This window comes from Stegostoma tigrinum, chromosome 23, assembly GCF_030684315.1.
Source record: "Stegostoma tigrinum isolate sSteTig4 chromosome 23, sSteTig4.hap1, whole genome shotgun sequence".
Lineage (NCBI taxonomy): Eukaryota > Metazoa > Chordata > Chondrichthyes > Orectolobiformes > Stegostomatidae > Stegostoma > Stegostoma tigrinum.
In genome coordinates, this window is record NC_081376.1 from 37,707,166 (window position 1) to 37,828,600 (window position 121,435).

At 41.5% G+C, this 121,435-nt stretch overlaps 1 protein-coding gene across 2 annotated transcripts; it reads right to left on the reverse strand.

Annotated features, from left to right (window-relative positions):
- Nucleotides 1-8,480: 8,480 nt before the first annotated feature.
- LOC125462597 (arf-GAP with dual PH domain-containing protein 1-like) lies at nt 8,481-117,204 on the reverse strand. 2 transcript variants are annotated; one of them, XM_048552797.2, is made up of 12 exons: nt 116,699-117,204; nt 87,131-87,261; nt 83,884-83,975; nt 77,353-77,435; nt 29,094-29,206; nt 24,658-24,804; nt 23,302-23,385; nt 21,142-21,204; nt 15,447-15,518; nt 12,791-13,019; nt 11,252-11,331; nt 8,481-11,156 (listed from the first exon to the last, which is right to left on the reverse strand). In XM_048552797.2, exons 1-11 carry the CDS (start codon nt 116,781-116,783, stop codon nt 11,258-11,260), a joined length of 1,173 nt encoding a protein of 390 aa, XP_048408754.1. In that variant the 5' UTR covers nt 116,784-117,204; the 3' UTR covers nt 8,481-11,156; nt 11,252-11,257. The 2 variants fall into 2 exon arrangements, with proteins under 2 accessions (XP_048408754.1, XP_048408755.1); XM_048552798.2 differs by lacking the exon at nt 11,252-11,331 and having other exon boundaries at nt 8,483-11,156; nt 116,699-117,201.
- Nucleotides 117,205-121,435: the final 4,231 nt, after the last annotated feature.

Here is a 121,435-nt window from a genome sequence, read left to right on the forward strand (position 1 = left end):
TAGATTCTTCATTATTTCTGGATCGTTTTTAGTATGTTCCTCTTTGAAGTTAACTGCTGGCATACTCAATCACATTCTTACCAATCTGCCAGCTGCAGATGTATCTGTCAAGACAGTATGAGTGAAGTCCTGCCTTCACATTGAGAGTATTCTTCATTGTATTTGTGGCACTATCACCATGCTAAGTGGGACAGACTTAAAACAGATGTGGCAACTTTGGACTGGGCATCCATTAGGTACTGTGGACCATCAACAGCAGCAGAATTGTACTCCAGCATAATTTGTAACCTCATGGCTTGGCATAGCCCCCACTCAACCATTACCATCAAGCCAGCACATTTGGTACAATGGAGAGTGTAGGATGGCATGCCAGGAATATCAACAGGCATGCCTAAAATGAGGTGTGAAGCTAAAAAAAAGGACAACTTGCATGCCAAACAATATAGGCAACAAGTGGTAGACAGAGCTAAACAATCTCACAACCAGCAGATCAAATCAAAGCTCTGCAGTCCTGCCAGATCTAGTCACTAATAATGGTGGCCAATTAAACAACTGATGGAAGGAAGAGGCTCTACAAGTATTCCCATTCTAAATGATGGAAGAGCCCAACACATCAGTTCAAAAGATAAGGGTGAAGCTTTCTCAGCAATCTTAAGTGAGAAGTGCCAAGTAGATGATGCATCTTGGCTTCCTCCAATGGTTCCCCACATCATATAGAACATTACAGCACAGTACAGGCCCTTCAGCCCTCGATGTTGTGCCGACCTTTCCTACCAATCTGAAGCCCATCTAACCTACACTATTCCGTGTACATCCATATGCTTGTCTAGTATCAGATACCAGTCTTCAAGTTGATTCACTGCATGTATGAAGAAATAGTTGAAGACTGGGTAGTGCAAAGGCTACAGGCCCCGATAACATTTGACGACAGTGCTGAAGACTTGTACTCCAAGACTTGCCTCTTCCAGTACTGTAACAATACTAGCATCTACCTGATAATGGGAATAATTGCCTAGGTATGTGCTGCACACAAAATGCAGGACAAATCCAACCTGGTCAGTTACAACCCCATCAGTCTACTCTTAATCATCAGTAAAATGATGGAAGGTGTAATCAATAATGCTGTTGAGTAGCACCTACACAGCGATGCCCAGTTTGGGTTCTGCCATGTCTACTCAGCTCTTGAACTTTAGTTCAGACATGGACAAAAGATCTGAGTTCCAAAAGCAAGGTTAAAGTGACAGCAACTGTGCAGCATCAAGGAGCCCTAGCAAAACTGGAATCAATGGGTATCAGGGCAAAAGCTCTGGCGGTTGGAGTCATACCTTGGACATGGGAAAATGGTTGTGCTTGTTGGTGGTCAATCATCTCTGCTCCAGGATTCAACATGGGCTTTGATAACTTCAGAGAATGGATATGGTCTTCCATTTTGATTACCTCTCCTCCCCCACCACCCCCAACACGTACACATTTTTTGCTATGCATAATGATAATTGGCTCCTTTTTTCCATCTACGTGTCTCCTTTGCGGTCATTAGCACACTCTTTCCAGTGGAAGCAAGCCAGTCCATCCTCTACTCATATGATGACCTGGTCATTCTGGGTATCAGTCTAGTAAGCCTGCACTGAACCACCCACAATATATTCAAGGACCAAAACTGTACACACTGTTCAAAATGTGATCTGGTCAATTGCCTATATAACTGAAGCATAACTTCCTTACTTTAATGTTCAGTTTATCTGATATTGAAGGGTAGCATTCCATTAGCTTTATTTATTAATTGCTGTACCTAAGTACTGACATTTATAACTAATGCACTAGAACACCCTGATCTCTGTGCACCTCCGAATTCGGGAACCATCTCTATTTAAGTAATATCTGAAATTTCCATGTCCTTTTCTTAACACACATTCCTACCTGCCGTTGTATCATCTAGAAATTAAGCTACGATGCTTTCACACCCCGGATGTAAGTCTTTGCTTTAAATTATAGAAAATTGAGACCACTCTAGGAATCAAAAAAAAACTCATTTATGCATATTATTTTCTAACAGCCAGCCAATTTTCTTTTTATGCTAGTGGTTTAATTCTTACATTGTAAACTCATATATGGTACAGTAACCCTTAATGTGGTACCTTGCTGAACGCCTTCTGAAAGTCTACAGCCTCTCCCTTATCCACAACACTTCCTTCAAAGAAATTCAGTAAATTCGTTAAACAAAATTTCACACAACTATGCTGTCTTTCCCAATTACCTTGGCTATTTCTAAGTGTCCACGTATAATCTCCCTAACAATCAAACTAACAGCATATTCATGATATACCATGATAATTGGCCTATAGTTTCCTGTTATTTATTTGTTAATTTTCAGCCTGGTATAATCCAGAATCTATTGAATTTGAAAAATCAACACCAAGGCATCTGCTCCCTTCTTAACCACCACTTGTAAGACCAAAGGTTAAAAACCAACTGGATTTGAGGACTTACCAGCCTGCAGATCCATCACCTTGATCAATACCATTCCCCCAGTGATGTTAATTATGTCAAATTTCTTGCTCACCTCCCCTTTCTGAATTACGGATATTACTGGGATGTATTTGGTATCCTCTACCGTGAAGCCACAAGTAAAATATTGGAACTTTTAATGTGCCATTTCATCATTATCTATTAACTCCACATTCTCAGTTGAGGACCAATATTGAACTTACCTATTCCTTTCCTTTTTAAATATCGGTTGAAATTCTTGTGAGCCATTTTTACCTTTCTACCAAGTTTCCTCCCATATTCCATGTTTTTTTTCCTGACTAACCTTCCAGTCATTTTCGGTCACCCTCTATATTCTGACCAATCGTTCACTTTGCCACTCATTTTTGCTCAATTATATGGTATTTCCATAAGTCCAATACATTTATTCTTCAGCTAACCACAGATGTTGGGTCTACCCTTTGAAATTTGGAAACTGCTGTTTTAGAACATAGAACAAAGAACATAGAACATAACAGCACAGTACAGGCCCTTCGGCCCTCAATGTTGTGCTGACCTGTCATACTGATCTGAAGCCCATCTAACCTACACTATTCCTTGTACGTCCATATGCTTATCCAATGACTACTCTCTGAGTAAAGAAACTACCTCTGACATCTGTCCTACATCTTTCACCCCTCAATTTAAAGCTATGCCCCCTTGTGCTCGCCATCACCATCCTTGGAAAAAGGCTCTCCCTTTCCGCCCTATGTAACCCTCTGATTATTTTATACGTTTCAATTAAGTCATCTCTCAACCTTCTTCTCTCTAATGAAAACAGCCTCAAGTCCCTCAGCCTTTCCTCGTAAGACCTTCCCTCCATACCAGGCAACATCCTAGTAAATCTCCTCTGCACCCTTTCCAAAGCTTCCACATCCTTATTATAATGCATTGACCAGAACTGTACGCAATACTCCAAGTGCAGCCGCACCAGAGTTTTGTAGCTTACAAATAGCTCTGTTTTGATTGGGCCCTCAAATTTTTACACGATATCAAAGATTTAGATGAGGTGAACAAGAAATAGTGATTAAAGTTGCAGATGACAAATATAGAGAGGAAAGTATGTTATACTAGGACATCTTTTTGATGTACGTCCTTATTAAGTGAGTGGGCAAAAATCTGGCAGACAGGAGTATATGAAAATGGAAAGAATGAAAAAGGATTATTAATTAAATAGTGAATGACTGAAGAATTCTGAGATGCAGAAGGATCTAGGAGTTCTCGTTCATGAGTTACAAAGGGTATGCATTCAACTTAGTATTAAAAAGACTAATGGGACATTATTGTTTATTGCAAGACATATTGAATATAAAACTAGGGAGATTATACTTCAGTTATCCAGGACATTAGTGAATCCACATTTTGAATACTTTGCACTGTTTTGGTCTCTTTAATTAGGGATGGATATAAATGCTTTGGAGGTGATTCAGATGAGGAGTAGTTAATACCTGGAATGAGAGTTTACTCATGAGAAAATATTGGACAACCTAGGCTTGTTTTAATTGAAGTTTATAAGAGTGAGGAGTGATTTGATTGCAGTTTATAGGATTGTGACTGGCCTTCAGAAGGTGCACGTGGAAATTAATTATGTTTCATTTTGTTGGTAAGTCCAGAACTAGGTGATGCTTTTAAGATTCGGGGTCACAGTTTTAGGAGAGAGGAGGAAATTTTTTTCTCTCAGAGGTTGTGTGATTCAGAACTCTGCCTCAGAGGCAGTGGAGGCAGGGTTACTGAATATTTTTAAGGCAGAGGTAGATAGATTCCTATTGGGCAGGGGCATCGGGGTTAGCAGAGGTAGTTGGGAATGTGGAAATCAGAACCCAAACAGATCAACCAAGATCTTATTGAATGGAAGGGAAAGCTGAAAGGGCTTAATGACTTATGTCTGCTCCTAATTCATATGTTTTACTGTTACTTAATTCCACTCAAACTAATTTTGTATCCTGAGCTTTAGAACTAAGGTCATCTCTTCCTATAGTACCAGTGCCCTTTTTAATTGACAGAGCGACTTCACACTTTTCTGCCAGCTTGTATCCATTTTGAATGTAGCGTACCTTTAGAAATTCAAATACTAGCTTTTCTTGTAACCACATCTCTGTAATGGCTGTCAGGTCACAAATTTAAACAACTGATCTGTTTTGTTATGAATAGCATTCATATACAAGAGCCTTTAATTCACTTCTTTAAAACAATTTTTGTAAACTCTAGTCTGTATACTGGCTTACTGTTGTTTACACGGTCACCTCCAGGCATTGCCTTATTATCATTATCTTTATTGCTATCTTATCTGTAACCTGCCATATCCCTTAACTTAATCATCATAACACTGCTGACCTTAGCCCATGGCATTAATTAAAATAATCCCCCAGTCATATTAGATTTTCACAGCTTTCCACTCTGTAATACATGGTATATGGTTCTTGAGTTGGTGTGGGAGAAAGGGAGTGAACCAGAAATCAGATCAATGATAGGGAGGAAAAATAGTGGATGGAGCTGTTTGAGGATGGTAGAAGGGGGTTTAATTATACAACACAGTTTAACAAATGTATTCAAATCTGTTACAGCAAATTGAACTAAATTGCATTACAAAAAAAACTTACTTTTAATTTTCAATTGTAACTTACTTACAAATTATGAATAAGTAAGTTTAAAAATTATTGAGAAAATTGCATGCTGCTCATTTCATGAAAATGTGTGCTAGTTTATAATTGTGACTGGATTCTGACCGCATGGTGTGCAGGACATATATTTTATTTTGCTCAGTTGTTAAATATTTGCCTGGAGAGGAAATATTGACATAGTGAAAGGCAAACCATCAGAGATCTTCATCATTTTCTTCAGATGGTTTGATATTTTGCTTGAGGTGTGCCTTAGTTTCTAACTAGAGGTGGATTACATAATAAAATTAATTTCATGCTGATAATTTGTACTTCAACTTCATTACCTTCCCTTTTATTATTTCATGATTTGTGTATTCCTGGTAAATGTAGTATTTGTTACCCATCCCTAATTGCCCTCAAGAGCAGTTAATAATCAATTAAATTGCATTGGCCTGCGATCTAATGTAGACCAAACCCGGGCAAGGATAGCAGTTTTACTTCTCTGAAGTACATTAATGGACCAAGTGAGATTTTACAGTAATTGATTGAACTAAGGATCACAAAAGGTTTGTGCTCCTTTCAGGAGAGGAGGGGGGAATAAATTCTGGATGGAGATAATGAGGTCAGTCTTAAAAAGAGATGCAATTTATAGGTTTTTTTTCCCCTCTCTCACTGCTTTGTTACTTGAATGCTGTGGCTTGACTTGTCTACGTAGTTAGAATAACTCCTAGTCCAGTTAATTGGGACCCCAAGATAGCTGGTTAATCTTTGTACCTCATTTTAGAGATAATACTTTTGTAAGGACAAATGTTCTATACTTGCTAGAGATGAATGAATAACCAAATATCACTATCTTGCTCCACACTAACATCCCTGTAGACTGCCACCAAAGTTGTCTCAAGGAGTGAAGTGAAAACACTACTCTTCAAGTCCCATTCTTTCAGTTGTAAATGGAGTCACATGCTCATTAAGACCATAAGACATAGTAGTGGAAGTAAGGCCATTCGGCCCATCAAGTCCACTCCACCATTTAAATCATGGCTGATGGGCAATTCAACTCCACTTCCCTGCAGCCCTTGATTCCTTCTGAGATCAAGAATTTGTCGATCTCTGCCTTGAAGGCATCCAATGTCCTGGCCTCCACTGCACTCCATGGCAATGAATTCCATAAGCCCACCACTCTCTGGCTGAAGAAATGTTGTCTCATTTCAGTTTTATATTTACCCCCTCTAATTTTAAGGCTGTACCCACGGGTCCTAGTCTCCCCACCTAACGGAAACAACTTCCAAGCATCCACACCTTCTAAACCATACATTATCTTGTAAGTTTCTATTAGATCTCCCCTCAACCTTCTAAACTCTAATGAGTACAATCCCAGGATCCTTAGCCGTTCATCATACGTTAAACCTACCATTCCAGGGATCATCCGTGTGAATCTCCGCTGGACATGCTTCAGGGCTAGTATGTCCTTCCTGAGGTGTGGGGCCCAAAAATGGACACAGTATCCTAAATGGGGCCTAACTAGAGCTTTATAAAGCCTCACAAGCACATTGCTGCTTTTATATTCCAACCCTCTTGAGATAAACGACAACATTACATTTGCTTTCTTAATTGCGACTCTACCTGCAAGTTAACCTTTAGAAAATCCTGGACCAACACTCCCAGATCCCTTTGTACTTCTGCTTTGCGAATTTTCTCACCATTTAGAAAATAGTCCATGCCTGTATTCTTTCTTCCAAAGTGCAAAACCTCACATTTACTCATATTGAATTTCATCAGCCATTTCCTGGACCACTCTCCTAAACTGTCTAAATCTTTCTACAGTTTCCCCACCTCTTCAGTACTACCTGCCTGTCCACCTATCTTTGTATCATCAGCAAACTTTGCCAGAATGCCCCCAGTCCCTTCATCCAAGTCATTAATGTATAAGGTGAACAGCTGCGGCCCCAACACTGAACCCTGCGGGATACCACTCGTCACTGGTTGCCATTCCGAAAAAGAGCCTTTTATCCCAACTCTCTGCCTTCTGTCAGACAGTCAATCCTCAATCCAAGCCAGTAGCTCACCTTGAACACCATGGGCCCTCACCTTGCTCAGCAGCCTCCTGTGAGGCACCGTATCAAAGGCCTTTTGGAAGTCTAGATAGACATCTACTGGGTTTCCCTGGTCTAACATACTTGTTACCTCTTCAAAGAATTCTAACAGGTTTGTCAGGCACAACGTCCCCTTACTAAATCCATGCTGACTTGTTCTAATCTGACCCTGCACTTCCAGGAATTTAGAAATCTCATCCTTGATAATGGATTCTAGAATTTTACCAATTACCAAAGTTAGGCTAATCGGCCTATAATTTTCCATCTTTTGCCTTGATCATTTGTTAAACAAGGGGGTTACAACAGCAATTTTCCAATCATCTGGGACTTTCCCTGACTCCAGTGACTTTCGAAAGATCACGACCAAAGCCTCCACTATTTCCTCAGCCACCTCCCTCAGAACTCTAGGATGTAGCCCATCAGGGCCATTGGAACATTAAGTATTTATAGAACCACTGACGATTTGTATCTTCACAGCATCCCACCTGGTCAATTCAAACTCTGAGTATCTCACTCACATTTGATTACTTTTCAATAAATGGTGAATGGGCATGCTCAGCAGTCACATGCACAGCGTAACTCTAGATGAACAATGATTTCTTTTAAATTCTGAATTTGATGCGGGCACCACAAGGCCCATGCAACAACAATGTCTTACTTAGAAGAAACTGAAATAGTGGCAAGTTTGGGCACATTGTTTTTTCACCTCTCAGTACCTGAACTTGAACCCACATCATTTTGACCCATGTAGGAATTACTAGAAGACCGACCAATGGCCACCTTAGTCTACCTTTTATTATCATGCTCATCACATGATAACAGTTGTTGACTAAGTGACTAGCCATCAATTTCAGCATTAGATTACAACAGACTGACCAACATGTGAGGACTGACTACGCCAAAAAAAATGAAAGGTTCTAGAAATCAGAAGCTGAAAATCACTTGTCCTTCCAACTGTATTGAATTTACCAATGGTCATTTCCCAAATTACTCAGCTATACAATGCATTTGAACAGTCTTGATATAGTTTTTAGGGAATCTGAGCCCTTAATTTTCAATAGTTTCATTTAGAGAGCTCGTGAGACAATTAGATCCTGAAAAGTGCTGGTATTTGTCATTTGCTGTTGCATATTTTGAGGCAGCTAACAAAAAGACTTCGGTTTTTACTGCAGTGTCCTTGCACTTAAAGACTCTGTACCAAAAGGAATTGTTTAAATCATTCTGAAAGAATAACAGACAATTACGACAAATCATATTGCCTCATTTGTGCAACACAATCAAGACCTTTTAATTGAAAGTAATCAAAATACAAAGTCTGATCTGGGACACCATGATAACTTTAAGTAATTCATTTCAGCACCATATTCTCCACTGTACATTATGAATAATTTCCATAATCAAATGCACACCATATTAAAACAACACAAATGGAATGGACATGAATGTTTCATTTTACTCTTCCTCATAACCATCAGGGTCTTTATTTTTTGTTATCCACTTTTTTGATAACATTCTTATTCAAGTATATTGCCTGATACCTTAAAAATTACGAAGTAAATTAGTTCTGCTATTCTTTAGCAACCAGTGCGTACTTCATTTTAATTGTTAGCAGCATAATATTTTACATTTCCAAAAGCCATATGTAAGTGATCGTATGGACCAATTTTAAAAATCCCAATAAGTACAAGAGAAGGAACAAAGAAAATGTAGGTATTGTGTTACTTCCAATGTATGATTCTTCAGCTACAATCTATTTTGAAATACTGGCTGTGAATTTATTGAATTATGCAGGGAGGTACAAGTGAACAAAAACAAGGAGATTGAAACAGTGCAAATTGCACACAGCGATATATAAATTAAATTCTAAAAACTTCCTCCGTGTTTGGAATAAAGAATATAATATAGACTTTTTTCCTTCACTTAATTCACTTCTTGCTTTAAAAAGTCTGCTGAGGCTCATCTCAAATCCGTTCACTTGATGTGTTGGTTTGCTGAAGCATGTTGTCATCTCGCTTGCTTCCCAGTTTCATTCCATGTCAGTTGACATAATTTGGAAAAGTGGATTATCAAACTATTATAGTAGAATCTCCATGTCAATATTCTTTCCCTTTGAAGAGTGGAACAACCACATCATAACAGCATATAATCACTGACATTTTGTTAGGAAAAATCCATCACACAACCATGTTTAGTCTCCATAAATTCCATATGTAATAAGCTTGCTATACATAGAATCTCTAACAATGTTTTGGATGCTATTATTTGAGATACTTTCGGGATGCTTAATAGTTGGGTTGAGATTACATCTGAGAAAAGATTATTGGTCCCATTGTTGAGGTACACCTTTAAAGAATGCATTTAGTGTGATATTAATGTTACTGTAACCAAGGTACTGCACACTGGTGAATGAAAATTGATTGATAGGGTTGGTGGTTTAATCGGAGGAATTAATTCACAACTTTGCAAAATAAATTTCAGATCTTTTTACGTCAGTTTTTTAAAATATGCATATTAAAAAGCTGTGGATACAATTTAGGAAGAATTGTTGCAATGTGAAGGCTTTTTACATTGTTTACCATGGTAATCTTATATTACACTATTATCTGGTACAAACATCACAGAACACAACATATCACTAAAATTTAACCTTAAGCTGAGCAGTACAGAAAAGCTAATTATTATTTTCTTTAAATAGAGAACACATCTCCGAGAACACACCCCTCTGAAAACAGCATCATACACAATTTAATTCAAGCTGTACATTTTGTTCAGAAGACAGCAGGACCATTGTGAGCCTAGGTACTGACGGTAATTTCAGCTTTACTGACACCTATATTTGTATTTTTTGTTTGGCAATCCACAGAAAATATAAACACAAGAAATAAAAAACAATTTCAAGTTTGAGGTAAGTCATCACAATTGCAACTAAAACTAGAAGTCTTTATGGACATTTTTTTTAATTCATTGAGGACGTCGCTGGCTAAGGCAGCATTCATTGCCCATCCCTAAATTGCTCAGAGGGCAATGATGAGTCAACCACATTGCTGTGGGTCTGGAGTCACATGTAGACCAGACCAGGTAAGGATGGCAGTTTCCTTCCCTAAAGGACATTAGTGAACCAGATGGGCTTTTTCCAACACTCGACAATGGATTCATGGTCATCGTTAACTCTTAATTCCAGATATTTATTGAAATCAAATTCCACCATCTGCCTTGGCAGGATTCAAACCCTGGTCCCCAGAACAAAATCTGGATCTCTGGATTAACAGTCCAGCGATAATACTACTAGGCCACTGCCGCCCCTTTGAGAAAGTTTATCATGTAGAATCACTGATCATTAAAGTCTGTACAGTTAAATTTAAGTTTTACTTTGTATATATAAATACAGTTGCTTGAAGACTGTAAGAACAAAGTTGACGCACAGAGAATTGGCACATGACCAGCAATGGACAATTACAGATGGATACATGAGACTGAATTTTTTAAAAAAACTTAAGCCTTTCACATCATTGTATTTATAGTGTCCGACTGCAGTGGAAACATTCTGTGATTAAATACTAACAAATAGAAATACTCATGCAGTGTTGTGTGTAATGAACCGTGCGTTTTGACAGTCATCCCAAATGCTGAAGTGAAATTCATGCTCTTGATTTTACAATTTCGTAACATGCATTTCACTTTCAACTTCACTTTCCTCGCTACAGTTTAATTTTCTTCAGGTGCTTGTATACCACCTCCCCACCCGTGTTGTGGTAGTCATTGGGGAGGGAGGGAGTGAGTTTTGAGGGCATACGGATGGAGGAAAGGGAAACAGACTGCTGCACAAACACCAAACAATCCATATTTGAAAAAGAACAGTGATGAGCAGATGAAATCCTAGTGTGCCCACAGCCTCCGAAACCAAGGATCTTCTATGGCTTGTGTTTAAAATGTGCTTCCACTGGAAAATAAGACAAAATGAAGGTCGTCATTTTTGTTGAAAATATATCTTTCGACAACAAAGAAACTTAGTATTTCAAAAAAAATATATAGTACCCTGTCCTAAAAGCAGAAAATTCTGGTATCTATGGAGAGGGATTCAGCTGATGCTCCAGGTCCATAACTTTTGGTCAGAACTGAAAGATGTTAGATTGAACATGTTTTAAACAGGTGAAAAAAAACAAGGAAATCAAGGGAAGGGAAAGAGTATGATGGAATGGAGGGTGGGTGATTAATTTTCACAATGATGGAGGCACAATTAAGCTGTCATGGGTGACGTTTGCGACAGACTGATGAATTAATTGGACTGTTCTCTTTGTCTCAGTCTGTCTGCTAAATCCATTAGCTCAGTAGAGCACGTCTACGCAGATTATTTAGTCAACAGTTGAGTTTTATTCCTTGCAAATTAAGTGAAGCATATTTGTTGTATGAAATCATATATATGAAAAACCTAAAGGGGAATTAGTATTTTGATGAATGAGATTTCTTCCCCCTACATATATCAGCTTGTTTACAGTTTGAAGAAAATATTTCAAACAAATGCAGGAAATGGGGAAAGGGGAAGGTGCTAACATATTCCGTTGTGGGATATCATGATTGCAGTCTCCAGCAGGTACTTATCAAATTTTGCTGACCTGTTGCTGGAGGACAAATGCATTAAAAGAGAAATCAAATTCCAAAACTGCAAAATGCTTCAGATGCTAAAAAGAGAGAAACAAAATAAACAGATTAATGGCTTCAAGACAGATGCAGTTGAAATTTGCATGGGTTTTAACCATTCTTCAAAAGAAATAGATTTTCTGGAAAAATTTTATTTCCATGCATGAAGCATCTGTGCCAAAGTATGTGACATAGACTGATGCTCAAGTAATTGAATGAATTATTCCAAAGCAGATTGCCAGTAGTGTATACACAGAAATATGCATCACAGCTGAAAATCAGCATTGTTTTATCATTAGTCTTTATTATGTCACTTTTTATGATATCCTTGTTCCAGAGCTACACAAAGGGAGAGAGGACAAATCAAATTTAATAACAACATCATGTGCATTGAAAGATAGTGAGTCCTAGTTTTGGTATGAAGCCTGACAGCATTCACAATTTTGAGTATATTTCACCCTTCACCTTTGTGTTTGCTGAACTATATCAGCTCCTGGTCAGGCAATGCCTCCAATTTTGAAAATTCTTACCTTTGTTTTCAAATCTCTCCATGGATATTCCTCTCTCTTTCACTGTGACCATCTTCCATCCAACAAGTGTATGAGATATCTGCAGTGTTACCCTAAATTTAATTGCTTCACCCCTACTGATTGTGGCTTTAGCTGTCTGGAGTCTAGGCTCTGGAATTCATTCGCTAAACCTTGCCAACTCTGTCTTCCTTCTTTGACAGTCTACTTAAAGGCTACATCTTAGACCAGATCTAGGTCCTCCTAATATCTCCTCACATAGCTCAATGCCAAACTTTATGTGGTAACACCTGTGAAGGTGAAGACTTTCTGTTATGGTAAACTTGTGATATAGGCATAGGTTGTTGTTGATTGCTCCACAGACTCGCTGTCTATATGAAGAAGATTTTGCACAAAGACAGTTCCTTACCTGCATACTCTTGGGGCAACATTGCTCTGTCAATAACCTTCTGAAAGGCTTCCATCCAAATGCGACGTTCACTCTCAGTCTCACATGCAAACAAGAACTTCCTGTCAGGGGTTACTATGGTAATTCCATATTGCCAGTGATTCCCTTGGGTTGATGGAGGAAGACCGTCTAAAACACTATAACTATTTTCCTTACTCCCGATGAACACTTCACCCCGAGCGAAGGCATCCTGCAATGAGAGAACGGGAATGTTTTATCTTCTCTCATTAACATTGCTCTGCTTCAGGGAGGCCTGTGGAAGTGATCTATTTTGAAAGATTGGACCATTCTTGCTGGGGTACAATCCCACACTTGTTTTCAAGGTGCAACGGGTAGTGCACCAGCCTGAGTTCGCAGGCCTGAGTGCCTGGGTTCAAGTGCCTATCCAGGACCATAAACATAAAGATCGGAGTTGCCATGTGCAGGGAGATACTAAATGAATGCTACACTGTTGGAGGTGCTATCTATCAAATAAGACATTAAACTAAACCAATGAGTTATCCCCAGAGTTGTGACCTTATTTATCCTTCAAGAAACATCATTGGAAAAGATTATCTGGTCATTGGGTTGTGGGATCTTTTTATGTATAAATTAGCCATTGCACTTCATCTGTGTCTTTGTGTCATTGGTTGTAATGTGCTTTGGGACATCCTAGCGGTGCAAAAGCTGTACTATAAATACAAATCTTTCTTTCTCATCATGTTTGAACCTAAACAGTATGTGGCAGTGGGCATTTTATCTAGGGCTGGGTGGTGGGATACATTAACAATGTTGCTGACCCTAATCCTTTCCACAGCTGTTCCCAGAATCAGTGGGAATATTTCCTGACTCTTCGTCCCTTTCCTTCTTTAAATTAGAGCCAGGTTATTTATCAGTGAAATCAGAGAGTTCTGTGTCACATGAAATGTGACTCTCTTCCAGCAAAAAAGCTGTGGCAGCTGAAGTTCAAGAGAAATGTCAAACCTGGAATTCAAATGAAATGTCAAAGACCAATATTATAAGATTTTTATTTTGATAAGAACATGGATAAGATATGGATCATAAAATATAATGATAGCTCATCTAATCCTCATGTCTGTCTCCCACCTCCAGCCCTCTGGCTCTCTTTCACAATCCCACACCCTCGTCTCTACCGATTGTGTCTTCGGCCTGATGTTGTGTCAAGCTTCCCTCCCACTTCTCATCCTTCCAAATACTATAACCACACCCTCCCTCACCCCACTATGTTTACACAAATACAAAGAGATTCATGAACAGTTTCTTCCCCGCTGTTATCAGACTTCTGAATGGATATCTCAAATTTTAAACTGAAACGTCAATCTCACTCTTTCTGCACCTTCACTGCAACCATAACATAATACTCTTAGCGCTATTTCCCTAATGCATGTTTTATGTTATGATCTGCCTGTACTGCACACAAAACAAAACTTTTACTGTATCTAGGTGCATGTGACAATAATAAAATCAAATCAAAAATGTCCCCATACCCTGAAACTTCTCTCCTCCTCTGGCTTGATTCCCTGATATTTTTGGATACCATAAATGCCTTGGGATGTCGCTCTATTTTGAAGATGCTAAATAAATGCCAGTTGCTATAGTTCTATGTAAAATGACAGAAAAGGGAAATAGTAATCCTTCACTATCACACATTGCAAAGAATTAACTGTTCACTGAACAGTTTTGAAGTAGATGATCACTTTTTTTTAAACCATGGTGGTACAATGCAATTACTTAATTACTGAACGGTTCCTTCAATGGTACTTGTTATCCATAACAAACAGTTTCTACAGATGGGCATTCAGAACATGGAAGCAATGTCATGCAATCAAATACCAGCTCAGATTCTGGCCAAGAGTTTTCCTGGCACACAGGTGATAAGACACGGTGCCAAATCATTTTGTTATCTGCAAGTGGCCAAAATCAAAATGCAACAACACAGACTCCATCACATTTAGAGACAAACCTCTGTGTTTAATCTCGTACTGGAAGAATATTCTGGGACCATTCTCCCCGATGCTGCCTTTTTGAGTTTAATTATAAAAATACACATTGCGACATCTATAAGTAGCAGTTTGGTCAATGAAATTCATTCAGGTGAATTTGTTAGCAAGCTAGGTCGCAGTGAACAACAGGTGTGGCAGAAGTGGATCTCAGTGTACTGGCAGCATATTGTACATCCTGTCCACTTTCTCGGACAGAAAAGAATGTTCAGTGCCAAGAATTCATTGCTGCTGGGGTAGACCTATTTCTTCCCATGGATTTCCCATTTTGTACTTGTTGCTTAACCATCAACTGGTGGTTATTGGCCCTCAAAGACAAAGCATGCTAGGTAATTGAGTACATACAGATTGCTTTGATTTTAGACGCAATTTAATTATAAATTATACTTATCCTTCTTTACAGTCAGTTTGTATTTGAAATGGATAAAATTATCACTTCTTTTAACATGGTACAGAATTCATATTTATTTCATAAATTAAAAAATGAATTTTGCTAGAAATGGAATTAGAGGAATCTGGTACCAGAGTTTTCCTGTAAGAGATTACACTGAGTTTTAAAGAAAAAGAAACGTCAATTTCCTGAAAGTAATAAATGAATACATGTGTCCTGTGCCTACCAGTGGGTCTTTGAAATACATCAGCCTTCTGTCATCTAACGTGAACCATCGTTTCTTAAACCCTTCAGTTTGCTGAGGAAACACAGAACAAGTTTAGAAGCAGGGATGTAAAAAAACAGGATGAAAGCTAGTTCTGAGAGATAAATATATAATGTCATTTTTCAATCGCAACAAGTCATTTAACATTTAAGAGCACGTCTGCACTTCCACAGGAAGTTTTGAAGCAGAAAAAGGAATGACTGAAAAGCTTTCAAGCAGAACAAATTGTCATGAAAAATAAACAGGTCAATTTATTTTACAAATACACAAATTCAAACTGATCACTATCTGTGATCTTGCTTTTACAGGCATGTCAAGTCTCCATGTATTGTCTAATTGGATTTGTTTTCAAAATTCATTCTTGCGATACAGTTTTTGCTGGAAAGGCCAGCATTTATTGCCCATCCCTAATTACTTTTGAGAAAATGGCGGTGGTGATCCACTTTCTTGAATAGCTGCAGCCCATGTGGTGCATAGACCCACAGCACTGACAGAAAAGGAGTTCCAGTATATTGAGCCAGCAGCAGTGAAAGAAGGAACAACAGATATAAAATATATAACTTGGAGGGGAAACAGACAGCTGCAGGTGCTACCATGATCTTGTCCCTCTAGGTGGTTTTGGACCTGTTGCTCAAGCGCTGCAAGCAATTTTTTGCAACGCATCTTTAAGGAAATCTCCCATTCTTACCTGGCCTGGCCTACATGTGATTCCAGACCCACAGACTCAATGGGCTGTAGCAAATCACTCCATTAAAGGGCAATTTTGGACAGGCAACAAATTGCCAGTGACTGCCCACATCCCATGAAAGAATAAAGAAAAAAAATAATCTGGGTAAACTCTACAGCCACTATGCACCAGTGGAGAGAATCTGTAATCAGGGTGGTGGATAATGGTGTGCATAGGAACCTAGGGTAAAAACCTCCTGACTGCTCCATCCCAAAATTTGCAGACTCCTGCTGTCCATATTTGTTTTGTGGGCTCTGTTGTCTCTCTATAATCACTTATCCTCCTCTTGGGTACAGGTACTAATTTGCCTGAGACAAGCAAAATGTGGTTCTAGGAAATTAGTAAAATTTCAGGTTAATGTTCAAAATTCTTAAATCAAGAGATTCATCAGACAAACCAAACAAACAACCTTATTAAAACCAACACACCTCGAATCAGACAGCTGAGCAAAAGGAGACTGTTCACTGAAGTAATGCTGATAATATTGTGCTGTGTCTTTCAGCAGCCTGCTTTAAGATCTACTGCTGTCCATTGAACAATTTTTTTTTGTAGCAAATGTTTAATCACTAAGTGAGGATTGTGCCTGGTTAAGAAAGTTTCCTGGAAGATTTTTCCCAGATAAGGAATGGATTACAGAAAGTGGTCAGGAGTTAAGCCTGTTCTGGTTTCTCCTATTCTGCTTTTGCACATGCTGTTTGGAGATGTTAGCAGCACAGAAGGGTTGGAGAATATTCACCATTCGAAGGGTTAGCAAAACAACAGTAAGATACTGATAGTGAAGGAAGCAGACAATAGTAATGAACGGTTTAACCACAATGCAGCAGCGGTGCTGCTATGGTGGAAAACTGTCCACAGCTATGCCACTCGAGAAAGACTCTGGTTTACAAACAGAAAAGCAAAACCAACTGGGACTTGCTGAATAGCAGTGGGCTCATTCAAAGTTGGGAGTCCAAAATTTTGGGATTGTACCACAGACTCGGAATTTGCTTTTAGAAACTGAGTTCGGATCTGACTGCAATCGTGAAACTGCTGGGGAATTTGGGTGCTTCAACTAATTCTACCAGCAGGGGGAGACAGCAGACTGGAAGAGACAATAGTTGAGCTGGATGCCCACTGAATTAGTTGGTAAGCTTACAGACGCTAACTTCCTCTTCTCAAAACAACTGGTGGTTGTCTGAGAAGTTGCCATATCATAATTAGAAACCTCTTAAAAGATACAGTTAGTGAAAACAGAAATGAGGAATTCTTTTGAAACAAAAAGACTGATTCTAGGCCCATGAAGAAATACTTTCCTTTCTTACAAAATAATGAGTTTGTTAAAGAATGTTATGACTGTGAGCCTCCTACATATACGATGGGTAGTGTTGTAATCATGGACCTAACATCTCCTTATGCAGCTCAGTACAAAATTCAGTCTGATAATGGTCTCAGGAATCAGCTTCAGCCATTTCACTACATTTTAAAAATTAGAATCATGAGATACAAGCATCACTGGCTTATTATCCTCTCCTAGTTGCCGTGGAGAGAGGTGGTGAGCTGCCTTCCCTCACTGCTGCAGTTCTTCAGGTGTAGGTAGGCCCACAATAACCTTAGGGAGTGAGTTCTGTGGTTTCAATCTAGCGATATTGAAGGAACAGCAGTACATTTCCAAGCCAGATAAGACTTGGAGACCTCATTCCCACTGCATCTGCTGCCTTTTTCCTTCTGGGTGGTAGGGTTCATAGGTCTGGAAGGTGCTTTTGAAGGAAGGTTGGTGAGTTTTCACAGCACATCTTGCAGATGGTACATGCTACGTGTCAGTGGTAAAGTGAGTGAATGTTGAAGGTGGTGGATGTGATGCCAATCAGCAGTTTGCTTTGTCCTGGGGATGGTGTCAAGCTTCTTGAGTGTTATTGGAGCTGCACCCATCCAGACAAGTAGGGAGTATTCCATCATATCCCTGATTTGCACGTTATAGATGGTGCACAGGCTTTGGGGAGTCGGGAAGTGAGTTATTTGCCACAGTATTCCTAGCCTCTGACCTGCTCTTGTGAGCAGGATGTTTATGCGGTCCAGTTGAGTTTCTGGTCAATGGCGACCAAGAATGTTGATAGTGGGGGATTCAGCGAGATGCTAAATAAATGCAAATTGTTCTTGTGAAGTAGAAAGGATTGTTGCCATATTTTAATTGAGTTATCATTTCACTAAAAATCACTGAGACAACACCAACTTGAATTTATACAGAAAACCGAAAGAACCGCAGATGCTGTAAATGAGGAACAGAAACAAAAGCTGCTGGAAAAGCTCAGCAGGTCTGGGAGCATCCGGTGACCATTCCTCAGAACTGATGGTGGCTGGGAAAACATCAGCCCCAGCCTGATCGTTAGCAACTCCTTTGTCCAACTGTATTTCTCTTTCTTTGGGCCTTTTTCCTACTGTTGACTCCCTACCCCACCCACCTCCCTATTTTCTGCATACAAACTGACATTTTCCCAGCCACCGGCAGTTCTGAGGAAGGGTCACCAGACCCAAAACATTAACTGTTTTCTCCTTCACAGATGCAGCCAGACCTGCTGGGCTTTTCCAGAAACTTTGGTTTTGTTCTTGAATTTATATAGCATCTTTAAAGGAAAATAGATTGCTTAATGGTACAGGGTCCTGGTCAGACTACACCCAGAAAACCATGCTCACGATATAAAGACTGTGAACAGACATAAAATGAAGCTAATCTAAAGGTCAAAGGACTCAATAAAAACTAAATTGAGTTTTTGTAGTAGGTAGGAAGGTAGCTGAGGGACAGGGTTTCCAGTGGGAGCTGGGTGTGTTCATGGAGTTTTCATCATGTCACCCAACTCCTCTAACCACCTGTACCCCAAAATGCATTCCAGTTAAGAAAGACACTGCAAATCATCTTCAATTAAACGTGAAGACTCCACGTGAGAGGATCAAGGCCAAGGACAGGGGCACACTTCATGCTAAACACTGGGGACCCTTCCTTTAGCCCCCAAATCCGGGGGCCCTCCAATCAAAAGCCCCATCTCTGGTGCTTCTCCAATCAGATAGACCACGTCTCTGGTGTTCCTCCAATCACAAGCTGGTTCTCACTTGTATTCGCTGAATCTGGGCTTGGTTCTGAGGACCCGAAATGTTAACTCTGATTTCTCTCCACAGATGCTACTGCACTTGCTGAGCTTTTCCAGAAACTTCTACTTTTGTCTCTGGGCCCACTTGTAATTGGAAAAGCAGTTGGAAAGGTAAGCAGAGATAATGGGAACTGCAGATGCTGGAGATTCCAAGATAATAAAGAGAGCTCTCTGATGAAGGGTCTAGGCCCGAAACGTCAGCTTTTGTGCTCCTGAGATGCTGCTTGGCCTGCTGTGTTCATCCAGCCTCACATTTTATTATCTTGGAAAGGTAAGCAGTTGCTTTGAGTAAGTTGCCATTAGTGGAGTTCGAACCTGAGGGCATGGGTGTGCAATATTAAGCTTAGAAGCAGAAGCAGCAACAGGGTTCATGCTTTCTCTCCCTGGCCCACAACAAGACGATCTTGTATAGCTGACTGTACATCTTGCACTCTTCACTGTGTTGCACTTTGAGCACTTTCTGTTCAAACTGAGGATTCAAACACTGAGTGGCCCGGGGGAGGTTAATCTTGAACAGAATTTCACATCTGTAAAGAGCCTGGAAGAAATGTGTGAGTTTAAAACTGGTGAAAGGAATATTTGGACAACATGGAAGGGAGACATTCCTCATGTAAAGAGCAGTTCACCCTCTGCACTGCCTTTCTAGGAAATCAATGGAGGAGAACCTTAGATGAGATCAGATGATGTGATATTCTGGATGGGTGAAGTTAGATTAACTGACTCGGGATCTACACAAGAGATCCTTATTTCACTTCATGACGTGACGAAGGTTTATTCTATTTTGATATTAATTGGAATCTCAATTCAAAACCATGTATTGCTCCAAGTCTGCTTGGTATTTCTATATTATATGTATAAAGAAAGACAACTTTAGTTTTATTTTTGAGTTCCAAATGGCAAAGGGTTGCATAGAAATGTGTTTACATGTATTTAACTAAGATCCTCTAAACAGAAAACCTCAATGTGAACAGTTCAGTGCTTTAGGAAACAAAGGTAAAAGACAATTGAAAAATAATCGGGCTGTTGTAGAGCCAGGAACTAATTTCCTTTTTTAAAGGGACAACCATCCTGCAGGTCAGAGAGTGTGCAGCTTCCTAGCAGAGACAGCAGGTCTGTGGCAGCAAAAGGTGCTGTCAGCTTAGCCACCTCCAAAGCAGTTTGGCGAAATCTTTAGCAGTTTAAAAGTCAGTAGGAGAAAAACTCAAGAGAGAGGCGGCTTTGGAGGAGAAGATTGATGAGTCCACCTTAAGAAATGTGGGCTGTGCTAGAAGCCTGTTTAAGAATTTCAGGAAGTGTCACCAACTAAGTGAGTCACAGCAAGTGAATTACTACATTTCCTGAGAAGGAGTGGATCGTAGCTGTGCAAACTGAACAAGAAACTTTAAAGCAGAAATTAGGGCATCTTTCACTGAGGTTCAGGTGGTTGTAACGTTATTATCGAGTTTAATCTTTATTTCTGGTATTTGACTAGAAATTGTAATAGAGTTTTTTTCCCCTTTTTTTGGTAATAAATGTTTACATTCTTGTGTTCAAAGTACATTGCCAATCTGTTGTGAATCTGTTCAGTGACTGACCACCACAGTATCCAAACTGCAAAAATAAAACTTACAACCCACCAAGCCAGGTCTTAATGCGGGATCTAACTAGTCCAGTAATAGCATCATCTAGGATTGTAACAATGGAGAGATGATAACAGAGCATTTGATATATAAATATTATCCAGCTTGTTTACATACAGTAAAGTTTTCTTAGGGCTGAAAGATACATAAATTATTGAAAAAATATTAAATGCAGAAGTCTTACTGACCTTTGGACCAGTCTTCTCCATGTACCCTTCTTTCCCGTAATTTCTCGTCAGTTTTGGTACCAGCTGAGATACAAAAGGAAAAGTATTACTGTTAATATTTTCTCAGGACACTAGCAGAATTACACCCACAGTTCAAACCAAGGGCTGGGTGACATTGCTAGATCCTGTAGGGGAGCTCTTGATCCCCATCTCATGATGTTACTCATTGGAGACAGTAAGGGGGATTTCAATGGATGACACAGAAGAGGAAGAGCATTAATGTAAGATTTTGTGTTGCAAGGCAAAGAGGTTCCAACCAAACAACAAATCTAGGATATTGATAATCTGCCTTCAGCAGAATATGTCAAGGCTGTCATTCTACTCAACTGTGGGCAATATCCAGGCTATGGCTGAAAAAAATGGCAGTTAATATTACTGCCAGGTACTAACAAGAGAGAAATCTAACCACCATCCACCGACATTCAGTGGCATTAATATCACTGCATTGCACATACTACCAACATCCTAGGGTTACCATTGACCATATAAATGGTTACAAGAACAGGTGAGAGGCTACGAATCCTGCAATTTGTAACTCACCTCCTGACTCTAGCTAACTCCCTCATCAGCCAAAACTCAGGCTAACTGTGGCCTGATTGAACAGCTAAATGGCTCAGAATATTGTGACTCCTATTACACCCAGCAATAATTTGTAATACCGACAGACACCACTGCACTGAAGCTTTTGTATCAAATCAGTGGAAAACTTATTTTTAGTTCATTCCAAGTTGTTGGTGTTTATTGTCCATCCCGACTTACCTTTGAAAAGGTGGTGATGAGCTGCATCCTTGAACCCTGTGCTGTTGGGACTCCAATACTAACTGTTGGATAGGGCATTCCAGGTCTTTGACCCAGTGGAAATGAAGGATTGGACGATATATTTCAAAGTCAGGATGGCATGGGACTTAGAGGAGAGTTTGCAGGTTAAGATTAATTGATCTCTGTGATACCTGGGTCACCCTCGATTTTCAGTCAGTGCAGCATTAAGTTGTACTCAAAGTTGCTGTTCTTTCTGGTACAGTGAGAACTCCTGGAGATTGAGAGATACATTCCTGTGCAAAATCACTGCATTTGTGCTCTCAGTTTATTCCTTTTTCCGCCCCCTAAGTAAACTGGTGATGAAGAAATGGTTTTAACAGCAAATTGTAAAGAAGAAAAATAATCCAACTTTCCCAAACTAAATTAATTGTAAATGACATCAGATTTACAGCATAGAAATCGGTCATTCAGCCCAAGATGGTGCTTTTTGAAAATGAAATCATTTTTGACAAATCCGTTAAAGTTGATTGTGGTTATAATAGCCAGTGTAGATAAAAAGGAACCAGTCGGTACACTGCATTCAGATTTCTAAATACATTCGATAAGGGCCCTTGTCAAAAAGGTAACAGCTCACGAAGTTGAGGGCAGCATTCCCTCTCATTTTTGCAGCTATGCAGGCCTCGGAGGTCTGTGTGCAGCAGTGACTTTCAGAAGCGGATGTCAATGCTATGATCAGCTTGCCACTGCTAATCACCACACATGGAATCATGAAATGACTGTGCATGCACACAGCTTAAAACAGAACTCTAGCTGGGGATGATACATTATCATGATCATGGACTGAAGACTGGATAGCTAACAGGAAATACAGTTGTGTTATCACATTACCTTTGGGTAGCAGACTGTAACTAATGGAGAGCCACAGGAATCAGTAATGGGACCTCAACTATTTACCGTCTAAGTGTTAATGTGGCTGTAGGGACTGAGTCAAACTTATTGCCAATGTAAAAGATAGATGGAAAAACACGTAGCCAGGAAGACACAAAGTATATCAGTAGGTTTAAATGAGTGGGCAGAAATCTGGCAGATGGAGAGCAATGTGGGGAAAATGAAATGTTGTCCATTTGATAGGAAAAATATAAAAGCGATATAGGATTTCAATAGAGGGACAGAGACTACAGAAGCCTCCTCTCACACCATTTAATCAAGCCCTGTCAACATATCTTTCAACTTCATTGTCTTTCACACGTTTATTTCACTTCCCCTGGAAGGCATCCCAGCTTTTCATCTCAATCTCTGGCAGCAATTTTCATGTTCTAACCATTCTCTTGGTAAAGAAGTTAAGTGTCTAACAGGACTCACATCAGCATCACTAGCTCCAGGGAATGCCACTTGCAAGTAATGGAAACGTGCTGCTCGGATTGCATTGAACCAGTCAACTATTTCCTGTTTATAAAGGAGACAGAATTAGTAAACATCTTTTAAAAATAACCACTGTTGGTCAGGCAAGTGAGTGACACTGTAAATTTGGTCAAGAAAATAACCACTCCATATATCTGCTGGCCAAGAAACTGACTGATGTGGTATGTCCATTAGCCTATGTTTAAACTATTACTGTAGCCTTAAATAAATACAGGCATTGTGTTTTGAATTTGATGCACTTTGCATTTGTTCCTGGTTTAAATGTGGGTTAACTTGTTGAAGGTAATAAAATGTGAGGCTGGATGAACACAGCAGGCCAAGCAGCATCTCAGGAGATGCTGCTTGGCCTGCTGTGTTCATCCAGCCTCACATTTTATTATCTTGGAATTCTCCAGCATCTGCAGTTCCCATTATCTCTGAACTTGTTGAAGGTGTTGGGTGCATCGTCATTTTGTCAGGTGCATGTACAAGAAAGACACAGGACAAAGAGTTTTGATCATATAGACCGTAACAAAATGTTATGTGGACTTTAAATTGCATACAACTTACACGGTTCAGCAATTTGTAGCTCATTACGTGAGATCCGTGGCTCAGTAACTCACAACCGAGGTCATTTTCAGAAAGTCCCACGTCAGCACTGGAGAACAAAATCTAGGCTGACACTGCAAGTGCAGGACTGAGAGTGTGGCACTGCTGGAGATGTCTTTCTGTGTAGTGAGATACTAAACCTCTGTGGATGTGAAATATCCCATGGTGTTATTTTAAAGAGCATGGGTGTTCAGGTCCCACTTAGCACAGATCCCAGACTGGTACTTAAGTGGAGTACAGAGGCAGTATTGCGTTTTTAAAATGGCACCAGCAGTATTAACAATTTGGTGAAGTGATCAACCCCATCTTCAGAACAGCACTGACTTCGTCAATACTAGTCCATTAAAAACCAGCCTGTTTTAAATGTCCTGGCTGCCAACTATGGTAAATCACACGTCTTCTTTGCCATATCTCAAGACCAGCAATTGAAACGGCAGCAACTCCATGAAAAAAAATAACAGTTCAAGAGAAACCAGCTCGTGCGTCACTGAACTGAGACTCAAAACATGACTAAAGAAGACCACAGACCGCCAACAGCCAGTCTACTGTGATCAGTCAGACAGAGCATACTCTACACCTATTTGTTTATAAAAAGCAGGACCACAGTTTAAATAAAATGCACACAACCTTATTTCCCGAACTGCTTTGTTAATGCATTAACACTCCACATCCATTTTAAAACTGTCACTTTAGTTTGCATAATCTCACCTTTCCATCTTCGTGATAAACAAATATATTCCTTGTACTGTTGTCTTTTAAGTATGTAATTTGCAATCCATTAGGATTCCCGATTTTCGTTGGTTGAAAAGTGGCGTTGATTTGTTCGAGCCTCAGAACAGCTTTTGGATCTTTAGCCTGGGAAACAGAGGAAGCAAAAGGTGAGCCAAACTGAAGGGTGGACAGTTGCCAACTCCTGGCTACACTTACGCCTAGCATATTAGCAAAGAGTCCTCCTTCCACTTCAGTACAGTCGAACAGCTCTCATCCTCAGATCACCAATCTTTATTACTAATATGTTCAAGAGAAAACATCAAAAGGTCTCCTAGCAAACCTCCCTGATTGGCGTGAAGTCTCCAGGATATTGCTGAGAAAAAACTCCAAAACCCTAACCCCATCACAAAGAAAAATCATCAGGGAACTTAAAGATATACATTGATCATTATATCTTTAAGTTCCCTAATAATTTTTCTCTGCAGTTTGATCTCAGCAATATCCTGGAGACTCCAGGCCATTCAGGGAGGTTTGCTCAAAGACCTTTCAATATTTTTTTTTCAAACTGTTTACTATCCCAAAATTTCCTCCGGTGTTGCAACCTGACATTAATCTCCAGGACTACTTCTGTTTCTATTGACATTCTATTGATATCTGTCTGTAGTTTTTTTATTTTCCTCGTCAAGCAATGTTAGATTTTAAAATTCTGCTCCTTGTCCTCACCCCAGCCCACCTCTGGAACATCTGCCCACCTTGATATTTTGAAGAGAAGCCGGTGAGTTCTAATCTGTGCCCAGGTTTAAAATGTATCCCTCAATCAACATCATAAAGTCACAATCACATTGCTGCTTATAGCATCTTGCTGTGTGCAGGCTGAATGTTCCACTGAATTTCTACATTACAGCAATGACCAACATTACAACTGCCGCCCAATAGTTCTGACTTCAATAATCTCCCAGCCTGCCTCAATCCCCTACAGTTTGCGTATCAACAAAACAAATTCACAGAGGATGCCATATCCCTAGTCCTGCACTCATCCCTGGAACATCTGGACAAAAAGACATCTCTGTCAGACTCCTGCTCATTGACTACAGCTCCACCTTCAACACCATTATCCCCTCCAGACTGATCTCAAAACTCCTTGACCTTGGTTTCAGTTCAACCTTCTGCAACTAGATCCTCAGCTTTCTGACCCATAGGCCACAGTGAGGATAGGTAATTGCACTCCCTCCACAAGAGCACTCAACACTGGATCCTCCTCCCCACCCCGTTGAGGTTGTGTCCACCGTCCCCTCCTGTACCCCCTGCACACCTGCAACTGTGTTGCCAAATTCTGAAAGAACATCATGTACAAGTTCGCTGACGACACCACCGTGTGGGATGGATATCCAATAACAACGAGTCAACATACAGAAGGGAGACAGAGGGCTTGGCAACCTAGTGCAATGAAAATAATTGGTCTCTCAATATTGGCAAAACTAAAGAAGTGATCATTGATTTCAGTAAGAAAGGAGGAGAACACACCCCCATCTACATCAATTGACCTGAGGCTAAGGCAGCGAACAGCATCAAGTTCCTCAGAATGATGATAACTGACGACATGTCCAGGACGTAAATGCAACAGACAAGAAGACACAAAAATACCTCTCATTCCTCAGATGGCTCAGGAAATTTGGCATGTCCATCAGGTCCCTCACCAACTTCCACAGATGCACCATTGAAAGCACATTGTCCGTGTACACAACGGCCTGGTACGGCAACTGCTCTGCCCGGGAACATGAGAAACTACAGAAGGTGGTGCGTACAGCCCAGACCATCAGGGAAGGCAGCCATCCACGGACTGTATTTACATGGCTCGCTGCCGCGGAAAGGCGGCCAAAGACCCATCGTACCCCGGTAATGATCTCCTACAACCTCTTCCGTCAGGCAGAACACACAAACAGGTTCAGGAACAGCTTCTCTCCAGCTGTAATCAGACTGTTGAATGGACTCTAGCCTCAAATAATGTAACCTGCAATGTAACCTGTACGCATCTAAGTCTTTTTGATCTGTACATCCTTCGCTTGCTGTGATCTGCCTGTACCGCTCGCAAACAAAGCTTTTCACTGCATTTTGGTATACCTGACAATAAATCAATCAATGACGTCTCTTCAAAGAGGTACTTCATCAGCTGAAAGGCACTTTGAGATGTCATTAGGGGTTAGGAAAGGATCTTTCTTTTGTTTTCTGAACAGCTTTCTTACTCAATCCTCTGCCTTGCCAGGTTGGGTGAAAAAGTGTGTGTTGGGAATAGAAGGGTACAGAGGCAAAACCAACAGAATTATGTTCAGGGTCCACGCCCATTAGCCATCAACGCTTTGTGATTTTTCAAATCTAATGTCAACACTGTTGATAGCTGGAGAGTGGCAGGGAATGGTACCAAGCGGCAATTACTAATTGAGTGCTACTTTCTTTCACTGGTCCTGGGTGCTTCAAGTAGCAACATTTGCAAGTGTTTGGACAGCTTCCAAGTCTCAGATACAGGCAGGGTTATTTAGGGTTGATTTCCAAATAAGCTGCTACAGCAGGTTGCAAGGGACAGTACAAAAACAGACTACTTATTGCAATAGCTTGTGGTTTTCATCTCTCTTAGCTTAAAACAATCAACTGTTTTAAAAATGGCACCTGCAAGTGTTCTCACAAATTGCCCTCTACTGTCTCTGTATGAAATACATCAGAAGGAAGCCACTACTCTGTTAGAGATCATTTGATAATAATCCAGCACATTTAATTGCTAGACCTGAATAACCTCTCTAGTTGGGTTACCCCAACAGACAAATGGTTGTCTTTCCTTCTAACCTTTTCCTCTCAATTGGTTAGGTTCAGTTACAGAACCATTTTGCCAATCAACGCAAAGAATAGATTCTCCTGTGCTTTTGAACCTTTCTGAACCTCATGAGGAGCCTGAGCTTAGTATTCTGGCTGTAAGATAATGTCAATCCCTCAGTTTCTTAGACCCTGCCAATGACATGCTATTGTGTGGTGACATACAGATGTCCTCATCTCGTGTGTACAGCCTGAATTGAACAAAACATTGCCTCAAGAATTTCCTCATGTACAGAAACCAGGATGATGAAGATAACCTTCAGTTATCATGATACTGCACTGAGGGGGTGTGCGGAAAGAACTACAGGTTGTAACTTTGTGTGGGCTGTATGTGTGGCTGCAAAAGTACAAGCTGATATGCCCTGGGCTGTGCTACGAAGTGGAGGATGTGGCTTTTGCCCACAGTTCTACACAGTCAGCATCGATCAGTGGTGGAAATGAATTGGACTCGAGAAAGCAAGACATCTTGGACCACTCACATGTCTCTTTGTAGCCAGTCCTACAACAGGATTGGCATGAACCTTGCGGCGATGGAATGGTGTATCTCACGTTAGGAAGCATGGTAGCAGGGACAAAAAAAAAAATGGAATAGGGGTATTGTGAGGAGAAAACAGACTCCAACCCCTTTCCTCCCTCAGTACCTGCCGCAATTCCTATTGTAACCTGTCCAGCAGCACCGAATCCAATTGGTCCCTTCTGACAGTACTGTCATTATTTCAGTACAGTCGCAATCCAGATGTCTGATAATCTGGAAGTGCACGTTCAAATCCCAGTATAACAGCTGGGGGAGTTTATTGGTAAATGAAGTCATTTGGAATTAAACTGCTTGCAAAAGTAACACATATGTAACTAATGGATTGATGCAAAGACCCATTGCGTTTACAAATGTCGTATAGTGAAGGAAATCGAGCAACTTTACTCTGTCCAATATGTGACTCCAGGCACACAGCAATGTGGTCAACTCTTTATGGCCCATTGAAATGTCTGAGCAAGTCCTTCAGTTTCACTGAAACTGCTACAGAAAATGATAGTACAGTTGGACCACTGACTGAAAAAGGTGAACCCCTCACTTCCCAAGGGCAAGTGGAGTCACCCACTTACGATAAATAATAGGAGAAAGATAAAGATACTTGAGTCAACTTGAGAGAACGAGTCCACACTCAGAGCAGATGTGAGCCTGAAATATATGCATGGCAATGGTCATAATGTTCATGGATTCTGAACGTTACTGGAGGAATGATTTACTTCCAGAAATGTCAATTCCTGCTGCTAATTGTGTACTAAACCCTTTCAAAACTGTTATCTTTAAACTTACAAACTAATATAAAGCAGATTGTTCTACAGAATTGGATTTGGTGGTGATGGAAAGGTTACAGTAGGAATTGGGGCAGGTACTGAGGGAGGAAAGAGGTTGGAGCCCATTTTATCCTCACAATGCCTCTATTCCATGTTTTATTTTGTCCCTGCTGCCATGCTTCCTAACATGAGATACACCATTCTATTGCCACAAGGTTTAGATTTGTGGGCAGACAAGGAATTTTAGCACAGGTGAGGAGCTGTTTACTTACATCGTGTTTGTTGAAATATTTCAGGACGCCTTCTCGTTCTGATAAAATGAACTTCCTGCTCAAGAACTGACCATTATCACGTCCCCGTTTCCACAGAAAGCCTTCTCTGTAACCTGGAATAAAATATAACAGAAGGCTGAAGCACCAGTTAATCACCTCCATTGGGAAAATAGTTCCTTTCAAGGTTAGCAATCAAGTTACTTCAGAGAAATAATTTGTTCATCCTTTTATGAAACTCGCTACTGCACAGGGAGGCAAGTGGTATGGATGTATTTCAGGCGAATCTAGTTAGTGCAAAGGAGAAAGGAATAGAAGGATACGTTGACAGGAAGAGATACAGCAAAGCAACAGCAGACTTTTGTGAATGATTAAACATCAACGTGGCCTGTCTCTGCTATTTAAAATTTTAACTGATTGTGTCGAAGTCATCGTTTTCCAACTTATGTTATTTTTCCTCATGCTTAATAATTGGAAAGTGAGCATTATTGACTTTTAGAGATTGAAACATTGGAAGAGAAGTTAAATGCACTCTCAGTCATTTGCCACTATTGGTCAGCATTATTTCAGTGTCACAAATTTCATTGAACTGCAGAACTACTTATGGGTTACACATCAGAAAATGGGCTAAGATAAAGAAGATCCATAGTCCATTTGATGCTTCTCATCTGGAAGAGTCACCTCCTTCCCAGCAGCTGTAGATGCCTCATCTAACCAGGCACCAGCTTAACATCTCATTGAATCTTCCTATGCCTTCTTTCTAATTTGCTCTGTGCAGTTGGAATCTGCCAGGAACCCCTGGATGTGTGTTCCATGGTACAGCTCCCTTGGTGCAAACAGTTCCGAAAGATGTATGAGCAAAGTCCTGTTTAGCAGCAAACTGAGTGATCAGTAACACAGTCTTGGCCAGGGTTAAATTCTCGAGAGCTACTCTGGTGAAGTTTCTATTCCGGAGAGAGTTTTCAACACTACAAGTAATGTGATTAGGCTGGGTCAGTGTGAATTTTTCATTTCCCTTGCAAAGGACAAAGGAGGGAATTTATGCGTGGAGCCAGAAGAAGTGGGTGAGGACCTTAATTCACCAAGGAGAAGGAAATGGATGGTGATAAGATTAGGGTGGGGTATATTGATATTCTAGGGCTTGTTGTTTTTAAGAGGGTGGTGCTGTTGGGTGTCTTGAAAAATATTAAGGTGGGTAAATCCCTAAGGTCCCAACATAAGGAGAGAAGCAAGTGGAGAGACTGCTGGAGTCTTGACAGAGATCTTTGTCTTCTCTTTAGTCATGGGCAACGTCCCAGAAGAGTGGAAAATAGCTAATGCTGTTCCTTTGTTTATGAAGGGCCAGACAACCATAGATTCTCCATATAGTGCAGAAAGAGACCATTCAGCCCACACCAAATCTCCAAACAGTATCCCACCCAGGGCCAGAGCCCCAATCTGTCCCTGTAATCCTGCATTTACCACAGTTAATCCACCTAGTTTGCGCATTCCTGGATGCTACAGCGCCATTTAGCATAGCCAATCCACCCAACCTGTACATTTTTGGACTGTGTCAGAAAGAAAGAGCACCCATATGAAATTCACACAGACAGGGGAGAAACTCTACACAGTTACCTGAGGCTGGAATTGAACCCTTGTCCCTGGCATCATGAAGCAGCAGCACCAACCACTGAGCCACTATGCCACCCCTGGATAATTAAGGAAATTATAGGCAGATGAGCCTTACATCAGTAGTAGGGAAATTATTAGAGAAGATTCTTAGGAACAGGTTTAACTCATATGTAAAAGAAGGGGCTTATTAGGGATAAGCAGCATTGTTTTGTGTGGGGAAGGTCTTGTCTCTCAAATTTGATTAGATTTCTGAGGAAGGGATGTAAGGCAGTGGACGTTATCTGCATGGATTTTACTAAAGCAGTCGACAATTTCCCTCATTGCAGGCTGGTCCAGAAGATTAAGTCACATGGGATCAACAGGGAGTTGGTAAGCTGGATGTAAAGTTAGCTTTGTCATAGAAGACAGAGGATATTGTGGATGGGTGCTTTTCTGACTACAGGTCTCTTGTGTTCCGCAAGTATCTGGGACCTCTGTTCGTTGCTTTAAGTATATAAATGACTTGGATCTATGGGTGATCTGATTAGTAAATTTGCAGATGACATGAAAATTGGAGGAGTTGTGGATAGTGTGGAAGCGGATCAAAGGACACAGCAGGATATAGATCAGTTGAAAAGTTGGTTGGAGAAATAGGAGATGAAATTTCATGCAGACAACTGTGAGGTGATGTATTTTAGGAGGTCAAATGCAAAAGCAAAGTTAAAGTAAATGTCAGAATCCTTAGGATACAGAGAGATCTTGGGATCCAAGTCCATAGCTCCCTGAAAGTGGCAACACAAATGGATGAGGTGGTAAAGGCGGTGTACAGCATGCTTGCCTTCATCAGTCAGAGCACTGGTATAAACATTGCTAAGTCATGTTACAGCTGTATAACACTTTAGTTAGATTACATTTGGAATATTGTGTGCAGTTCTGGTTACCACACTATAAGAAGGATGTGGAGACTTTCAAGAGGGTGTGAAAGCTGTTGCCTGCAATTGAGTGTATCAGAGGGTTGGACAAAATTGGATTGTTGTCACTCGCACATTGGAAGCTGAGAGGTAACCTGATAGAAGTACATTAAATTGAGAGACACAAATAGAGTGGACAGTTGAAGTCCTTTTCCCAGGGGGAAAATGTTAAATACAAGGGGGCATAGGTTCAGGTGAGAAAGGGAATGTTTAAAGGAGATGCGCGAGGCAGAGAATTGTTTTCTTTTTAAAAATACAGAGGGCTTGTGTGCCTAGAATGCACTGCCAGGGAGGTGGTAGAAACAGAGACGATAGCAACGTTTAAGAGGCATTTAGACAGATACATGAACAGGCTGAGAATAGACAGATAGGGACCATGTAGGCAAACAGGGTTAGTTTAGAATGGCATCATGGTCAGCACGGAGATGGTGGACTGAAGGGCCTGTTCCTGGGCTGTAATGTCCTATGTTTCCACTTTATAACAGAGTCAATGTTTCAAAACTATTTATTTCACTGCAAAGCATTTTGGGATGTTCCAGAGTCACAGAATGTATTTTATAAATGTATGCCCTTTCTTTATCTTAGTGGTACATGTAATTGGGTCAAATGTGCACCAAATTTCAATGAATAATTTATATCAGATTCAGGACGTCATTCCCAATGTTACAGCTTACTAACCAATCTGTCCACTTTAAACTTCCCTTCAAATTACTCCAATGCCTCACCCTTCCCTCTGTAATCTCTCCAATCCTACAACTCTCTGAAATATCTACTCTCTTCCATTTCCTGCATTTTGAGTTTTCAGTTTTCTTTGGTTTACAACTGGCAGGCTCATGCCTTCAGCCAACTTTGGTTCGACACTCTATTCCCTCTTTAAACATCTCCTTCTCTCTATTATCCCCCAACTACCCCTCCTCTCTATTGCTGTTTTCTCCTTTAAACATCAACCATGAGATGTTAGGTTTACATTGCACAGTGTCAAACTATAACCTTCTTGTGGAGCATCTTGACCATGTCTTATTGTGTTAAATGTAGGTGCTTATTGAGATGTCCTTGCTACGGTCAAATGGCCTGTCAACAATGATTGTTTAAATTTGAGGGTTAGTCCCTCAGATGAAGTCATGGGAGACAGGGTGTGGAAGTGCACTGCGGCATGAATCACATTCTACACAGGAGATGGGAGGGAAACAGGTAGCAGGAACGGTGACAGTTGTTTCTCTTGTCTCGCAGTGATAGACTCACGTGTTGAACTCCTGAAGGCTTCCAATTACTTTTTGGTGCTGTCAAGGCAAATTATAAAGAAAAGACTGCTGCAACACAGACCTTAAACCAAATTATTAGAGGTTCTAAGTTAATTCTGACAATGTTTGTGGGCTGTGGAGCAACTCTTTCTTTCTACACTGAAAATATATTCCTCACATGGGCAATGCATTTACCTCCCATTCCAGCAGTTTGGAAAAACTCAAAATCATGTCTTTTTAATCACTGTTCATCAATTCTGAACTGCTTCCAAATCTGGTGATGTTTCCCAACAGCTTTCCATCTTCTATTTCAACATCTCCATATGTGGCCAATGTCCAACATTGTTTGATATTATCTCCTATGAAGTTCATTCTTGTGACTTATTGCATTAAAAGTGCTGTGTATGCAAGTGTGTGTTGTTGTTACCACATGATATGATCACTCGCAAATTACTGCTTGCATTACCCGTTTTATTACACACTGGACTCTAGCTGATCATTGTTTGCAATGATTACTGCTGACTGACAGTAAACCACGACATACAACTGAGCTCTGAACTAACGTCAATACAGTAATATTGAGCTGCAAAACCCATACCACAACATTAATCCTGTGGAATTAAGTCTCACTGTGCAGGTTTAGAACCTATGCATCCAATCTAGGTTGACACAGGGGAGGCAGTGGCCTAGTGGTATTATCACTGGACTATTAATCCATAGACCCAGGTAATGTTCTGGGGACCAGGGCTTGAATCCCACCATGGCAGATGGTGGAATCTAAATTCAATAAATATCTGGAATTAAGAGTCTAATGATGACCGTTAATGCACTGCCAATTGTTGGAAAAATCCATCTGGTTCACTAACGTCCTTTAGGTAAGGAAACTGCCATCCTTACCTGGTCTGGCCTACATGTGACTCCAGACCCATAGCAATGTGATTGAGCAATTAGGGATGGGCAATAAATGCTGTCTTAGCCAGCGACACCCCCGTTCCACGTATGAGTAAAGGGGAAAAGAAATTGTTAGAAGTGCCATCCTTCAAATGAGATGTTAAATGAAAATCCTTTCTCTCTGCTTCGATGCAAGCATGAGATCCCATTAGTACTTTTTGAAGGGCAGGGGTTTCCCCTCTAACATGCAAATTTCACTCTCAACAAACACATTGCCATAATAATTAACATGGCCATTATCACACTGCTATTTGTGGGAGCTTACTGCATACAAATGTGTTATATTATCTTCATTACAACAACTCAAAACATATATAATTAACTGTTCAATGCTTTGAGGCATCCTGAAGCATAGAGATGCTATAGAAACAAAGTTATTTTCCTTCTTCCTAAACTCACAGATCATTATTGTAACAATATGCCACAACATTTGCATAAATTGCTGTTCCCTTTACATTTTGTAATCTATTAATAAATTAGTAATTTCATACAATTAAAAATAACTTTCCAGTTATTAAAATGGAAATAAATAAATAAATAAATAAAAAAGGAAAACGTAGGGCTTTTTAGAAAAATAAATCTGATAATTTCAAATGAATGGCTTTGAATTGAGAATAAAAAATGTAATGTCTTCAAGACAAATGCTGTTTAAAATTAACCAAATGCATTCAACTACAAAACCTTCGAAGATGTCGGCCGTACACACTGACTGGTTAATATCTTAGTTGCAGTTTACTGTTATTTTAATTGAAGATATTCAATGTGTTCCTGTTAGTATAGAGGTTGAGAAACATTGACTGTACTTGATGTAACTCAATGATTTCCCTTCCAAACCCAAGTGCAGCTTTCAATCTCCGATCATGCCCCAAATTCCTGTGGTCAGCACAGCTCTTCCTGGGGGTTTGCCCCAGCCTTCTCAAAGCTTAAACTTGTCCTGTGTGACAAGTGGGTTCATTCTTGTATGGTGTACAAAGGAGCTGCTCTTGTAGCTGACTGCTTGAACAGCCAACACTGTCAAGGTTCTTTCACTTATAGATTTGATAGCAGATTGTTGGAAGATGCCAGTTTGTGTGGCTTCATTCACCAGCAGTTAAGTGACTGTCTGTATAAAATACCTGAACAGAGATGGAGAGGCTGTTGAGACGCAGTGGCTTGGGGTTACATCATTCTAAAAGGCTAGAGAATCTCGCCGTTATCAGCCAGAAGTGCACAGTATCTTATTTGGCTGATTATTTTGATTCCAAAATATATGCTTAACAAGAAAGATGACCTACTTCAAAGAAAAATGGATCTCAATTGGACCACAGTCTTGTATCTTGACTGAACTGGTGCATCACTGTTCCCTCCAATGCTAACAAACAAGGAAAGCATTTATATTGAGAGAGAGAGGGATAGTAGGAACTGCAGACGCTGGAGAATCTGAGGTAACCAGGTGTAGAGCTGGATGAACACAGCAAGCCAAACAGCATCAGAGGAGCAGGAATGCTCACATTTCAGGTCTGGACCTTCTTCAGAAAGTGTTTTGTTCCATTCTAATAAATAAAAATGGAAAACGTAGGGTTTTTTAGAAAAATAAATCTGATCATTTGAAATAAGTGGCTTTGAACAGAGTTGGGGGGGGGGGGAAATACTGTCTTCGAAACAAAAGCTGTTTAAAATTAACCAAATGCATTTAACTACAAAGCCTTTGAAGATGTTGGTGGAAAAGCATTTATCATGCCTTTATCACAATATGAGGTCTCAAGATGCTTCCCTCCCTTTGTTGCTTCACAGATGTTGTCAGACTCACTATAATATATCCAGCATTTCCTGTTTTTCTGTGACAAAGTCTTTCACAGGAGTGTTACCAAGTAAAACTTGACATCAAGCCACTGGAGGGGTTTGGATGATAGATGACCGTAAAAGCTTGACCCAAAAACAAGGCTTTAAGAAATGTCTAAGAGGATGAAAGGAAGGTAGAGAGGCAGAAACTTTCAGGGAAGGGATTCCAGAACTTCAAGCCTTAGGTACCTGACTGAACAGTCACCGAGAGTTGGAGCAATTACAACATTCCAACTGAGTCTGATGTTCTGCTGTTGAATGGATTGTCATCAGAACATGACACTATACAGAACATCATTGAATTGCACGAGGTCAGAATTGGTTACAGTTAATATGGCAACAGTCACAAATTATTACAGTGAATAAGCAGATTCCTGAGCTGAAATCTTAATTGGAAGAGAGTTTCCTGAAAATATACTACAATTTCATCCTCAAAATGGTGAAAAGAGTCCTTTGGAAACACAGGCTTCTCTGTAAAGTTGATGATAGACCTATTCAGCATTTTAAAATTTATATTGTTCATAGGTCTCCATTTAAAGCATCTTTCTTTCCTATTTTTAACAGAATTCATTCCCAATTCTTGCTTTTTGCCACCAGTACATATTTGAACATATGTTGCAACGTGGGCACCAATCTACACTTCAAAATTTGCCTTATTGTGTGAAAAAAAATTCTAGGGATTGTCCTGGGATCATGAAGAACACAACAGAAACAGAAGTCTTTGTCTCTTGTGAAAATTGACGTTTTTGACATCAGTAATCAATAGGTGGATGGAAAACAATAAATTCTTCAAACTGATCCTTTTCTTGGGAAGCTCCCAGTGAAAATGACCAGGGCAACTTTTCTCCCCCCAGTAGAGGTGATTACATTGTTACACTGTACCTGCTCTTGGAGCAGAAGAATCTGTACCTCAGATGGTGCTGTAAATAGCGACTTTTAAACTTTTCACTCATTTGAGTACATATGACAATAAAGCTAATTCAATTCAAGCAGACAGCCGATATATTTGTACTGCCTGAAGCAGTCAACGAAGTGATAGCTGATCCAGTGCAGTGAGTAAAGCCTACTTTTTAAATCAGCTTGTCTGTAATGATTTAGTATTACTGAGGAGACAATATAAAATGCACTAACAATATCTACATTCATACAGTGCTGGTAACAAAGAAAAATATCTCAAGGAGCTTTAACAAATATGATTCGATACCAAACCACAAAAGGAGATAGGTTTTGGCCACCTATAAACTTTCTCAAAAAGGGTTAAGTTTTAAGGTGGAGTGGAAGGAAGACGTAGTTGTTTTGGGAAGAGAACTTTTAGAGCCTAGGGCCCAAGCAATGGAAAGTCCAGATACCAATGATTTGGTGATTATAAACTGGGACTGCTTACAAGACGAGAAATGGAGGCGTGCAGATATCTCAGAGAGTTGTGGTACTGGTGGAGCTTACAAAGACAGCGAGGGACAGAGCCATGGACAGATTTGAAAACTTGAAGAATTTTAAGTGAGGACCAGCAGCCAATATAGATCGATGAGAACAGCAGTGTTGGGCATACAGGACTTGGGGGCAAGTTAAGGTAATGGACAGAGTTTTAGATAAGCTCAACTATAGTGAAGGTGCAAGCTGACAGGCTGTGCAGAAGAACGTTAGAGTACCAGAAACATTTTGCAACAGAACAGCGACTTGTTTTTTTTTTAAAGAAACACTACAGAAAAGAACCCTTGGTACTTTCCAACTAACAATCTATGCAATGTTCTAATTAAATGGCAGGCTAATTGAATTGGCTCACTGAAAGAAAAACAAATTGCTGGGAAATCTCAGCAGATCTGGCAGCATATGTGAAGAGCAGTCAGCGTTATTGTTTCGGGTCAAATGACCCTTCTTCAGAATTTGTGTGGGAGGATCACTGGATCGAAACATTAGCTTTAACACTCTCCACAGACGCTGCCAGATCTACTGAGCTTTCCCAACAATTTCTGTTTTTGTTTGTGATTGAATTAGCTGCCAATTCTCCTGCAGCACACAACATGCGCTGGCCTATTTATCCCGATACAGTGTTCAAGTGGTGTCTCAGTTTAATTAATGCCTTTGAACCAATGTCTGACAGAACACTGTATACTATTTAGGACTAGTGATCGTCAGTCACTCTTCAGTTAACTCAGTGCCTGTATCTTAGGGCTGTTGTGATGCTGTGCTAGTGTCCCTACCTCCAGCCAGAAGGCCTGGGTTCAACTTCCATCTGCTCCAGAGGTGTGCAAGAACATCTTTGTGCAGGTTGGTTAGAAATTATCTCAATGCCTGTGTCGTGGCAGCCCAAGACAGAGCTTCTTGATGCAACCTGCACTATAGGTTGTAAATGTCTGGCACTATGAAAAGCAACAGGTTCAAGAGATATTTCTACACTTAGGCCAACGGTTAAAGTGGGATCTGTCAAAAAGTATAACTCCCTCCCACTGCCACCCTCTGTTCCCTCTTAAACCTGTTCAGCTGGCATCAGTTGCTTAAATTTAGTTGCTCTTGAAAGTTACTGCAAAATTAAGCCCCTTGTTTTTCTTCATTGGATGTTGCCAGAGTTGTTATTTCTAGCATTTTCCTATATTCATTTGCACAAACAGCAAGTTATTACAAGAGCTTGCATTTACATGGCACCTTTAATGAAGTAAAAGCAACCCGAGAATTTTCAGAAACAGTTGGTACCAATTCTACATTCAGAGGTACAAGTCCCAGGTGAAGGCATTTTTAAAATCAAGGAGCAACTTAAATGAAGGAAGATGTAAAGGCATGAGGAGGAAATTCTGGAGTTGTAACCCAAAAATGCTTTCCTAGGACACGTCTGAAGAGAATTAAGAATCAATTGAGTTCTTGCTTCCCCCTTGTTCAAACAGGCAATACCTGTGCAATAATCAAACACACTGCACTTCCATTGCTCGTTCACTTTCCAATCTTATCCGCGTTGCTCTCTACTTGATGATGAGTTCATAAAGTGTACTTAGGTCAGATTCTTTGAACAGTATATTGTGAAACCAAACCAGGGACATGGTAGCATGTAAGCATTCAGGATTGACTGATGATTTCCTAGTAAAGGAACCTCTTGGCAGGAGATAATGTGATGGTATTTCATATTCAGCTTGAGACTGAGAAAAGTGGATCTGAAACCAACATCTTAAAATTTGAATAAAGACCATTACAAAAGGTGTGAAAAGTGTTAAGTGCAGTGGACTAGGAAAAGAGAGGGATTAAAAAGGTAAAAACAGTTAATATAAATATCACTAAATATCTGCCACAGTATAACTCACAAAAGATAGATTCTTGATGGAACATATGATAAGAATGCCACATGGCTAACTGAGGAAATTAAGCATGTTATCAAATAGAAATGAAAGGCATACCCTGTTTTAACAAATAGTGATTAGCCAATATACAAAAAAAATTTAAAGTAAAACAAAAAGTGCAAGACAAGTAAAAGGGAGAACTTAAATGAGAATAAACTAGAAAGAAATAAAACATACTGTAAGAGCTTCAAAAGGGTATATACAAAACAAGAGACAGTATATTTGCCCTTAGTACATGAGACTGGAGAATTAAATAATGGGCACCAAGGAAAGGACAGACACTTAAATAATTATTTGGTATGTTTCTTCATGGCAGATGAAGAACAAAGAACATCAGGAATAATTGAAAAGGAACACAGGGAGGGAGGAACCTAAAATTATCACTACTACAAGAGAAAAACATACTAAGAAATTTAATATGACACATTTTATTGGCCTTATGAACTATACCTTTGGATCTTAAAAGAAATGGCTCAAGACAGTGGCTCCGCCATTTCTCAATTCTGAACAAATGGCGACAGCTTGCTAAATCACAGATGTAGCATCTGTATTCAAGAAATAAGGGCAATAGAAAGCAAGCAGCTATAGGCAAACAAATCCACAACTGTAATTCAGGAAATGCTCCTATCCATCATTTAGGAAGCAGTAGTAGGGCAGTTAGGAAATCAAAATACAGAGTGACCATGGTTTTATGAAATGGAAATGAGTTCTGTCAAAGTTTATTAGGACTCTTTGAGGATATAACGAGAGAGTTGGGAGCGTGAAAGTCTTGCTACAATCATACAAAGCATTAATGAGATCACACAAGGTGGTGCATGGAGAGCTGCTGTTTTATGGGGAAAAGGTTGAGCGGGTTGTGCCTTTACTTATTTGAATTTAGAAGAAGGAGAGGTGACCTTGCTGAAACATGTAACATTTGGAGGGGGGTTGGTAGGTGCTGAAAGGATGTTTTCCCTAGTGGGGAATTCTAGAACTTGGGGCACAGTTTCATAGTGAGGTATTTTCCCATTTAAGCTCGAGGCATGGAGAAATTTCTCCTGAGAAGGTTGTTAATCTTTGGAATTCTCTTCCCCAGACAGCTATGAGCAGTTGAGGTAGAGTTACTGAATACATTCAAAGCTAGATTACTCAAATTTTTGAGCTACAAGGAAATGAGAGGTTATTGGGGTTGGAGGGGAGGCTATGCTGGGAAGTGGAAATGATACCGTCAGATTGAATCTTGACCTTTTTGAGAGGCAGAGCAGTGTCCAGGGGCTAAATAGGAATAGCAGTAGGCTATTTCTTATATTCTTATTTATAGTTACTTACAATACAAGTCTGAATGTCATTGGAGGGCAGGATTTATACATTCAATGGGCCTGCACTTCAACCAGTATCAAGAGACTTGCCTTACAATCTTATTTAATTGAAATGCTCTGGCAGTCATCAAGGAGACTTTTTAAATGAAAGCAAGTTAATTAAAATATCCCCACACATTCATAAAATCCTGAATATTACATTAAGTCTGACTAATTCATTCATTAAGTTGAATCAAGCGCACTTTGCAAAATCCAACCACTGGTTTAATATTAAACATGAATTATAGTGGAGCTACTGTAATCCACTACATGCAGATATCCATATTAAAACATTCCAGATACATGGAATTTTGGCAATTATTGCTAAAGGAAGAGTGTACAAGTGGGGGGGAAGTGTTGCTGCCACAGTTCATGACATTAACAAGACTGCACGTGGATCACCATGTATAATCTTGGTCCCTTTACTTGGAGGGATATAGATGTATTGAAAGCAGCTCAGAGGAAGTTCAATAAATTGATGCCAGAGATGAAGGGTTTATCTTCTGAAGAGAGATTGAGTAATTTAGGCATATACACTTTGGAGTTTAGAAGAATGAGAGGAAATCCAATTCAGATATGCTGAAGGGCTTGACACAACAGATGTAGAGAGGATGTTTCCTTACATGGGGAATCTAGAAACAGATTTAAAACAGAAGTGAGAAGAAATTACTTCTCTCAAAAGGGCTGTGAATCTGTGGAATTCACTACACCAGATGCTGGTACATAAAAGATAAAACAAAAAGGAGAATACAGACAGATTTTTTAAATTAGTACTGGCTTGAAAGATTATGGGCATCAGACACGATGATGGAGTCGGTGCCCAGATGAGATCAGGCCTGACTGCATTAAATAGTAGAGAAAGGTCAAGGGGCTGAATGGTCTACTCCTGCTCTTAGTCCGTATGTTCTCTAAAGAGGTTTTACTGATTGATGACTTGGTTACACAACATTTAGACCCAGTTGGGAAACAATGGGCTACAAACTATGTTAGGTATGTTAGGGTCTGTTTTCCCTGTTCCAATTTTAAAACCAGGCTGGAACCGTCCCAGCCAGAGATCGATTCAAAATCGTTCTGTGCACGCGATAGGGTTATTGTTTTCCACACGGTTAATCCATTGTTACTCCACTGGCAGCTCGGTTAAATCAAAGGCAAACAGTGGGCAGTGTTCACCTTGATTTTGTTTTCCAGTGTACGGGCCTCTTTGGAGTGGGGCAGATTCCAGAGGTGGACACCAATGTATCAATTGGTGTGCAGGCAAAAGGCCACCAGCGGCACAGCCTTTCGGAAGTGCTGGAGACGGGTGGGACTGGAGTTCATTTCACACAGCAGTGCTGAGCCGGGCAAGCAGCAGGTTGGGAACCATCATGAAGATGGCACAATGCAGGGTGGAGAACGGTTTTCAGGGAAGCACACCAGACTGCCCTCATATTCCACAGAAGCACATCTGAAAGAGACATTTTGGTGCCTGTTGGACTCTTGGCCTGAGGCTACTTCTTGAGAATCGCAAGCCAAGCAGGCTGCAGTTCCTGCACAATTTGAACGGATAGGGTCATACAGTAAGGAAAGAAGGGGATGGAAGGTTCATTTCTACAAGGGCTATAGTCAGTGAGCCCAACATCTGCAAAATGTACATTCAACAATGTGGCACACATTGGCCTGTTAAGACCAAAACTGAGTCAGTCTTGTCACCCTGTAGAAGTAGTGGGCCAAGGGCCAATCACAATATCTGGTTTAGTGATGGTGTGTCCTCCTACCACATTTAGGTGATGTTGAAGTGCCAGTATGGAACTGGGGTGGACAAAGTCAGTAGTCAGACAACACCAGGTTACAATTCAACAGGTTTATTTGTAAGCACAAGCTTTTGGAGTACTTCACTGGGTGAAGTGGAGGGAAGCAAACAGGCACAGAAATTTACAGGCAAAGAGATCACTGCAAGATAATTCTAGGTAATTAAGAGTATCAAAAGATAAAACAAGTGGCATGGTGGCGAGCTGACAGACTGAACAACATGTCTGTGCAGGCGATCAAGTGTTCAGAGAGAGTAAAGTGTTAACATCTGAATAACAAGTGAAGGAATGATCTATGATCTCATTAATTAAAGCAGAGAGATAATTACCATTAAAAAAAGGGTACAAGAGACAAACCAAAGCGCTGAAATAACATGATAGGTATAAGTCGTATACCAAGGGCCTAACCAAAGTACAAGCCATCCAAAACTGTACAAAATAATTAAAAAGTAGACAGATCATAAGTTAAAGGCAATGGTGTCAAAACAGTACAGTGAGGACGATATTACAAATACAGAACAGAGTGTTGGGGTTACATGTAGCACACCACCAATCTGTAGTGTTGCAACAGAAGCTGGGAGTCCTTTTACAAAAGGGTTAAGATGGCCCCCCCCCGACATAGTCAGAGAGGTTCTCACACTGGGTCCCATAGCTTGATACGATGGGATGTCTGGGTGTGTTGGCTGTATCTTCAGAAGGCAAGCAGAAGTCTCTCAAAAGAAAAGTATATGGGATGACAATGCATAGGATACTCTGAAGGTCTGGATCAGTCTGCCAAGTCGACAGGAGTGTTCTTTGGTCAGATCGGCAGGTAGTTGCCTGTAGTGTTCCTGGTTGTTCAATTGTCTGTACACTTCTTTACAGCATTCCGTTCTATTCTGTATGATGATGGCTCCTCCTTCGTCTACTGGTTTGATGACAGTGTTGCAGTTTGCCTTGAGAGCATGGATGTTACGTTGTGCCTGGCTGACATTCTGCACCATCTTGTGATCATGGCTGATGAACCTGGTACCAACATCTCCTAATGGCTTGAGCATACATGTCGACTCTTCTACCGATCATGTTATTCCAGCCACTTGGCTTGTCTCCAGCACCATCTTATTTTTCAGTTTTTGTAATTACCTCTCTGCCTTAATTAATTGGAATCATAGGTCATCCTTTCACTTGTTATTCAGCTATTGACACTTCACTCTCAATGTCTGACACTTTTGATCACCAGAGACTTGAGTGGAGTGCCAATAGGCTGAACAACATCATTTGTGCTATTTTGACCTCTATTTACCTAGAATCATCTTGCAATGATCACTTTGCTTATAAATTCCATGCCTGTGTGCTTCCCTCCACTTCACCCAGTGAAGAAGCAGCACTCCAAAAGCTTATGATTTCAAATAAACCTGTTGGACTATAACCTAGTGTCAGGTGACTTCATTTTTATCTAGAGCCTGTTCAACAATATCAGCAACTTTGGTCAAACATGTTTATATATTTGATGGCAGACTGACAAGTACCTGATCCCAACACAAAGTAAAAAGGTATCAAAAACCATATCACATTCACTCTCTCAATCCCCAAGTAAGAGATCACCCAACTCTTACTTCATGGTGTGGCCCAAAAAATCTACAGTGTCATATCACTCACTAACTAGGCTCAGAGAAGAGTTATACAGTCATACAGCGTGAAAACAGACCCTTGATTCCAACCAGTCCATACCAACCATGTTCCCAAATAAAACTAGTCCCAACTGCTTACATTTGGCCCATATCCCCTCAAATATTTCATATTCATGTACTTAAAAAGCCAATTCTACTATGACATGTGTTCCAGGAATGCGAATTGGCTAAAATGTAACTGACCAATAAGAGAATGCTATTTCTAAAACTTGTGATCCCTATAACGTGATTCCATCGGTGCACAGAGGAATACATGTTGACATCACATGATCATTTTTCAGGCTTTATCCGGAGCATGCCTAATGAAAGCACTGAGAATCCCTGCGCTGGCATCATGTGATTGTTCATGAAAGAAGAGCAAAAGCAGCAAAAGCTGGACGTCTTTAAGCCAACCACCAAAAAAGCCAGAAGACAATGAACTTCGGTCACTCACTTCTGAAATAAATATTTTTTGCTCTAACCTTGCAACCACAACTGTACTTAAAGGTGATGACGACAACAACAATGTCCCTCAGCCCCTGCACTAACACAGAGCTACCTCAAAAACTACCCCCCCCAATTAAGTCATCCTGACATTTTTTCCCCCCCAAGGCAAGGTGTTAAATTTACTGTTATTTCATTATTAGATATGAATTAAACATTTATTCAGACTGAGCTATCCTTTGTGTTAGGCTGGTGTGATTCGAGTGATTTTTTTGGTGGTCTGCCCCAACCCCAATTTTCACAATGGCCCTGTTATTTCTATAATGTGATATTATACAGGAATGCAACTATTGCATTATAACAGAACTGACTGCATCTGAATGTATTTTACATGTTATAACAGTACCTACATCCACCACTTCTGCAAGTAATTCATTCCAGGCAAGAACCACATTGTTTAAAAAAAAAACTGCTGACTTAGGCCCAAAACGTCAGCCTTCCTGCTCCTCTGATGCTGCTTGGCCTGCTGTGTTCATTCAGCTCTACACCTTGTTATTTCATTCTCCAGCATCTGCAGTTCCTAACTCTGTTGACCTTCATGTTCTTTAAAATCTTTCTCCTCTCACCTTGAAAATACGTCCCCTAGTTTTGAAGTGAAACAGTTCTGACTGAACAGTCACTGTTCATTTTCAGAAACCAGACAATGCAGCAGGAAGTAGCCACCTCTGTCTCGGATGAATAACTCTTGCTCTTCCAGAGATGTCTTCATTACACAGAGGGATAGATGAAATTAGATCACGTCAGAATCAAGTGAAGATTCAGAAGAAGTACTATGGCATTGTTTAAGATGTTCACGAATACGTGAAGGATCCAAACAAACAAACGGAAGTTAAAACCATAGAGTTTTACAACACAAACAGGCCACTCATGTTTATTTTTGAGCTACTTAGTAGAAATCCAAACCTATTTTCCCTGCATCACTCTCTTTTGAATGTTCCCAGCGGTCTCTGCCTTAACCACCCTATGACACAGCACTACTTGGGTGAACAGGTTACTGCACAAAGAAACATTTCCTTGTTCCTACGCGATCACAGAATTAATGCAAGAGATAGCACAGAAGGTAGCCATTTAGTCCAGTGTTTGTGTCAGTCCTTTGGTATGAGCTAGCCAATTAATCTTATTAATTCTCTTCTGAATGTTACCATCAAATGCACTTCAGATCTCAACAACTGGCTCTAAGAAAGAAAGTTTTTTTATATCACCCACTAATTCAGTGTTCTCTAATCACTGGCCATTTTGTCACTGGAAACAGTTCATTCAACTCACGAATGGCTACTCAGGATTAAAAAATCTTATCACAGGACTGACTTCAAAAAAACATTTCACTTGCTGCAAATTTTCCTTGTGCCTGATTTGTAGATTTCTCACCTTGAAAGTTGTCATTTATTTCTGTTTGTCTGCCACATTACTTTCAAAGTTTAAGATGGCAACCAAAGGGAAAGTCCAGTAGTGATGGATCAGTGAAAGACCTGCGTACTATGGGAATTGAGACCAGTAGATAAAACTGGTCCTGAAGCCAGTAGTACAGGTCCTGCCACTTGCAACAATGGTCTTCACAAACCAATCATTGTTCTTGGTGTTAGTAATGGATATGATACCAGACAGTGTTCAATGTGCCTGTAGCAGTACTGTGTGCTGGAAATGCACATTATAAAGCCAGTCTGTCTGCAATAAGTGTTCCTGTCTGTGGTGATGTATGTAGATCCTGCCCAGACAGGCAGGAAGGAGGTAGTTTGAACAGAAAGTAAAATCTTGCCAACCAGGAAATGCACATACAGGATCATTAATAGATCACATGGACTTTTTGCAAAGCACTTGATTGGGTTATTTTTGTCATATAATTCACTCCCAACCCTGACTTCCACTTTGATAAAAGTTGGAGGTTCAATGTAAGGAAGTAATGACCAAGAAAAATTAACCAAATTTGACAGTTCTGAAAGTCAGAGTAATTTATACATTCCTGTACATACAGGTACAAAACAAGCCTAAAAAAGGTTTCATTCAAAAGCAGAACACTGGGGATGCTGGAAATCTGAAACTAGGATAGAGAATGCTGCAGAACTCAGCAGGTCTGATAGCATCTGTAGAGCAAGAGCTAACACTTCTAGTCTAGTATGACTTCTTCAGAATTCTACAAAATGGTTTTGTCTCTTTTTCTCTTTCCAAGAACATCGGGTAGACACTTAAATGGCAGTACTGCCCTCATTCCCTGGGTGAAAAGTCAGGAAATGCTATCATCTATGGGGGTGGGTGGGTGCAGGGCTGGATTTCTGGCCCCAAAAAGGGAAGGATGTCCCACCTCCAACCAAAATGGACAGAGAGATTTTCAGTTCAATTTATAAATCTGGATTACGAAGCTAGCCACAGTAAGAGTGACTTAGTGCATTAGGGCAATGCTAAATACACTATTATTGAACTCTGACTATTTTAAACAACAGATCACATGGCAGGCTCTGGCAAGTGATAGCTGGGTGTTGAGCATGGAGCTAAATCACATCCTGCAACTAAGTAGAAGAATGTTTAATAAAAAGGATAATATTGACCTATACCAAAACTTGGCACCTAACAGTCTCTATTGATCTTAACAAGGGCATATAATTTCGCTCCAAGACTTGCTGAGATCCAGTGACCCTCGCAACAATCACGATTCACGTGGTTCACTTATAATCCTTCAGGGAATGAAATCTGCCATCCTTACCTGGTCTGGCCTAAATGGGATTCCAGATCCCTAGCAATGTGGCTGACTTAGAAGCAAGTGACTCAGTTCCAGGACAATTAGGGATGGGCAACAAATGTTGGCCTTGTTAGCAATGTGGGCATCCCAGGCTTCTTTTTCAAAATAAAGAGAAAACTAGCAAGATGGTGCATGTAGCAAGTGAAAAAGAGTTCTAGCTTTTTGATAGCAGCTGTCACCATAACATATCCACAGTCATGTACTGATCTGTCTTAAACAGAACAGATAAAGATGTGACAGTCATATTCTACCTGGCTGCAATCTGAACTGCTCACTGCTAGGTCGTGCATTTTAAACTCACCATTAAAAAATGATTGCTCCCAGGCAGAGTTCTATTGAGAGTGGCTGTGGAGGGTCAGATGCAGTGCTACATCTAGAATAGGAGGCAATTTTATCAACTCCATTTAGATTGGCAACCCTATTTAATGCAAGGCATTTTAAAAGGAGCTGTATGGTCATCACTTCTGGTAGGAACCAGATAACAAAGTCCGACCTGTACAAACATCCTGCATTACAATACGTGAGCCTGTGTATCCCAGAGTTCTGCCTGATAAGAGCTCCATACTGTGACAGCATTAACAGAACTGGCCTATGAATGTAACGTGGACCTGCTCTGCCCATGAGATGGTGCTTCATTTTAATAAAAATAAATTGCACTCATGAAATTAAAACTCAGGAGCGAAGTTCATTCACTACTCATTTTGAAAATAAAAGCGTTTGTGTTTAAACAAACTTTAATTATAGAATCTGGTACATAGTTTTAAAATATTCCAACAGGTAGAAAAATCTGTAACTGTTCTTTTTAAAAAGGAATTAAATCCTGTATTATTGTTTCCAGAAATTGTAAATTAGAATTTAAAAAAAAACAATGGAACTATAAACAAATACATGCATTTACCTAGCTATTATTTTCTATTTAAGAAACTGTATTATTGTAATTCTCCAGGAATAAGGCCTCACTTGCTCCAGTTAACAATCATTGTGTATGCCTGTGAAGTTTGTATAATCTTCATGTTAGCTCCAGCCCAGTTAGAAGCTGGAGAAATTACTCTGATGCCATGACTTATCTTTGTAGTACGTTGCACTGAAGCTAAGAAGATCCTTCCTGAACTCATCCCACTGACTGCGGCTCATCAATAATACATGATCAGTCAGACACGATCTGACTGCAGAGTGGGTAATATGCGTAAAACAAGAACTATATTTAATTCATCACTGCGCAGTGAAAAGTGAGCATCATATTTCATCTTCAGTGGAGCTATTAAGCAGGCAGTTTACACTGAACAGGGTGAACTAGCTGCCACATGGAGTGGTTGACGCAGGAAGCATCAATACATTCAAAAGGAGAAGCTTGAAGCTTACAGCAGGAAGCAGGTAACAGAGGGATGTGTTACTGGGAAGGGCAATGTAAGCAGCAGCTGCTACAGCTCATGTCACCACACATACCAGTGAAGCTTCAGTTTACAGATGGGAATCATTATGAAAATTGTTTCTTTCTTTACATTCATTGCTCAGCTAAATAATGAACTAAGAGTTTGTCTGAAGTGATGCATTTTAATGGCTCTAACGCACTGCACGCAAAAAGCACTTACAGCAGAGGTAAAGGTCATATGATTATGAAAGCCAGCTAATACAGATATACAATTTCATTTCTCCAAAACATCTCCTTTCCATTAAAAACTAAAATAAGAATCACATGCACTCTTTGCGGTGACAAGCTATGTTAAGTTACTCAATAATGGCAACTTACACAATATACATGGTCACAAAGAAAATTCACCATTCATAACACAACATTTCACCAAATATTGTATATTCATGTTCTTCATGGTAGTTGTGCTCCCAGCAGCATGTGAACAATCTATATCCCCCAGAGGATCCCCCTCGTTCTCACATACCACCCCACCAACCTCCGGATACAATGTACGAGCACCAAACCATCATCTCCAACACCATCCATGACCTCATCACCTCAGGGGACCTCCCACCCACTGCCTCCAACCTCATTGTTCCCCAACCCCGCACGGCCCATTTCTATCTCCTTCCCAAAATCCACAAACCTGCCTGCCCTGATCGACCCATTGTCTCAGCCTGTTCCTGCCCCACCGAACTCATCTCCACCTATCTGGATTCCATTTTCTCCCCTTTGGTCCAGGAACTCCCCACCTACGTCCGTGACACCACCCACACCCTCCACCTCCTCCAGGACTTCCAATTCCCTGGCCCCCAACACCACACTTTCACCATGGACGTCCAGTCCCTATACACCTGTATTCCTCATGCAGATGGCCTCAAGGCCCTCCACTTCTTCCTGTCCCACAGGCCCGACTAATCCCCCTCCACCGACACCCTCATCTGCCTAGCCGAACTCGTCCTCACCCTCAACATCTCTTTCGATTCCTCCCACTTCCTACAGATAAAGGGGCTGGCCATGGGTACCCACATGGGCCCAAGCTATGCCTGCCTCTTTGTAGGTTACGTGGAGCAGACTCCCTTCTGCACCTACACAGGCCCCAAACCCCACCTCTTCCTCCGTTACATTGATGACTGTGTCGGCGCCGCCTCTTGCTCCTGAGAGGAGCTCGAACAGTTCATCCACTTTACCAATACCTTCCACCCCAACCTCAAGTTCACCTGGGCCATCTCCAGCACATCCCTCACCTTCCTTGACCTCTCAGTCTCCATCTCAGGTAACCAGCTAGAAACCGATGTCCATTTCAAGCCCACTGACTCTCACAGCTACCTAGAATACACCTCCTCCCATACACCCTCCTGCAAAAATTCTATCCCCTATTCCCAATTCCTCCGCCTCCGCCGCATCTGCTCCCAAGATGAGGCATTCCACTCCTGCACATCCCAGATGTGCACGTTCTTCAAGGACCGCAACTTTCCCCCCACAGTGGTCGAGAACACCGCATTTCCAGCAGCACATCCCTCACACCCCGTCCCTACCATAACCGCCCCCAGAGGATCCCCCTCGTTCTCACATACCACCCCACCAACCTCCGGATACAACGCATCATCCTCCGACACTTCCACCATCTACAATCCGACTCCACCACCCAAGCTATTCTTCCATCCCCACCCTTGTCTGCCTTCCGGAGAGACCACTCTCTCTGCGACTCTCTTGTTCGCACCAAACTCCCATCCAACCCCAGCACCTTCCCCTGCAAACACAAAGTGCTACACATGCCCCCACACCTCCTCCCTCAACCCTAAGATGACTTTCCATATCAAGCAGATGTTCACCTGCACATCTGCCAACATGGTATATTGTATCCATTGCACCTGGTGTGGCTTCCTCTACATTGGGGAAACCAAGCGGAGGCTTGGGGACCGCTTTGCAGAACACCTCCGCTCGGTTCGGAACAAACAACTGCACCTCCCATTCGCAAACCATTTTAACTCCCCCTCTCATTCTTTAGACGACATGTCCATCATGGGCCTCCTGCAGTGCCACAATGATGCCACCCGAAGGTTGCAGGAATAGCAACTCACATTCCGCTTGGGAACCCTGCAGCCCAATGGTATCAATGTGGACTTCACCAGATTCAAAATCTCCCCTCCCTCCACTGCATCCCAAAACCAGCCAGCCTGTCTCCGCTTCCCTAACCTGTTCTTCCTCTCACCCATCCCTTCCTCCCACCTCAAGCCGTACCTCCATTTCCTACCTACCACGTCATCCCGCCTCCTTGACCTGTCCATCTTCCCTGGACTGACCTAACCCCTCCCTACCTCCTCACCTATACTCTCCTCTCCACCTATCTTGTTTTCTCTCCTTCTTCGGTCCGCCTCCCCCTCTCTCCCTATTTATTCCAGTTCCCTCTCCCCATCCCCCTCTCTGATGAAGGGTCTAGGCCCAAAACGTCAGCTTTTGTGCTCCTGAGATGCTGCTTGGCCTGTTGTGTTCATCCAGCTCCACACTTTGTTATCATGGATTCTCCAGCATCTGCAGTTCCCATTATCACTATATCTGCCTCCCTTGCTTCTGGCCATGGCCAGATGGGATCTCTGCAAACAAAAAGCATCATTCAGGGCAGCACAGTGGCTCAGTGGTTAGCACTGCCGTCGCACAGCACCAGGGATCCATGATCAATTCCAGCCTAAAGGCAACTGTCTGTGTTGAGTTTGCACATTCTCCCAGTGCGTGTGGGTTTCGTCCCACAATTGCTGGAATGACAGACGTTGAGGAGCGACCTGAGGTCTAAAAGATTGTGAAGGGCACGGACAATTGGAAGTGTTTTTTTCCACCCCAGGGTGGAAGAGTCAGTTACCAGGGGTCATGGGTTTAAGGTATAAGAGGCAAGGTTTAAAAAGGTGAAGAATGAGACAAGCTAACAGATGGACAGATCAAGGAGGCGGGATGAGGTGGTAGGTAGGAAATGGAGGTGCGACTTAAGGTAGGAGGAGGGGATAGGTGACAGGAAGAACAGGTTAGGGAGGTCGGGACGAGCTGGGCTGGTTTTGGGATGCAGTGGGGGAGGGGGAGATTTTGAAGCCTGTGAAATCCACATTGATACCATTGGGCTGCAGGGTTCCCAAGCGGAATGAGTTGCTGTTCCTGCAACCTTCGGGTGGCATCAATGTGGCACTGCAGGAGGCCCATGATGGCTATGCAGTCTAAGGAATGGGAGGGGGAACTTATAATGGTTTGCGACTGGGAGGTGCAGTTGTTTACTGCGAACCAAGCGGAGGTGTTCTGCAAAGCAGTCCCCAAGCCTCCCCTTGGTTTCCCCAATGTAGAGGGAGCCACACCGGGTACAGCAGATACAGTATACTACATTGGCAGATGCGCAGGTGAACATCTGCTTAATATGAAAAGTCATCTTGGGGCCTGGGATGGGGGTGAGGGAGGAGGTGTGAGGACAATTGTAGCACTTCCTGCGGTTGCTGGGGAAGGTGCCGGGTGTGGTGGGGTTGGAGGGGAGTGTGGAGCGAACAACGGAGTCACAGAGAGAGTGGTCTCTCCGGAAGGCAGGCACGGGTGGTCAGATTGTAGATGCGGAAGTGTCAGAGGATGATGCGTTGTATCCGGAGGTTGGTGGGGTGGTATGTGAGGACAAGGGGGATTCTCTTAGGGCGGATATTGCGGGGGCGGGGGAGGGGGATGTGTTGCGGGAAATGTGGGAGACATGGTCAAGGGCGTTCTCGACCACTGCGCGGGGGGGGGGTGGTGGTGGTGGTGGAGTTGAGGTCCTCGAAGAAGGCGGCCATCTGGGATGTGCAGGAGGGGAATGCCTCATCCTGGGAGCAGATGTGGGAATAGGGGATGGAATTTTTGCGGCGTTGCGGGGGGGGAAGGAGGGTAGGAGGTGTGTTCTAGATAGCTGTGGGAGTTGGTGGGCTTGAAAATGGACATCAGTTTCTAGCTCGCTGCCTGGAGATGGAGACAGAGAGGTCCAGGAAGGTGAGGCACATGTTGGAGATGGCCCAGGTGAACTTGAGGTTGGGGTGGAAAAAGTGTTGGTGAAGTGGATGAACTGTTCGAGCTCCTCTTGGGAGCAAGAGGCGGCGCCAATAACAAAGCGTGAAGCTGGATGAACACAGCAAGCCAAGCAGCATCTCAGGAGCACAAAAGCTGACGTTTTGGGCCTATACCCTTCATCAGCGAGGGGGATGCAGAGAGGCTTCTGAAATAAATAGGGAGAGGCGGACCGAAGATGGATACAGGAGAAGATAGGTGGAGAGGAGAGGAGAGGACTGACAGGTCAAGGAGGTGGGATGAGGTTAGTAGGTGGGAAAGAGAGGTGCGGCTTGAGGTAGGAGGGGATAGGTGACAGGAAGAGCAGGTTAGAGAGGCGGGGTGAGCTGGACACAGCTCGTCCCCGCCTCCCTAAACTGTTCTTCCTGTCACCTATCCCCTCCTCCAACCTCAAGCCGCACCTCCATTTTCCACCTACTAACCTCATCCCACCTCCTCGTCCTGTCCGTCCTCCCCGGACTGACCTATCCCCTTCCCACCCATATTCTCCTCTCCACCTATCTTCTCCTCTATCCATCTTCGGTCCGCCTCCCCCCCTCTCTCCCTATTTATTCCAGTTCCCGCTCCCCATCCCCCTCTCTGAAGAAGGGTCTAGGCCCGAAATGTCAGCTTTTGTGCTCCTGAGATGCTGCTGGGCCTGCTGTGTTCATCCAGCCTCACATTTTATTATCTTGGAATTCTCCAGCATCTGCAGTTCCTATTATCTCTGAAGAATGAGACAAGTTGTTGATTTTTTCTTTAAAATACAGAGGGTGATGGGTGCCTGGAACTCGCTGCCGGGGGAGGTAGTCGAAGCAGTTACTATAGTGACTTTTAAAGGGAGTCTTGACAAATATACAACTAGGATGGGAACAGAGGGATACTGTCCCTGGGAGGGTGAGGGGTTAGCGAGTTTTGAGAAGATTTGTAGCTCAGGTTGAGTTTCTGGATGTGATTTTGCTCGCTGAGCTGGAAGGTTAGTTTTCAGACGTTTCGTCACCATTCTAGGTAACATCAACAGTGAGCCTCCGACGAAGCGCTGGTGTTATGTCCCACTTTCTTTTTATCTGGTTAGGTTTCCTTGGGTTGGTGATGTCATTTCCTGCACAGGTATGGGTGGGATGTTCTTCAGAGGGACAGTGTAGACTCAATGGCTGGTAACCACACCATAGGGATTCTATGATTCTTTGCAAATACTTTGGAGCAGTTTGAGGAAAGTGTTTTGAAGTGGCTTGTGGTCAAGCACCACCATCACTTTGTCTTTGCTTGAGTGATTTAAATCAATTTGATTGGGAGAGATAAAAGGCCAGGAATGTTCTAAATCAGTGTAGTATTGTTCAGTTTGTATTTGCACTTTGGATGTAATGCAATGGGTTGCTCCCCTGCTGCATAAAATTTGCTGCAAATCCTGCTTAGCTAGCATCACACTGTAGGGTGACTTTAATCATTTACATATAATCCAAGAGAACTGCAGATGCTGTAAATCAGGAACAAAAAAAAAACCAAATTGCTGGAAAAGCTCAGCAGATCTGGAAAAATCTGTGAAGAAAAAAGTTAATGTTTCATATCTGATGCCCCTTCCACAGAACCCTAGTTATGAAACGTTAACTGATTTTTCTTCTTCACAGATGCTGCCAGACCTGCTAAGCTTTCCCAGCAATTTGTTTTTGTTCCAGTTCATCATTTACATCATAGGTATTCTAGTACAATTATCGCTAGTCTTGTTGGTTCTAGTGAAAGGTACTTATCCTGTGCACATCCTTAGCTTGTGTGGTGACTCTCACTGAACAAACAGTAGGCAAGAACCTTGCCTATTAGTTCACAGATCCAATAAATCACTGCCTGAATTCTGATGAGATAGCAAACAGATATGAAAGCACTGCAGAGTGTTTTTGCTCTCAGTACATGACCTCTGCAATTGACTTTGGTCTCCAATGGCAACATCTTTAGTTCTTCTGGCAAGCTCTGTCTAGTAGTCTCACCAAATTCTGATAGTGTCTAGAAGACTATTGCTTTTGAATTTCTTTGCATCAAGGATATGGCAAAAGTTCTTCAGTATGGAGTTAGTGAAATCTCAAAACAGAGATTTTTGGATTTATGCAAACTCCGTGTTAAATATTTCTTCTCCCCCCCCGCCACTTTTAACATGCTGCTAATCCAGCCTGTAGGAAGTATCACTCTCTTGACTATGCTTCCTTTTCTGTCTCATCTGCGAGGCTAGGCTTGAATGCAACTGGAATATTTTTGTGACAGCTATCAAGTTGGGCTCACAAATTTCCTTATACCTCGATGATATTCAGCAGAAAGACATTTTGACCTAAAACAAAAAAGGTGCCATTCTAAACTTTTAGTATCTGTTCAGCTATAGATGACTTTAGTGATCTGGAAAATGCTGAACATCTCTTCTGGCACGCTCAGCGTCCAAGCTTCAGTTGAGCAGAGTGGATTTTCTTCTTGTCTACCAGTATCCGCAACTCCACATCTTCATTCATCCCATTGCAATAGGCTCTAAGCTTAAACGTATCTTGTTGGTAGGAGTGTCATTACACCACATAGGCTGACTCCTACTTGCAACAGCTTTGCGGTCACCACCTTGAGCCATTTTGCAAAGATCGGCACCAAAGTCTGAGAGCTGTTGTCAGATATTTAGTGACTTAGAACAGACAGCTGACACTAACCCAAAAACCATCTTTAATCGGGTTGAATGGCTTCTTTCCAGCTCAGCACCAACACAGTGATTCAGCTTCTTTTAATTTAAGCACTCCTATTGCCAAGCTGAATTTGCTTCCTTTACTTTTATGCACCGTCTTTCCATAATACCTCGCCCTTGACTTTTTTTTTAAAAAAAGCATTGAGTATACCATGTTGTGTTGTCAGGTTGTGGCTTTGCAGGACCTTGGTTAGGCCTCTTTGGAAAACTGCATGCAATTTGGGTCTCCTTGCTATAGCAAAGATGTTGTGACACTCGAAAGGATTCAAACAACATTTCCTAAGGATGTTGCAGGGATAGAGGGGTGAGCTATACAGACAGGCTGAATATCATCAGAGGCTGAGGGCTGACCTTAGAGAGGTTTATAAAGTCACAAAGTGGGGGGGACAGATATAGAACATAACAGCACAGTACAGGTCCTTCAGCCCGATGTTGTGCCGAACTGTCATACCAATCTCAAGCCCATCTAACCTACACTATTCCATGTATATCCATATGCTTCTCCAATGAAGACTTAAAATATACCTAAAGTTGGCACATGTACTACCGTTGCAGGCGAGGCGTTCCATTCCCTTACTACGCTGAGTAACGAAACCACCTCCGACATCTGTCCTATATCGTTCACCCCTCAATGTAAGGCTATGGCGAATAGCCGATGTCGCGTGCATATGCGAACCACAACCAGAGGGTATAGGTTTAAAACGTGATGAGGAAAGATTTAGAAGGGACCCAAGGGGCAACTTTTTCCACACAGAGGGTGGTGGTACGTATGGAATGAGCTGACAGACAAGTGGTGGAGGATGGTACAATTACAACAACATTAAAAAAGGAAAAAGGCAGCTGGATGGGTATATAAAATCAGGAGGGTTTAGAGGGATATGGGCCAAATTCCAGCAAATGGAACTAGATTAATTTAAGATATCTGGTTGGCATGGACAAGTTGAACCAAAAGGGTCTGTTCCCATGCTGTACAGGTCTATGACTAAAATTATTACTTCCCTTTTCCCAGTTTGTTCTCCTTTGGTCTGGAGGATCTTTCCATATTACGCAATGTCGTGTCTGCTCTCCCATTAACTAACTAGCACACACACAAAATGATCAACAATTCGAGCTTCTTTACATCGGTAGTTTTCTTGATATCATGTTTCTCCTCCTTCAGCAGCCATGCTCTCACAACAGGATTATATTGGCCATACGAGATCCTATTTCCCAGAGCATCAGTTGACCAAACTCAAGATTCAGCTAACTGTATCATGGAAGACACAAAATAATAGCATCCTTCTCCTTATGCTCACAAATGTCTGAACGCAATTTTTAAAATTACGTTCAAAGTCAAAAATTAGTCTTCAGTTTGCAAAACCTCTCCCAGACTTTCCTGCTCAAGACCTAGCATGCAATACATGTTCCAAATCAGTTGATACCAACAGTCTTCATTTTTTCAGCTTCATTAAAAGTTATTTCACAGTTTTGCAACCCAGAGTCCCCAGCTCCAGGCCTACCACAACAAGGAGCTGCTGCCACATCACCAACTGGGAGTTATGGCTCCCCCTACCACAACCACAATTCTCAGCCTCCACTGCCAGTCCAGGCATCTTCAATTTAACATTCCAACTGAATCATTTCATGGTCGTTCCCTGTCCTGGGCTGGCTATGTAAAGGTACAGTGAGAACTTTACTGGTAATACTGTGTTTCAAAAAGAAAGAAGCGAAGTATTTAAGGATCTCCTTCACTAGACACTTCATCTCTCCAATACATACGTTGGAGAAATTCCATTGCTCTCTTTCTTCACCACAATAGATAACCCCAAATTCAACCATCATCTAGACCTCCCACTCTCAAATCCTCTTGCTACAATCCAATCACCCCAGTTCCAAAGAAGTCACAGGACCAAAGTTGTTAACTGTTTTCTCTGCACAGATGCTACCAGACTTGATGAGATTTTCCCAGCAATTTCTGTTTGTGTTTCTAGCTGCCCCTCTGGCTTTATATCCATTCTTCTGCTTATTGCTTCACTAACAGCTCAAGGGCAATTGTAAGTTATTTAATCTACGTAAATGCAAATCATTTACTTGGTTGTTGATGGTAATGATTTGGCTCTATACCAACTACTTGCATATACTTAAGGATCAACTGGCTTAATTCCTGACTGAATTAACAGCATTATCAAATATAGTTTGATCATGTACATTGATCTAAAATTCCAATTTATCTCCTAGACTCTACAAAACCACTTCTCTAATTGCCAAATTTTGTTTCAAAATGTTCCAGTGACATATTGGATACATGCTGTTAAAGTCACCAAAGGAATGAGCTGGGGAATATTAGTGTTGTAGACAGCATTCAGAAAAAAAAAAATGCCTAAAAAGAAGTCAAATTTCAAGTTACAAGCAGAGGAATGGAGATGTAAGAGTGTGTTTTCTAATAAATATTGTTTGAAGCAAATGATAGGTCCTCTTTCTGAAACCTATCAGCCTCTAGGAGAGGTTTATTCAGGTTAAATTTACATTTGGTAAGAGATATGATAGATTTTATGTTTTTGAAAAATATTTATACAAGAGGGTATAGAGGCTCTGGGGTGGGCAAATGCAATGTTATTTTTGGAATATCTAAGGCTTGCCAAACATGAAGCTGTTTACAATATTGCAGTCTTCGGTTTATCACGAAGATGTTGATCATACGACAAGGATTGGTTTAAAAAAAAGGGATTCTCTTTTTGAGGGCAAGATTATATACAGAAAATATACAGACCTGCTGGGCTACTGTTGTATTCTGGATGCAGAATCCCAGGATTATATATCACATCCAGTCTTGCAATGGAAAGTGATGGTGAGCAATTTCCGAAAAATCCTCTTTAAAAAAAGGTACATGTGCTTCACATCACAATGTTTGGATGGAAATAGAACTATGGATTTTACTTTCACCCCCCACATCCATTCTAGGCAACTTCATTCTCACATTGTCGCTCTGCAGGTGTTAAGAGAAATGCTGATAGCTGAAACCTTTATTTCGGAGAACCTACACCGCAAGATTTCTCCGGAAAGGCCAATAAAGAACGTTTTGCCAATAGAGGACCATTCACCTGAGGAGACTTGTGATGTTGGTAAGAGAGACCCTATAAGATAGGGTGCTGGCTGGGGATGGGCAGAGAAAAGGCAGCAACACAGCACTCAATTACTGCTGCATTGGGACATAAACCTGGACTTTTGTACTGAAGTTCTGGAGTCTGGTATTATGGTATTAACCCACAAACAGGTGACTCAGAGGCAAGAAAGGTAACTTTCAAAAGGAAACCTGATAAAGAACAAAAAAAAAAACAGTAAAAGATTGGAGAGGAGAAGAAATAATTGGATACCCAGAGCTGGTCCAGGAGTGATGGGCTGAATGGCCACCCACGTTCTGACTATGTGCATTGACAGTTCCAGTGCTCACATGCTGTAAGTTTACTTGAATTTCTGGAGCCAACAATACTGAAATTTAATTCACAATTTCAACAATGGGAGGAAAGCATACAGGAGAATTAGGAAGCCCTTATGCCATCTTTCTCCCTTTCTCACATATACAATGCAAAAAGAAGCAAATGTCCTCATTCTATAATTCCGAGAGATCAATTGGTGAAAGACCACAATACTCTCAGGGAAACAGATGGGTTTCCAGGGACAGAACAATTTGTCTTGACGCTCAAAGCTTTTAATTTGATGTTAAGGCTGGGACAACGAGTACAACAGGTGGTGGACCCTCCCTCCCCTCGAGGGAATAGTAACTCCAGTGAACAAGGCATTGTGGATTAAAATAACGTCCTCTTAGTGTGCATTTGATGAGGCTTAGTCAGTCCGCAGGCCAACTGCTACTTAGCACATTAATTGTAGACTCTGCAATTTCCCCATATGCTGCCCCAACCTGTGGGTTACAACAATAACCATATGGGGAAGACAGTAAATCCAACCATCTGCTCTTCCCAGAGCCCTGTTCATGATCCTGGGAGGAAGATAAAATTTTATTTCTATTGAGCAGTGCTCAAAAGTGCTTCAATGTCAGTGAATTTGGAGTGTAATGGTGGCATCAAGTGTTCATAAGCAGCAGTATGATCATCATGCCCATATTTTCAGCTGGCATAAACATTTACCAGGAAACCCCGTCACAGGCAGCACGGTGGCTCAGTAGTTAGCACTACTGCCTCAGTGCCACAGACCTGGGTTCAATTCCACCCTTGGACACTCGTGAGTGGAGTTAGCACATTTTCTGCGTGGGCTTCCACAGAGTGCTCCAGCTTCCTCCCACAATCGAAAGATGTGCAGGCACATGACTTACTGGGATATGGGAGTGGGTCTGGGTGGGATGCTTTTCAGAGCACTGTGGACTCTATGGGCTGAACAGCCTGCTTCCACATTGTAGGGATTCTATGATTTCATGACCCATAGAAGAGCAGAGGGGTGGTTCTCTTTGAGATACTGCCATAGAACAGCATCTATGTGAGATATAACATGCGTGATGGTACAGTAGGCCCACATTACTTGCATTCAAAGTACTGGTTTAGATTTACTGGTGTCAATCTCTCCAGTGGGGACTTGAACCCACGCAAGAGAGAGAGGCCAGAGTGCTACTTGCTGAGTCATGGCTGACACTGCTAATGATAACCTCGCTCACAGCTACATTGCACGCTACGTAATATTCTTGGAATGCTTAGCCAGTGCTAGTTTTAAATCCGAGAAACCAGCTTTTGCCTATATCTCAGCTGACGCAGCTGGGTGACCAAACAAAGTTCCTTTTGAACCAGTTCTATGAATCTTTCACTAAAGACTTCTTTTCTCGTGTTGATGGAGAATTGAATTTGTGTTCAAAAGTGTGTAGCCCAACACCAATGTAGGCACTTGCACCCATGACTCCCAGCAATACAGCAGCTTTATTATACACAGCTTTTCATATGATGCTCAGGCCCTCTGACTATCAAGACAGAGTGTCCTCTGAGATCAGCATTGTAAGTAGCAATAGTGACACAACATTCCTCAGGATTTGTCATGTGCTGCACTGGGACAAAAACACTTTGTAAATCATTGACAGCGGCATGGGAAAGCCAACAAAAAAAATAAACTTGGGCAAACAATTCAGCCCACAACATTAAGTTAAACAAATCCAAATTAAACCAAGTGATGTTGAAACTGCCAGGAGTATGACTGGCTGTAATATCTATTTAACAATCACAGCCCACAGCAATTATCATTTCTTGTGACATGTCGAGTTATTCCAAAAGCCTGGATTCAGAGGTGACAATCTAAATCCCACCCATTAGAAGCTAGGGGAGGGGAGTGGGCAGGATTTAAATTCAGTTAATTAAATAACTTTATATTTTTTCTTTTAAAGTAATAGCAAATAAAAAGAACTGCAGATTCTGGGAATCAGAAAAACAGAAGTTGGTGGAAAAGCTCAGGTCTGGTAGCATCTGTGAAGAGAAAAATCAGAGTTAAATGTTTCGGATCCAGCGACCCTTCCTCAGAACTGAGGAGGCTATCAAAATCTGGCAAAATCCACCTGGTTCGCACACGACTCCAGACTCACAACAGTGTGGCTGACTCCTAATTGAGAGCGCGTGCCTGGCAAGGCACCCAGTTATACTCAATAAAATGACACTATCTATTCTGCTCATATTACAGCCTCGCTGAAATCAGTCTGTTCGGTTGCTATTGATTTTATGAGTATTGAAATTTTACACTTTATTTTGGCAAACAAACAATGTCACTGTTGGTTCCAAAAAAAAAGACATTGAATGAATTCAACTCAAGCAGATTTTCCCCCAAATATCAAAAAAAACTTAATAAAAATATTAAATTCACAAACGCATGTGCAGAAAGCTGTACAGAGATGGTTATGTCATACTTGTCGGGCAGCAACCTCACCATTTGAGTAAAACGTTCAAAAGTCAGATACGAACATTTACTTTAGACTGACATGCATAATGACAAGATGCTGCATTAGCAATGTAACCCCTCTCAGTAACACACCAGAACATCAGCCAAACTGTACTAAAATGAAAGGAATGGGACTTGAACTCAAATGTTCAGACTCAAGCAAGAGTGCTACCCACTGACGTAAAGCTGAACTCAATCAATTTCCACAGCAGAGTCTGAAATGCTGACAAGCCCAAAATGAAAGTAATCACAATGGGAAAAGAACCATGAGTAATTTTCTACCTAAGTTGAGAAGTTTAGATTTTGTCCTATCTTTTAATCCTTGAAGGCCAGGTCATAAATTAGTTCCAATAGCCTGTTTAGGTGAACCTTATTTGTTCAGCTGAACTTTAGATTAGATTAGATTCCCTACAGTGTGGGAACAGGCCCTTTGGCCCAAAAGTCCACACCACCCCTTGAAGCATCCCACCCAGACCCATTCCCCATAGCCCACACATCCTGAACACTACGGGCAACTTAGCATGGCCGATCCACCTAGCCTGCACATCTTTGGACTGTGGGAGGAAACCCACACAGACATGGGGAGAAATGTGCACACTCCACACTGTCGCCCAAGGCTAGAATCGAACCTAGGTCCCTGGCACTGAGGCTGCAGTGCGAACCACTGATTCACCGTGCTGCCCTTTTTAAAAAATTTATCAATACATTTATTTCACAATGGCCACTTCCCTCATTATTCACACATCATGCCCATTGTAGAATCTGGAGGGGAAGTCTGTGGGTTGGACCATTTCTGTCTCATGGAAGTAACACATGATGTGTCTGCTGCTTTCAAACTTTTAGTTTCTTCAAACTATAAACTTTAATCAGGATAACCGCAGGTATTGTTTATTTCTATGCGATGTCAGGTTTATTCATATTTCAGGTAGAAGAGGTGTCTGGCTTGCTTGGATAGGAACAGACCATTGTATTGGTTGTACAAGAACAAAAAGTGCCAGAGAAACTCAGCTGGTCTGACAGCATCTGTGGAGAGAAACAGAGTTAACTTTGAGTCCAATATGACTGGAGTTCAGAAATCATACTGGACTTGAATCGTTAACTCTTTCTCTCTTCGTAGACGCTTAGACCTGCTGAGCTTCTCCAGCACTTTGGTTTCGCTTCTATTACTATGGTCTTCTCCTGGCTCTTTCTAAACTGGCCAGTTTGTAGGAACACAACTGAAATCCACAAAGAGGCGGCAGCACAGCAAATCCTGGTGATCCAGAAGTCTGAGATGCTAATCCCACCACTGACAAGTGCCTGCAGCCAACTGAGCAAGCAAGTTCAGTTTTCTACAACTTGTTGCCCAAGTATGACATGACAGGTAGACCTACTGATTGAGCCATTCAGATCCCTTCATGGCTCCACCCCCAACCATCTCTGCCACCTCTTCCAGCCCTCAACTATACTCCTTGAATTCTGGCCTTGAGGACCCCCAGTCTTAGGTACTCCAGCACTGGTACCCATTCCTTCAGTTTCTCACTTACACCCCTTTGCATTTTTTCCTCCTCCCTTAAAGATATTCCTTTGAACCAAGCATTTTGACCAAGTTTTTGGCTACCTGCCCTAATATCACCTTCTGTGACAGAATATTACATTCTATTTGATAATCATACCTTCCTTAAGGTATTCAACATTAAAAAAAGGACACTACATACAGACAAGTAGTTGTTGATCAACAGCACTGGGGCTATACATGGAAAACTATTAACCAGTTTATTAACAGATGGTGTGTTCAGATTCCACCAGGCTGCCATTGGTAACAATTCATTCTTTAAGTCATTATTAACGGTCTATTCTCCAAGGATGCCAGATTACACCTTAAACAACAGTTCAGTAATAAAGCAGGGGTTGTGTGTGCGCGCGTGGGGAGTTAGAAATGACCTTGGACTGTTTAATAAAAGTGATTTGAGTGACATATTTACAGTCCCATGCATCAAGCTAATTGGAAGTGTCAGGGAATATCCATCTGTCCGAATCAGTTCTTAGCACAACTAACAAAGGGTAACTGCATCATTTCAGAATGAGGCTAACCCTCCCTATCCACCCAAGCGGAGAACAAAACAAGCAGGAACAAAACCTTCCTGCCATCTCCTGGGCATTAGGACTATTTCTGTGACTGACTTTAAAAGGTAAGCCTAATAGAATGCCTAACAGTGAAAACTGACCTATTTGTAAAAAACCACACTGATTGCAAGGATAGTCTTGCCATCCCATTGAAACACATGCCATTTCCACAAATTGAATGGTGACAATCTCATTTCACTGGAAATTGGTGTCAGAGTGCACATTACTCAATTGTTCATAAAATGTTTTCTTGAATTAATTTGATTCACTCCAGCATTCGGTTAAGTTAACAACGTAAAAAGTTATGATCCAAGTCAGTTTAATTTACACGAGGACCTTCATCCTCACTACCAGCGTAACAATTCACACAAAACGTTATCAACACAGACTTGGACTGGAATCTTCCCCAGACTCTGAACGGGTGGGTATTGGTGAAAAAATTTGGGAAAAAAACCCATGAGATAGCCAGTGTGGAGCTTCAAACAGAATTTTCCAACTGGGTGAAACAATGGCACAGAGAAGTGGAGGAGAAGCAGGTATACCAGCAAGCCCATGACCAGCTTCCCACATGCACGGCTGCTTCTGAAGGTCCCCTCTCAGGACTCAGTGGGGGTACAGCAAGACGAGTCTATTGATGCCTTTTAGACCCATCCCCCCGAGGCACAGTTTTACTCAGAGGATATCCCAGAGCATTGTCACAGACTTGTGTTAACTGCTGGAACAGGACCTAGTGTGAAGCAGCAGGTGGTCGTCCTATCCTGGTGGCTACTTAGGTGACAGCAGCGCTAAATGTATGCTACTTGCTCCTCGCAAAATGCCACAGAATCAGTGCAGAATCTTTCCATCCTTGCCCTGTAAATATATCAAGGTTGTTACTGGTGCAATTTGTGCCAGGTCACACCCAAGAAGCTGCCATGATGCTTATATCCTGGAGAACCTATGTCCCTGCTGTCCACTCCAAACAGCATGCGCTGCATTATTCTCACATGCTATGCTGTGCAAAAAAACTGGAGCAGACAGAGGGGGATTCAATGCAGGTTGATTAGCTGGGAGAGCAACAACTGCCTTGTAGCGAGGAGATGGAGGACATTGGAAAAAGGAGGAACAGCACTTTCTGCATGATAGAGCTCCAGAGTAAATCAGGCTTGACAGTAAACAAGAGCTGAATGCAGTGGTCATTCACTGATTGCAAATTTGCTGGTTAGGTAAAACTGTACTTTTTGATCGGAGAGGCAAATACAGCTTGTTTGCTTTTGCTGTTTCAAAATAAGATGAATGCTTTGAAGTGTTTTTTTAGGACTTTCCTGTACATGACAGTCCCACATCAAACAATGAGAAGATGGTGGGCTACAACAGAGCATTGGGAAAGAACAGCATTGATTGGGAGAATGCTGAAAGATGGCATGGATTCCCATGCTCAGGAACAGGTAAGGTGTGGGGCCTGGTACTTAAATAGTGATAGGTGAGGCATTGCACATACAAATGCATTAAGTATTACCTTATGCACCCTAAAAAGCATAGATTTGTGAATATTCTCCACTACTTGCACAGTAAAGTCAATTCTGGACCAACTATACTACAATTTCAGCAATACTTATGCTGATTTCATCGTGAACTAAGCCAACAGTTTGTTCTGGTGGGCCACATTCATTTGTGCTAGTGTTACCTTCTGTCCAGGGAATTGGATGCCCATACTGCCACCACATGTAGTCACAATATGAAGATACCAGAAATTGACACAGACTAGTCAAAATGGGAGATAGCTGCTGATGGCTCCCCTATGTGCTGCAATTCCTGCCACTACCAGATGGCGATTGGGGTGTTTGCCAAACCATCCCTATTTCTTTGATAACATCCAAAAGCTTACCCAGTTTATAGTGATAGAGAAAAACCAATGAGAGAAAAAAAACAAAAATCAATGCTGTCACCATGATTCAATGCCAATTGCTCCCAGGTCATGGTTGGCATCAGAGTGGGGGGGGGGGGTGGGGAGCTTGCTGCTCCTCCCTTGTCTGAGTCCAAAGGGCTTATTTGATTCCTGTGATTGAGGAAAATCACAAGTGATTCTTAATGAGAAGTCATCTTATGGAAATCATATTATCCCTGCAGTAGGAGGGCAGGCCACAGAGTCCAAACCCACAACAACTCTCCAAACAGCGTCCCACCCCCAACCCCAACCTATCCCTGCTACCCTGCATTTCCCATAGCTAATCCACCTAACCTTCAGGCCCCTGGACACTATGGCCAGTCCACCTAACCTGCACATCTTTGGCCTGTGGGAAGAAGCCAGAGCACCAGGAGGAAATCCACACAGGCACAGGGAGAACTTGGAGTCTGCACAGTCATCCCAGGTTGGGATTAAACCCAGGTCCCTGATGCTGTGAGGCAGTGCTAACTGATGAGCCACCATGCCATAAAACTACATTGTACCTGATTGTAAGGGTGGCAAAGTTACTTAGGCATCGTTACTCATTCATTGGTCTCCCCAATAGTCGCAATCTTAATTATACATGATCTGATGAAGTTTGGCCTTTCCCCAAGTAAGTCCTTATTGCATCTTGTCCTTATTATTAGGTTGTTGGAGACTGCATCTTATTCTACCCTTTAACCATTTCAGAACCATTACCTTGCATGACACTGGCATAACTTTTGGGGGCAATTGTCAGAAAATTAGAAGAGGAACAGAAAGTTCTGTTGGACAAGAAGAGGACCCAGAGAAAACAGTAGCCAGTGAATCTTTCATGTTGTCAGCCCACTGTATTCAAATACAGCAGAAACTAGCAAATCAGTGTGAGGTTCTTGAGCCTCACTGGCTGATGTCTGTTGAGGCGTTGACCAAGGAGGCCATTGCTTCATGAAGCAAAGACTTCCAGTAAGCAACAGGAATGAGAGACCATACTGACCCCTGTTCTGCTATTCAATAAGATAAGGTCTAATCTGATCTCACGTGTCAACTTCACATTACTCTTACCTGTGGTTTGACTCCCACATTGTTCTAAAGAACACAGTCTGAGCCTTGAACATATTTATCGATTCAACCTCCACAACTTTTGGGAAAGACAATTCCAAAGATTTCACCACCTTCTGTAAGAATAAATTCCTCATTTCCAACTTCAATGGAGAACCCCTTCCTTTGAAACTGTGCTTCCTTGTCCTATTAAAATGAACTAATGAAACTCACTTCTGGGTCATCCTTCCAGTCCCTTGGAATCCAAGCAGATCCTCTCTTTGCAAAGGATAGAAATGGGAGAAGGTCAGCCCAAGGCTAAAAACAATTCCTCATGCTTTGAGCTTTAGGACTAAAGTGCCCTCTTTTCAATTGAATGGCTCCCTTTGAGTATAGGGCTTAAGAACAGAAGGGAAGTGTAAGCCTCAAAAGAATTGAAAGTGGAATGCATTTTCTGGAGGAACTGTGAATGCGACATACAATCCCAGACAAAGCTTGAAGTTGTATGTTGTTGCCAGTCATTAAGATGCCTGGTTAAGAAGCAAGCTTTCCCAGTTTAAGCAAAATCGGATGAGAGTTCAGAGATTTTTCCTCCACGTTTTCAGAGGAAAGTGCAATTTTCATTGGATCTTACAGCAGTGCAGGTAGTCATTTTCACCCCAATTCTTTCCCCCTGCCCCGTTCTCTACAGTCATGCCAATGCCTCCTTTATTTATCCAATTCCCTTTGGGAAGTTGTTAGCAAATCTTCTCTAAGGCAGTGTATTTCACTGCATTTTTAGGGTGAAAGTACAAGGGAATGAAGCTCAAAACTGACTGATTGATTTATTGTCACATGTATCAGAGATAATGGGCACTGCAAATGCTGGAGAATCCAAGATAACAAAGTGTGGAGCTGGATGAGCACAGCCGGCCAAGCAGCATCTCAGGAGCACAAAAGCTGAAGTTTCAGGCCTACATTGGGGAAACCAAGCGGAGGCTTGGGGACCGCTTTGCAGAACACCTCCGCTCGGTTCGCAATAAACAACTGCACCTCCCAGTCGCGAACCATTTTAACTCCCCCTCCCATTCTTCAGATGACATGTCCATCATGGGCCTCCTGCAGTGCCACAAGGATGCCACCCGAAGGTTGCAGGAACAGCAACTCATATTCCGCTTGGGAACCCTGCAGTATCAATGTGGACTTCACCAGCTTCAAAATCTCCCCTCCCCCCACTGCACCACACAACCAGCCCAGTTCGTCCCCTCCCCCACTGCATCCCAGAACCAGCCCAGCCTGTCTCTGCCTCCCTAACCTGTTCTTCCTCTCACCCATTCCTTCCTCCCATCTCAAGCTGCACCTCCATTTCCTACCTACTAACCTCATCCCACCTCCTTGACCTGTCAGTCTTCCCTGGACTGACCTATCCCCTCTTCTCCACCCATCTTCTTTTCTCTCCGTCTTTGGTCCACCTCCCCCTCTCTCCCTATTTATTCCAGAACCCTTGCCCCATCCCCCTCTCTGATGAAGGGTCCAGGCCCAAAGCGTCAGTTTTTGTGCTCCCGAGATGCTGCTTGGCCTGCTGTGTTCATCCAGCTCAACACTTTGTTATTGTCACATGTACCTTAGCACAGTGAAAAGCTTTGTTTATGAGCAGTGCAGGTAGATCGCAGTTAGCAAGGATGTACAGATCAAACATTGTAAAGAAAACCTCAGGCATACAGGTTACACTGCACAGGGTGTGCACTAGGCAAGATCAGCATTATATATTAGCCAATGGGATATTTGAATCACCTTTTGTCACCAGTTATTTATTTATCTGAGATATACCACATCCAGCTCCTGCCCTCCATTGTATTAATAGCACTGTGGGTGCACCTACAGCACCTGAGAAAAATGGCTCACTACCACCTAGACAGTGAGAGGATGGGAAAGGATAATATGCTGAGCTCACTAGCAGTGACAACGTCCCAACAACAAACAAGAAACACTGGCAAATGTTTTACCTGACAAACTGCCTCTTGTAACCTTGCTATACTGCATTTTAGAAATTTGAAGAAGTGTCCTTTGATTCTGCCCTTATTAGTCTTATTTTCAAGCAAACACGTTTTGGGAATGAGCTGTCATCACCTTTTGCCAACACACTCACTCAAGTCAGGACAGAAGTTTAAAAGAAAGATCATTTGCTGATTCATAGCATGCTAAAGGGAAGGGAAATTTAAACAAGAAACAATTAGAGAGTAGAAAAAAAAAGTTAGATTTTTAGACCAACTGAATGTTAGGCTCACTGTATTTATCATAGGAGTGCAGAGTATAGATTGGCTTTGCTAGTTTAAGAGCTAGGATCCTTGGTCTTGGATATAAAAGCACCACCCAGACAGAGAACAGTCTTTTCCTCAATTTACATTGACAGAATCTGACAACTCACCTGCAAAGAGAACTGATATTACATAGAAAGCAAATCCTTAAGCTCGAGTTGCAGAACATTTAATTTTGCTGTTTGAATTCTTTACACCTACTCACTTGCTATCAAAGGCTAGCTGATATGAATAGCTGTTCTTGACCCAAACCTGTATACATTTACACAGACACACAATAGGAAGCTTGAACACCCACAAAGACAGTTTCAGCTGTTTGTGCAAAACACATCCACATATGCTACTTTCTGACAAAGGCCACAAATCCAGGCCCAGCCATCAGATAAGTTTAAATCTAATCTCATGGAGATTATTTCAGGCAAACATTTTACAAAAAGTAAACGAGACAGCAAGGGGGAGGGGGAGGGAAGCAGACAGCAAGGAGGCGCAGAGACCTGGAGAGGGAAGTGGAGAGCAAGTTGTGGGGGGGGGGGGGGGGTGGTGGTGCGGTAGCAAAGGAGACACGAGGTTACCATTGACTGGGAACTAACCTGGGCCATCCAGCTACTGTGGCTACAAGAACAGGTTGGAAGCTAGGACTCCTGCAATGAGTTACTTATCTCCTGACTTGTCAAAGCCTGTGCACCATCTGCAAGGCACAAGTAGAGAGTGGAATGGAATACTCCCCATTTGCCTGGATGGGTGCAGCTTCAAGAACACTAAAAATTTGACACTCACGGACAAAGCAACCTCTTTGATTGGAACTACATCCGCAAACAAACATTCACGCCCTCCACCAATGTTCAGTAGTAACAGTGTTTACTTTTTTATTTATTCATTCTCAGGAAGAGGGTGTTGCTGGCCAGGCAGCATTTATTGCCCATCCCTAATTGCCCAGAGGGACATTAAGAGTCAGCCACATTGCTATGGGTCTAGGGTCACATGTAGGCCAGACCAGGTGAGGATGACAGTTTCCTTCCCGAAAGGAGATTAGTGAACCAGATGGGTTTTTCCAACAATTGGCAATGGGGGTCACGGTTATCATTAGATTCTTAATTTCAGGTATTTTACTGGAATTCAAATTCCACCATCTGCTATGGCAGGATTCAAACCTGGGTCCCCGGATTAATAGTCCAGTGATAATGCCACTAGGCCATTGCCTCCCCAAGATGCACTGCAGAAATTTGTCTAAAATCCTCAGATAGTACTTTCCAAACCCTGACCCCTATCTAGAAGGACAAGGGCTGCAGATACATGGGAACACCACCACCTGCAAGTCACTGGGTCAAAATCCTGGAACTAGTCACTAACAGCATTGTGGGGTATATGCATCAGAGTATAGTGGGTCAAGAATGCAGCTCACCACCACCACCTTCAAAGGACAACTAGGGATGGGCAATTAATGCAGTCATACATAATTCAGTAGCTTGTGTATCTCTAATAGTGTTACTGTGTACTGCAAATAGTGCAAGAATAAGATCTTCTTTTGTTTAGAGTCTTGCACAACTCAACACCCCGAAGCACTTCAGAGTAAAGTCACTATTTTTGAATTGCCTTGCTGTAGCATGGGGAAAATGAAGCAGCTAATTTAAACATGTCCAATAACAGAATGTGGGATATGCCTACAGTGCTGGTCACACACAGGCACTGTCCCTCTGCACACTCAAATGTAACTCCTGTCTTTACATGGCAGGAGTCTATATTCTGATGCCAAATCAGGCCGAAAATTTGTTTCAGTGGCAAGGTTGGGAAAAGGCAGGGACTGCATGAATTCTTTTTTGTCTTGAAACATTTGTTGGTTTTATAACTTGGCACATGCAATCAACGTAGACAGTGTGTGAACAGGTCATTTAATTTCAAGGAACACTGAAGCCAAACCTGATCTTGATTTTATTCAAAGATACACAACTCGCCTTCACAGCAAGGCTCAGAGATAATGGGAACTGCAGATGCTGGAGAATTCCAAGATAATAAAATGTGAGGCTGGATGAACACAGCAGGCCAAGCAGCATCTCAGGAGCACAAAAGCTGACGTTTCGGGCCTAGACCCATCAGAGAGGGGGATGGGGAGAGGGAACTGGAATAAATAGGGAGAGAGGGGGAGGCGGACCAAAGATGAAGAGTAAAGAAGATAGGTGGAGAGAGTATAGGTGGGGAGGTAGGGAGGGGATAGGTCAGTCCAGGGAAGACGGACAGGTCAAGGAGGTGGGATGAGGTTAGTAGGTAGCTGGAGGTGCGGCTTGGGGTGGGAGGAAGGGATGGGTGAGAGGAAGAGCCGGTTAGGGAGGCAGAGACAGGTTGGACTGGTTTTGGGATGCAGTGGGTGGGGGGGGGGGGGGGGAAGAGCTGGGCTGGTTGTGTGGTGCAGTGGGGGGAGGGGACGAACTAGGGGAAGGGGAGATTTTGAAACTGGTGAAGTCCACATTGATACCATATGGCTGCAGGGTTCCCAGGCGGAATATGAGTTGCTGTTCCTGCAACCTTCGGGTGGCATCATTGTGGCAGTGCAGGAGGCCCATGATGGACATGTCATCTAGAGAATGGGAGGGGGAGTGGAAATGGTTGGCAACTGGGAGGTGCAGTTGTTTGTTGCGAACTGAGCGGAGGTGTTCTGCAAAGCGGTCCCCAAGTCTCCGCTTGGTTTCCCCAATGTAGAGGAGGCCACACCGGGTACAGTGGATGCAGTATACCACGTTGGCAGATGTGCAGGTGAACCTCTGCTTAATGTGGAATGTCATCCTGGGGCCTGGGATAGGGGTGAGGGAGGTGGTGTGGGGACAAGTGTAGCATTTCCTGCAGTTGCAGGGGAAGGTGCCAGGTGTGGTGGGGTTGGAGGGTAGTGTGGAGCGAACAAGGGAGTCACAGCAAGGCTCACCAGGTTTCACTCTGGACGACAGCCTGACTAATTTTTCCTTCCTTACTACAATGGAGAGACCAATTTAGCTCTTTCCACACCCCCTTGTAAATCAGTGCAGTGCTTTTGCCCAGCTCATATGACACTGATACTTCTTTATAAAGATCAGCAAGTAATTTAATCCTTTGTGGTGCTCTTTGACATTGCCTGCTTTTGGGTGGATCAACACTCCCCTCACTATAAAAGGGAGCGTCATCCAAATCAGTTATGGAGCATTATAGAAAGGTCTCAGCGTGCTACTGAATTTAGTGTGACTAGAAAAGGCAGTTTGTGGATATAAACTTAGTGGGGAATACATCAGTGAAGGTGGTTATTCACTGACTCCATCGATTCTTTGCACTGCCTCTGGGAAGTAACCAACATACTCAAAGACACCTCCCACACCAGTTATATTCTCTTCAACCCTCTTCCATCAGCAGACGATCTAAAAGTTCGAATACATATCGTAGAACATAGGGCCTGTTCTGCGTTGTATTGCTCTTCGGCCCTCGATGTTGCGCTGACAGATTCAAGAACAGGCTGTGATCAGGCTTTTGAACAGACCAAATGTTACTTCTGATTTCTCTCTGCATCTTCTCTGCAACTGTAACACACTATTTTGCTACCCTGATGTACTTTGTACAATACAATGGATAGCACACAAAAACACCACTTTTCACTATATCTCAGTACATTTGACAGTAATAAATCATATCAGTCAGGATTAGGAGCTCAGGATAGGTGGTGGTGCAGGGAAATATCTGGACACTTACACAAAAAGCCAACAAGCTTCCCAAATGCAGTAATCCATGTCAACATTCACCAAGATAGGACACTTAACACAAGCTAAGTGATTGGCCACAGGAGCTGACTGGATACAATTGTGGCAATTGTGTCTGACCTGTGGTCACCTGTGAGCAAAGATGTTCATGAAAAGGTATTCACTGAAATCAGACAATGCCCTTGATGACTATATAGAGAGTAAAGGGGGAAAGAAAACAACTTAAAACAAGGAATTAAAGAGGCTTAAAAAAATGGCAGGGGCCATGAAATGTCCTTGGCAAATAAGCAAAAGGAGACTCTCCAGGCATTTTATGCCTATATTAGGAGCAAGAGGATAGCCGGGGCAAGTGTAGGTCTTACCCAACAAGAAAGTGGAGGGAATTTACAAGTGAAGCTGGAAAAGTGGCTGAGGTCCTTGATAAGTACATCACATTGGTATTTGCTAAGGAGAAGGAGATGGATGATGGTAAGATTAGGAAGAGGTATGTTCGATGTTCCAGGGCATGCCAATATTAAGTAGTAGGTTTTGGGTATCTTGAAAAGCTTAAGTCTGGGGACTTAATGGGATCTATCCCAGCATACGAAGGGAGGAAAGGGGCCTTGGAGATCTTTGTACCCTCAATAGCCATGGGCGAGATCCCAGAAGACTGGAGAACAGCCAATGTTGTTCCCTTGTTTAGAGAGCAACTAGGGTAATCCAGGAAATTATAGGCAGGTGAGCCTTACATCAGTAGCAGGGACATTACTGGGAGAAGATTTGAAGACAGGAGTTACTCAATTGGAAAACAATAGATTTGAGATAGTCAGCATGGTTTTGTGCAGGGGAGGTCTTGTCTCATACTTGAATGAGTTTTTTTGGGAGGAAGAGATGAAGATGATTGAGGAGGATAGGGCAGCAGATGTTACCTACATGGACTTTACTAAAACATTTGACAATACCTCTCATAGCAGGCTGGTACAGAAGATTAATTCATGTGGGATCCATGGGTAACACTGGCTAAAAATTTGGCTTGGTTGCAGAAGATAGAGGGTAGTCGGAGAGGGGTGTTTTTGTACCGGATGGCTGTGACAAGTGGCTTTCCAAAAGGATATATGAAAATGAATGAAAACATAGCTGGCCTGATTACAGATAACATGAAAATTAGATGAGTTGTTGATAGTGAAAAAGGTTGCCAAAGGATATAGCAGAATACAGATCAGCTGGAAAGGTGGTGGAGAAACATGCAGTTTAATCTGGACAAGTGAGAGAAGAATAATTTCATGAAGACAAATGCAAAAGCAAACTATGCAGCGAAATGACAGGACCCTTACGGAGCACTGACATAGAAGGACCATGGGTTGCAAATTCACAGCTCCCTGAATGTGGCAACACAAGTAGATAAGCAGTAAAAGATGGTGAAGATGGCATTTGGCATGTTTGCCTTCATTAGTCAGGACACCAAGTATAAAAGTTGGCAAGTAACGTTGCAGTTGTACAAGTAGTTAGGTCACATTTGGAATACTGTGCGCTGCTCTGGTTGCTACACTAAGATGTGGAGGCTTCGAAGAAGGTGCAAAATGGATGTTGCCCAGATTGGAGTGTACCATCTGTAAAAGGAGAGGTTGGACAAACTTGGATTATTTTTGCTAACCATGGTGGCTGTGGGGCGACCAGATAGAAAAAAAAAGTGTATAAAATTGTGACAAGTGGATAGATGAAATCTTTTCCCCCCAGGGCAGAAATGTTAAAATGTTAAATACTAGGGGGCACAGGTTTCAGGTGAGAGGGGTAAAGTTTAGAAGAATATATGTGGAAGACAAGCTTTTTTTGTTGAAAGCAAGGAGAATGTTAGGTTGACAGATGAGGCGATAGAAGCAGACATATTAGCAACATTCAAGTGACACTTGAAACAGACATAACAGGCAGGGAATAGAGGGATACAGACCACATGCAGGCAGATGTAAGTTAGACTGGTTAGCACAGATATGGTGGGCTGAAGGGTCTGTTCCTATGCTGTACTGTTCTACATTCTTTGAGGGTTTGTAGTGTTGAACTAATAACATTGAAGAGATCTGGGTCAGTCAAAATTATTATTATGCAACAGTTATACAGCAGTGCCTGGACAGATCTTCACACTGATAGATCAATCACAGATTAGATTATGAATCCTGCTAAATTCTCAATCTTTTTAAACTATTCAAAGGGTATACTGACAGTTGAAACTGCAAAGAGACAGACACTGGGAACTCATTTATACCAAGTCAACACAGCAGCCAATAGTCACATACAACACCCTGCACTGCCCAAAAAATTTAAATCAGAAGACTGCTGGCATTTTTACATTTCAATATCCTGCTCAGTGTTCTATTGAAGCCCTGCTCCCCAACTGACTGACGGCCTCTCCCTTGGTCTGAGCATGGGCCAGCTCTGATGCAACTGGCTAAAAGGGAACCAACACTATCACAAATGCACAGAGAGCACTTAGAGAAAAGCAAATTAACAAAGAGCTTAGACTGATTGCGTGTGTTTCTGGGCCTAAAATCTGTCACGTTTTGATTGACAGATGGACGAGAGGAAAAACACGTATCATGTTTCCTACCTGCAATGAAACCAATGGCAGAGAATGATGTCATGAACCACAACATGATGCAAGTGCAAGAAAAAAGCTAGCTATCTGGCAAGTAGGATCGGTGAATATTTCTCATCTTCAAAGAGAAAGCAACGTCTTCAGTTTGTGTTTACATCTCTAGTGCTTTTTCTCCTTTCCTTAAAAAGGAGCGTGTCAAGCGCAAGACTGAAACTGGTGTACGAAGAACGGATTACAATAAAAATGGAAAGTGGGGGATTCTTTAGCTGTGAAGAGCCAGGATGCTAGATTTATCAATTATTAAACAAAATACAATAGTAGAATGGATGATGTGTTGCTGCTGCAGCATGTGAAGGCTCCTAGATATCAAGGTGAAGCAGAACAAACATCTAAGAGTTGAGAAGCTGGAGCCTGAGCATTGTACCATATTAGAGGAGAAAAAAGTTACTGACACTTTACTCCGTATGGTGGTTAGGTTCAGAGAGGATATGTAGGCTTTCAAAAGAAAAAAGGGCAGTATTTCAGGACAGCTGTTCAAGTAATAATACCCCAGGGACGAAGAGAAGTGTACTAACTTTAAAAATAAATGGAGTGGGGGTAGAAGTCATAAAAAGGGAAATTCATTGACTTTTCACTTAAATGCACATGCTATTCAGAACAAAGTAAATACATTAACAGCACAAATAAAAGAAGTTAATAGATACAATCTTGTAGGCATTAAGATACACGACAAAAGAGATCAAAGCTGGGAACTATACATTCAACAGCATGTGAATTTTCAAAAACACAGGCAGGAACCAAAACATGGTGGGGTAGTTGACAGTACAGGATGGAATAAGTACAAAACAGCAAGAAGTGATCTTGGATTGGAATATACAGAATCCACAGGAGTGGGAATAGGAAATGAGATGACAACACTGGGAGTTACCTGTAGGCCACCTAATATTAGTGACGCTGTAGGATACAAAAAAAACCAGGAGATAAGTAATCTTTATTTAGATTGTGAAAAATCAAAAATTGACAGGAGGTAGTCATGAGGAAGAATTGAAATGTATTTTTGGGAGAGTTTCCCAGAACAAAATGTTGGGCATTCAACCAGAGATCAGGCTATTCTGGGATCTTGTAATGTGACAAATTTGATAAGTGAGCTCAGTGTAAGATATCACCCAGAAAAGTGACCACCCCACAGTCAAATTTAGTATTCAGTTTGATTGAGTGAAACTTTGGTTAGAAACACCTGTTTTACGTTTAAATTAACAGTAACAAAGGAATGAGGGCAGAATTGTTTGGAGTGGTCTGGGAAAGATGATTGATGGCCAATGACAAATGGCAAAGCAAATAGATCATGCCTCACAACAAGAGAGAGATATATCCTAGAATCCTTCTACTCACTGGGAAGGTGATTAAATGTGGTTAACCAAGAAAATTAAGGATAATAAACTGAAAGAAAGAAAACACATTAACCAATAGAAAACAGATGGCATAGGGGGTTCACTTTCAGGAATGACAGTCCGCAATTAGTGGAGTGCCACAGGGATCAGTGCGTGGATCACAATTATTTAAGAGTATATTAATGACTTGGATTAGGGAAGTGAATATACTGTAGATAATTTTGTCATCTGCAAACCTAAGTCGGGAGGGTAAATGGTGAAGATAGAAAGGTTGGGATCCTCCTCCTCCTCCTCCACCACCATCCCCCCCACCCCACCTCGGAGCATAGGAGGTTGAGGGGTGATATTATTGAGGTTTATAACGTCATTCACCTTATCTATTCCCCTCCCCTAAAACAGGAGAGTTTTAGAATACAATGGCATGGGAGGCCGTCCAGCAAAGGTTCACTAGGATAAACCAAGATGGAGATTTTCTTGCAGCACGAGAGCACATTCTTGGGGTGAGGGAGAACAACGATGAGCGAGAGCGAGAGCGCAATGATTAGTTCTGCTTTCTTTTGGTGATAATCACTACAACCACGCTGCAGTCCACCTTAAAATTTGGAGTAATTCCTCAACATTTCTTTACAGAAGGGGTTTAAGAGCAGGTTAACTTCATTTCTGGTCTCCAGCAGTGCCTCTCTGGATTTAGCAACAGGATTCAGAAACAGATTCAATGCTACCCCTCAAAAAAAGGGGAGATGGGTACACACTTGAAAGGGGAAAGATTTGAATGGTCATGGGAAAGAGCAGGTGATTAGAAGAGCAATAAAATTTGAATCAAAGAGCTGGCACAGAAATGAAGTGCCAAATTGAACTTGAAGATTATGTAATCCACGTAATTATTTCCCCAACCAGTTGTCACTTTTTTAAAAAAGTGGAAGTGACAGGTTATATTCAGAATAGTTCATTGAAGTTTATTACAACGAAGTATCTGTAGTCACACTTGCTTCTTTCACACTGTTATAGGTGAAGGCCATTGCTTAACAAAATGCTGGAATGATACGACTGGAAATTCTGGTATGACTGTACTTATACGTAAATCTAGACATGGGGTTGCAGAGGAACTGTCCCATACTCTGAAAGATCAGGAATGGTGTGTGTTCTCCAGAAGCTCAAATACCCATTAGGTCCAATACCAGTTCAAAGGGAGCAGAAATAATTTTGGTGTTTAATGTATCCTATTACTTTGAAAGATAAAAGGACTTTCCTACCTGCAGAGTAAGGCTCTTGTTTCTCAATGCAGATAAATTCCTTTCTTTCATATTTGGCACGGATCCATTGTTCCCGAAGTACTCTGAAAAGCAAGGAACCAGGTGTCAGAGAATTGGAAAAAAAAAGTGTTGCTGAGGACTTCATTGTTCAGTAGGATTGATAAATAAGATACTTGCACCAAAGTATCAGTTTTCTACTTGCAACAGATTTGCGCTATCTGTAACCACCTCTTTCCAGTCTGTATGAAATCTGTACAACTTTTGACTTGCAAAATTTGCTTTTAAAAAGAGAAAGCAAGGACTGCCAGTGCTGGAGACAGATAACAGTGTTGAGCTGGAGGAAGACAGTCGGCCAGACAGCATCAGACCCTTCTTTAGAAAATCCCAACCTGAAACATCAACTTTCCTGCTGCTCTAATGCTGCCTGGTCTCCTGTCCTCTTCCAGCTCCACAGGGTTATCTTTGTTTTTAAAAATTTGTTGATGGGTTGGCAACACTTCTGAATGGCCTGCATTATTTACTCATCCAAATTGCTGCAGCCTTTAGGGTGTAGGGACACCCAGTGCTGTGAAGAATGGAGTTCCAGGACTTGAACACCGAGTGTGAAGGAATAATCCAAACTAGGATGGTCTGTGGTTTGTAGGGGAATTTGCAGGTGATGGGTGTTCCCAAGCATCTCCTACCCTTGTCCTTCTAAGTATGGACGTAACGTATTTGCAAGGTGCTCTCAGAGACCTTGGTGAGCCACTGCAGTACATCTTGTTTGTACCCTGCTGCCAATGCACATTGGTACTGGAGGGAAGTGAATGTTGAAGGTGGTGGATAGGGTCCCAAGCTTCAAGCAGGTTGCTGGAGCTGCACTCATCTTGGCAAGTGGAATGTATTCCGTCCCTTTTCGGACTTGTGCTTGTTGTTGGTAGGCACGCTGTAGCAAGACCCGAGTCGAGTTACTCAGTGGAACACCAACCTCTGACCTGCTTTTGTGGCCAATGGCTTGTCCATTTCATTATAGCCTGCCATTCACTCAACCTGAACTTTCCACTGTGGCAATGCACATTCCAGTCTTTCAAAATTGTGATGGAATTCAGGATTCAAGGTGGATGTAGGAGATTGTTGGTTATTTAAGCCCCTGCATTGACTGAAAATGTCACTTATATAAAGCTACAGCAATGGAAGCACTTAAGAGTCCCTGCATTGAACCTATAACGAGTGTTTCCACCCACCTAATATTTGACCAGTGTGTAATATGACAGAATCCCTGGAGATTTTAACAAACAATGCTTTGGCAGCTCACGTTGGAAGAGAAAAGGGAATTGGAAACAAATCATTAAATACTACATTTTAGCCTCAGCTCAGATATCATGATCAGAAAAAAAAACTGGAGACATGAATTTCAGATACTGGCAAATAATCAAAGTAAAACATGTGTTAACAGCAAAAACAAAGAAAAAGAAAGCTACACTATAGTGGTTTAACTTTGGGCTGGTAATGAGCTTATACAATATCATGCTGATGAAAATGCCAAATGAAAAATGTTAGCAGCACAGTAATAAAGATGCTGACAGGAAATTATAATTAAAAAGGACATTGCTAGTGTCTGACCCATGAGTGTTTCCAATTCCATAACGGATGTTTTTATTTGAAAATGGAGCTTTGGGTTCAAGTTTCCTTTCTGTAAGGCTGTATTGAGTGGTTTCAATAGAGTGCAGGAGTTGATAAGATGGTGCTACTTGTTTGCTGTCCGTTTAGGATTCAGTTACTGCCTTGATTTCACTAACTGAGGCTCATTTGAAGTGTTTTTTTTAAAGAACAGTCTTTTGTCTTAAGACAGTTTGGAAAGCAGTTTAAACAGAAAGCAAAATTGCATTTTTTTCCTAATATAACATGCAGGAATTTCTACAACTTTAAAGGAAGTGATAAAGTGATAGGCTGAGTATCATCACTGATGTGAGCTATTCAATTATTTTTGACATCCATGAGGGACATTGTGGACTCCCACTCCTCATCTATTGCTTTGGCCAAGCTGCTGATCATTTGGCTTAAAATGTCCTCAAATAACAACAGCATATTTATTTTATGAAGCACTCAGGAAGCACCTTTGAAATTATATTGAAAAAAAAGAGGCCAGCTTTGTTCAATCTTGACCACCTTTAGATTAGAAGATAACAAAGTGTGAAGCTGGATGAACACAGCAGGCCAAGCAGCATCGGAGGAGCACAAAAGCTGACGTTTCGGGCCTAGACCCTTCATCAGAGGGTCTAGGCCTGAAACGTCAGCTTTTGTGCTCCTCAGATGCTGCTTGGCCTGCTGTGTTCATCCAGCTTCACACTGTTATCTTGGATTCTCCAGCATCTGCAGTTCCCATTAACACTGACACCTTTAGATTAGATTAGTTTAGATTCCCTACAGTGTAGAAACAGGCCCTTCGGCCCAACAAGTCCACACCAGCACTTGAAGTAGCCCACCCAGACCCATCCCCCTATAGCCCACACACCTCTGAAAACTATGGGCAATTTAGCATGGCCAACCCACCTAGCCTGCACATCTTTGGATTGTGGGAGGAAACCCATGCAGCCACAGGGAGAACGTGCAAACTCCAGACAGACAGTCACCCAAGGTTGGAATCAAACCCGGGTCCCTGGTGCTATGAGGCTGCAGTGCTAATCACTGAGCCACCGTTGTGCCATACATTTAATTTCACAAAATCACGATGCACTTGATTTGCATCCTAAAAAGAAAGAATCCACAACTTTCTTGAAAATTGCATGACAACTTAAGCTCTCTGTCCAGCAAGTTACTGCCCAGTGAAATGCCTCAAGTTATGAGCCTCACTTTAAAAAAGCACACCGTTCAATATCCCATGATGACTTTGCAAAGGAAATATTGAGAAATATGGGGTTTGGGGACCACATGAGGTTCCACTAAACTAGACTTTCTTACGAACACTTCAAAACCTTTGACCTGATGCACCCAGGCGAAAAGAAATCCATGCAGGAAATGGTCTGGTGTCAATTAAATACCAGAACGGTTCAGGTAATGAGTTGGACTACATCACCTAACCACAAGGAAATAAATCAAAGAATAAAATCTCTGACCAGACAAGACAAAAGCAGCATTATGTGCATTATCTTGCCACCCAGGCTGTGTTCTAGTTTCTAATGAACACTGGAGAATTAAGTTAAAAATCGGCAAGCTTGGCTTTGCTGAACCTGGCACAGCATCTCACAATACATCGAGCACTACTTGGCTTCACATCAATAATAATGAAACTGTGACTGTTTCCTCAGACAGAACAATGCATAATAAACAATTCTCTACCACTTCCTCTTTCAACACCCCGTCACATAAACAGAGTCTCATGGCAGCATTTCATTCCATACTGAAACCCAGCACCATGCTAATCAGAGGCAGATGGTGTTAGTGGAAAGCACTCACATTAGGCCTCATGTGATTTACCACCCATCATCAGGAAATGCATTTATATGGGATAAAGCATTTCATATGGAGGTTCCCATGTTCCAAGTAACTGACTGAATATGTCTTAACTGAAATCCACTTCAACCTCTGCACAATTTCACAAGTTTGTATGTGTGCCATTGCCAAGGTGATGCCATCAATGTGGGAGAAAGGACAACCACAAAAACAATAATTTCATTTATATTGAGCTTTTCACAACTTCAGAAGCATCCTATAATGCTTTCTATTCACTTTTGAAGGAATCATTGTCAGAATTGTGGTATTCAACATTAATACAGCATTCTTTCACAAATGGAGATCAGATGAATGACCTGATAATCTCTCATGTTAGTAATGTCAATGTTAATTTGGACCCCAAGGAAAACTCCCTTATTCTTCCTCCAAACAGGGTCATGGAATCTTTTGCATCTCGCTGTCAGGGCATCAGTCCTAATGATCCAAAGCGCAGGATCTCAACACAGCGTCTCCAGCCTCCAATTGCAGATTCTTGTGCATACCCAATCTTCAACACTTCATTGGCCATGCCTTCAGCTACCTGGACCCTGAACTTGGGGATATTACACATAATTAAATATGCCCCATAAAACACGGGGCAGTGAGTGAGATCATGCACATTGCACATCAGAGAAAATGCAATAAAAGGTGACCAGGAACATGCTTATGAAATGTTAGAGATCTACTCGGACTTGAAACGGTCACTCTACTGTGCCCAGATATATTTATCCTCAACCAGTTTCTCTTTCTAGCATCTCTTGAAGCTGCTGAAGTCACATGAAGGCATGTTATCACTGTCAGTCACAATGCCATAAAGCACAGGTCCAGGCAACAAGAGTTAACACAGCTACAACTGACTGTAACGAGGCACTGCAAGAAAGTTTAACAGACCAGAAACTGGCACTGAGGGACACAAGTTTAGGGCAACTGACAGAAAAGGACCATTAATAGTTGACAATGGATTGGCACCCCCATTAAACAGCTACTAATTCCCCCAGGCTGACCATTATTCATTCCTTTGCATGCCCAACTGCTGTTCTCTCTCTCTGGGCTCTATCTCCACCTACCATTCATTCTACCCCTCTTGCCACCTTCAGCATATCACCAATTTTTTCCTAGCTACAATGAGTTCTGAAGGAGGGTCACTACATCCAAAAATGTTAGCTTCCCCCCCCCCCCCCACCCCCCCACACCCCCACCTTCTCCACAGATGCTACTAACCTTGCTGAGTTTTTCCAGAAATTACTGTTTTTATTTCATATCACTTGGGCTGTTTGGTAGCTATTACTGCAATGGTTTATGTAATACATTGGAGAGATGAATAAGAGTTGCTGAATTTGTTTTAACTGGCGTCTTTGTATTTAAAGAGAATAACCCAGGTCAATCCAGACCTCAACATCCTGGGATGGGAGGGGGATATTTTATTTTCATCTGCTATTCAAACCCTAGAAAGATCCTTTTGAGGACCAGCACACTAGAATAATTACAGTTTACGACACCATTTATATTATTCTCCTCTAAAGTTTGAAATAAAAACAGGTATTTCACCAAAGTAGCAAATCATTCTTACAAAGCCCAAGCTGGGGAGAATAGCACTGTGTGAACGCAAGGCGTAGGTACAACTCTATAATGAATAGAATTAGGAACACAAAAGTCAGGCCAAAGAAATATACAAACAAATAGTAATCTATTTTTACAGCTTGTTTTTATCCTTCCTAAATTGCTATTTAAATACAAGCGTCACAAGACATTTCATCAGGTCATCGTGACACAAAAACTGACAAAGTCACATTAGAACGCATGACCAAAAAAGTTTGATTAAAGGCATAGGTTAAGGAGCACCTTTAAAAAGGGAGGTAGAGAGGGTTAGAGAGGAAATTCCAGAGCTCAGGGCCCAGGCAGCTGGAGGTACAGTTACTAACAAATGAAGCAACTCAAACTAGAGATGCTCCAGAGTCTAGAATTAGGTAAACTTGATAAACTTGATAGTGAGGCTGAAAGGGGATTACAGGGATAGGAAAGACAAGAGATTGTAAAACAAGGATGTGTTAAAAATCAACATGTTACTGGTGTAGATCAGGGAATATAGGGAAGCTAGGAGCATGGGACTTGGGAGTTAGGATATGTGCAGAGTTTTAGATGAGGTCATACCCACACCAGGTAGAAAACATGACCCCAAGGCCCATAATGGTGACAGTTATGGATTCTTCGACAATTTCCCCACCATTTAGTGACGTTGATTGGTTTTAAAACCACTGTGTTCCCAATGGCAGCATCACATTCACCACCACTGGTCAGCACACACACCAGTCCAGGGACTGAACTTGGGAATTTTCTGTTCTGTACAGTACCACCTTTAATTGGTGAGACAGGGTAACCACATAAAGTGAAAAACTTTTGAAGCAAACCTTGCGCTGCATTACTTATAATTAAGACAATTGAGTAAAAATAAGATTGGGAACATACTTTTCAAAGCAACAGGGCAAAGGAATGTTGCAGGTCTGCTGACAACTAAATCTATTAAGTCTTTGCGTTTGTAGCAAAGCACAGTTACATGTCCAATCAATAGGAAGCTCTTTAATGTAAGAGATCCTTGATGAGCTGAACATGCTCTTTTATCAATTCACTCTTGGTACAAATGAATGTTTAGGGAATTTACAAAGGAAGTGCTTATATTTAGATGGCGCCTTTCATGACATCAAGGCATCCTTAAGTGCTTTAAAGCCAAATCAGCAAACATCATGTCTAGTCACTCCTGTAATGTATGCCAGTTTATACACAAGGTCCCAGAAATGGTATGATAGAATTAGCAGATAATCTTTTGCCTGATGAGGTGGTAAATATTGGTCCGGAAACTTGTTTCAAAGAGGAGCAAGTGAGTTTTACCACAGCCATGGGTGTCTTTCAATCCACCCGATGGGAGGTAGGTAGGGCATTAGTTTGAATGCCTTATCCAAAAGGCATAAAACACTGGAGACCTGATGAAATACTCCATTTTGCTGACGTTATGCAACCAGATCAGCCAAGGGATACATTTTAGTTACTGACTGCTTTACTTACTGACAATCTGTAAACGTTGGTCTATAATAAAATGCCGGCAACTTCGACTCATATTTTGCTTTGGTTGCACTGTTCCCATTAGAGGCCATAAACTACAAAAGAGAAAACAGCAGACAATTTTGAATCAGTTGATTTTCATTTGAGTTCTGAAGGTCTAATGACTTATTGATTCCACACCCCACCCTCCCCCATTTGCTCGTGTTGTTACAATTGAAATATCATACACACAGTCAGGAAAACTGATGAGCAAACAGTTTTTATTCATGGGGATGGTAATTTATTACCCTGTTCTTAATTCCAAATTGATTGTGGTGAGCTGCCTTCTTGCAGATGCCCTGACCTAGATCAGAAAAGGACAGTTGAGAACCAATTCACACTGTCCTGGATCTGGGAGTCACATTGACCAGATTTGTTAAAGGACAAGAAGTTCTCTTTTCTAAAGGGACTACGCCAAACAATTTTTTAAAATGATAAAACTCCTGAAATTATGGTAGTTTTCTAGCTTTTAATTTCAGATTTAGTTAATTGTATGAAAATTACCTAGCTGGTATAATGGGATTTGGTCATGTCCCTGGATTACTATTACAGTAACAAACCACTGTACAATCATACCCAATATGCCCAGCTATGGAAAGTGCCCTTTGAACAGGTCAGTGAGAGCACTACATTTTCTTTTCATTCACATGATGTTGATGTCATAGGCCAGGCCAGCATTTTTACTACCCAACAATTAGGAGTCAACCGCAGTGCTGTGGATTGAGAGTCACAAGTAGACCCAATTAGATACAGACAGCACTTTCCTTCCCTAAAAGGAAGGGACATTAGTGAACCAGCTAGATTTCTTTTGTCAAACAAATTCTGGTTTTATAAAACATGATTAGACACTTCATTCCAGACTTATTAAATTCAAATTTCACCATCTGCCATGATAGGATTTGAAGCTGGGTCCACAAAACTTCACATTAGATCTCCGGATTAACAGTCTCGTGTTAAACTGATGAGGTAAGGTGATGGTCTCTTGGTGTTAAGGTCGCCAATTCTGGCTGGGTGTATTCCCAGAGATGCCTTCACATGATTTCTGGCCTTCAAAACGACCCAATTCCACACTCCTGCCATAGCACATCAACTCATCCATCCTTCCAGTGCTTGACCTTCATATGATCAATTGGAAAGCAAACAGTTGTTTCGTGACCCAATGGGTTCATTATTAACCATTAGCCAAAGAGCCTTTTCTTCAATCACTTGTCATAATGAAAAGATATGATCGCAACGGACGTTATTTCTACCCAAGTCAGATCCCAGATGGAAATCTGGCTCAATAAGTCACATTTTACTTTGATGATAACAAGGTGGTCTCATTGAAACAAACATGTAAAGTTGCTGATTTAGTTTTAATGTTTGCAATGTATTCAAAAAGATAAAATAGATCAAATCAGGCCAATTACTTACACGATAAACTTAGAGGTTTTTGAAAACAGTGAAATACAATCCTATTAATCCCACAAACTCCTTTACAGATCCTAAAACACCCTTGCACTGTACCCAAAGCAGCCCTTTTGCTGTACTCAAACCAGAAAATCCTTTACTCACATCTCAGAGGGGTTTAATAGACTTCAACTCCCAGTTTGAAAATAATCTGATAGCTTCTTGTAGAGCCATCACGTACCTGAGCATTGATGTTCCCAGCCTCAATTAACCACTTCAGGGTTTTATCCTAACACTTCTGGTCTGCAGCCATCAAAAACACCTTATTCCAAGGTCAATTCTAGGTTACTCCAAAAAGGTCTAGTGTTAACAAATCCAACTTGCTTCTCCTTTTCTCAGAAGCAACTTTACACCTTAAAACTCTTACAGAATATCCAAAGAACTGAAAACTTAAAAAAAAAGCTACTTGTGTTCACCCAAGCTTAAAGAAGTTTGTCAACTTAATTCTGACAAGCTTTAAGGCACAGTTATTTACGTTGCTAGGTCAAACACGAAGTGAAAACCCATTACTTATGAAAAGATGATCCCTCAAATTTTTTTTTTTTTTTTTATAATCGTAAATGTCTACCAAAACACTCAATTAATTAGTTCAGACACAAAATATCACTATTTCAAAATCCGAAGAGATACAAACTTAAAACAAGTGTGATTTTAAAAATATGTAATTCATGTAACTTGTTAACAAGAGGCAAAAGCGTTCATAGAATCACTATGGTGTGGACGCAGGCCATTCGGCCTATAGAGTCCACACTCACCCTCCAAAAATCATCCCACACAGACCCATTCCCCTACCCCTGCATTTCCCTGAAAACTGGGCAATTTACCATGGCCAATCCAGCTATCCTGCGCATCTTTGAACTGTGGGAGGAAACCAGAGCTCCTGGAGGAAACCCCATGCAGACATGGAGAATGTGCAAACTCCCCACAGCCACCCACCAGAGGGTGGAATCAAACCTATGCCCCTGGCTGTGAGGCAGCAGTGCTAACCGATTCATGTTTTGAAAAATATTCAGTTGCATCAACAATGTTTTGCTTATGTTGTTTACAGCTGTGCCCTCGATGACTGGTCTTTAATTACTATAGATTCATGGGAAATCCTAGAGGGTTGGCAACCCCAGATATAGAGAGGGGTCAGGCTCCCTGTTCAGGGCGTGGCATCCAGATTGGCACACATGAACAAATCCTGGTTTGAAATCCTTATGTTCAATCCTTACAGTTTGTATAAAGCATGAATAGGAGGTCTTTTAAAATAAATATTTTATAACATAAGAATGGGGAGGCCATTTGATCTTTTGACCTTGTTCTGTCAGTCAGGAAGATCTGGTTGAACTTTAACTTCACCATCCCTATATCTCTAAATACATTTAGTTTCCAAATTCTATCCAGCTCTGTCTTGAATATGTTCAAGAATTCAGCACTTTTGATCAACATTCACACTTGATTTCTCACTTATTGCGCATTTCCTATAGGCTTATGGTCAGAAACATGGCTGGTTTATTCCTAAACTAGTACTCTGCTGCTGTTGGCAGACTGGTTAAAATAGTAGGAGATAATCGTGGGTCATACGTGGACAGGTAAAATTTGTTGGCATCATTTGCTCAGCAAGGCTAAAATATGTGTATTATAGAATTCACATAATTCACATGATATTGATACGCTTCAATAAATGCTGTGCTCAAAAGTTGATAAATTATTGCAAGAAGCCGAGTTTCCAAACTGTCAGCCAGAATCTGTGCAAACATTTCAGCTCAAAAACACCTACCTTAACTTCATCATCCTCCCAGGCATCTAAACGAACAGATTTCACTTTGCTGACTTGAGGGATGTTGCGATGAATTCCTGAGCAATTTAAACAGATAAAAATTCCAAGAGTGTAAGATGCCCAGTCACGATCTGAAAAAGAGATTAAAGCTTCCATGAAGTTGCATCTAATTTTAGTGGGAACTACAATACATTACAGTTTCTTTCAAAAAAAGATTTCCTTCATCCCATGTGGGACTGGGACTTAAGGAGCGGATTATCAAGCAATACCTTAAGGAGTCAGGAGCATAGTAACAGGAAGCTATTCAGCTCAAGCATATTCTGCTTTTAAAATTAGATAATAGCTGACTCGAACCTTGGTTTCTTATTCTTTAATCCAAAAATCTTCCAATGTCAGTTCTGAAAAGGAGGTCAATTTACATTAAGAGGCTGTTGAAGTCAAGAGGTGTCAACATTCCCATCACTCGGTGCTAAAATGCTATTCTTTGTAATGGATAATAGTGTGAAGCCGGATGAACGCAGCAGGCCCAGCAGCATCTCAGGAGCATAAAAGATGACGTTTTGGGCCTAGACCCTTCAGAGAAGGGGATGCAGAAAGGCTGGTAAAGGCTCAAAGTTGTCTACACCGGTCATTTTCCTCTTTAATGATATGCATTAAAACATGCCTCTTGATCAGGTTTTGGACATTTGACCCCCACGACTTGGTGTCAAATTTTGTTTTTATAAACGTTTCTATGAAGCACCTTGGGGTATTATACTTTAATCGAAGAAAGTAAATCACAAAATGGAGATTGTTACAGAGGTAGTAGGGACGGGCAATGCTGGAGAATCTGATTATAACAAGGTGTGGAGCTGGATGAAGTCAGTCTTCCTGCTCCTCCTGATGCTGCTCGGCCTGTGTTCATCTAGCTCTACACCTTGTTATATCACAAATGGAGATGGTTTCTGCTGGCTGGGAGGGTACTGGGCAGATTCAATTGGCTCATATTGAAAGGTATTTTGATGTAGTTGCCAAGCACTTAGAACAGGACAGCTCCTAATCACTAAATTTTTGCAGTGTGGTGTAGAGAGTCTACTACAGTCAAGGTTGACAAAGTATAGATAATGTTCCTATATTGTAAGCATGGTGGGGTTTAAAATCAGCAGATAGCTTCAAGAAGTTTGAAAAGAAGTCTTAAAATGGTAACGTGGAGTGCAAATTCTCGCATCTAAACGCATTTGCCTCTTGAGTAAGACATGGATCATTTTAGGCTTTAACCAGCACATTGTGAAAGGATTTTGATGTTTGTACTGGAAACCTATAGTTTGTTAAAAATCAGGCCCATTAAAAGGTAACAACTAGCAGCAAATGGTTATATGGAGGTGAGTGATGTCAATTCCAACCCCACTGCCTAATCTATGGCTGCATTACCATTCACACACACATGTACTTTGGATAAATTCAGCATCCATTTCTTTAAGAAAATTTATGAATCTTCAATGTAGATTTCTAATGTTATTCAATAAATTAAAACAGCTGGAAAAGTACAGTGCAGCTGCAAATTAACATTGCACATTTGCCAAAAAATGTAGAATGAGATCATATCCTTTAATTTAACTGTTATAAATGATCAAGTCACAAAATTAGTGGACTGAATAATGCTTAGTTATAACTCAATCAAAACCACATTTGAAATGTTTCAGATTGCAAGATGTGATTTTGTGAAGGAAATCTTTGGTTTCCACTGTCTGCTTATTGCTGAAGAAAGTCATCGTGGTTATTGTCCACTTGTAATGCACAGTCAGCTCTGATACGGTGTCAGGACTAGGCCAGTGGATAAACATCGCATAACTTTTTACTCATTCATTCACTGTTGTGACATCATAACTCAGTGGATACCAAATCTCCAAAGCAGAACATTAGGCTTTCAAGCGTCCTTCAGAGACTAGGATACAAAATCTACATTAGTGTTCCTAATGTACTATTGATGTTATACTGCATTGTCAGAAGTACCACATTTCTAGAGAGATGTTAAACTGAAGCCCTTTCAAAATTCAAAAAGATCCCCTGGTACTATACCAAAGAATACAGGGCCTCTCAGTTTTTGGGAATATGTGTTTAAAATCCATGGGCTTTGTGGAAAAAAAACAACTGGATAATATTAATAATGCTGCACTGTTCCCACTGGGAGCATGTCAAAACCCAGGGAGAGGCATATGGACAGTAACAATACCGTGAGCATTTGGAAAAGGGTACATCAGGAGGCAATTGAAAAAGATACAGCCTTCTGTCTCTCCTTTTGAACTTGCATCCCAGATAGTCCTTGGATCCTTGTTTTGTTTTACTTTTAATAAGTTCCACACTGCAATATTAGGACAACCTTTTGCCAACCCCAAAAACAAATTTATGAGACTGCTATTGAGACCCCTAGGTCTAAATTTCCAGCAAAACTACAAAAGGTGGTGAGGTGAAAGATTTTCCATCAGTTCATGGCTACCAGTGATTGAACTTGGTTGACAAGACCCAGGGTTTGAGAAAATGTATGGCCATTTTAATGATTGCACTGAAACATTTATATCAATGGGTTTGCTTACCAATACATTCCTCCTGTTACAGTCCTACCCTGTGTCTCCTAGGAAATAGTTATCCCTCAGCCAAGAGGCTGTAAAAACAGATCATGTGGCTGATTGCATATTACTATTTGTGGCCTTGTGTACAAATTGGCTGTCTCACTTATGTTACAACACTTCAAAAAAAAACTGTTCTTCACTGGCCATAAAGTAGCTTGAAGATATTCATTCAGCGAAGAATTGTTTGGAATGGAGATATTTACTCCGGGTACAAGCAGGATAAAAATCGGTTCATCCACGTTCTCCTGCCTGGAGTGTAGAATAATGTGATGGAGAGAAGGAAATATTATAAAAATTCTAACAGGACTAAACAAGTTAGATGCAGGAAGGATACATCCAAAAAGTGCAGCAAGTGCAGAACTACGGGTTATAGCTTAAAAGTGTATGTGGTAAATCTTTTCGGACAGATGAGAAATTTCTTCACCCAGACAGTAGTGAGTCTGTGGAATTCACTACCACAGTAGGTGATTGAAGCCAAAACGTTGAGTTTTCAGGGAGGTAGCTATTGCTTTGAAGCAAAAGAGCTTAGAGATTATAGGGCAGGGTGGTGATAGGGTATTGAGCTTGTTGATTAGCCGTGATCACGTTCAGGCAGACCAGGCTTGTGGTGGTGAGTGGCCTACTCCTGTTCCCATCTTTGATGTTCCAACAAAAGTAGTGACAGAGCAGACGCAGAGACACGTAACAGTGTTGTCTCTACACAAGGCCACTGAATAAAGACAGCAGAAGCAGCACCACACAAGGTATACAAATAACCCACTATATGGTTGTTTCCAATAAAAAAAATCACTGACAGCAGATAGCACTTGTTGGGCAGTGGCTGGCACCTCTATCACCAGCCATAACCCAAGAGTTGGAGGCAGCCAACAATGTGAAATACTTAAAGAATAAACAAGTTTCCCCAGTGTTTCTGTCCCAATTGTCAGAATTACTCAGGTTATTGTTGTCTCCAATCCTTCAGTGGTATAGGGCTGTGTTATATACTGCGGTATCTGTTTGAATACAATAAGTGGCTTTAATCCTTTGCCAGGTGTCAGTGTGCATGTTGGATTAGAGTGCAGACCGTGTCTAGTTGTTGATTAATGCAACCAATAGCTTGGCTTCAGCTTTCCCTAATTTTGGGACATGATCAGATTGTCACTGAAGTGTCACTTCAGAGACATTCACTGGATACTTTTGGCAAGTTTTGCAATCATAACATACTGTAACCATCAACAGTTGGCAACCACTTCTGCATATATTTCCAGCTTGCTCCTATTCAGTCTTTGGACAGAACTTTATCTCTGCTTGAACTCAAATGAAACTTGAGTTCTGCTTCTTTTCAATTAATTTTAAAAACTTAGATTTCTCTTTGCGCGCAGACACACACACACACAAAAAAATCATGTTAAGTCAAACTGCACTGCTTCCTCTCCCAACATCCAAAGGCAGTGAAATAACATTGATTGGACCCTCAAAAGGACCATTAAAATCAGAAATTAAGACCAGGTCTGCAATTTCCAAATCTGTTGGATTCAGCAGGGATCTGGATTTCCTTAGTTACTACAGTAACACTGACCCAGCTCAACTCTGCTGTAGCACTAAGACATTATTCCGTATAGGCACTGTTTCTTTGGATGAGAAATTAAGCAGAGACCCTATCCCACTTCTCAAAGACCCCATGGTAACATTTCAAAGAACAGTAGAAAATCTTGGTCTACTGGGCCAAGGAGAGTTTAATTTGGATAAATGCAACATAGTGAATTTTGGTAATATGAACAAGGGCAGGACTTATATAACTAATATTAGGGACCTGGGTAGTATTGTCAACCCCAGATCTATGGGTTCAGGCACACAATTGTTTGAAAGTTGTCACAAATGGTCAAGGTGAAGGCAGCATTTAGCATGCTTGCCTTCAGTTGTTCAGAGCACAGAGTATAGGAATTGGGACTGTGTTGCAGCTGTACAGGATGTTGGAATACTGTGTACAGTTCTGGTTGACCTTCTACAGGACGGATATTATTAAATTTGAAAATAAGGTGTACAAATAATTTACAAGCATGTTGCTGGAACTGCAAGTTGTGAGCTGGGAACCCCCACACTCACCTTGGAGCATAGGTGGTTGAGAGTTGATCTTATACAGTTTTACAAAATCATCAGGAACATAGATAAAGTGAATAGCAACGGAGGTGTTTTTATTAAGGTTGGACAGCTCAAAACCAGGAGGGCATAACTTTGACAAGAAAAGATTTACAAAGGGACTGGAGGTGCAGAATTGCTGAGGCAATGTGTGTGTAAAATGGACTGCCAGAGAAAGTGTAGTTGCAGATACAGTTACAACACTTTGACATGTACACAAATAGGAAATACTGGCAGACAGATATGGGCCACACACTGGCAGATTGGCCTAGATTAATTTGGGAATCCTGGTCAAATTAGACCAAAGGCTCTGTTTCTAAGCTTAGTCATACAGCAATCTCCACAGTTCTAGAGAACATTTATCACTGAAGCCACAGAATATTTGGCCACTTTATAATTCATGTCTGTGTGTCAACTGTGCCCATATTGCTCCAAGTGCACCAAGAGAGACACTTAGAGCACTCCATCGGCTGTGAAGTGCTTTGTAAGCTGAGGGGTTGTGACAGGTGCTGTACAAATAGAGGATCTCTCCTTTTTAAAGGAAGAAATCCACAGGACACTTTAGTACATTGAGCAAAGCTGTGAAACAGCGCATGAAAATACTTGGAAAGATGAGCTTTCGTGAACTACAGCTACATCCAGTCCAGTTCCCTTTCAACAATCCCATGCTGAATCAGCAATGCTAAACTGATGAGTCTGGATTTAACAGTTGTTTTTAACATTCTAAATACAAAGGAAATTTAAAATGTGTTTCTTTTGTAACGAGGTGGTGTTACTGACAAGTTTTAGACTCACTTCTAAAATGTCTTTTGCTGTCAGCTCCAGAGATATCCCAAAATCCATTCGCATACACACGTGTTTTAATAGCGTTGTGGGGCCATCACAGACATTGTGTGATCTTAGCTCACTTTCTGAAGTTTGGAAGTGCTCAGAATTGTCCCACAGTTTCTGTTTTAAGTTTAATGAAATGACCGAAAACCACAAACAATATAAACAAACAGTTTTGTAAAGAACATCAATAAGCACCATGATATGAATTACATGGTACTATTTTGCTGCTTATGTGCCCTGTGGTATCCAATTTAACCTAACTTACAGCATAACTACACTTCAAGAAGAAAAAATGGATCTCCCTCATGAAAGAATTGAGACACATCCAGAGGGCCTGAAAACCCCCCAAAAATGCAAGCAGTCTTTTATTTCAGGCCCGGATTAAATAGTGGCACAACTTTCAAGTGGAGTTCTTTTGGAGAAACACAATTCTGACTGGAGCCTTCTCTGGATCTGAGTGAGGGGTGGAGAGCAGGAATCATGGTTCAATGTGACAGGGGGCATTCTGAAATAATATGCATGTGACAAATGAGCTACTGAACACAAATTCTTACTTTAGGGTCAGCCAAGGTTCAGTTGGCAACATGCTCACCTCAGGGTCAGAATGGTGTGTTTGTGCCAATTATTTCCACACCCTAGCTGCTCTTGTAACCCATTCAAGGTTCACACTTCATTCTGGGCAATACTACAGCCAATTCACCAAGAACAACTGGCATTAACAATGAAGACTTTCGTAACCTCTGTCTGTCCAAAAGTGGCTTTATTTGAAATACAGTCACTGTTAAGTTTCCATTAACTCTGGAAACATGATGCTATCAGATCATGAACACCATCTTTAAAAACATATTGCTGGTCCAGGATTATTTTTAAAAACCTAATATAGAAATTTTCTACAATTCCCATCTCAAGCAAAGGGGAGGTGGAGTGAGGAGTTCAGTCACTGGATCATGACCAAACATATGAAGATTACAGAGAGCTGATAGAGAGGCTTGGCCTAGTGGCATTATTGCTGGACTACAGATCTAGGTAATGTTCCAGGGACCAGAGTTCAAGTCCCAACATGGAAGATGGGAAGTCTGAATTCAAAATTTAAGAAAAATAGCTAAAAAGATGACTGTGAAACTTCTGTGGATTGTCAAAAAAGCCATCAGATTCACTGATGACTTTTTGGAAGGAATCTGCCATCTTTACCTAGTCTGGCCTCCATGTGACTGCAGACCTACAATGTGATTGACTCCTAACTGCCCTCTGGGCAATAAATGTTGGCCTACCCAATAATGCCCACATCCCACAAGTGAATAAAATTCATGCAAAATTACAGCATCCACTTGGAAGTAAAAATGGCTGCTGGACTCACCTCTTCATTTCAACAAGTTAATGAACTATAATGGGTGCGGTGCTAAAGTTGCCCAAAAGCCCACTGCCTGCTTCCACCCACCACCCACCCCCCACCCACTGCCAATTTTATTAGGTGCTGTCCCTCTCAGAACTCACATGAATGATCACACAAGTGGGGCTGTCTAACTATTGATGCATTCAAATGCAGGCAGTAAAGAAGATGTCTTACCCTATATCTAGCAATCCTGAATATCTAATTGCATTTTTGCACAACAGGAAATTGGTGTTCTGATGTGAGAGATCCTTTAAAAGGTTAAATGTACAGTGAAATGTTGGGATGTTTGGTCAACAACTCCACAGTTCTCAATTTATCAGTGGCATGTTCCCATTTTTGGGCAATTGCCTGGCCATTTAAGCTGTGCAGTGATGTAATGTAATGCTTGTAAGCATTAGTTACTTTTATGCCCAATGACAAACTCCAGTTGGAGGTAGGAATACCAGCAGGAGACCATGTGAGAAGATTAAAATCATGTTAACATTATAAATACACAAATTGGAGTCAGTGAGGCATTAACTCCACTCAGTCACAATCCTGACAGTATACACTCAGGAGGTTAGAAATGCAGCCCCTTGGTTCCATGGGATTTACTCTACTTCATCCCACACCAGTCAGCTGCAAAACATCTTTTAAAAGTCTGGTGTCAGAGTGGAAAAAAAAAACAAACAAAATGAAGTAATTCATTTTCAGTACTTCCTCAGTTCAAGATATCAGTGTTGTCACTGAGTCAATACACTTGTGTGGTGAAAGTTGACTCTTGTGCAGTATTCTTGATTCATCGTCTAAAGTGCTCCCATTACAATCACCTGCCACGAGCAATCCATTGTCATCAGACTGTCTGGGAGACGTACCAATAAAAAAAACGACACTGTGGATGCTAGAAATCTGACAAGAACAGAATACAGCGGAAACAGTCAGCAGATCAGGCAAAACATGAGACAGAAACAGAGTTAAGGCTGATGGGAATAGCTTTTAACTAGAACCTGCTGATTTGGAACATTAACTGTTTCTCTACTAGAAATACTAAAGCATTTATGGGGATTCTTGTTTCGGTCTCTCCTGCTCCCTGCTGTTACAATCAGATGAATAAGATGGTCTCCCTTCTTTTTAAACTGCTGTTATTCACAGCAAACTTGCATTAACGTAGTACCTTTCACAACCTCAGGATGCAAAGATTATAGTTTTTGCTTCTTTTTAAGCATGCAGCCATCAGAATTCAATTATAATACACAGTTTGCTACAAGTACCATTTGCCAAGATTATTGAATGTAAAAGAGGTGGTATTTAAATTATCTCCCAGTCCTGTACTTAGCAGGGAAAATACCAGACAAAAAAGACACTAAAAACTCACACACAGCTGATAAAGTTTGTAAGAAAAAAAGCAGTGTCTGGAAAATAAAAGAAGTTTGCACAGTTAAACAGTTCATAGAGCCCTTAAAAGTAAAAAAAGGTGGAGGATTCTCAACTCAAGGTGACGGTTATGTCACGGTTCACTCAAATCTTCAGCAGAAGTAGAATCTAGAGGCCTTGGAGCTTTCAGTAAGTGGCTGATGCCAAATTTGTTTTTTTTTAAATATATAAACCAAGTGCTGTTTTCCAAGATGACGAGTGTAACAGAGACAAACCCAGCTTTTGTGGTCATAAATACATTTTTCCTTTCTTGTGGTCTGCCACTCAAATACACTGCAGTGCACATTGAGGTTTACCTTCATTGTCTTTTCAAGCTGGCTAACTAGTATGCAATCCTGTCATCTTCCAATATGTGAATTCATCATATGCACATGATCTGAACTGAACATGCAAATTTCTGCATTCTGACTCAGTTGCTGGATTATGTCCTCAGGCCAAAAATGAGCATTTCCATCCATTACTTGCAAACCCCCCCCCAAAATATTTTGTTTCAGTCTGTGGTTATGGTGACCACTGGAGCCACTTTAGGCCCACATTTCATTTGGAGCCCATTTCAGTCCAGGAAAATGTCTCAGGTATCGCAGTTGATGGAAGATAAGATTCAGTAGCCTATAATAACATTGGTGAGAACATTCTATACAAAGCAGATTGAATGGGCTGAGCAATCTACTTTTGCTCCTATGTTTTACAGCCTCTTCATCCGAGCATGTCCACATTCACCCCTAACTAATTTGGGAACTTTCTCCAATATTCCAAAAAACAAAAAAACTCACTCAGAATTCCATCCCAGATTACCTTTTCAAAATAGGAATCTTAACACAAATTAATAGCCTCCGTGTAAGTGAAGTATGGTTTAACATAACCATTCTTGCACTTGGATCACTTACGCTTCTCACCTTTTGAATTTTGCTCTATCTTACAGACATTAAAACAAAACAGTTTTAATACTTGTATCTACACTGTTTCTAAAATCATATTTAAGTTTCTGAAACCACACAGATGCAGTCTCAACTGCTCGCTAGATTTCTAAGAAAATCCAAAATTAGTTGAGTAAAAAAAGTTTGATTTTAACACTTTACACATTCTCTGAATCCAATGTAGCACTCGTGAAGTATAGTCATTGTCCCAATGGAAATGCAACTTGTACAAAGCTCCAGACAGCAATAGGGTGATTACCCAGATAGACCAGTTTTCTGATGCTAATTGAGGGATATTTATTGACCAGAATACTAGCAACAACGCCCTTACCCACTGTCGAGTAGCGCTACAGGAACTTTTACGTCTACCATAGACAGAAAGAAGAGGCTACAGGGTAATGTCCCATCTGAAAAGATGGCACCTTGACAATACAGCACTCAGAAGACCTAAAGTAGGGCTAGAATTTGCAACCTTGAGACTCCGAACAGTGTGCTACCAGCTGAGCCACACAGCTGACAGTCAAGAACTCAGTAGTTGTACCTTAGAGTTACATGGCTATGTTCTGTTCTGTATGAACAAATGTTGGGTCCTTAAAGGAAATCTCATTAACAGGATTGCTGTATTAAAATTCCCTTGCATTTACGTAATAACTTTAAATCCGAGTGTTGTTCAAGAATTAAAATTAAATTACAAATTAAAAGACAAGCCAGAGACAACAATTCTAATGTCAGTGTTTATGCTTCACAGGGTTCCTCACATTCTCTATCCAACCCAATCAACATATCTGCTGCTTTCTCCCTTGTACTTACCTATCTTCTAGTATGCGGTGAAAAGTATAGATCTGATTCAGGTAGATAGATAAATAGCGACCAGGGCATAGAGAAAAATTATTGCTCTTCTTCCAAATGATACCATGCGATTTCTTCATCTGAGAAAATTAACAGGGCTTCAAATTTTAAAACAAATTGATTCAAGGAGGTCAATAGCTAGTGCATTTATTGCCCATCATCAATTGCTTGCAGCACATTCAAGTCAACTACAATCACCGTGGGTCTGGAGTCATGTGTAGACAAGACCAGGTAAGGATGGCAGATGTCCCTCCCTGAAAGGGGACTCAGTGAATCAGATGGGTTTTTACGACAATTGACAATGGTCACCATTAGACCAGCCTTTTACTGAATTCAAAAAGTTCACTTTCTGCCATGGTGGGATTCAAGTCTATGTCCCAGTCTGGGGGTTCTAGATTACTAGACCAGTGGCATTATCACTCCACCATCTTCCCTGGATTTAACATCTAAATCTTAAGTTGAAGATCTTATCTGAGAAATCATGCCTTTGACAATACATTAAGCTACATTTTATGTTCAAATCCCTCAAGTCTGGCTGATCCCACAACCTCCCAATTCAGAAGCACGTGCATTTCAAATTGAGCCGCAACTAACATTAATGCAGCGATGCAACTATGGACCAAAAGTCCAGCAAAGCATAAATTAGGATTCCCTCAAACCCACATAACTAGACCCAAATGCAACAAATGAGAGATTCCGGGTAAAAATACTTCTTTGCTATATATCAACATTAACAAAACTACAAAAAAGAAAAATCCAGAAGCACTTGTATAGAACCTACCTCAGATCTTGTATTGGTTCAAGAGCTCTGCAACCTAATTTAGCTTGAGAGAGGAAAAAAAATTTTACAAATTGTCATTTTAAAATTGGGAAGCCTGGTTTCAAATTGAGTTTAAAAAAATTAAGAGGATGGAGGCAATTAAAAAGTCTGAATTTGGTGACGAACTTTCCATTTGTGGGGAGAAAGGCGGTAGAGGGGGAGGGGGAGGGGGAGGGGGAAGTCAGCAAGAAAAAAAACTAAACAATGAATAAGAGGTAGATATTGATTTTAAAAGTTATTGAACTGAAATGTTGAGGCCAGAAGGGTGAAAAGAATCTATTTGAAAAAGGGGGAGGTATTTTCTGAGCATGAACTGAATTCCATTAGAACTGTTGCTGCTGCTTGTCCATTATCTCCAATAGGGCCTTGGCTTGGCTTTTCAGTCACCGGTTGCAGCTAGACACGGAGGGAACCAAAAAGGTGTGAAACACGAGTCCTTCCAATAAGGCCACAATGCAAAATAACAATTGCTCGTGTAATACTTAAAAGCTAAAGACTGTTCAGTCCACCAGGGAGAACTCCCAGTCCTTCTTGGATGCGCCATGAAATCTCTTATAGCCACCTGAACAAGGAGACAGGGCTTGCTTTAAATATCTCAACTGAGAAAGGGTACCTCCAACAGCACAGCACACCCTAGGTCACAGTGGACAGCAGTGAGCTGGACGTGTGCTCTCAATTTTCTAGCACAAGGTTTGAATCTACAATTTTCCATGTCAGAAGGGGGCATTGGATACTGAAAAAAAAGGCTAAAATCAAAATAGGACAAACTGTCAAACCACAATAGTTTATTCTGAAACCTTTTGCATTAAAAAAATCTTACTGCCTGCCTCATCTTTATCAAGGTCACAACACACACACACACTGCCTGGTAGAAAAATTACTGCCCTTCCATTAGACAACTGGGGACAAATGCAATAAATAACTCACAGGATGTGGGCAGTAGCCACAATTTCTGTCTGCTGTGGTAATGCAGAAGACATTGCCTTCTTTCTCTCCACCATCCCCCACCCTGCTTCCAAAAGATGCATATCACCTTAGGTGTAGGCACTCAAGGATTACCAGAATGACACCATTATTACATAGGATTCAGATATGCAGAGGGACCAACCATGCCACATGCCAAGTTCCTTGATTTGAGTTAGCAATGCTAAAAGGGGAAAGGCACCAGCATTGGTTTCAGGAAAGCAGGAGTGTTGGGGCGGGGGGGGGGGGGGGGGGGAGAGAAAGAAAGGCCTGTGTAGCACAAGAAAGAAATCAGAAATCAGCTTTTCCACTGTATACAAGCAGTTTGTGTAAGTTAGGCATTCACTTGAGCTCTGAAAAAAATAGACAAATACTGGTAGAGTTAGGAGCTGTATGCTTGAAATACATAACATTCTCACTACAGAGATAACAAGGTGTCAAGCTGGATGAACACAGCAGGCCAAGCATCAGAGGAGCAGGAAAGCTGACGTTTCGGACCTAGACCCTTTATCAGAAATGGGATTTTCCATTTCTGACGACGGGTCTACACCCAAAACATCAGCTTCCCTGCTCCTCTGATGCTGCTTGGCCTGCTGTGTTCAACCAGCTCGACACCTTGTTATCTCAGATTCTCCAGCATCTGCAGTTCCTACTATCTCTGAAGCATTCTCACTACAGTTCTCTTTTCCATTTACAACCTGTTGTACATCAACAACAAATCTGTTTCTCTCAGGTATCTTCTCTACTGCAACTTGAAATCTGATTATCTTAAAAAATGAACTTTCTTTAAAAGATTCATCAGATCCAGGATTTGTTTTCTGCTAGTTACGAGTTGTACGTGAGCAACATGAATTAAGGTGAAGTCAAAAGCATAAAGTAAAACTGATCACTTTTGACATACTGCCGATAAATAAAAAAAGGATGTAAAGATTGGCTCTGGCTGGTTCCATGGAATGTAAAAAAGGAGGGAGGAAGGTAGAGTGTTTGGGACAAGGTGGCATGTTATCTGAGAACAGGGTAAACCTTCACACGGTTCAGAGGTTTCCAGCACACAACTTTTCTTCAGCATTGTATCAGTAAAAAGGATTACAATGTAAGTTGACTAATAACATTTCAAAAGCTTTCAGTCCTTGGTGAATTGGATGAAAACAAGAGTATTGTTGATCACAGTATTTTTTTTTAAATTGATTTACCCAGCAATGACTGACCATTCCTAACTGCCCTTGAGAAGATGGTGGTGAGCTACCTTCCTGAACTGCTGACGGTCCTTCATGCCTGCACTGTTCGGCTATTTAAAGCAAGTTTTGCAGCATAACTTCTGCAGTCTAAAATAGCTACATTGCTAACTTTGTGCACTGCAAGGAGATACAGACTTCGCTATTTTAAGTGAGATAGAGTGCAGACAGTACTTTAATAGATTGTCTGCAGCCAGCTTCGAAACAAGAGCAATAAACTCTTATTTAGCCCAGCTGACATTTCTATTAGATAGTATCAACACTAAGACTGCAATTTAAGCACAGACTGAAAAATTGATGGACGCATCTGTAGTCACAATGTAGAACAACAGATTTTCAGCTGTTCCATGATGTGATGCTATCCTAAATCAGAAAATCAGTCAATCCAAGTCTTGATATCCAGCTTCCTACTTGCTTCATCTGTCATCTTCATTCCAACCAGTCTAAGATGCTGCTTGGCCTGCTATGTTCATCCAGCTCCACACTTTGTTATCGCAGATTCTCCAGCATCTGCAGTTCCCATTATCTTTGACCCCAGTCCCACCTCATACGTTTTTTCACAGTGGCCTTTGGTCTTTTAACAAAGCTCTATTTAAACTGACTAATAATCCAAAAAAAAAGAGGGAGCTCAACAACTGGAACAAACATTTATATTGTCAGTTTTAAGACAATATAACATCCAAACACACTCACAGGTAATTAGCAGGACAAAAACTGAAGTTGCAAATGCTCCAAAAACAGAAGTTTCTTGAAAAGCTCAGCAGGTCTGTGGAGAAAAACTAAACAAAATCAGATCAGAGTTAACATTTCAGATCCAGTGAACCTTCCTTAGGACCTTGTTGCCAAATCATATCAGAAAACATTAGGCCAAGTGACCAAACATTAGTCCGAAGTAAAAGTTAGGCTTTAAGAAACATCTTAGGAGCAAACAGAGGAGGAGAACGAGAGAGACACAGGGTAGGAATTCCTGAGTTTTGGGTCTGGTAAGCTCCAACTATAGGCAGAGGGAAGAGGGCAAATAAAACTGGAAATGCTCAATGTGCCAGAATTACTGCATGCAAAAGATTTGGGGTCCGGGAGAGAGGGAGAGAGCGCGAGAGAGGGAGAGAGCGCGAGAGAGGGAGAGAGCGCGAGAGAGGGAGAGAGCGCGAGAGAGGGAGAGAGCGCGAGAGAGAGAGAGAGCGCGAGAGAGAGAGAGAGCGCGAGAGAGAGAGAGAGCGCGAGAGAGAGAGAGAGCGCGAGAGAGAGAGAGAGCGCGAGAGAGAGAGAGCGAGAGAGAGAGAGCGAGAGAGAGAGAGAGAGAGCGAGAGCGCGAGAGAGAGAGCGAGGTTTTGTACATTGAGGCATTGCTGGATGGGTAGCTAGTTTTGAAGCATGAACAAGGGCGAACAGACATTATTGCCGGCTAAAAAACAAGTAGCGTCAGATACAGACAGACAGAGCTGTACAGCATGGTAACTGACCCTGTAGTCCAACTCATCCATGCTGAGCAGATATCGTAAATCTCATTCCATTTGCCAGCATTTGACCCATATCCCTCCGAGTCCTTCCTAGTCATTTAAAAAGCATTTGGATGGTTGTTGTAATTGTAACAGCCTCCAGCACTTAAGGCAGCTCCTTCCATTCACAACACCCTCTGAGAAAAAGTTGTTCCTTTAGGTCTCAAATCTTTCACCTTAAAACTATGCCCTCTAGTTTTGGCTGCCCTACCATGCAGAAAAGACCTTGGCTATTTATGGAGCACTGGGCCGAGTGGGCTTTGTGCATGGGGAAATCATGCCTCACTGACTCGAGATGTTTGAAGTGACAAAGACAACTGAAGGCAGTACAGTAGGCATTGTTTATATGGACTTCAGCAAGGCATTCAACTAGATTCCACCTGGTAGACTGGTTAGCAAGGTTATATCACATGGAATCCAGGGGAAGCTAGCCATTTGGATACAAAATTGTTTTGAAGGAGGAGACAAAGGTTGTGGAGGGTTGTTTCTCCAGACTGGAGGTTTGAGACCAGTGTGCTGCATTCACTGCTTTTTTTTGGTGATTTATATGAATTGACTTGGATGTGAATGTAGGAGATATGGTTAGTAAGTTTGCAGATGACACCAAATTTGTTGACAAAATGGACACTGAAGCAGGTTATCTCCAAATACAACAGGACCTTGATCAGATGGCTAGTGGACTGAGGACTGGCAGATGGAGTTTAATTTTGACTAAATGTGAGGTATGGCAGTTTGGCAAGGCAAATCAGGGCAGAACTTGATGGCAAGGTCCTGGGGAGTGTTGCTGAACAGAGAGCCTGTGGAGTGTAGGTTCATAGTTCCTTGAAGGTGAAGTCACCAGTAAATAGGGCATTGAAGAAGGCATTTGGTTTGCTTGCCTTTTTGGTAAGTGCATTGAGTATAGGAGTTGGGAGGTCATGTTGCTGACGTACAGGATATTGGTAAGGCCACTTTTAGAAAACCGCATGCAGTTTTGGAATCCTTCCTATAGGAAGGATATTGTGAAACAAGAAAGGGTTCAGAAAAGATTAACAAGGATGCTGCCAGGGTTACAGGGCTTGAGCTACAAGGAAAGGCTGGATAGACTGGGGCTACTTCCCCTCAAGTGTTGGAGGCCGAGGGGGTGACCTTTCATAGAGACTTATAAAATCATGAAGGGCACAGAAAGCTCCTTCCATTCATAACACCCTCTGAGAAAAAGGAGCACTCCAAGGTCTTTGTTCAGCAACACTCCCCAGGACCTTACCATCAAGTTCTGCCCTGATTTGCCTTACCAAACTGCCATACCTCACATTTAGTCAAAATTAAACTCCATCTGCCAGTCCTCAGTCCACTAGCCATCTGATCAGGGTCCTGTTGTATTTGGAGGTAACCTGCTTCACTGTCCATTTTGTCAACAAATTTGGTGTCATCTGCAAACTCACTAACCATATCGTCTACATTCACATCCAAGTCAATTCATATAAAGTCACCAAAAAAAAAGCAGTGGACCCAGCACTGATCCTTGCAGCACACTGGTCTCAAACCTCCAGTCTGGAGAAACAAACAACCCTCCACAACTTTTGTCTCCTCCAAAACAATTTTGTATCCAAATGGCTAGATTCCCCTGGATTCCATGTGATACAACCTTGCTAACCAGTCTACCAGGTGGAATCTAGTTGAATGCATTGCCAGCGCCCATACAGAATGCCTACTGTACTGCCTTCAGTTGTCTTTGTCACTTCAAACATCAAGTCAATGAGACATGATTTCCCCATGCACAAAACCCACTCGGCCCAATGCTCATAACCTACGTGTTCCATTAAAAGTGTCTTCAAACAGAATAACCTCCAACTTACTTCACAATGGGGACTCGTAATGAGTAGATAGATTTGCTATTTTTGAATCCACAGCTGCATGCAAGGATTTCTGTATCTTAATGCGCTCCACCCTGCATTGAAATTCACATTTGAAATAGAACAGTTGAATGAGCTCCCTTGCCTCAAAGTCTTAAAGGAGAAATTGGCTAGGAGTTCTGTCTACCACAAACCTGCCTTTGCGGATCAGTATACTTGGTGTGATCCCTAGTTTCATGTTCTATTGATTGGCCTGATCAGAAAATTCATAATAGGTCTCAAACCATTTGTTCACCATACAAACCAGTTGTATATAATGCACAAAGCCATCCTGAGGGATAATGGGTACTGTGAGGAGATTGCCTCTCTCAAAAACTCCTGAAAGGCCCTAATGAAAAGTACCTAGTCTACTTCAAATTATTGGTAAAGGATAAAGGTACCTCAAAAAAAGTATGAGCAACACTATACAGCAGCAATACAAGAGGTATTCACCACTAACAGGATGCTGCATCAAGCCAAAAAGGCTGTATGCTTGAGTAATGTGCTTTGTGATTTTTGGTGCTGGTATGATGCCAGGCATATAGGGCATACATCCCAAAACATGGGTACGTTGTACTAAATAGCATGTCCTTTCAGCTGCTTGCAAGAGGTAAAAAGGTGTTAATCTTATCCAACCAGCCCAGGGTGGCAAAATTCATAACAGTACTCTAAAATTAAAAGGGATTTTGCAATTGAACATTTGCTGGATAATAGAGAACGTGTATGGTATAAAATTGGTGACAGCCATTTGCAGGTTAACTTCTCAGGATATTGATCAATTACAGTGAATTTGCTTAGCCAAAAAAAAATTTAAGAAAACCAGCCTGTTAACTGTCAAATCAGCATTAATAGGTATGTTTTCCATGACAACACCTCCATCAGAGACCACCTGCCAACCAAAATCAGTACTTACTCATCCAGTATAGGTTGGTTTGACTCGTAGATTGGTGTTCTTGCAAAAAGGTCCTGATAAATGCAAAAAGCTTTGACAAAACGCACCTTTTCTCAGCAAAAATGTAAAGTATGCTAACACCACAACAAATCAAAATGCTCCAACAGAACAAAATACTGGCATTTACATGTTATTTTCAAAGAAAAAAGTATTCTGTCATAGTGGGGAGCATTCCTACCTCTAGAACAGAAGGTCCAGGTTTGAGTCCCACTCAAAAATATTTGATGGTTGAGGAGGGTATGTTCACAACAGATAGGCCAAACAGGTCAAGCATCTACCTACAAATCCTAACACTCGCTAATGACAGGTTGCGGGAACGGGAGGGGTTCCTGGTCAGCCACAGTGAAAGAGAACTTGAGGCTACACCACTATTTTCCATTGCTTCAGACTACAATATACCAGTACCTACATCAACTCATACTCCCCTCAGACAAAATATAGCACACCACCACATTACAAAACATTCAGAATCTAGTTCATTGCTGAAAGTGGGCTTATAAATTTAAATGCACAGGCTACATAGCAGTTGGAATCATCTAGCACAAAAGGAGCCCATTAGGGCCCTCATGATGTGTCGACCTGATCAAAGAGCTTTCTAATTCATCCTGCTTATCATCATGGCACAGGAAGTTCTTCCTCCCCCCTTTTCAAATAGATGCACTCTTGAAAGTTATTGAACCCTTTTAGGCAGGACAATGGATCTTTGAAAAAAAACTTTAAAAATTTTCTTCCACCTTTGTCCTTTATTTTTGACACGTGAATCAAATTGGTCACTGGAAATAGCTTCTCTAACATTATCAGAAATTTTCAATTCTAAACAGCAGTACTGAATTTCCATTGGTCTTCTAAAGAGTAACTCTAGTTTATATAACCGGTCAAAAATGAGTGAAACTGGCTCAGCTTACTGAAGCAACTGTGAGAAAGTTGCATCAGAGGATTTAGTTCTAAGAAAGTTCTGATTTTGCTTAAAGTGTACCCTCAGCATTAAAACCAAGCAATTTTCAGTAATCCAAATCTGACTCAGCAGAACTTCCCCAATTATGAAACAACTTGTTCAGAAGATTTGTACAGATCTTTATCTTTTGAGAAACTGCTGATATGTTAAATGTCAACAGATAATTAGATCTCTTTCAAAAAAGAAAATACAAGTGTCTATATATGGATGGATGAGAATAGGTCAAAGTTCTATCTGCATGCTGCTCTTAATTCAAGTGTAAATATTGCCAGACTTTCAGAAAGTGCTGTATTATTAGACAGCTGACTCATCATAAATTGTATTCACTCCTTGTTGATGCTGGCTCAAATTTTACAGCCAACCGGTTCCAAGACAATTAGGCAAAACAAAAAGTTGAGAATAAAGCAACATATCAATCCCTACAGGGTCACTGCATAACAACTGATTGGTTTGCAATTTCCTGACTGGATGCAAGTTATTTGCCCTTACCTTACCTTTACCTTTTGATAGCCAGAGACTATTTCCCAGGGCAGAAATGGCTAGCACGAGGGGTCATAGTTTTAAGCTGGTTGGTGGAAAGTATAGAGGGGATGTCAGAGGCAGGTTCTTTACGCAGAGAGTTGAGCGAGCATGGAATGCGTTGCCAGCAGCAGTTGTGGAAGCAAGGTCATTGGGGTCATTTAAGAGACTGCTGGGCATGTATATGGTCACAGAAATTTGAGGGTGCATACATGAGGATCAATGGTCGGCACAACATTGTGGGCTGAAGGGCCTGTTCTGTGCTGTACTGTTCTATGTTCTATGTAAACAAAGAAACTATAAATTTAAAGGCCTAATAAGCCTCTGATTTTCACTCAATGAGTTTTTACTGTAACATTTGAATGACAGGAACAAAACACGACAACATTTAAATTAAACAATGAGACAGTAACACATTTCATTCCAAACTAAAAATTGAAAACCATAGATTGTAGTCACTGCTTTACCAAGTGGCTTACTGGATTAAGTTTCCCAAAATAAGGCTGGAGTCCATGGAATTTCCTACAAGAACTATATATACACAAGCACAAAAAGAAGGAAAACCAACACTCCAGAGCTCCTGTTCCCTTTCCGATCACTACTTAAATCATGTGGCTTTCAATTCCATTCTTCTGATGTTAATCCCTTTACTCTACAGTCACTGTTGTAAAGTCAGAAACTCAGCAACGTTTGCACACAGCAAAACCCAACAGGCAAGAACAAACTCTCTGCCAATAACATCTACGTGATAACTTTCAACCACATCTGCTAAAAACGTACACTAAGTGGTGCTCTCAGCACTTCATTTTGAGTGCCGGCATAGATTATACACTCATGCTTTAGGAATAGAACTCAAACCCACACAGACTTGGCAGTGATCTATTCCAACTCACAGGTGAATGTGTTTCTTACTGAATTGGAGGATGCCACACAGTTTTGAACAGCAAAGTTTCGGCCAAAAAAATTCCAGCCCTACACCAAACTGCTCCCAAATGACAGACTTAATCACACTCCCACTCCGTGGCAACAGCCCTTGGTGTCACATCGGAACACCAAGATGGCGCGAATACGAAGTTGGATGCCCATCACTAAGAACACCTGTTTCCACCTCTATCCCCACACATGACTCAGGTCATACAATGTTGGAACATTCATTCTCACCTTTTACCTTAAGTTATGACTATACCAATGCATTCCTGATTAGAAAGTGGGAGTCCATAACCTTGAGTTCATCCAAAACTGTTGGTCTGTCTGTCTGTCTCCCCAAACATTTGTCATTGGTTATCTATTATTAATTACCACTCAATCAAATGCCTTAGTTTTAAAAAGTCTGCATTCTTGTTTTTAAATCCTCCCATGGCTTCATAGCTTTGGAATCCACTCTAATCCCTTTAATTTTATTTGGTTCTGCGTAGACCTCAGATCCACATATTGCAGTACCTTCAGACTGGAACACAGTGCTGGGAACAGCAATGGCCCACATTATACTTTGTTTCATCATGCTCTTGTGAAGCAGGTTGGGATAATGATGTCTAAATACAAGTTTTTGTTATTGTTGTTGTTGTGTAGTTAGAGAAATTGCCAGTTAATCTAGTCTCAACTAGGCCCAGAAAACTTGTACAGGAGAATTTTTTTTTTTTTTAAATCATGCATATTTTTAGCATCATCATAAGACATATGTTGAGGTCAATGCTCATACAGAGTTGGACTCAGTATTTGTTATAGTGAGATTTCTCTAAATCATAATAGAAGTGATTGTATAACTCTGGAATCAGTAACAGAGGAGACAAGTCTAGAATGATCATGTGAAGACAGAGGTCATAGGCACAAGAGAGCTGTATGAGAGATAATGGGAACTGCAGATGCTGGAGAATTCCAAGATAATAAAACGTGAGGCTGGATGAACACAGCAGGCCAAGCAGCATCTCAGGAGCACAAAAGCTGACGTTTCGGGCCTAGACCCTTCATCAGAGAGAGGGGGATGGGGAGAGGGAACTGGAATAAATAGGGAGAGAGAGGGGGAGGCGGACCGAAGATGGAGAGTAAAGAAGATAGGTGGAGAGAGTATAGGTGGGGAGGTAGGGAGGGGATAGGTCAGCCCAGGGAAGACAGACAGGTCAAGGAGGTGGGATGAGGTTAGTAGGTAGATGGGGGTGTGGCTTGGGGTGGGAGGAAGGGATGGGTGAGAGGAAGAACCGGTTAGGGAGGCAGAGACAGGTTGGACTGGTTTTGGGATGCAGTTTGGGGGGGGGGGGGGGGGGGGGGGGGGAGGGGGGGGGGGAAGAGCTGGGCTGGTTGTGTGGTGCAGTGGGGGGGAGGGGACAAACTGGGCTGGTTTAGGGATGCAGTAGGGGAAGGGGAGATTTTGAAACTGGTGAAGTCCACATTGCAGCCTAATGGTATTAATGTGGACTTCACCAGTTTCAAAATCTCCCCTTCCCCTACTGCATCCCTAAACCAGCCCAGTTTGTCCCCTCCCCCCACTGCACCACACAACCAGCCCAGCTCTTCCCCCACACCCACTGCATCCCAAAACCAGTCCAACCTGTCTCTGCCTCCCTAACCGGTTCTTCCTCTCACCCATCCCTTCCTCCCACCCCAAGCCGCACCCCCATCTACCTACTAACCTCATCCCACCTCCTTGACCTGTCCGTCTTCCCTGGACTGACCTATCCCCTCCCTACCTATACTCTCTCCACCTTCGGTCCGCCTCCCCCTCTCTCCCTATTTATTCCAGTTCCCTCTCCCCATCCCCCTCTCTGAAGAAGGGTCTAGGCCTGGAGAACTGTATGAGAGTCTGCTTTACAATAATGGTGATAAAAAGGGGTGTACACGGTATCTGTGGCTCTAACTCCAACATAAAGAGCAAGCAGCCTCAAAGACAGCATATGTGCAGGCACTCAGATACTTCAGACCAGTACCTCCATACGCCAAGTGGCAGTATTGGCTTAAAACATCTAGGACGATGAATTAGCTCCTAAAAGTTCACTGCCTTCAAGAGGAGAATCCACTCAAGGACTTCAGAAAGGAGTCAACACTTTTAGAATCTTGGCTCAGCAAGGAGGAGGAAATGAAAGAAATTAAAATACAAACTGCCTCTGTGTACAAGAGTTCAGGATTCTTGCAGAAGAAACATGTGCTGTATGTGATGGGGTTCAATAAGATAGAACTGAAACAAAAGCAAAGCGGAAACCAGAAAATTCTGCTCATTGAAGTCACATGTAGCACAAAGGAAGATAGTTATTGGAAGACAAGCTGCTCAGCCCCAGGACACCACATCAGAAGTTCTTCAATGTACCAGATTTAGCTCCTTCTCCCCAAGAAAGTCAGAAGTTGGACGTTTGCTGATTATTTCAGTGGTCAATACCATTCAAGTCTATAGATACTAAAGCTGTCTGTACTACACACAGCAAAACCTGAACAGCATTCAGGCATAGGCCATTAATTGCCAAGTAACATTTGCGCCACATAACTCCCAGGAAATGACCAACTTGAAGTATTATTGCCTCATTGACTAGAATTATAATTGGACAAGCCACATGAATATTACAAAACAAAAAAAAAGTTACTGGAAAACCTCAGCAGGTCTGGCAGCATCTGTGAAGGAGAAAACAAAGTTAGCATTTTGGGTCCAGTGACCCTTCCTCAGAACACGTCAGAGATTGAAGCCCTGCAGCAAGTAACTCATTAAGTCTCCCCAAAACCTGGCCACCAATTACAAAGCAGAGGCCAGGAAGGTGATGATGTGCTCCCCACTTCCCTGCATGACTGTGGTACCAGTTAGCTCCCCATGTGACACCTTCAACACTTCACTCAAATATGATCTGGTACCCCAGTACCAAGACCTGGCTGTAGGATGATGAGAATTAGATTCCAAATATTCAAGAGGTATAAGGCATTCAAAAAAGAGGAAGGTAAAGTTCAAATGGTAGCACTCCCAATCAAACATGGTATCAGTGCAATAGTTAGATGTGACATTGGTCCAGACAGTCATGATGTAGACTTGGTTTGAGGAAATGGATGAGGAATATTAAGTAGTCACTTTGTAGCAGTGATCTACAGGGCTCTACCAGCAACTACAATACAAGATAAGTATACAAGAAAAGAAATTAGGTAATCATGATAAAGGGACAACAATTTCATGGTGATCTTAATCTACATAAAACATGGAGAAAAAAACCAAACTGGTAATAGCCTTGATGAGGCATTTATGGAATACTTTCAAAATGTCTTCTAGAGCAGCATGTTCTGGAATTGACCAGAGAGTAGGCTTTACAAGACTTGGTATTGTGAAATATGACAAGATTAATTGTTGAATGCAGAGTATAAAGGACCTCCAGGTAGCAGTCACATGACTAAATCCACACCCAATTTAAAGAGACTTTTAGTTAAAACTTAAATAAGGGTAACTCCCTGGGCATGAAACCTAAGCTAGCTGTAGTGAACTGTAATATTACACTAGGAGACAGATCATGAGGAAGTAATGGCAGACACTTAGAGATATTTCAGAAGAATACTGAGTAAATACATTCCTACTAGTCCTAACAATTCAAAGGGGAGAACCCACTATCCATAGTTACCTAAAGCTAAATGAGTACACTAAACTTAAAAGAAAAAAAAAAACTGATAAATTGAGCAAAGGTAAGTGGATAGTCAGATGGCTGTCATAGTGTAAAGGAAATCACTAAAAAGGGTAATGATTACAAATAAGTTACAGATTGAGAAACAGCTAGTTAGATGTGTAAAAACAGACAGGAAATTAGTTACTCCTCGATTGAGTTTGCTCGCTGAGCTGGAATGTTAGTTTTCAGACGTTTTGTCACCATTCTAGGTAACATCATCAGTGAGCCTCCGACGAAGCGCTGGTGTTATGTCCCGCTTTCTATTTATCTGGTTAGGTTTCCTTGGGTTGGTGATGTCATTTCCTGTTCTTTTTCTCAGGGGATGGTAGATTGGCTCCAAGTCAATGTTTGTTGATGGCATTCCGGTTGGAATGCCATGCTTCTAGGATTTCCTAGAAGCATGGCATTCCAACCGGAATGCCATCAACAAACATTGACTTGGAGCCAATCTACCATCCTGAGAAAAAGAACAGGAAATGACATCACCAACCCAAGGAAACCTAACCAGATAAATAGAAAGCGGGACATAACACCAGCGCTTCGTCGGAGGCTCACTGATGATGTTACCTAGAATGGTGACAAAACGTCTGAAAACTAACATTCCAGCTCAGCGAGCAAACTCACATCCAGAACCTCAACTTGAGCTACAAATCTTCTCAAAACTCATTAGTTACTCCTTTCCAGCTTGGAGAACTTTACAAAAACAAAAAGGGTTACTCCACAGAAGAGAATAGGGAAGTTAATAGTGGATTAGAAAGTGATGATGCAATGCAATAATCGAGGCGATGAATATGTTTTTTGCTTTGGTCTTCACCACAGAGGATACAAAAAAGTAATATTTTTAAATCTGGAGGTTGACAGAAGAGAAAAACTTGATGAAATCAATTTCTAGGGAAGCAGCAAAGAAACTTATGGAACTACACACTGATAGACGTGGTGGACTTCATGCTTTGGACCTAAAAGAGGTGGCTGAGGTAGTAGATGCATTGGTATTAATTTTCAAAACTAGAGGGCATTAGTTTGAGGTGAGAGAGAGGCAAGATTTAGAATCAGAATCCCTACAGTGTGGGAACATGCCCTTCAGCCCAAAAAGTTTACACCGACCCTCAGAGCATCCCACCCAGACCCATCTGCCTATAACCCACCTAATCTACACATCCCTGAACACTACAGACAACTTGGCATGGCCAATCCACCTACCCTGCACATCTCTGAACTATGGGCAAACTCCACACAGTTGCCCAAGGCTGGAATCGAACCCAGGTGCCTGGCACTGAGGCAGCAGTGCAAACCACTGAGTTGTTGGAGGAACTCCAGTACGGCAGCATCTCTGGCAAGGAAAAAAAAAGTGTCAACATTTTGGCCTCAATGACCCTTCTTCAGGTTTCCTGCATCCACAGTTGTGTGTAGGTGTACTATACTTGTACTTCCACAAGGCATTTGGCAAGGTTCCCACAAACATATTGTGCAAAGTAGGAGATCATGGTGAAGGGAGTAACAATTTAACATGGATTGAGCATGGCTGTATGGAAAAAGAATAAGTGGATCTTTTTCAGATTGGCAGGATGTGATGAATGGGGTCAATTCTGTGCACTCAACTTTTTACAATTTATATCAATGATATACATGAGGGGATTGAATCCATGCTCACTAAATTTGCAAACTCCATATCCCACAAGTGAATAAAAGGAGTTGCACAAATATAGGTAATAAAAGCATGCTGTGAAGGTGACAGAAAAGAATGTCAGTGAATATAGATAGGTTGAGAGTGGGCAGAAATCTGGCAGATGGAATAGATTATGGGAAAACATGAAATCTATTTTTTTTTAAATTCTTCCTGCCAAAGTAAACAGAGCAGGATTTAAATGAAGAATAACTGCAGAATTCCAGTGTAGAGGTATTTAGGTGTTCCAGTTCATGATGCATCAAAAGTTAATTTGTGGGTATAGCAAGCAATTAAGCAGCTAAAGGAATGCAATCCTTAAATGACACAAGGAATTAAAGAAGCAAGGATGTTATGCTTAAGTTTAACAGGACACTGGTAAGACCACGTCTACAGTGTGTAGTTTCGATCTTGTTACAAGGAAGGAGGTGAACGCATTGGACAAGGTTTAAAAATATAACAGTACCCAGAAGTGAATGGACTGTCTTATGAGGAGAGATTTTACAGATTGGGCTTGTTTTCACTTGAATTTTGAAGAATGAAGGATGAGAAGTTTGAAAAATTAGACCCTGAATGGTGTGGACATAAAAAGTGGATTTACTTGCATCCAAAGGGGGAATCCAAAACTAAGAGACATTGTTTTAAAATTAGAAGTCGCACTCTTAGAACAGAAATTAGGGATTCTTCTGTCCCCACTCACACCCCTCAGAGCACAGAGGCTTTGGAACTCTGCCTCAGAAAATGATAAAGATGAGATCACTGAATATTAAGATAGAGACAGATACATTCTACCAAGCAAGGGAATCAGAAAAATCAAGAGTAGGTAGAAATATGGAATGTAAAACACAGACAGAACAGCCATGATATTGTTGAATGATACAGCAGGCTTTAATGGCCTAATGGGCCCCTTCAGATCCTAGTTTGTAATTTTTCCTTTTGTCCCTCCTCAAGCGACACAGTGGCAGAGGTGTCACACAAACAAGATGCATTGCAAATATTCACCATGGCTCCTTCACAGCCTTTTCCAAACCATTCTCTCCCACCCAGCAGAACAAGGGCAGCAGGCACTGGAGAATACCAGCACCCGATGTAGGTGTATCTACAGAAGGCAGCTCATGACCACCTTTCCAACAGCACTTCGAGTTGGACAATAAATGTTGGCCTTGCCAACAATGCCCTCAACCCATGATTGGATAATAGACAGTTTTTATAGCAGGATACACAGCATTTGCACAAGTGTAAAAAGTTTTTTTAGAAAAAAACTGCTGTACCAAGAGCAAGCTCCATTTGCTGTCATGCAAAGCTGCAACTCTTCCCCGTGACAGACTACACTTTGGAAAGTACTTCATCATCAGGTGCAAGACACGTCCCTGGGGTTGTGAAAGATGTAAAAGTTCCTTCAGTTTCAAAGAACACTAACTTACACCATGAGCTAACATTGGAATAGACAGTGTACCAATGATCAAAATGACAGTATTTACATTGTGTGTCTGGTGAATTCATATTAATACATTAACTCCTAGGCCGTAACCAAATCCAAAAAAAGGAACGTCCTAGCATTTTCCACAGCACCTTGTCACTCATCTGGCAAGATATGCTGTTTTAGGCAGCAGAGTGAATGATTTTCATGGAGCCAATCATTCAATCCAAGATCAGATACTGCATGCTTGAGACCCCAATTTTGGAGCTGTCTGGTTATTAAGAGTCTGGACTTGACCAACTACCGTACAGCAAGTTTGGAAATCGAGCAAATTAGGCTTTCCTTTATTCGTAGCACTGTCGTCAAATGCACCCAATAGCATTTATGTAGCCCTTTCAATGCAGTAATATGTCCTCGCCCACTTAAACAAGAGCAATTGACAGACAAAGTCTGATAAGCAGGTATAATGACAAATAACCAAAAGCTTGTATTAATAAGAAGACTTCAAAGGGACTTCTTAAAAGGAGGAAAGCAAGCCACAGAGGTTGAGCGGTTTTTTTTAAAAAAGAAACCAAAAATCCTTCAAGCTCAGTAACAGCAAATCACTAGATGTTTGTAAATAAAACTGTGGAATAGATTCCTATTTTATGTTCTCTCAAATTATGGCTATCGCTAGAAAATTGACTGTTGCCAGTCACTAGAAGCCTGTAGAAGGTTGTGTTGGGCCCTGTAAACCAAGTATTCAAGGATATATTGTAGATTGGTGCCAGTCAGTTCTGGAGGAGGGTCACTGGACCTAAAACATTATCTAATTTCACTCCACAGATGCTGCCAAATTTGCTTTGTTTTTCCAGCAATTTCTGTTTGTTTGTTTTTTCAATCTAATATGGAATTTTATTCAACCAAACTTAAAGAGTTGTCCAAACACTATGCCTCCATATAGTTTTATGGTTGCATAGCCTAGTTGGTGTCCTACCGAATGACCCTTACCCCTATCCTAGGATTCACTTCAGTAATAACAGTAACATACAGGATACATGAGAAAATAGGGCTGAAGTTCTCAATCACAAAACCTGACAGGCAGATTGCTCTTCATTTGTCAAACAGTTCATAATTTGTAGCTTGACTGGGCAAATGCAAGTCTCAGCAGTTCGTCAAACACCATAATAGATGTTTGTCTTCAAGCTGGTGACCATGAAACAATTTGTAATTCATGAAATGCAATACAGTTGACATATTTACTATAAATACAGTGGACATACAAGCCTTAAAAGCTCAGCAGCACTGCTTTGGCAAGCATGTCTTATTTGATGGTTTGAAAAAAAATTGTTTCTCTGTCATCTGTGTATTGGAGTTGCTCATCTGAGAAGTCCATGCATGTAAAGTGTTTGGGCAGCTGTTTACCCAGACAAACATTTACTAGCACATTTTGAAGGGCTGCTGTCCCAGAGAACTCACTTTCCCAAAAGGGAAAAGGAAACATTTTTCCCCCCTCCTGAAATCGAGTGAGGGGCTTTCAAACTGCCTCCCCTACAGGTCAGTCTGACTGCATTTTTTTTTAAAAAGTGATCATTACTGGGCCCATTGCTAGTTTTTCATCCCCCCAGCAAGTCAGCTGCAATACAGCCTTCAGAAGGAAATCAGACAAGTACTTGCTTAAAAAAGTTTGCTGGGACAGGAGTGAAGGGCAGGGGTATGGGAGTAAATCAGATAGCTCTTTCAAAGGAGCTAGCACAAGCAGAAGAGATCGAGACTGTGACAATGTCACGGTTTTACAAGGATACAGCTAGGAACATCATAACGCTGACAGGACCATGAAGTTATCCAATTCTAAATTTAATCATATTTACAACACACAGACTTGATATTTTGAACTTATTGACACAATAAACCTTTGGGTATGCTGTGCACTCAATAGTATTTGAGCCATGAATTTGCACACCCTGACAGTTTGAAAGAACAATTGTGTTTTGGGAATAAAGGAGTTCAGTATTAAATCATTCTAACTTTGTTTTTTTTAAAAAGTTAATTTGATACAGTTTTGATTTTAATTGAATTACCATGTACCATGCTTTACAAATCTATTTCAAAATTTCTCCAGAGATAAAATCAACTTCAATAATTAATAAAAAATACTAATACCCAATCTTCCTTGCCTTCCCTGCTATCCACCCCAAAAAAAACTCAGTGGCTCAGATGGCTTCATATCACTGTTTTTTTCTTTGTCATGCTGCTCTTTACTATACTCTATCCTCTATCACAGTCACCTTGAAGGCAAAGTACAACAGCCACCCCCAACAAAAAGGCACATTTTCTAAACACGGATGGAAAATGTACTATTTCTAGGAGCTACCTCACCATCTTGCAGAATTGGGGCTTGGTAATTAAATCTGACATTGCAGTCAGGACCAAAGTCCATATTCACCCAGTGCCAGGTTTTACACAGTGAACACAAAACCATCATGTCATTGAAGTCTGCGTTGAAGGGGCACCTGTAATAAGGTGCACGCCCAGTTGGCACAGTGGGGACCTTACGCAAATAAAACCCCACCCTGAACAAGAAGAGTGTAAATTGATTATTAGAGGGAGGGAGAATAAGGCACTCCCCTTGAATGGCTCGGAAAGGAATCAAATGTAACCTTCGATTCCTAATTGTGTCCATTCCAGCACCGGTGATACACGTTTTTTTCCCTTAAATGCCTCATTCTGCAGATGCTGGGCAACATTGCAGAATTTTCGATGCTAATATCACTGCTCTTCCTGCTCACAGGTGTTTGACAAGGGAGGCAGTGAGGAGGTGCCCTGCAGAAGCAGCGTCCCCGCTTAGCATCCTCTTTCCCCTTCTCTCGCCCATTTACATCTCTGGTTTAACAAATCCACCGCAGATTTCCTCGCCCCTGTCTCCCTGTTACTTACCCGGGGCACCGCAATCCGCACACGCCTGGTTCCCTGGATTCTCCAGCAGATCCTGCAAAAGTCTCCTGTTTCGCTCGACCGCCATGCTATCAAGACAGCTGGAATAGATTCTGTCCTTTCGTTAAAAACAAAAACAAAAAAAAAAACCACACAATCTCCCTTGCAAGACTTGACAAGCTGCAATTTCTTGTTTCCTTATTAAATATTCTATTTTTTTTTAAGGAAAGAGTGGATTTGCCCAGAACCTCCTCCTGCGGCTATGATTTCATCATAAGCCACTTTTTTCCTGCTTGTTGCATGTCGGTTTAAAATTAGATGAAAGGGCAAAGCTTGGGGAGGGGGGGTGTTAAAGCCTTATCACTGAGCCAGCGCCACACATCAAACTTGCTCCGTGCCTCTCACTTGTACTTGTTCCGCATTCTTGCGCCGGCAAAGAAAGTGACCATTTCCCCCTCCCCCCGCTCAGAGATACGCCTTAAAAGCTCCAGGCCGACCTCTAGTGGGAACCAATCAACTCGAATCTGCCGGCACATCCCAATTATTGGCTGGAATGAAGTCATCCTCATCCGCAATCTTTTGTGTTTTGTGCATGTGGGGAGGGGGCTGGTTTGCTTTCAGCCCTCCAGGGGGCCAGGATTTCCCCCCCAACATCTTCACTGAAATCCAGAATGAACACAGAGAAGGCTGGAGAAACTCAGCAGGAGAAGAGGGCGCTGTGTGCCTCCTGAGAAGAAGCTATTTGGTGCCCTTATTTAAGGAATGATATCATTTCACTGGAGACAGTTCTGATTCATAGAGTTATACAGCACAGAAACTGATCCTTCGGTCTGACTCATCCATGCCAGCCACATATCTTAAATTGATTTAGTCCCATTTGCCAGCATTGGGCCCATATCCCTCTAAACCCTTCCCGTTCATGTACCCATCTAGATGCCTTTTAAATGTTGTAATTGTACCAGCCTCTACCACCTCCTCTGGCTGTCTGTTCATTCCGTACACACACCATCGGCTCAATGAAAAAGTTGCCACTTAGGTCCCTGAGCATGGTGGCTCAGTGTTAGCACTGCTGCCTCATAGCACCAGAGACCTGGGTTCAATTCCACCCTAACTGTCTGTGTGGAGTTTGTACATTCTCCCTGTGTCTGCCTGGGTTTCCTCCAGATGCCCCAGTTTCCTCCCACAGCCCAAAGATGTGCAGGCTAGGTGGATTGGCTGAGCTGAATTGTGCCTAGTGTTCAGGGATGTATAGATTAGGTAGGTTATAGGCAGATGGGTCTGGGTGGGATGCTCCAAGGGTCAGTGTGGACTTGTTGGGCCAAAGGGCCTGTTTCCACACTGTCGGGATTCTATGATTCTAAATCTTTCCTCTCACTCACCTCAAACTTATGCCCTCTAGATTTGGGCTCCCTTATCCTCAGGAAAAGACCTTGCAGAGTTGGTTATCTAAGATGATCTCTGACATGGAGGGATTGTCTTATGATCAAAGGCTTGACAGTTTGGGACTCTTTGGAGTTTAGAAAAATGAGAGGTGACCTCACTGAAACATATAGGATTGTTAAGGGGCTTGACAGGATAAATACTGAGAGGATATCTCCCCTTATGTATGGGACCAAAAGGTACAGTCTCAGAAATTAAGGGATGCAAATTTAACACTGAGATGAGGTGATTTTGCTTCTCTCAGAGGGTTGTGAGTCTTTGAAACTCCTTGTCACATAGTGCTGTGGGGGCAGAATCCATGTATATATTTAAGGCTGAGATAGATACTTGTTCAGTCAGAGGGAATTATGGTGAAGGCAAGGAAGTGAGTATGAGGAATGTTGAATCGGCCATGATCATACTGAATATACACCAAGCTTGAGAGGCCAAAAGGCCCATTCCTGCTCCTTATGGTTTTATGAACTTGAAATGCTCACTCCGTTCCTGTCTCTACAGATGTTGCCAGGCCTGCTGAGTTTTTCCATAAATTTCTATTTTTGTTTCAAGGCTACCTGAGAATCCCTATCCTCCAGTTTACACACAGTCAAGCCCTAATCAACTCAGTACCATCTCTTGATTCTCAGTGGGTCACATTCTAAGGGGGTCAGTTCAAATCCCTCTCCAGAGTTTGAGTCCTTAATTCAAAACTGGCTCTCCCAGTGTTGTATTGCAGGAAGTGTACACAGGCGAAGGTGTAAGTGATTTTCAAATAAATAGGGGGGAGGGGTAACATATATCCCTGCTGAATATTTATTCTGCTGGTCATTTGTCTCTTTATTGTTACTGGGATATTGCTGTGTACAAGGTGGCTGTCATGTTTCACGCATTGCAAAAGTGAATACATTTTACAAGGTACATCACCAAGATAAGTGCTTCATTTAGCTGCAAAGTGCTTTGTGACTTCAATAAAAAAGGCGTTTTTCTTCTGAAGCAAGAATCACTATTGTCAGAGGTTAGCAGCTTCTCAGCATTTACTGATGCGATAACGTGGGCTGTTATGATGCTTGATTTTTAATAAGACATCAATATGCAACTCTATGCTCACACATCCTATTCATCATCACCTGTGTTTCCATGGGTGTCTGTAAATTAAGCCCATTAACTCTGTTCCTCTCTCCTGCCCAACCTTGTTTTTCTGCTTCTGCTTGGAACTCTATAAAACCTTTCTCTAATTTCTCTCAGTTGAGGGAAATGAAAGATCTCAAGGATTATGTGTTCTGTATAAAGGCACAACTTTTTTTGTCACTGTCTTGCTTACACCTCTTCCAATCTTTGCTGCTTAAACCATAATTCTATGATACTTCTTTGATGAGAAACTATTTTACATCTGTTTTGGCTTCCAACTTACAGTATTTCTGATTCAATCTCCCATCCATGTTCAAAAGAAAACATTTCATAAATACCCCAGAAGCACATCAAATCCACATTGACTTTTGTAATCGAAAAGTTTGCTTCACTAGCTAAACAGGTACAGACTTTGATCACTTTAACTCCAGCCAGCATCAAACAACCATCATAGTAACAAAAACAATACAGTCTTGCATTCACAAAGCACTTTTCATGACTTCAGAACATGCTAAAGTCTGTTATGGGCAATGTGTACTTTTATTTTTGGAGTGATAGCCACTGTCAAAATGTAGGGCAGTGCAATTCAATAAACGTTTCTCCACAGTAAGGAACATCATTTTGAGAATACTAATGGATGAACAGGAGTATTTTACACGTGTCCATTGAGGGGTAATTGAGGGGCAAATAGCTTTAAATTGAGGGGTGAAAGATATAGGACAGATGTCAGAGGTTGTTTCTTTACTCAGAGTAGTAAGGCAATGGAACGCTTTGCCTGCAACGGTAGTATATTCGCCAACTTTAGGTACATTTAAGTCGTCATTGGACAAGCATATGGACGTACATGAATAGTGTAGGTTAGATGGGCTTCAGATTGGTATGACAGGTCGGCACAACATCGAGGGCCGAAGGGCCTGTACTGTGCTGTAACATTCTATGTTCTATGTAAATATATCACTCAACCAATGTCACAAAAATGTAGGTTACTTGACAATCTCTCGTATTGTCATAAATAGAAACTAACTTTTTACAAATTGACTGATAATAAAATGTGAGGCTGGATGAACACAGCAGGCCAAGCAGCATCTCAGGAGCACAAAAGCTGACGTTTCGGGCCTGGACCCTTCATCAGAGAGGGGGATGGGGAGATAGACCTGGAATAAATAGGGAGAGAGGGGGAGGCGGACCGAAGATCTTCGGTCCGCCTCCCCCTCTCTCCCTATTTATTCCAGTTCCCACTCCCCATCCCCCTCTCTGATGAAGGGTCCAGGCCCGAAACGTCAGCTTTTGTGCTCCTGAGATGCTGCTTGGCCTGCTGTGTTCATCCAGCCTCACATTTTATTATCTTGGAATTCTCCAGCATCTGCAGTTCCCATTATCTCTGACACTCTCCATCTTCGGTCCGCCTCCCCCTCTCTCCCTATTTATTCCAGTTCCCTCTCCCCATCCCCCTCTCTGATGAAGGGTCCAGGCCCGAAACGTCAGCTTTTGTGCTCCTGAGATGCTGCTTGGCCTGCTGTTCATCCAGCCTCACATTTTATTATCTAGGAATTCTCCAGCATCTGCAGTTCCCATTATCTCTTTTTACAAATTGACTGCCTCATTTCTAACAGTAGACACTTTCCAAAAGTCCTTCACTGGCTGTGAGGGCTTTGGGATATCTTCCAGTGATTAAGAGCCCCAAAGCCAAGCAGGAAAGTTCTTTCTTCATCGATGAAATATATGCATGTGTTACTGATGCATGTACTGTGTAACATTAGGCTTATCAGCTAAAAGATTTATAATACCTGCTAACATACCAATAACCCGCTTATAATAATCTAAATTGTGTAATCCAATTCACATCAGATCAAATAGTTGTAAGACAGATACAACATTGTACATAGTTTGATCCATTCAGCTTCCTGAGTAGACTATGAGCTTTTTGTAAGTTGTTTTATTATCATTTTTAATTGAGGGTTTGGCATGGATTTAATTGACTGAATGACCTCCTTATGCATCGTCATGGCTCTCTGATCTTTATAGGCCCAACAAAGTAGTTAATTTTAATTTTAGTGAACAATCTCTTTTGAAGTTCTGTTCACAAACACACATTTCTACAATTTCTAATCCATTCAAAGTGCTGGAAATTGTGGGCAGCTATTTGAGATATTTGTTAGTGTGCTGACTACATGAGAGTTATGTGAACCCAGCGAC

Bases quoted from the DNA above. Each gene is read 5' to 3' on its own strand.
- LOC125462597 (XM_048552797.2), bottom strand. From the start codon at position 116,783: ATGGCGGTCGAGCGAAACAGGAGACTTTTGCAGGATCTGCTGGAGAAT. The intron at 83,976-87,130 runs GTAGGTGTTTTT...TCTCTTTTGTAG, and splicing joins GGGAGGATGATGAAGTTAAG to TTTATGGCCTCTAATGGGAA. The intron at 21,205-23,301 runs GTGAGTCCTGTT...TTTGTATCTCAG, and splicing joins CTGGAGCTAGTGATGCTGAT to CTGGTACCAAAACTGACGAG.